The sequence below is a fragment of the Schistocerca cancellata genome, chromosome 2 (assembly GCF_023864275.1).
Source record: "Schistocerca cancellata isolate TAMUIC-IGC-003103 chromosome 2, iqSchCanc2.1, whole genome shotgun sequence".
NCBI lineage: Eukaryota > Metazoa > Arthropoda > Insecta > Orthoptera > Acrididae > Schistocerca > Schistocerca cancellata.
This window is the reverse complement of record NC_064627.1, coordinates 285455695-285599873: the sequence shown is the minus strand read 5'-3', so window position 1 is coordinate 285599873 and position 144179 is coordinate 285455695. Positions and strand designations below refer to the sequence as shown.

Here is a 144179-nt window from a genome sequence, read left to right as displayed (position 1 = left end):
CATCACAGTCAGGAGCGCCTGCGATGGTGTGCTCAACGACGAACCTGGGTGCACGAATGGCAAAACGTCATTTTTTCGGATGAATCCACGTTCTGTTTACAGCATCATGATGGTCGCATTCGTGTTTGGCAACATCGCGGTGAACGCACATTGGAAGCGTGTATTCGTCATCGCCATACTGGCGTATCACCCGGCGTGATGGTATGGGGTGCCACTGGTTACACGTCTCGGTCACCTCTTGTTCGCATTGACGGCACTTTCAACATTGGACGTTACATTTCAGATGTTTACGACCTTTGGCTGTACCCTTCATTCGATCCCTGCGAAACCCTACATTTCAGCAGGAAAATGCACGACCGCATGTTGCAGGTCCTGTATGGGTCTTTCTGGATTCATAAAATGTTCGACTGCTGTCCTGACCAGCACATTCTCCAGATCTCTCACCAATTGAAAACGTCTGGTCAATGGTGGCCGAGCATCTGGCTCGTCACAATACGCCAGTGACTACTCTTGATGAACTGTGGTATCGTGTTGAAGCTGCATGGGCAGCTGTATCAGTACACACCATCCAAGCTCTGTTTGACTCAATGCCCAGGTGTATCAAGACCGTTATTACGGAGAGAGGTGGTTGTTCTGGGTACTCATTTCTCAGAATCTATGCACCCAAATTACGTGAAAATGTAATCACATGTCAGTTCTAGTATAATATACTTGTCCAATGAATACCCGTTTATCATCTGCATTTCTTCTTGGTGTAGGAATTTTAATGGCCAGTAGTGTATAATACACACAGGGCAAGAAGGGACCTGTTTTATTTGTAGTGAGAGCGGACACCCCCGCACACATTGCCACGTCGTGTCACGGTCTTAAAATCCTTTTATGAACAAAGTAAAAGGCTAACTTTAGCGGACCTGCATCCTCAAGTTACAGCCATAGTATTTAATCAAGTTTTTGAAGGGCAACGCGAGCCATTGCGTAATGGTCCTACAGCATTTTCACAGTTGACCTCGCGTGGGGGATTTGCCATGTAGCTTCCGTGCCACCACCACCTTCACTTCAAAACAAGCGTAGACGGACGCAGGATGACGAGGAGTCAGACTGTACCTCTTCCATTCTCCGCTGTACTGAACAGATTCCGTCGGAGGAGGCCTCTACCCTCTCCGAGTTCAGACCGGATGACAACATGTCGATTGCTGTTCAAGAGTTTAAAGCATCCAGCACCTCCTCCAATGTGACTCCCGAGATCGAGACTGTCTCTTCGGAATTACATGAGGTTTGACCTGTTCCGGTGCTCGATACTATATCGACGGACTTGCCAGTCATCCCAGAGCATGTAACGCCTTCTCAACCTTCTTCGGCGTCCCCGGATGGCGAAATCAAGCCACAGACCGCTGTTCATCAGAACCATGTCGACACATGTGTGCCAGTGGAACATGTGGTGACAGTAAAAGACGTACCGTCAGTTTCCGTTTCCGTTGATTTCCTCGAGTCTTACGGCCCACCTGTGGAAGAGTGAGGTGTATCCTATGCACTTGATACTAAATTTCTGCAGGACATCCCACGTTGCAACTCGCGGCAGTCGCTTTCCCGCACAGCCGTAACATAGAGGGTTTTCAACCTGTGCGTGCGGCATCGCGAAAAAAGGAAAAACAGAAAGATGGTGGAAGAGAAGGATCCACCTCTTTACATTCGGATTCATCCTTTGAGTCTGCCATGGACTGTGACACTCTACTTTAAAGGTGACTTGCTCGGAATGCGCAGCATAGTTTTGATAGTAAATCGGTGCAGGCTGTAACTGGACATCCTCCTGTAGCATTACTTCACCACAACAGTAGTTGTCGATACCAGTATTATTTTTCGAATTTTGGACTCGTCAGTATTCTCTCAGTTGCTTTTCCCGAAAACTTTCATACAATTTGACACAGTATGTTATATTTCAGGTTAAAATTTATGAAAGTGAATTACTTTCAAATGGCTCTGAGCACTATGGGACTTAACATCTGAGGTCATCAGTCCCCTAGAACTTAGAACTACTTAAACCTAACTAACCTAAGGACATCACACACATCCATGCCCGAGGCAGGATTCGAACTTGCGACCGTAGCAGTTGCGTGGTTCCGGGTTGAAGCTCCTAGAACCTCTCGGCCACCGCGGCCGGCTGAATTACTTTATAAAATGGTTCTGTCTCGATGTTATAATCGATAAGTAATAGTTCTGAATGTAAAGTTGAAATTATTTTTTTTTTTTGAAGTATTTGAAGTTACGAACTATTGGCACACTTAAAATTTCTATTATTATTTATGCAATACTGTACTGGTTACTATGTTTATTCCTGGATTCATTTATGAAATAATAACCGAAAGTAGTAATGTAACAAAAACTAGTAGATATTCATTTGTTAAGAAAAATTGTGAATCCTTTGGAATATGGTTATTTCCGCAGAGTGTGAAACTCGTAAGCATACCTCTGATGCGATCGGAAGTATTTTTGCATTTTGTGCGAACAATGTCAATTTCGGCTTCGTTAGTGCGAAAAATCATTAGACTGTATAATATACTAAAATGCGAGAAAACAGATTTACGTAAAAACAAAAATTCTGCAAGGGCAATCTTCAAATTTATTTATGTCAACCGTGAGGACCTAAAATGTGACACTTTCAGCTTCAAGGATCAGACCCCTAGACAAGAAGAACTGCAGCCAACTCTACATGATGAGCTAAGTAAATCAGAAAGTTTATTGTAATCTTCGCTCCTCTCAAATCTTCATAAAAGGCTAATGTGGACAATAGATGGAATTAGGAAGGAGTGGGGAGATTACAAGGCCTGTACCTTTCCCACCTTGAACGTAAATAAGATTAGTTCCGAGGTCAGACGTTCTACGATTCAGTGCAGAGGTGACATTTTAGCAAGAATGTTATTTGACCATTTCTCTATTCCCGGCTTTTCCTCTTCCTTTAATATGACTCCCGAACCATCCACTGGTACTGCGTTATTTTACAGGGGGAGTATACCACTACTGATTTCGAAGTTCTTGATAACGGCGGAGGAATAGGCTGCATCTTTTGTGACCTTATTTTAATTCTTCTTTATGCCCCTTCAGGATTTGGCATTCTCACTGATCGTCCTGATTTTTATAGAGAGAACATAGTTTATTTATTTCGTAAAACACCTCAGAGATTTTAATTATGTTTTGTGTCCTGTGGCTCAGACCCCTAACTCCAATATCAGTAAGGCACTAGACGATTTGGCGCGCTCTTCGCAAATACGCGATGCGTGGATCTGTCACTGTCCCACTTTCGTGAGCTATACGCTTTGTACAGCTGCTTCCAGCAGCAGACTCGATCGCTTTTATCTTTCTGACTCTTTATGTAGACAGCTGTTAGCGACAGACATGATACGCACTTGTTTCACTGATCACTTTGTAGCATTTCTCAAGTTAAAAAAATAAAAAAAATATATTTTATATTATTATTAGTGAGATATATATGACTTAATTAATTAAAATGGAATATTAATAGATTTTATCTCTGCTGGTAAACATGACAGCTCCCCCCGTCGAAGATCGAGTCCTCCCTCGGGTATGGGTGTGTGTGTTGTTCTTAGCATAAGTTAGTTTAAGTTAGATTAAGTAGGGTGTAAGCTTAAGGACCAATGACCTCAGTAGTTTGGTCCCACAGCATCTTACTACAAATTTCTAAATTCCAAAATATGACTTTTAAGAAAGCACTGAATTATTGGTAAGTACTGGTTGAGAACACTACATGAATGTTTCTTGCTTTGCTGGAGGCAAAACTATTGAAATGATAAAACATGCCACAGAAAAATTTTACTCCCTTTTCTACTAAAGCTGAACTCTACTTTACTACTTTATTATACATTTATAATGTAACATTGCACTGTGCCTTAACTGTAACTTTAAATCATGTGCCGCAACCAGACAAACTGTATCGCGTACCCTGGATGTTAAACACATCCCCCTTAATACATCCTTCCCTCGTCGTTATCATTCGAGAGGTTTTGGCCCATAGCTTGCGTTCCCAGGACCGTTATTCTTCTCTTCTGGAATGGTGGTCAGGGCACGCCAAACCTAAGCTCCGGAAAGCGTTAATTCGTCACGGCGCTGGGAGAGCGAGGAACCTCCGTCGGACCCAGGAATTTTATTATTCCGGCTTGCGACAACTTTATGATGAGGGCAGATACGCTCCCTTACGGATGCCATGTTAAGGCGAGTTTTCGTCAGTTAGAGAGACAACAAATGGAAGGACTCAGGGTGCGATCAAACTCCCGCTCCTTCCTACAGCCTGAACTGACCTCCTTTTATCACCTTATCCGGTTGCAAACGCGTCGGAAAAGAGCGTGCATCACGTCCCTTAATCACACCGATGCTCACGTACTGACATCCAAATGTGACGTTTCCAGAGGGATCTATAATTACTTTGCCGACCTTTATAATGTCCCTGCTACTTATACGATTGTTCTCTTTGATAGCGTGACTACTCCCGCATTAAATGATGAATTTCTAAGTGATTTTACTTGCTGTGATATATATCGCCTTATTGTTAGTTCACCACCGCAGATATCACCGGAACTAGACTGTATTCCTGAGGAATTTTATGTACCTTTTTGCCCTCACTGGTAAATGAGGTGATCCGTGGACTTCCATTCCTGACGTCTTCAAGGTTGATAAAGTAGTTCTAATTCCGAAGCCGGAAGTCCAGACACTGATTAATTCCGCCGGATCACACTATTTAATTTCGATTACAAAACTGTCACCTGGGTGGTTAATAGCCGTTAATCGATACAGCTGTTCACCAAAGCAGTGCGTCCGGGCGCACTATTCTGACTTCCGTAGTCGAATGCCAGGACGCAGTCTCGGTGCCTCCAGCGACTTCTGTCCCTCGAGCCTTGCTTTTCGTTGATTTTAATAAGGCATCTGACCGGGTCAGTCGCGGTTTCTTGATGCAAGTGCTCAAGGTGGCGGGTCAGGTAACGTCCAGTCTTTTCTCTTTTATTCGAGCATCTGTCGTCGTGAATGGACAACGTACTCCCCAGATCACCGTCCGACGGGACTTAACTCGGGGGATCCCCTTCTCCATGTCGCTTTGTCTCCTGTCCTTAGAACCCTGTAATGTTATGTGAGCCTCACTGCCCTTTTTTTAACTAATTTGTGCCTGATATTATTCTGAGAAACTCAACAATGTACACTCCTGGAAATGGAAAAAAGAACACATTGACACCGGTGTGTCAGACCCACCATACTTGCTCCGGACACTGCGAGAGGGCTGTACAAGCAATGATCACACGCACGGCACAGCGGACACACCAGGAACCGCGGTGTTGGCCGTCGAATGGCGCTAGCTGCGCAGCATTTGTGCACCGCCGCCGTCAGTGTCAGCCAATTTGCCGTGGCATACGGAGCTCCATCGCAGTCTTTAACACTGGTAGCATGCCGCGACAGCGTGGACGTGAACCGTATGTGCAGTTGACGGACTTTGAGCGAGGGCGTATAGTGGGCATGCGGGAGGCCGGGTGGACGTACCGCCGAATTGCTCAACACGTGGGGCGTGAGGTCTCCACAGTACATCGATGTTGTCGCCAGTGGTCGGCGGAAGGTGCACGTGCCCGTCGACCTGGGACCGGACCGCAGCGACACACGGATGCACGCCAAGACCGTAGGATCCTACGCAGTGCCGTAGGGGACCGCACCGCCACTTCCCAGCAAATTAGGGACACTGTTGCTCTTGGGGTATCGGCGAGGACCATTCGCAACCGTCTCCATGAAGCTGGGCTACGGTCCCGCACACCGTTAGGCCGTCTTCCGCTCACGCCCCAACATCGTGCAGCCCGCCTCCAGTGGTGTCGCGACAGGCGTGAATGGAGGGACGAATGGAGACGTGTCGTCTTCAGCGATGAGAGTCGCTTCTGCCTTGGTGCCAATGATGGTCGTATGCGTGTTTGGCGCCGTGCAGGTGAGCGCTACAATCAGGACTGCATACGACCGAGGCACACAGGGCCAACACCCGGCATCATGGTGTGGGGAGCGATCTCCTACACTGGCCGTACACCACTGGTGATCGTCGAGGGGACACTGAATAGTGCACGGTACATCCAAACCGTCATCGAACCCATCGTTCTACCATTCCTAGACCGGCAAGGGAACTTGCTGTTCCAACAGGACAATGCACGTCCGCATGTATCCCGTGTCACCCAACGTGCTCTAGAAGGTGTAAGTCAACTACCCTGGCCAGCAAGATCTCCGGATCTGTCCACCATTGAGCATGTTTGGGACTGGATGAAGCGTCGTCTCACGCGGTCTGCAGGTCCAGCACGAACGCTGGTCCAACTGAGGCGCTAGGTGGAAATGGCATGGCAAGCCGTTCCACAGGACTACATCCAGCATCTCTACGATCGTCTCCATGGGAGAATAGCAGCCTGCATTGCTGCGAAAGGTGGATATACACTGTACTAGTGCCGACATTGTGCATGCTCTGTTGCCTGTGTCTATGTGCCTGTGGTTCTGTCAGTGTGATCATGTGATGTATCTGACCCCAGGAATGTGTCAATAAAGTTTCCCCTTCCTGGGACAATGAATTCACGGTGTTCTTATTTCAATTTCCAGGAGTGTATGTAAATACCGTAAATGTGATTCAAAAAGTACTTGAAGTGAAGCGCAGCTGGACAGAAATAAACTCTTTAACGCGCAATCCCCGCAACGATACTAGTCGTGAGTCTTTTAATATGGGCTCTAAAAAATGACAATTGATTTATTAAAAAAAGAGGACTGTTAATCTGTATCTTGTGGAAAGAGGACGTGTTGCTAGGCCGTCGCTCAGAACGTATTGTTACCTTTAATGAAAAAAATTGATATTTTAGTGATAAAACCGAGTAAAGTATGTGTAAGAGTTACCAAACATTTATGTATACAAATTTTCTGGAAGTGAAGAATAGAAATATCTTGTTTTTGGAAAATAGAGGAGAACTTCATTGTCGCCGCCGTCTATGAATCGACAGAATTGTAAGTGTACAAAGTTCACTAAAATACAAGAAAAGAAATGCATTCTCTGTAGATTTCATTCAATAAGTAAAAACCTCTCATAATTTCTTAATTACATTAATTGGATTATGTTCATGTACAACAGTACGGTGCTGAACTCCACTGACCACTTTTGATGTAGCAGGACGTGTAGTTTCAAGGAAGTTTGTGTGCCAAGCAATCTCCTTTTCTTACGAAAAGCAGATTGCTGTTTGATCTTATTTACTTACAACAGTGGTCCCTTAGGTATGAAAAGCTACGAAAACTTGGGCTCAAAGCTATCCGCAACTAACTAAAAGAGTCGTATTTTAAACCTTAAAGAACAATAACTTCCTCTAAATTATAATACGTCACCAACTGGTGCTGAAGCTGATCATTCAAGGTGGCAGAACCCAAAATTCAGGTACCAGTTACTACTTAAAGTAAAAATCGCAATCAAAACTCAATCTCTCTCTCTCTCTCTCCAAACACATATATAATTATTCATATTAATCAGATAGAAGTCATTTTATAACCCCTGCTTCGCCGTATTACTGATCAATTATGTGACTTTAAGATATTAGGAGAAAATTTCTCAGTACAAGCGTACGACGATGATGAAATGGTATTGCTATGTCATATCGATCACATATCCTTTCTCAAGGACACATTGGATTCCTTTCGTTCTCTCTCTGGGGCCCGCCTTAATAAACCGAAATGTGTCCTATTACCAATCCAAGGTTTTCCACACGTTGCCATTCCATGGGCAACAGTAGCTGCCACAAATCGTTGGGGATTACCGTGGATCGCTGCCGTATGAAAATTGTTGCACTCAGTTGGTAGGAGGTTACGAATCGAATTCAATGGACAATTCGTAGCCACGAACGCCGCTCCCTTATTCTTCTTCACAGAGTGAGAATTTTAGAGTCCTACATTTTCAGCGAAGTGTACTATGTTGTAAAAATATTCCCGCTCCCCTCGATGATGGCGCGCAATATGATGCAATTGTATGGTCGTTTATACGGCGTAACGGCTTATCATGAACTTGAGCTATTCTATTACAGCTCGCTTCGACCAGGCAGTCTGACTCCTCCTGCCGATGTTGGCCGGATCAACACTAAATTGCGACATGTGTGTGAGTTTCATCTTACAATAGGTTTTCTGGGAGTTGACATTTTAACGACCTTACCAACAGATCTTTGCTTTCTCGATGGGGAATACAGTTATCCCCCTCGCCAGTTGAATTGGCCACGCCTTTTATATCTTGGAAAATAGTGTGGTTTCAAGTTAGTATTCCTATCCTCCCTGTGGAAGTCGCCTAATCGTCGTCTAGGATCAATCACAATCTGATCCCGACCAGCGAACGCATCCATCCAATTGGTGTTAGTCCGACTGGTCTTTCCGATACTTGTCATCAACCTGATACATTACCAAGTAGATTTGACTCTCGTTGATTGGAACACTGACACTGGATTCGCCAACAAATAGCTTTCCTTACCCGACCTGCTGAAGCTCCTTTCTCGGTTGAACTTCTGCGTCCGGACTTTTCCGTCTTCCATCGAACGAAGACTAGTTCGATCGTATCGCTTCTTGGACACTACGTCCACTATGTACTTGGGCGGTTCAACGATCACGACCTCCGCTTTTATCGCCAATCCATGGCGAACGCTTATTGGAAGTGGCAGAGGTTTCCACTTTATCGTACTTTATTTCCGAATATGTTGCACACTGTCTTCAATCGTCAACTAATAGGACAGCTTTATTTTTTTCCTTGTTTTGGAACATTCTCTCATTGTGTTCTTCCTAGAGAAAAAATTTGTTTGCTTTGAGACATGGATTTGTGGATTTTCTGTATATCAAGTTTTCTTTTCATAAAAAATGAAAACAAAAATCATGAAAAATTTAAAAATATAAAGAAAGAATGAAAATAACAAAGCAACGTGTAAAACCAATCTACTGCCTTCTCCGCATGACGGACTAGAACAGTGACAGGCGGGTGGAGGCATAGTGACCAGGCCTCAGGATTGGACCCCTGCCCACCTAGTCTCCACCCAGCCTGAAGCTGACTGTGTCCGCTCTTTCCTGTATGGAAAAAAAATAAAAATAAAAATTTTAGAAACACTGGCTGGTGAACAAAAAAAATGGTAAGGCAGCCGCTCGCGATAAGCGGGAATTCCAGGTAAAAAAAAGTGGTCTAAGGGTAGCGTCATTGATTAGTAATCAAAACGCCGAGCTACGAGCTATCGAATCCCACCACCGCTTAAGATTTCAGTTAGAACAAGCACTGGTCGCCGAAGACTTCCGGTAGAGGACTCACCCGCATTCAGCCGACAGCCTCGTCAAAGAGGACGGAGCAGCGGTCAGATGTGCAGGGCACTCTTTCGCGGAAAACCGTCGCTGAAGGCGGAGAATCAGCAATAATCAACGGCATTAGGCTCCAGAAGGCAATTGAAACCATAGCATCAAAGACACGTAATAAGTATCCACAGGACGTATGGCCTCTAATTGAAAAAGTGTCATGATGATCTCTCCATTGGCAAAAGATTCCGAAATAGCCCTCGTTCGGATCTCCGGAGGGGACAAAAGAATAACGTTCTGCGAGTCGGGAAGTGGTAAGAAACTTGAATGTGGTAGGGTAGCTAAAAAATCTGGAAAGGGAAATGAAAATGCTCAATCTGGATATAGTAGAGGTCAGTGAAGTGAAATAAAAAAAAGAAAAAGAATTCTGGCAGACGGGTATAGGGTGATATCAATAGCAGCAGAAAATGGTGTAACGGGAGTAGGATTCATTATGAATAGGAAGGTAGGGCAGAGAGTGTGTTACCGCGAACATTTCAGTGATAAGGTAATTCTCATCAGAACCGATAGCAAACCAACACCGACAAGGATAGTTCAGATATACATGCCGACGCCGCATGAAGACATAGAGAAAATATTTAAGGATATTGAACGGGTAATTCAGCATGTTAAAGGAGGGAACTGGAATGCAGTCGTAAGGGAAGGGGCAGGAGAAAGTGTTACGGGAGAATAGCAATAAGAGAAGAGAAAGACTAATCAAGTTCTGCAATATTTTTCAGCTAGTAATAGCGAATGCTGTGTTCGAGAATCACAAGGGGAGGAAGTATATTTGTAAAGGCGGGGGGATACGGGAAGATTTCAGTTAAATTACATCTTGGTGAGACAGAGATTCTGGAATCAGATGCCAGATTGTAAGGCGTTCTCAGGAGAAGATATAGAGTCAGATCAAAATGTAGTAGTGATGAAGAGTAGGCTGAAGTTCAAGAGATTAGTCAGGAAGAATCAATACTAAAAGAAGTGCGTTAAGGAAGTAATAAGGAATGTCGAAATACCTTGAAGTTATCTAAGGTTATTGATACTGCAATAAGAATAGCTCAGTAGCCAGTACAGTTGAAGAGGAATGGACATCTCTAAAAAGGGCAATCACAGAAGTTGGAAAAGAAAACATCGGTACAAAGACGGCAACTGCGAAGAAACCATGAGTAACAGAAGAAATACTTCATTTGACCGTTGAAAGAAGGAAGTACAAAAATGTTCAGGGAAATTCAGGAATACAGAAATAAAAGTCGCTGCGGAATAAAATAAATGGGAAGTTCATGGAAGCTAAGATGAAATGGCTGTATGAAAAATATGTAGAGATCGAGAAAGAAGAAATGTTTCTCGGGAGGGCTGACTAAGCATACGGGAAAGTCTAAACAATCTTCGGTGAAATTAAAAACAAGGGTGTTAATATTAAGAGTGGAAAGGGAATTCCACTGATAAATCCAGAAGAGAGTAGATGGGTGTAAAAAGTATATTGAAGGCCTCTATGAAGGGAAGGATTTGTCTAATATGACAGAAGAAGAAATAAGAGTCGATTTAGATGAGTTAGGGGATCCAGCGTTAGAATCAGAATTTAAAAGAGCTTTGGAACACTTAAGTTCAAATAAGGCACAATATCTAAAATCATTGTGGGAAGTGGCAACAAAACGACCATTTACTTTGGCGTGTAGAATATATGCGTTTGCCGATATATCATCTGACTTTCGGATAGATGTCATCCACTGTAAAGCGTCAAAATTAATTTGGAACAGTTTCGTGTCGTTACGTAATTAACGTGGTTGTTTCAGTCTACTGTAACAGCAAAAAAATGTCTTAAAGCTTATAAAGGGTGTAAAAATGCTTAATTTCTGTAACTCAAATCAATGTGCGTGAATATGTTCTAGAAAAACCAGTAGTGTAACCGGCTGTACAAGCGTTTACCCAGAAGCGGCAAGGACTATATATGCAACGGTGGCTGACAGCAGCAACGCGCGCCAGAGATCATCCTGGCAGCTAGACAACGAAACGACAGTCACAGGAAATTATACACTGATTCTTAAAGAATAATGGTAGCGCCCTACGTTTGTCTACATTTATGGGTCAGGTATGGTTTTGTTGAAAGAAGCAGTGAGCCACTATCGAGGAACCGAAGACTTCGTGAGCTTCAGTCGGTAAGACGACTTTTGTGTTCCAGCATGTGGGTCGAGACTCGTTAATGTGTGTCACTACCGATAATTTGATATGAGAATTCGGTATCGACTATCAAGACAGTTGGAGACTTTTCGTGAATTGCGTTGGAAAGGTTTCAGGAGCTTGTAACGAGGGATTTAGATTTTTTAGTGCAGGATTAGATGATACAGTAACGATACAAGTGCACAATCAGTGAATTTACTTGACAAATTGTATTGGAATATTGGGCCTCATAATTTTGTCTTGTGCTTGACCTGTGGTCTAGCGATCTTTGAGCGACGGGCTTAGTTAGCGTTGCTGGTACGCTGTGTTGGTTTGAAGACTGGTGTTTGTGTGTCGTAGATACGACCCTAAATGAAAGTTTTGTCAGCCATTGTGTCTGACGGGGTCCGACCTTGCTGCCTAATATATGGTTGCACAAGTCAAAGATTTGGGTGTAGCGTATAGTTTGAAGATTTTGGGATACGTAAACTATAAGGTAGTTGAGCGTTAGCTGTTTGTGTAGATTTGTGGAGAATATTTTTACTACAAGCTAGTAACTAGTTTTATACTGTGGATTATTTAACAATCAAGCGTCGTTCTCGAGTTTTTCTTGATCGTAGGATGAAGTGCAGGAACAAATGAACCGAAAGTGAATCGTGGTTACCAGTGTATTTAGCCCGTACTCATTGTTAGTCGTGCAAGCAATTATAGAGATTTCTTTGCTGTAGCTGAACCATTTGAAGACGGAAAATCCAACTGCTACCATTATTCTAGTAGTAAGTAACGAGTGACATTCAATTACATTTATAGTGGGCACGCGAGAAGCCAACACCTGTAGTGTTTGAGTTTTGAAAGTTTGATTTTATGTTAAGCTTGAAAGTCGTGGTGGCGCGTAGGTTTTATGTTGTGGGCTTTTTTTATCTCATTTCGTGGGCCTTAGATCCGTGGTCACTCGCTCACATCAACGTTTGCAGATGTAAAGATCTCCTTTATTTTAAATAAACTCTGATTCCTTACAATTAGAACCCAATCCCCGTTTCATCATTTTACTCACTATTCTAAAAAAAAATGTGAAGCCCAATTTTGAAGTTCGGAGAAAAAAAGAAATAATAAAGTCCGAAAGTTTAGTGTTCTGATGTATAATAAGTAGGACAAGCAAGCTCATATCAGCGATATAATGTAAATAAATGAATGAAGAGTCTTTAAAAAGAAAACGGAGAAGTGTTTTATCAAAATTTAACGACACAAAGTTTACTGTTTACGCAATGTCTCGACAGATTACATTTGAGTTGCCGTTAAAAAATATTGACAATTACAAACAAATACGCAAAGATTTTCTTACGAAAGAACTGTGATTTATTACAAAAGAGTATATTTAAACTTTATTAACAGAGGTATCGATAATCAGAGGATGTAAATAACTCTTGTTTGCTTCCATAGTAACCAACACATCTTTGGCTTGAGACGACAACTGCTTTATTTAAAATAATTTGCATTTAGACGTTTTCTAACGCATAGGTGCTGTAATTAAGAATTAGGATTGATTAACTAAATGATTAATGCCAAATACAACGTTGTTATTATATGAGTGACGGATTAGGTGGTGTCAGTATTACTTAGTAAGGTACGACTGTCCCGTATAATTTTCATTAAAAGTAATTTGTACGGTATTCACGTTTGTGATGTGTTAATGAGCTCTATAATTATTTATGAGGTTAACTCAAAAATATCCGTGGGATCATTATAGAGTTACGGTGTCGGAAAGCGTGCTAAGCGATTCCATGAGGTACACGAGTGCTCATTGTTTTATGAATTGATCATCCAGTGCTTGTAAGAACCTGTTATCTTCTGAGAGGTTAGACTGAGATCTATTTAGCCTCTCAGCAACTTATTAGCTATTTATTGCACATATATTTCATTTTTTTCTCGATTTACTCTTGCAGTGTGTTAGGCTGACGGCTGAACATTTTATCAGGGCTAGATACGTGGACACTCGAAGGCGGCAATTCCGGTACAGTGCACCACAAAACTCGGAAGACTGTAAGAGTGACTGATGCGAGGATTATCGCACAATCTGCTTAACAGCTCATGGTTCCAAGTTGCTGACAAGAACAATATACAAATGAATGAAAAAGAAAATTGAGGAGGTGCTAGACGATGGTCAGTTTGGCTTTAGGAAAGGTAAAGGCACCAGAGAGGCAACTCTAACTGTGTGATTGATAATGGAAGCAAGACTAAAGAAAAACCAAGACACGTGCATAGGATTTGCGACCTAGGAAAACCGTTCGACAGTGTCAAATGGTGCAAGATGTTCGAAATCCTAAAGAATGTAGGGGTAAACTATACGGAGAGACGGGTAATATAAATAGGTACAAGAGCCAAAAGGTGAACGATCAAGAACGAAGCGATTGGATTAAAAAAGGGTGTGAGACAGGGATGTTGGCTGTCTCCCCTCCTGTTCGATCTATACACCGAAGAAGCAATGATGGAAATAAAAGAAAGGTTCAGGAGTGGAAATATAATTCAAGGTGAAAAGATACCAATGGTATGATTCGCTGATGCCATAGCCCTCCTCAATGAAAGTGAAGAAGAATTACGATCTACTGAATGGAATGAACAGTCTAATTACTACGGAATATGGATTGAGAGTAAATCGAAGAAAGTTGAAAGTAATGAGTAGGCAGAAATAAAAACGGCGAGTAACTTTACATTAGGATTGATGGTCAGGAAGTAAATGAAGTTAAGTAATTCTACTACCTAGGCATAGAAATAACAAATAACGGGCGGAACAAGGAGGACATCAAAAGCAGACTAGTACTGGCAAAAACGGCATTCCTAGCAAAGAGAAATATACTAGCATCAGACATAGAGCTTAATTTAAAAAAGAAATTTCTGGGACTGTACGTTTGCAGTGTAGCTTTGTATGGTAGTGAGACATGGACTGTGGGAAAACCAGAACAGAACAGAAATCAAGCTTTTGAAATGTGGCGCTACAGACGAATATTAAAAATTAGGTGGACTGACAAGGTAAGGAATGAGGAGATTGTGTACAGAGTCGGAAAGGAAAGGAATACGTGAAAAACACTGACAAAAAGAAGGGGCAGGATGATAGGACATCTGTTAAGGCATCAGGGAATGATTTCCGTGGTACTAGAGGGAGCTGCAGAGGGTAAAAACTGTAGAGGAAGACAGAGATTGGAATATATCCCGCAAATAATTGAGGACGTTTGTTGCAAATGATAATCTGATATGGAGAGGTTGGCACAGGAAAAGAATTCGTAGCGGTCGCATCAAAACAGTCAGAAGACTGATGACACAAAATAAATACACATTTCAAAAAAAGTTTTGCGTCAACCCAGTTCCCAGAATTCCTGAGGATAGACGTTGACTGTGGGTATTGTATCACAGACACAGTCCCTTTGACTATTCAGAGATCTCACTAAACCCGCCCAAAGATGTAAACAACTATGCATGAGCAGCGCCTATTAGACGGAGGGGGTTCGACAGCCGATCAGTTCCAGTCATTCCACAAGGACGGAGGTACACGGCTCGTGGTGTCTGTAGTTCTACCATGCCTAGACGGTCAATAAGGTCATTTGAACGCGTCCGCATTGTTACTTTGTGGCAGGAAGGGCTCTCAATAAGGGAGGTGTCTCGGAGTGAACCAAAGCGATGTTGTTCGGACATGGACGAGATTCAGAGAGACAGGAGCCCAAGGACTCCTACTGTAGTGGATAACCGCTACCTACGGATTATGTCTCGGAGGAACCCTGACAGCCACGCCACCATGTTGAATAATGCTTTTCGTGCAGCCACAGGGCCTCGTGTTACCAATCAAACTGTGTGCAATAGGCTGCATGATGCGCAACTTCACTCCCGACATCCATGGTGAGCTCCAGCTTTGCAACCACGACACCATGCAGCGCGGTACAGATGGGCCCAACAACATGCCGAATGGACCGCTCAAGATTGACATCATCTTCTCTTCGCCAGCGAGTGCCTTCAACCAAACAATCGTCGGAGACGTGTTTGGAGGCAACCCAGTCAGGCTCAACGCCTTAGACACACTGTCCACCGAATGCAGCAAGGTGGAAGTTCCCTGCTGTTTTGGGGTGGCATCTTGTGGGGCCCGACGTACGCCGCTGGTGGTCACGGAAGAGCCGTAACGGCTGATCGACACGTGAATGTCATCCTCCGAACGATAGTGCAACCATATCGGCAGAATATTGACGAGGCATTCGGCTTCATGGATGACAATTCGCGCCCCCATCGTGCACATCCTGTGAATGACTTCTTTCAGGATAACGACATCGCTCGACTAGAGTGGCCAACATGTTCTCCAGACATGAACCCTATGGAACATGCCTGGGATAGATTGAAAAGGGTTGTTTATGGAGGACATGACTCACCAACCACTCTGAGATATCTACGCCGAATCGCCGTTGTGGCGTGGGACAATCTAGACCAACAGTGCCTTGATGAACTTGTGGATAGTATACCAAGGCGAGTACACGCAATGATCAATGCAAGAGGACGTGCTACTGGATATTAGAGGTACAAAAGTGTATACAGCAATCTGGAGCACCACCTCTGAAGATCTCGCTGTATGGTGATGCAACATGCAATGTGTAGTTTTCATGAGCAATGAAAACGGCAGAAATGATCTACATCTACATCCATACTCCGCAGGCCACCTGACGGTGTGTGGCGGAAGGTACCCTGAGTACCTCTATCGGTTCTCCCTTCTATTCCAGTCTCGTATTGTTCGTGGAAAGAAGGATTGTCGATATGCCTCTGTGTGGGCTCTAATCTCTCTGATTTTATCCTCATAGTCTCTTCGCGAGATATACGTAGGAGGGAGCAATATACTGCTTGACTCCTCAGTGAAGGTATGTTCTCGAAACTTCAACAAAAGCCCGTACCGAGCTACTGAGCGTCTCTCCTGCAAAGTCTTCCACTGGAGTTTATCTATCATCTTCGTAACGCTTTCGCGATTACTAAATGATCCTGTAACGAAGCGCGCTGCCCTCCATTTGATCTACTCTATCTCTTCTATCAATCCTATCTGGTACGGATACCACACTGGTGAGCAATATTCAAGCAGTGGGCGAACAAGTGTACTGTAACCTACTTCCTTTGTTTTCGGACTGCATTTCCTTAGGATTCTTTCAATAAATTTCAGTCTGGCATCTGCTTTACCGACGATCGACTTTATATGATCATTCCATTTTAAATCACTCCTAATGCCTACTCCCAGATAATTTATGGAATTAACTGCTTCCACCTGCTGACCTGCTATACTGTAGCTAAATGGTAAAGGATCTGTCTTTCTATGTATTAGCAGCACTTTACACTTGTCTACATAGAGATTCAATTGCCATTCCCTGCACCATGCGTCAATTCGTTGGAGATCCTCCTGCATTTCAGTACAATGTTACAACCTCTCGATATACCACAGCATCATCCGCAAAAAGCCTCAGTGAACTTCCGATGTTATCCACAAGGTACTTTATGTATATTGTGAATAGCAACGGTCCTACGACACTCCCCTGCGGTACACCTGAAATCACTCTGACTTCGGAAGACTTCTCTCCATTGAGAATGACATGCTCCGTTCTGTTATCTAGGAAGTCTTCAAGCCAATCACACAATTGGTCTGATAGTCCATATGCTCTTACCTTGTTCATTACACGACTGTGGGGAACTGTATCGAACGCCTTGCGGAAGTCAAGAAACACGGCATCTACCTGGGAACCCGTGTCTATGGCCCTCTGAGTCTCGTGGACGAATAGCGCGACCTGGGTTTCACACGATCGTCTTTTTCTAAACTCATCCTGATTCCTACAAAGTAGATTTCTTGCCTCGAGAAAAGTCATTATACTCGAACATAATACGTGTTCCAAAATTCTACAACTGATCGACGTTAGAGATATAGGTCTATAGTTCTGCACATCTGTTCTACGTCCCTTCTTAAAAACGGGGATGACCTGTGCCCTTTTCCAATCCTTTGGAACGCTACGCTCTTCTAGAGACCTACGGTACACCGCTGCAAGAAGGCGGGCAAGTTCCTTCACGTACTCTGTGTAAAATCGAACTGGTATCCCATCAGGTCCAGCGGCCTTTCCTCTTTTGAGCGATTTTAATTATTTCTCTGTCCTTCTGTCGTCTATTTCGATATCTACCATTTTGTCATCTGTGTGACAATCTAGAGAGGGAACTACAGTGCAGTCTTCCTCTGTGAAACAGCTTTGGGAAAAGACATTTAGTATTTCGGCATTTAGTCTGTCGTACTCTGTTTCAGTACCATTTTGGTCACAGAGTGTCTGGACATTTTGTTTTGATCCACCTACCGCTTTGACATAAGACCAAAATCTCTTAGGATTTTCTGCCAAGTCAGTACATAGAACTTTACTTCCGAATTCATTGAACGCCTCTCGCATAGCCCTCCTCACATTACATTTCGCTTCACGTAATTTTTGTTTGTTTGTAAGGCTTTGGCTATGTTTATGTTTGCTGTGAAGTTCCCTTTGCTTCCGCAGAAGTCTTCTAACTCGGTTGTTGTACCGCGGTGGCTGTTTTCCATCTCTTACTATCCTGCTTGGCACATACTCATCTAGTGCCTATTGTACGATGATTTTGAACTTCGTCCACTGATCCTCAACACTATCTGTACTCGAGACAAAACTTTTGTACTCTGAAATCTGCTTTTTGTCGCTTTTGCTAAACAGAAAAAAATCTTCCTACCTTTTTCAATATTTCTATTTACGGCTGAAATCATCGATGCAGTAACCGCTTTATGATCGCTGATTCCCTGTTCTGCGTTTACTGTTCAAATTGTTCGGGTCTGTTTGACACCAGAAGGTCTAATATGTTATCGCCACGAGTCGGTTCTCTGTTTAACTGCTCAAGGTAGTTTTCATATAATGCACTTAAAAAATTTTATCTGGATTCTTTGTCCCTGCCACCCGTTATAAACGTTTGAGTCTCCCAGTCTATACCCGGAAAATTAAAATCTCCACCCAGAACTATAACATGGTCGGCAAAACTACTCGAAATACTTTCCAAATTTTCCTTCAGGTGTCCTGCCACAACAGCTGCTGAGCCACGGGGCCATGTTTGAGCCTGCTTTAACCGTGACCTTCACCCAAATTATTTCACATATAGGATCTCCGTCAATTTCCTTCGATACTATTGTACTTTTTGTCGCTATAAACACGCCTCCCCCTTCACTTTCCAGCCTGTCTCTGCGGTATACATTCCAATCTGAGTTTAGAATTTCATTACTGTTTACATCTGGTTTCAGAAAACCTTCTGTCCCTAGTACTATGTGGTCGTTGTGACCATTTATTAATGAGAGCAGTTCTGGGACCTTTCTATAGACGCTCCTGCAGTTCACTATTAGCGCATTAATATTGTTATTCCCTGTTGCGTTTTGCCTACTACTACCTTGTCGCGTCTCAGGAGGCGTCTTGTCGGGCCTAGGGAGGGAATTCTCTAACCTAAAAAACCCACATGTGCGCTCCACATGTACTCCGCTACCCTTGTAGCCGCTTCCTGCGTGTAGTGCACGCCTGACCTATTCAGGGCGACCCTACATTTCTCATTTTTTATGTTTATGTTGATCTCTATTCCAATTTTCTGTACAGGTTCCAGAACTCTCGAAACCCAGGTGATGCAAAAGTTCTTTTGATGTGTGTAAATAAATAATAAGGGCAGAGCTTATTTGCCTTCCACTGTGAGACTTAAAAGCTGTTCTTAAGTGCGGTAGTCGTACTGGAAAATGTAAGCAAGTCAAAGAGTTTTCAGGGAGCCAGAAACTGACCCTTTCTTGCCTTCCTTCGACGTAGGCCCATCAAGTGCCTAAGAACCAATTAACGGAGATAAATATCGTTGTCGTTAAGCTTTTAATTTGATGGTATATCGCATGAGCACATATTCACCTTGGCTAAAGCGAGATACGTCTCTTCTACTAAAAACTGTTCAGTAAACAGGTGCGTACCTTGCCAGCTACGAATATTTGTTCATCTTTACTACTGTGAAACACATCTCATGTAGTGAACAAGTACTTACAGCTCTTTCGGAAGCAGTTTACAGCCAGTATCTAGTGTTTTTTTTTTCAGTTTTGATCTGTACTACCTTCCCCCAAAATACAAAAAGCAAAGAACTTACCATACTAGCGATGCGTTTCTCAGTATCGGAGATAAACAAGAATCATAGTTCTTACGCTACGCATTTCGGAGTCCATGTTCACTAGACTTTTTGTCTTGTTTTAGTCCATACCTACAGCTCTGAAAGTTTGTCAGAGAAGTTCTGGCTCACCCTATGAGTTTTTCTGCTGCTGATTGAGTATATGGTAAATATCTATATATATGCCTTAGTCTTTGGGTTGGTGCAGTACCAACAGGCTGAGTTTAATGAAGTTACCCGCTGTGTCAACTTCTGCCTGTTGTATGACCTGACTGTCCCTCACTGCAGGTTTTGCAGAACATAATGTGTGAAAGAATGATGTTGGTTGTATCTATGTATATCATACAACACTGTTTACAATGTATTTGCAGATGTAAGGTGAATGACTGGTTATGCCTGAAAGTAAATTAAAACCTTATATTAAGAGCCACAAGAGAATGTTGTTTGCGTGTGTAGATTATGGATTTTATAAATCCCTGTTATATGAGTAAGAAACTAACTTTGACTGTTTTTTATCCCCCATCATTATTCCCTTGAGCTGGTATTCAATTGAAAATCCCAGTTTCGACGAGTCGGTAATTTCTAAATTGTCTACCATCGTAAGTACCGCTGTAAACTACTCCTTATTTTTCATTCCATTTCCCCAGTAGATAAACGTCTGTAATTCTTTGACTCTTTGACATTTCTGGTAGTATTCCTATAAATGTTAAACGATCAATAATATGTAAACAGCAACGACTTAGCATAAATGGGGCAGTAGCATCTTTTCTCTCAGTTGAAGTGTTGAGCAACTTCCACAACATCATACGACGCGACGCCGCTGAACCAGTGATGCAGTTATTACGTAGGGAAAGTCTCAAATAGCACATCTGGTTCAAATGGTTCAAATGGCTCTGAGCACTATGGGACTCAACTTCTGAGGTCATTAGTCCCCTAGGACTTAGAACTAGTTAAACCTAACTAACCTAAGGACATCACACACATCCATGCCCGAGGCAGGATTCGAACCTGCGACCGTAGCGGTCTCGCGGTTCCAGACTGCAGCGCCAGAACCGCACGGCCACTTCGGCCGGCGCACATCTGGTACCTCTGGGGAGAGGAGATGGTCAACAGAATACCTGAGTTCGATAAACTCCGAGACAAGAGAAACAGACTATTGCGCTCTCTCCCATTTTTATTGAGATGTCGGGACCAGCAAACTATACCGGCATTCGTCAAGTTACTCATTATGTAGATTCTGCGGCCGCCAAGAGGATCAAACAACAAGCCAACATGGCATTGGTGTCAGAAAGAATACTAGGCGAGAATTAGACAGTCTCCAGGAGCTTGCTTTCACTACATATGAATGTCGCGTCTGTCAGCGGATTCCTGGGAGTGGGTGGACAGTGCTACGTGGTCGTTTTCGGACTGGGCACGGATATACTCAGGACTCCGCGTATCGTCGTTTCCAGAAGGATCCGACTGACGCAGCACAACGGAATATTCACGCGCTCCTCAAATCCAGACAGTTTCCTGAACATCTCACAAAGAACTTAAGAGTACAAGCGCCAGCTCCACCACCACTGTATGGACTGCCTAAGATCGATAAGGAAGGGGTTCTGCTTCGCCCCATCGTGAGCAGTACAGGGGTCCCAACATACTACATTACAAAACATCTGGCTTCTCTTCTGAGGTCTTTGGTAGGAAAATGTGGACATCGCATTCGAAACTAAGAAGATTTTGTACAACGACTCAAAACGTTGCGTCTTAAAGCATCTGGCGTATTAGTGTGTTTTGATGTAGTCTCCTTGTTCACAGGAGTACCTCAGGTGGATTCATTACAACTTATAGGAGGATATCTTACATCTATTCAGACATGTGCTTACCCCGACTTACTTTTTATTTGTTGAGCAACATTCTGAGCACACTCACGGTGTCACTATTGGTAGCCCTTTGACTTCCATAGTAGCTAATGGAAGACTTCGAGGAAAAATCACTTCAGTCAGCGGTGTTGACACCTAAACGTTTTTGGTAGTATGTGGACGACACCTTTATAGTTTGGCCACATGGAGCAGCAACGCTTCCTACATTTCTGCAACACCTGAACTCCCTCGATCCGAGCATTTGCTTCACTATGGGAGAGGAGAAAAATGGAGACCTCCTGTTCTTAGAAGTCTTGGTCGACAGAAAAGAAGACAGTTCCTTGAGTCACAGTGTGTTTCGTAAACCAGCTCACACTGACCTAAATATACGAGTTATGAGCTTCCATCTCCAATCTCACCGCAGTGACCCATTACGAGCTCTCGTTCATAGGACTTGAGTTACCTAAGCTGCGGGAACATATCAGCAGAGCTTAGCCGTATTCGCTCTGTGTTTGTACACAAAGGGTGCTCTGATAAACAGATCCGTTATGCACTTCAACCTGCCCACACAAAAGCTCCAGAACAACCAGAAGAAACGGAGAACTCCACGAAGATGGTTTTTCTACCCTGTCCGGTGGTGATGTGTCATTTAAGATTGGCAGGCTGTTCAATAAACATTAAATAAAATGTGTCCTCCGACCTCCAGCGCGAGTGCAAACTATGCTCGGTTCCGTTAAAGACAACATAGGTGTAAAGAGACGAGGGATATATAAAATCCCGTGCAAGTGTCCGAAATCATAAATTGGCCAGACGTGTCGTACTGTTAAGGATAGATGCGTTGAACATAGACGTCACACCAGAGTGATTCAACCAGAAAAGTCTGCTGTTGCTGAACACTGTCATGACACGGAACACAAAATGAATTATAGAGAGACAAAGATCCCTTCCTCGCTTCCACGTACTATGATTCCATCATGAAACAAGCAGTCGAAATACGTATAAATAACGACCTGATTAATTGAGCCAGGGGATTTCAACTCAGCAAGGCATGGGAGCCAGCGTTGACGGTACTAAGGCATAGTCTACCGCAGACGAAGGACTCGAGGTAACACAGACGGAGTCCACACACGTGAACTGGGCGCCAACACTCAACTCGCACGTGGGCTGCACCGCGGTTTGCGGCCGGGATTCCCCCGCGTCGCGCATGTGAAGACCATGGCCCAGCGAGTCAGTGTATATATTGGGGAGCCATTACAACAACACGTCAGTAAGTACCGGAAGATGACGAGCAGCTGTCTCATTGAAATATTGTGAGACTTCCACAACATTGTCCGCCGCTCTTGGTCTCGCGGTAACGTTCTCGTTCCTTGAGCACGGCGTCCGAAGTTCGATTCCCGACGGGGTCAGGGATTTTCTCCTGCCCCGAGATGACTGGGTGTAGTGTCGTCTTCATCATCATCATTCATCCCCATTATCGTCGGAGAAAGACAACGGCAAACTACCTCCCGCATCGTTCCCCTACGCTCTGTCAAGAAGCATGGGACTTCATTTCCATTTCCACAACATTATCCGCTGCGACACTCGTGAACCAATGAAGCATTTATAGAAGTGTTCGACAGTTATGACATCGATAAATATCGTAAATGCTATTGTTGATTCTTTTAGTAGAACTTTGTTTCACTAACATGCTAAACTTCAACACGAATTAATTCTTATCTCATTGGGCTACATACCTAAAAAAAGATTTGAAGTTTCTGGAGAATTTGGGCAGTGACGAAGAATTTAACTACGTAGTAACTAGGATGTATGCCACAAACTTATACATCATCAATGTCGATCTGGTTCGCATACATTCTAGATGATCATCTACATAAAATACTGATTTGTTGCATTGAACTACAATGTAAACAGGAGATGAGGTACTGATGGAGCTATCAAATATAAGGGATGCTCAAAGTTTCCGTTTGTGGGCGTTACTGCAGCGCATATGGTAATGTAACTCTACTCCGAAGCGGGTGTGTAAGCATCGACTTGTAGGCCTGGGATTAGTGTGGTTTTCGTGTCTTTCCGACGTGGGTGTGGTAAATGCAGCAACGTGGCGACGTTATAACGGAAGACATCCAAACAGGACCAACGTGTTGTTATTCTTTTCTTGACTACCGAAGGACAAACAGTGGTAGACATCCGTTTGAAAATGAAGAATGTGTGTGGGGCAGCATGTCTGTCGGAAACAAACTGCGACAAGGGAAGCTGCTGCTTCATAATAGTGGACGTCCTCATATCGCAAATGTCCTATCGCAGAAGTTACGCCAACTCAAGTGGGAGACACTCGAACACCATCCCTAGGGTCCTGATATCTTGCCATGCTATTATCACGTCTTCGGTTCCTTAAAAAACTCTTTGAAGGCTCGACGATTCATATTGGACGTGGACGTGCAGCAGGCAGTTACGGTCCTCTTCAAGCAGCAGGGCACGGTGTTTCACCATCGGGTATCTTCAACCTGGTGCTTCGGTAGGAGGACTGCCTCGACGCTCGCAGCGATTTTGCCTGACTGGAATACCAATTCTGCACTGTACGTCCTTCGAACGGAAACTTTTTGACCGCCCCTTGTACACCGACGGAAAAAAGGTCTCAACGCCAAAAATTATTAATGTAGATTAATGAAATTTCGGGAATACATTTCCCTGTGTAGCATAATTTTAGTGATTAACATTGCATGAACACAGGTCACTGCAAGTGCGAGATAAGCCATTGCAAATGTGAAATTCTGGTTCATTAATAACCGGTGTAACCGCCAGAATGTTGAACGCATGCATGCAAACGTGCATGCATTGCGTTGTATAGGTGCTGGATGTCAGTTTTTTGGATGGAGGCCCATGCCTGTTTCATGTGGTCGGTCAATACAGGAATAATGCTCTTTGTGGATGACACTGGAGTTATCGTCTCGTATCTGCTCGATTGGAGACGATCTGATGATCAAGCAGGCCAAGGCAGCATGTCGACTCTCTGTTGAGTACGTCGGATACAACAGCGGAATGTGGGTGAGCGTCATCCTGCTGGAAAACATCCCCTGGAATACTGTTCATGAATGGCAATACAAAAGTTGGAATCACCAGACTGACGTACAAATTTGCAGTTAGGGTGTGTGAGATAATCATGAGAGTTCTCTTGCTGTCGTATGAAATCGCACCCCAGGCCATAACTTCATGTGTAGGTCCAGTTTGTCTAGCATGCGGACACGCTAGTTGCACGCCCTCAACTGGCATCTTTCTACCCAACACACGACCATCACTGACACCAAGGTAGAACCAGCTTTCATCAGAAAATACAACAGATCTCTATCCGGCCCTCCAATGAGCTCGCGCTTGCCACCACTGAAGTCCCAAATGGTGTTGGCTTAGCGTCTGTGGAATACACGCTACAGGGCATCTGGCTCGGAGCTGTCCTTAAAGTATCTGATTTTTAACAGTTCGATGTGTCATTGTAGTGCCAAACGCTACTCAAATTGCTGCTGCACATGCATTGCGATGAGCCAGAGCCATACGCAAAACACAGTGTCTCCCCTCTCGGTAGTTCCTCTGGAGATGGGTCTCCTTGTGACTGTACATCTTCTTGACCACTGCTGCTAGCAATCATGTCCTCGTACAGTGGCTTCATATCTGCCAAGTCTTTCTATAATATCACAGAAGGAAAATCCAGCTTCTCGTAATCCTGTTATACGACCTCAATGAAACTCTGTCAGATATTGATAATGACGTCTTTGTTATCTCGAAGGCTTTTTTCACTAATATCAACTCACCACGACCAGTCTCAAAGGTACAAACGTTTAGGACTCCTACAGTGTGTAATAAAACGAAACCTGATATCCATCATCATAGTGGTGCTACTGGTGCCACTCATATGCAACTGGCGTCAGAGTATATTAGAAAAAGATTTTAGTATTAACAGAAGAAATATTGAATTTCATTGATGAAAGGAGAAAATATAAAAATGCAGTAAATGAAGCAGGCAAAAAGGAATACAAACATCTCAAAAATGAGATCGACAGGAAGTGCAAAATGGCTAAGCAGGGATGGCTAGGGGACAAATGTAAGGAGTTAGAGGCTTATCTCACTAGGTGTAAGATAGATACTGCCTACAGGAAAATTAAAGAGACCTTTGGAGAAAAGAGAACCACTTGTATGAATATCAAGAGCTCAGATGGAAACCCAGTTCTAACCAAAGAAGGGAAAGCAGCAAGATGGAAGGAGTATGTAGAGGGTCTATTACAAGGGCGATATACTTGAGGACAATATTATAGGAATGGAAGAGAATGTAGATGAAGAGGAAATGGGAGATACGATACTGCGTGAAGAGTTTGACAGAGCACTGAAAGACCTGAGCCGAAACAAGGCCCCGGGAGTAGACAACATTCCATTAGACCTACTGACGGCCTTGGGAAAGCCAATCCTGACAAAACTCTACCATCTGGTGAGCAAGATGTATGAGACAGGCGAAGTACCCTCAGACTTCAAGAAGAATATAATAATTCCAATCCCAAAGAAAGCAGGTGCTGACAGATGTGAAAATTATCGAACTGTCAGTTTAATAAGTCACAACTGAAAAATACCAACACGAATTCTTTACAGACGAATGGAAAAACTGGTAGAAGCCGACATCCTGGAAGATCAGTTTGGATTCCGTAGAAATATTGGAACACGTGAGGCAATACTGACCTTACGACTTATCTTAGAAGAAAGATTAAGGAAAGGCAAACCTACGTTTCTAGCATTTGTAGACTTAGAGAAAACTATTGACAATGTTGACTGGAACACTCTCTTTCAAATTCTAAAGGTGGCAGGGGTAAAATACAGGGAGCGAAAGGCTATTTACAATTTGTACAGAAACCAGATGGCAGTTATAAGAGTCGAGGGACATGAAAGGGAAGCAGTGGTTGGGAAGGGAGTGAGACAGGGTTGTAGCCTCTCCCCAGTGTTATTCAATCTGTATATTGAGCAAGCAATAAAGGAAACAAAAGAAAAATTCGGAGTAGGAATTAAAATCCATGGAGCAGAAATAAAAACTTTGAGGTTCGCGGATGACATTGTAATTCTGTCAGAGACAGCAAAGGACTTGGAAGAGCAGTTGAACGGAATGGACAGTGTCTTGAAAGGAGGATATAAGATGAACATCAACAAAAGCAAAACGAGGATAATGGAATGTAGTCGAATTAAGTCGGGTGATGCTGAGGGAATTAGATTAGGAAATGAGACACTTAAAGTAGTAAAGGAGTTTCGCTATTTGGGTAGCAAAATAACTGATGATGGTCGAAGTAGAGAAGATATAAAATGTAGACTGGCAATGGCAAGGAAAGCGTTTCTGAAGAAGAGAAATTTGTTAACATCGAGTATAGATTTAAGTGTCAGGAAGTCGTTTCTGAAAGTATTTGTATGGAGTGTAGCCATGTATGGAAGTGAATCATGGACGATAAATAGTTTGGACAGGAAGAGAATAGAAGCTTTCGAAATGTGGTGCTACAGAAGAATGCTGAAGATTAGATGGGTAGATCACATGACTAATGAGGAGGTAATGAATAGAATTGGGGAGAAGAGGAGTTTGTGGCACAACTTGACGAGAAGAAGAGACCGGTCGGTAGGACATGTTCTAAGGCATCAAGGGATCACAAAATTAGCATTGGTGGGCAGCGGGGAGGGTAAAAATCGTAGAGGGAGACCAAGAAATGAATACACTAAGCAGATTCAGAAAGATGTATGTTGCAGTAGGTACTGGGAGATGAAGAAACTTGCACAGGATAGGGTAGCATGGAGAGCTGTATCAAACCAGTCTCAGGACTGAAGACCAGAACATTAACTTGATATTACAGATGCAGATAAAATGCATTTTCCACATATTTCGTCCCATAATACAAATATTATATCGATACATTGTACAAGTAAGCCATAAAAGTAAGCCTGTGCAATACAACCTATTAGATTTTTTTGACAAACATATCCCTTTGATATCCCCCATGAACCTTTGACCTTGCCATCAGAGAGGTGGCCTGCGTGCCTCGGCGATACAGATGGCCATACCATAGGTGCAACCATAACGGAGGGGTGGCTATTTAGAAACGAGACGAAAGTGTGTTTCTAGAAGAGGGGAGTAGCCTTTTCAGTAGTTGCAGAGGCAACAGTGTGGATAATTGACTGCTTGGGCTTTTAATATCGACCAAAACGGCCGTGCTGTGCTGGTATTGCAAACAGCTGAAAGCAAGGGGAAACTACAGCTGTAATTTTTCCTGAAGCCATGCAGCTCGACAGTATGGTTAAATGATGATGGCATACTCTTTGCTAAAATATTCCGGGGGTAAAATAGGGCCCTATTCCGATCTCTGGGTAGGGACTACTCTGGAGGATGTCGTCATTTAAAGAAACGAAAATGGCGTTCTAAGGAACTGAGCATGGAATGTTGAATCTCTTAATCTGGCAGGTAGATTATAAAATTTAAAAAGGGAAACGGATGGGTTGAAGTTAGATATAGTGGGAATTAGTGAAGCTCGATGGCAAGAGAAGAGTTCTGGTCAGGTGAATATACGGTTATGAACAAATGTCAAATATGGATAATGCAGGAGTGGGTTTAATAATGAATAACAAAATAGGAAGGCAGTTAAGATACTATGAACAGCATAGCAAACGCACTATCGTAGTAAAGGTAGACACGAAGCCCACACCTACTACACTAGCTCCTCGGATAATGTAGAAGAAATGTTTGTTGAGACAAATATTTTTTAGGCAGTTAAGGGAGAGGAAAATTTGACTGTGATGCGAGACTGGAGTTCGATAGTAGGAAGAGGAAGAGAAGGAAAAAACAGTAGGTGAATATGGACTGGGGGAAAGGAACGAAAGAGGAAGCCACCTGGTAGAATTTTCCACAGATCATCGCTAACACTTGGCTTAAGAATTATGAAAGAAAGGTATATACTGGATGAGATCTGGAAACAACAAAAGGTTTCAGATTGCTTATATAATGGTAAGACAGAGATTTCGGAATCAGATTTTAAATTGTAAGAAATTTACAGGGGCAGATGTGGATTTTGACCACAATTTATTGGTGATGAACTGTATTAAAACTGAGGAAATTAAAAGAAATGGTAGTAAGTGAAGGAGATGAGACCTGGATAATTTGAAATAATCAGAGCCTGCTGAGAGTTTCAGAGGGAGCATTACGCAACGGTTGACTAAAAAAGGCACTGGAAAGGAATACAGTACAAGACGAATGGGTAGCATTAATAGATAAAATAGTGAAGGCAGATGGCAAATACGTAAAAAAAAAGACATAGCATAACACAGCAGATATTGATGAAAGGAGAAAATATAAAAATGCAGCAAGTGAAGCAGGTGAAAGGGAATACAAACGACTAAAGTATGAAATTGGAGGGACGTGCGAAATGACTAGACTGGAGTGCTTAGAGGACAAATGTAAGGATTTAGATGCATATTTCACTAAGGGAAATATGGAAACTGCTACAGTAAAATTAAGGAAGCCTTTGGAGAAAAGAAGAACAGTTGTATGAATATCAAGAGCTCAAACGGAAAATCAGTACTACGCAAAGAAGAGAAATCTGCAAAGTGGAATCAATATATAGAGAGCCTATGCAAGGGAGATAAACTTGAACACAGTCTTACAGAAATGGAAGAGGCCGTAGATGAAACGAGATGCGAGAAGAATTTGATAGAGCAATGAAAGACCTATGTCAAGCAAGGCCTTGGAAATAGATAACATTCCACCAGAACTACAGACAGCCTTATGAGAGCCAGCTATGAGAAAACTGTTACATCTTGTTTGCAAGGTGTATGAGAGAGGCAAAATGCCCTCAGATTTCAATGTAATAATACAATTCAAAAGAAGTTACTGACAGGTGTGACAGGTGTGAAAATTACCAGATTACCACTTTAATAAGTCATGGCTGCAACATACTAACATAAATTCTTTGCATAAGAATGGAAAAACTGGTAAAGGCCGACCTCGGGGAAGATCAGTTTGGGCTCCGGAGAACTGTAGGAACACTACTTATCTTATAAGGACGAAACGTAAATCTACATTTATAGTATTTGCAGACTTAGAGAAAGCTCTTGTCAGTGTTGACTAGAACACTCTCCTTGAAATTCAGAAGGTATCAGGGGTAAAACACAGGGAGCGAAAGTTTATTTACAACTTGTATAGAAATCAGAAGGCAGTTATAACAGGTGAGGAGCGTGAAATGGAAGCAGTTGTTGAGAAGGGAGGAAGCCAGAGTTGTAGCCTGTCGTTGATGTTATTCAATCTGTACACTGAGCAAGCAGTAAAGGAAGTGAAAGAAAAAATTGAAGTTGGAATTAAAGGGCCTGGAGAGGGAATACAAAATTTAAAGTTTGCCGGGGACATTGTAATTCTCTCAGAGACAGAAAAGGGCTTGCGAGAGCAGTTTAACGAAATGGACAAGGTCTTGAAAGGAGGATATAAGATGAACATGAACAAAAGCAAAACAAGGATAGTAGAATGCAGTCGAAGTAAATCAGGTGGTGTTGAAGGAATTAGATTAGGGCACTGATACACTTGAAATAGCAGATGAGTTTTGCTATTTAGACAGCAAAATAACTGATGATGGCCGAAGCATAGAGGATATAAAATGTAGACTGGCAATGGCAAAAAAGGGTTTCTGAAGAAGGGAAATTTGTTAACAATGGATATAGATTTAATTATTAGGGAGTATCTTGTGAAGGTGTTTGTCTGGAGTGTAGCCACATGTGGTAGTGAAACATGAACGACGAGGGAGTTTAAACAAGAAGAGAATAGAAGCTTTTGAAATGTGGCGCTTTAGAAGAATGTTGAAGATTAGATGGGTAGATTATGTAACTAATGAGGATGTACTGAATATAACTGAGGTGACAAGAACTTTGTGGCACAAATTGACTAAAAGAAGGGATAGCTTGATAGGAGACATTCTGAGACATCGAGGGATCACCAATTAATATTTGAGAGAAGTGTGGAGGTAAAAATCGTAGAGGGAGATCAAGAGATGAATACAGTAAGCAGCCCCAGAATTATCTAGGTTTCAGTAGTTACTCGGATATGAAGAAGCTTGCACAGAATAGAGTAGCATCGATGGTGGAAAAAAACCAGCCTTCGGACTGAAGATAATAACAAAACAAACAAGAAAATCATTTCTTTGATGAAAGCGTAATCGTCATTGAACTGAAATAGCTGGATGTTAAGAGCACTTTTGACGGCCTTTGGGTATGAAACTGATAGCAGTCAATTCTTTGGAATCAACAACCATCACTATCACCTAGCCAAACAGTAATGTTCCCTCCTATGGGGGGAGGAGGTTCTCTGTCTTTCGGGCTGTCTTCTTCTTTTCTGTCAGTTTCATTTCCAGGAACTTTTTTCTTTTTCCTTTGGAGAAATTTTTTGGGATTACTACTTCACAGATTATGCGTTACAGTGACAAACTATCACATGCATTTAATCAGAAGAGATATAATAGTAAAAATTATAATTAATTTCAGAACACAAGATTAACTTTAAAACTTTGATGCTTTTACCCAGTAGTACAATAAGAGAAGCTCAGCAACCTCACGTTGAGGATGGGAAGAAGGGAACATTTATTGAAGCTTATTTCATTCCAGCACAAACGCAACTGTACTGGCGTCGAAGTCCATCACAGCTCCACAAGCACTGTCGGAAGACAATCTAACTTTTAAGAGCAGACGTTCAGAGTCACAAAAAATTTCTAGATAAATTCTGATAAATTCTGCACACATTTACATTGGGAACATTTCAGGGTCGAGCTGCAGTACTCAAGGAGCGAGGGACGAACTTAGGCCCTCCCAGCCACCGAGCCACTGGGTTCCTACAAGCGCCAGACGACAGCAGCCAGATGTAGGCCCAGGGTTCGTATGCCAGATATCTCCACCACCACATGCAAGGGCCGTGTGACAGTCTGCCTCCCCGAGCAGCCTCGCCCCGCACCTGAGACAGCATGGTTCACCACTGCAGGAACGCAAACGTCTCAGGTTCACCTCACCACCTTGTTGAGCCAGATGTACTGAATGCTGGTTTAGCCTCCATTACACATGGAGCTCCATGTTCTGTGAGTTCCACGCACACCGAACGTGAGACCAAGTCCAGTATAACAACTGTTGAAAACATAAATAACATTTTCAACTGTCACCAAGCTGCCTGCGAAATATCCTGCCTACCTGGCTCCACTGGTGAACGCCTGGACCCCTACACGGGGTGTTGGAAGTGTGACTACTTACAATCTCTACTTTGCTGCAGTGTCTGGCGGAGTGACTCACAATATGTGCTACAAAGCTGATACAAACAGTCTCAGGATCTTATGCTCAACCTGATCCATGCAGTCTCACATGTTTTTAGGCATTAAATCAGTGTCAGCGTTTTGTCTGTTGTGATACAATAAACATGTTTTAAAATTATTTTGTCTATTTCCACTAAATTATGATTTGGTGAACTTACCACAAATTACTCACCATTACATGAAACTGAACACAGGTGGTATTTTAAGAGGAAGAGCTGTGTTAAATCTGAGTTACGCTCTTATTGTATCTTTGATAATTAACAAGTAAACCAACTGAAATGTAGCCACGAAAGCTGGTTACATATAGAAGTGTCCCCTGTAGATGGTACACAAGTAAACAGCCCAGGTATAAACAAATGAAGGAAGTTTATTTGAACAGAGAGACACACAATTCAACCTAATAACGACAGATCTTGGGAATCATGAAACAAACTGAGTCTTTCAACCCCTGGGAGAAGAAAACAAAGTCTTATAGTTCTGAACTCTCTTAGTAAAGGAAAAATAAAGTCTTCTGAGTAGAACATAAAAATAGTCCAAATGTCTGCTAATAAAGCAAACAAATTGTTATACTATGCCTTGGATCTAAAAGATATTGAAACAATTGTGATCCTAACTTCTTAACACATTTCAGATAAACACCGTCAGAGGAAAGTTCTTGAGTCAATTACAAAAGTAACTTAGTCTGTTCAAATTTACAACACATTTAGGGTAATGAAAAAGCCTGAGAGAAATTCTAAATCTTACAATAGAGTGCGGTAGGGAACAATTAGATTCTAAGTTCCTATGTACGTGAGGGCGAACAACGAGCAATCACAGAAATGTTACTAAATCGAGAATTGGTCTTCGTGTCAGGTATGTGTTTTCTGCAGAGAAGCCACACTGCAGGATCCAGGGCTAGGAGGCTGGTTTGGATGACGATTGAAACAAAGCGACAGCCCGAAAGTGAGCTCCTAATCGGGAGATGCAATAAACGTTGGACGCCTGATGCAGGAAGCTCACTCAGTGGTAACTCGCTGTTCAGGGACAACCTAAATACAGCCCTTGGCGCCAGGATAAATTCAGTCTTACTTCCTGTCATGTGGCTGGCATAACAAAAAGTTCAGTGGCGCCAGAGACCTCTGCTGAAGCTTTGGTCACCCTGTGGTGGTCAAGTGCTCCGCGGCAGCCCCGGAGTACCTTTCTTCAAGGAAGCAGGCTGCCTGCATAGCTGGAATGTAATTTCGGTATTAAAATTTTACGAATTTCATGTTATCATTTTAAGTTGTAATATTATTCGCACCATAACTTCACATATGAGGAGCGACAATAAAGTAATGAGACTGATTTTCTTTGCAAGATGTGGCAACCCTGCAGGCTTGCGTAGGCACAATATCTTCGACCGTGGTCTATAAGCTGCTTCTAGTCCAAGCAGCCCATCGATGCAATTGCTCAGTCATGAGTTGTTCAAATGGCTCTGAGCACTATGGGACTCAACATCTTAGGTCATAAGTCCCCTAGAACTTAGAACTACTTAAACCTAACTAACCTAAGTACATCACACACACCCATGCCCCAGGCAGGATTCGAACCTGCGACCGTAGCAGTCCCGCGGTTCCGGACTGCAGCGCCAGAACCGCTAGACCACCGCGGCCGGCGTCATGAGTTGTGCTGTAATAAGTTAACAGGTGTTTGTGTCTCTCGTTAAGGAAACAGAACCGCATAATATTGTGCAATGGTATGCCATTTCTTTTTGCATTAAATTGGGTGAAAACGCGACGACAACTTACGGTAAGCTTCAGGCTTTTGGAGAGGAGGTTACGTCAAGAGCTCAAGTTTTTCATTGGCGTAAAATGTTTAGTGAAGACAAAACGAATGTTGAAGATGAAGACCGCAGTGGACGACCATCAACCTCACGGACGGATGTCAACTTGGCCAGGGTGTGTGAACTCATACGATATGATCGAAGATTCTCCTTTAAAATGATTGGTGCCCGGGCTGGCCGAGCGGTTCTGGGCATTACAGTCTGGAACTACAAGCCTGCTACGGTCGCAGGTTCGAATCCTGCCTCGGGCATGGATGTGTGTGATGTCCTTTGGTTAGTTAGGTTTAAGTAGTTCTAAGTTCTAGGGGACTGATGACCTCAGAAGTTAAGTCCCATAGTGCTCAGAGCCATTTGAACCATTTTTTGAAAGTTATTGCCAAAGAACTGAACATCAATCGAGAGACGGTTCATCTAGTAATAACTGAAAATCTTGGTATGAGAAAGATTTGTGCAAAAATGGTCCCCAAAAATCTCACACCACAACAGCAAGAAACACGGAAAAATGTGGCAGCTGATCTGTTAGAGCAAACGGAAATCAATCCAGAATTGTTGAGCCGTGTTATCACTGGTCATGAAAGTTGTTTTTTTCAGTACAATCCAGAGACAAAACGCCAAAGTTCGCAATAGTGCTCAAAGGGATCACCCAGACCAAAAAAAGCTCGCATGTCAAAGTCAAAAGTGAAATGCATGCTTGTGAACTTCTTTAATTCCAAGGGAATTGTTCATAAAGAGTGGTTGCCTCCTGGACAAACAGTTAACCAATATTACTACAAAGAAATTTTAGAAAGACTTCATAAAGAGTTCTTCGTGTCCATGCCATCATTGCTGATAATTGGATTCTGCATCACGATAATGCGCCTTCCCTTAGTGCTCTGTCAGTACAGCAATTTTTAACCTCAAACCAAATTTCAGTACTACCACAGCCACCTTATTCACCAGATATCGCTCCGTGCGACTTTTTTTCTATTTCCATGTGTCAAAACGGGATACCATTTTCAAACAAGATGTCCAAAAAGCTGTGACGAGGGTCTTGGAGGATATTACAGAAGATGAGTTCCATTAATGTTACTATCAATGGCAGAAGCGATGGAAAAAGTGCGTGCAATCAGAAGGGAACTAGAATGAGATTTTCACTCTGCAGCGGAGTGTGCACTGATATGAAAACTTCCTGCCAGATTAAAACTGTATGCCGGACCGAGACTCAAACTCGGGACCTTTGCCTTTTGCAGGCAAGTGCTCTACAACTGAGCTACCCAAGCACGACTCACGCAATTAAAGCTGTGAGGAGGGGGCGTTTTCAGAAGGGAACTACTTTGAAGGAGACAACACCAAACTTGACTGAAACGGTAAACAACATCTGTTTTTCACGTCAGTCTCATTTCTTTATTGTCGCACCTCGTACTGCCTATGTATCCCTGTAACCTTGAACCCAACAGAAAAAAAATATATCTGTCAAAATGTTTGACGAACGAAAAGGAGTTGGTTCAATGTGGGACTGTGTTGTATAAGCCAGGAGGTTGCGAGTGGGTTGCGATCTTGAGAAATGTCGGTTGGTTTGTGTAAAGATCAGTTGTTTTAGCTGTGTGGAAACAAGGGTCAGCCTGGAGAATACTATTTCATTATACTTTACACTGAGCAGCCAACCAAGCCCGGAATACATGTTATAAAAGGAGAGCTAGAGACCGGGATATTTATTGATCATGTTACTGCTAAGTGGAAATTTTGGTGATCTCATTCTGACACCGAACTGTCCTTTACTTGGTACACAACTGTGTTGAGAAGTGTGAAAGCCAAGCTTCCATCCTTCGATTTTGAGTGAAATAATAATCTGATGGCAACCTCTCTTAATATTCAATTAAGCTGCAGCCATGGTGAAAGTGCAATATCTGTGTATTAGTTTCTAACCCTTTTAGACGCAGTCCCACATTCAGTCTGAAAAACAGTTTAAGTTTATTTATTTTGTGAGTTCAGTCACAAATGAGTGTGACGAGCCAGAAGTAAATTTTTATTTTTGGTTTGGTCATTATTTAAGTAATTATCAAGATCACCATTACCATCTTCCAGCAGGTCAGCAGCCTTCGAGAACAACAGAGCATTGGTTCCAGAGTCAGTGGCGGCTCCAGTATAAGAGCACAAGAGGACGTGTATTTTTGGCAATTTGCGGATTTATTGGTTACTTCTCTTTAAATGCTGTTAACCGTAATGTAGATGCAGTAATCTGAAATATATGGCACTCAGTCTCCTGCGCTATGCTACATATTGGTCCTCTAGACTCAGTGAAACTTGGCATCAGGGTCGTGAGCACACCTTCACTTGTGCACGTTTAAGAAGCTTCAGCATATGCGCAACTGGTGTGACGTAATTGTCTTATGGGCCAAATACATACGGATTTGATAAAAAATGTTCCTGGTTCACGGAATGCACTGCTAGCCCTTACCACTCAGCTACAAGTTTATGTCAGTGCCAACGGATGATAGCACACATACAAACGTTCACTTAACATAAGCCCCATGAGGCAGTAGAACACTCCACAGATAGGATACAAATTCACTCACTATATAGCAGAATTAGATCGGACATCTGTATATATTATAGTTATACTGATAGAAAAACCTATTTTGTGGGATTCTGAATGAGATATAGTACATTAAGTTTTGGATTTTATCATAGATTAATCCACCTGAGGCGCTGAGAACCATAAAGCACATCATCGTCGATTTCTAAGACTGTAACATTTTTTTATGCTTCTGACACCAGTTGATCTTATTGTGTGTCAAGTTTCTCTGTAATGCAGATCTACATTATAATTATATCTGAACATTCACAAAAAGCTGTCTCACTGGTTTCTCTGATATTCACTTAAATGTGGGTTCGAACACAGCATGCTTTTGGCCCTTAGGGCTCACATCGCCTCTTTTGTATTCTGGTCAAGTATTCTTGTTGGTAAATAGTACTTTGAATTTAATCATTTCCGCAAACGACAGTTTGTGTTTGGAACTGGCTGTCTGCTACGCAGGAATCTCTTTTCTGTGGAGTGTCAATCTGTACCAAGCGCTAACAGAAAAGAAAATTACCAGACAAAGTTAGCTGCAAAGAAACTTGGGCACTCCAGACCAGATCTGTTGCCTGAGAAAGTGACGAAATCAAATAAGCGTGCCTACAGGCGAACATATAACAAAGAAGTGTGTAACAAGCATAAGTTGTGTGTGGGTGCAATGCAAGAATGCCTGATTTTCAGCCGTACTTAATTATGTACAAAACAACAAAATTCCACAAAAACAATTCTTCCTTTTTTCAGACAAGTTATGCATATTATTATTACTTTTATTATTATTGTTATTGACAGTGGTTGCAGTTGTACAAGTATGTTGATAAGCTTAACTGTTATACAGAAGATGCTATTAATTTCTCACTCACATATTTATCTGAACTTAAAAATTTGTGAACATCCAGAATGCCCAGAGTACATCCTTCATGGCAGCAGAGACGCAGGTTTGCCAAGCGAATACATCTGTGACGTCAAATTCGACTGCCATATTTGTTTCTTTCACTTAACGACAGAATAATTATCCTAATAACAGATAAACTAAGACGAATTGCATATACGGTAATAGTAATTATTTTAAGAAAGAAGCAACAGTGTTAATCTGAATGTCAGTTGCATTAGCAGTATATAATACATCCTCACAGTGACAACTTCACAATCAGATGATGTAATTGCTGTTTGCAAGTTTATATATTGACTAATATCTTCTTCCTTCCTCCTTTTTTCGCACCTTTACATGACTAGAATTATTTGTTTAAATATGTTTGAGAGAGCTGTAGTAATTTACTTCGATAAACAAAATTAAAGCTAGATTTTGTTGGGAAGTATAATACAAGATTTTGTTTGGTCGACTGCCACTCTGAGTTGAGAACACATACAGAATGTATGTGCATTCAAGTTTTCATCAGTATTACAATTAATCTAGTTACAGCTAGGATGCATATTATCACTTGCAACTAATACACAATAATTGACGCTCCGTTACTTCAATTGATCTGAATTTCAGCTGCATGTCAGCAAACGTATTCAGTTCCATTCAATAAAATTCTTCTGCATCCGCGACTGCAATTTCAAGGTGCGAAGCTTCCAACGTTACGGCCACTATTGCAGGTCCCCTTCCCCAGTGTTCTTTTTCTTTCTTGGCAGCGGTTGAAATACGTGAGTCACTAGACAAAATAATTGTATTTCATCCTCTTAACACATTCTACTGTTGTTAAACAGTAGTATTGTGTTCTACTAGCCCATAGCGATCGGCAAAGAAACAACAGCACAAAAGAAAGGTAGGGAGCGTGACACTACAACACTCACACAACAATAGCCCACCAACATAAAAGCAACTTCCGCTCTACACTGCCTGTATGAAAGTACAGTTATAAATGTAAATACATGCCAAAAGTAATGTGTGACTGTAATAGTAGACCTACAAAAATACACTCCTGGAAATTGAAATAAGAACATCGTGAATTCATTGTCCCAGGAAGGGGAAACTTTATTGACACATTCCTGGGGTCAGATACATCACATGATCACACTGACAGAACCACAGGCACATAGACACAGGCAACAGAGCATGCACAATGTCGGCACTAGTACAGTGTATATCCACCTTTCGCAGCAATGCAGGCTGCTATTCTCCCATGGAGACGATCGTAGAGATGCTGGATGTAGTCCTGTGGAACGGCTTGCCATGCCATTTCCACCTGGCGCCTCAGTTGGACCAGCGTTCGTGCTGGACGTGCAGACCGCGTGAGACGACGCTTCATCCAGTCCCAAACATGCTCAATGGGGGACAGATCCGGAGATCTTGCTGGCCAGGGTAGTTGACTTACACCTTCTAGAGCACGTTGGGTGGCACGGGATACATGCGGACGTGCATTGTCCTGTTGGAACAGCAAGTTCCCTTGCCGGTCTAGGAATGGTAGAACGATGGGTTCGATGACGGTTTGGATGTACCGTGCACTATTCAGTGTCCCCTCGACGATCACCAGTGGTGTACGGCCAGTGTAGGAGATCGCTCCCCACACCATGATGCCGGGTGTTGGCCCTGTGTGCCTCGGTCGTATGCAGTCCTGATTGTGGCGCTCACCTGCACGGCGCCAAACACGCATACGACCATCATTGGCACCAAGGCAGAAGCGACTCTCATCGCTGAAGACGACACGTCTCCATTCGTCCCTCCATTCACGCCTGTCGCGACACCACTGGAGGCGGGCTGCACGATGTTGGGGCGTGAGCGGAAGACGGCCTAACGGTGTGCGGGACCGTAGCCCAGCTTCATGGAGACGGTTGCGAATGGTCCTCGCCGATACCCCAGGAGCAACAGTGTCCCTAATTTGCTGGGAAGTGGCGGTGCGGTCCGCTACGGCACTGCGTAGGATCCTACGGTCTTGGCGTGCATCCGTGCGTCGCTGCGGTCCGGTCCCAGGTCGACGGGCACGTGCACCTTCCGCCGACCACTGGCGACAACATCGATGTACTGTGGAGACCTAACGCCCCACGTGTTGAGCAATTCGGCGGTACGTCCACCCGCCTCCCACATGCCCACTATACGCCCTCGCTCAAAGTCCGTCAACTGCACATACGGTTCACGTCCATGCTGTCGCGGCATGCTACCAGTGTTAAAGACTGCGATGGAGCTCCGTATGCCACGGCAAACTGGCTGACACTCACGGCGGCGGTGCACAAATGCTGCGCAGCTAGCGCCATTCGACGGCCAACACCGCGGTTCCTGGTGTGTCCGCTGTGCCGTGCGTGTGATCATTGCTTGTACAGCCCTCTCGCAGTGTCCGGAGCAAGTATGGTGGGTCTGACACACCGGTGTCAATGTGTTCTTTTTTCCATTTCCAGGAGTGTATCTCTACAGATCTGCTTATTTTTCAAAAACTACATCTGTAAAAATTAAAATATATTATAAAAATACTTTTTTTGGTTGCTTATCTACAGAAATTCATCAAATAATAGGAAGAACCCATGTAAATTAAATTTTTTTTTGTTTCATAAATTTTCTGGTTTTTCTTCCGTCCTAGGCAAATTTCTAATTCTTCCATGACATTTAATAGTGAACCTTTATCTTGCAGTGTGGACAATTTTCGTACTATCTTGAACGTTTAGCTGTTCTTCAAGTTCATCCAATGCTGTACGACTTGAATTTAAACTGCAATGTTCCTTGTAATGTATTTAAACGCTCTTCCAATTTGGCCAACATATATGCTCAGACGACTTTGGCAATTCATTTTATATACTCCTGAATTTCTGTACTTGTCCTTATGTACAATGTCTTTGAGTATTAATGCATTTCCAAGGGAGTTGCTAGTTCGAAATGCAACTAAAATTCGGTGTTGGGAAACATCTCGAAATTCGATCTATTAAAGGATATTTGTTTGTGAGTGTAATATACCTTTTTCTACTAGTGACCTATACTATTGTTTATCTTTCGTTTAAAATTTTTTCTGAATTGTGTGGTACAATTTCATTATGTCACTTTCTTCGAAATTGTTCTTTAATGCTATCATTTTGATTGTCTGTAATTCTGTAGCTCTGTGAGTGGCAATTGTAACATTCTGTATAAAGCTGAACAGAAATATACTTTTTGTGCTGGACTGGAAGAACTGAATTATTCTCAATAATTATACATGAACATAAAGGCTTTCTGTATCCTTTAAAAATATGTTTGTTATTCGATCTACTAACTGACAAATCGTGAAACTGATGCTACTATCAGTTTCATGTTCAACTGTGAACTTAACTTTTGGGAGCATTTGCTTACGTTTGTCTGTTACTTCATTTAAATCTTGCTTGGATCCTTTAAACAAAACTATACTGTCGTCAACGTACCAGTGATAACACAGCGTTTTCTGATTTATATCGAGAAATTTATCAAAAAATATAATTTACAAGTCGTTCAGAAAACTTTCTGACAAGATGTTGGATAAACTAATGCCCACCGCTAGACTATCTCACAAGCGGTTAATTTGTCAATTGAAGGTAAACCACCTGAAATCATGTTAAATTGCAAAACGTCGAACAGCTCTACAATCTCACATATTGCCATTGTTTTATGCTGTAGTAAATTACTTTCAATTATTTCTAATGTTTGATCAATTGGTAAGTTTGTAAACATACTAGTAAAATCCCAAGGGGTGAAAATCACATCTTCTAGCATATTCATATTAACTACACTCTTAGCAAATTGGATGCTATTTTTAATACTGAAAGTTTTATTAAATTTGTACATACGTCTAAGATTTTTATCGAGTATGCAACTTAGTTCGCTATTGCGATAATATTTTTTATTATTAATAACTGTAACAGAATTGTCCAGTTTATGTACTTTCATCTTAGCTCTTGCAGTGGGAAGACATGGATTCATTAACTTTAATCTACGTTTTTCTAATGGGTCAAACAGAAATTGAGAGGCATCAATTTTTCTTTTTAATTGGGTTTGGAACTTATTGAGTGGGTGCATACTAATTTTGTTTATGCCGTTCTGTTCGAGGTACGATAACGTTTTGTCAGTGTCATCCTTTAGTGTATTAGTACTGCTGCATTATCCTTATGAAATTTTATCACTAGTACGCCCGTTCACGTCCACGCTGTCGCGGCATGCTACCAGTGTTAAAGACTGCGATGGAGCTCCGTATGCCACGGCAAACTGGCTGACACTCACGGCGGCGGTGCACAAATGCTGCGCAGCTAGCGCCATTCGACGGCCAACACCGCGGTTCCTGGTGTGTCCGCTGTGCCGTGCGTGTGATCATTGCTTGTACAGCCCTCTCGCAGTGTCCGGAGCAAGTATGGTGGGTCTGACACACCGGTGTCAATGTGTTCTTTTTTCCATTTCCAGGAGTGTATATCCAACGATAGTTCCAATTATCTTAATTTCAGACCAAAGTTTGGAAATACTTCCTCAAATGACTTTAAGAATACAGCTGGATCGCATGTAGCTACCTTATATAATACTAATTCATCACCTTTTGCTGTCTCTTCCTTATCTGCCATTTCTATAAACTTCATTTGACTTATTTTACTCACGATATCTACAGGTATAGTTACCACTTTTTGGCTTCAAGTTTGCTTCCTCTGCATAAATGAAACGATCATATGGCATTATTGGCCGGAAGACCCCATTTCGGATTGTTAGGATGCCTAGTTCAAGTCTTTTAATTTGACGTCACTTCGGCAACTTTTGCGTTAATGATGTTGAAATGATGATGAATACAACACCCGGGTCCCAAGCGGATAAAATCTCGAACCCATCCGGGAATCGAACCCAGAGTTAACTTGACATTTCTACACAGCTTCCTGTCTAACACCTTGAATATTCTTTATCAAAAGACTAGTTTCTGCCTCTACAAACTTTCTTGTTTGACTACATTCAGACTTCAAAGTTTCTTCGCATGTACCAAATTCACTTCTTATACCTACTATTAATATTTTGCGCTCAATATCCTTGTTTCGAAAACTACCTCTCAGTTCACTGTGCGATGAACCTGCTTTCTCACTGAATTTGTCAAACTTAGATTTCAGTTCATTACAACTAGCTCTCATTTCTGATATAGACTCGTTTATCACATTTCTGTTCTGATCTTACTTGTTTCAGCTCGAGTCTGATTTTCTACTTAATTCTCAGTTATTAGTAAATCACAGAATCTAGTTTTCTATACGATGCCTTTGCACACCAAGGAGCGTTCTTGAACTCTAATGGCAGTTGTTCCATTTTATCCAGGGCCGGTCACGGCGTGCCAAACTGTAGACGTGCGCGATATGACTCCCGTATGTGGAATAAAGCTCGGCCCGTTTCTTGCTCGGTCCTTCATGGTACGGAGGGACATTTCACATAGCAGTGCGATGCGGCACTGTCTCCTCCGGTATTTAGTGCGGTGTTTATCGAAGTGCCAGCGCTTGTATTCGCGTGTGGTTTAAAGGAACAGCGATTGTTAGAAAGTCACATACACTCAATTAAGAGGCAGTGTAGCGACACAGTGCTACAACCGTGGGAATTACAATAGTTTTTCGAAGAGAATGATGAAAACTGTCAGTGTCTATTATGCAGGTAGCGAAAATATGCTACAAAGCGTCATTACATCACAATGCGCAAGGAATTTCAGGACTTATTTGGCGATAAAAGAGAAAACAAGCTGGTGGACCTAAAAATGTGTAGTCCTACACACCGAACCGGTCTCAGCAAGAGTATCCCATGAAAAACATTGTGTTTGTGCTGTTTGTACTTACTTGCTTGTAGAAATCTATTGTGCTTACAGTCCGTTCTATTGTTTCTTATTTTTAGCAGCCAACCAACTGTAGACGAATATCATTAGAAGGGAGCTACAAAATATTGCTCAATATAGCCATATATAATAAACCTTCCAGCGATGGCGATTTCATTAAAGAGAGTACTTTTGAGACAGCGGAACTCGTGACGCTATTGGAGATACAAAAGTTTTTCGAAATTAGTCTGTCGCGACAAATAATAACTCGCCTCATAGCTGTCGTTGCTTCGAATCTCTACAGGCAGTTAATTGACAATGCCAGTAAGTTCATCGCATTCCCGATTGCTTTGGACGAACCCATCGACATCTCGTACAGGGCACAACTTGCTATTTGTGTTCTGGTGTCGACAACAGTTTGTGTTCCGGCGTTACGACAAGCGCCGCAGTGGAAGACGTGCTGTCATACAAACTGAACTGTTTTGCTTGCATTGAAATTATTTACACCGAAGGACTTTGATTATTTGCAAGTCGCCATTTGCTTGCGACACACTTTTGTGTATATGCAAAGTTAAGTATTGTCAATTTAACTTACTTCAACAAACTCCATTAATACTGTTAAAGAGGCAATTGAAGCCGATGCAGTTTGTATGGAATTCGTTGTTAAGTGCATCAAGAAACATCTTGTGCTAAATTTTCAGGATAGAGCAGGTCATGAACCTGGTGATCCGAATACTGAATTACTCTGAAGCGTCGAAGAAACTGGTATAGGCGTGCGTATTCAAATACAGATATAAGTAAACGGGCAGAATGCGGCGCTGCGATCAGCAGCGCCTAAATAAAACAATGTCTAGCGCAGTTGTTAGACCGGGTACTGCTGCTACAAATGTATTTTATGAAGGTTTATGTGAATCTGAACTTGGTGTTATAGTAGCGCAGAGCGATGCGACACAGCATCTCCGAGGTAGCGATGAAGTGGGCATTTTCCCGTACGACCATTTCGCGACTGTACCGTAAATATCAGGAACCGGTAAAACATAAAATCTCCGATATCGCTGCGGTCGGAAATAGATCCTGCAACAACGGGAACAACGGCGACTGAAGAGAATCGTTCAACTTGACAGAAGTGCAACCTTTCGGCAAATTGCTGCAGATTACAGTGTTGGGCCATCAACAAGTGTCACCGTGCGAAACAATCAGCGAAACTTCATTGATGTGGGCTTTCGAAGCCGAAGACCCAATCGTGTAACCTTGATGACTGCACGACATAAACCTTTTCGCCCCTCCTGGGCCCATCAGCACCGACATTGGGCTGTTGCTGAGTGAAAACATGTTGCCTGGTCGGACGAGTCTCGTTTCAAATTGTATCGAGAGGATGGACGTGTACGGGTATGGAGACAACCTCACGAATCCATGGACACTGCATGTCACCAGGGGACTGTTCTAGCTGGTGGAGGCTATGTAATGGTGTGGAGTGTGTGCAGTTGGAGTGATATGGGACCTCTAGATACGACTCTGACATGTGACACGTACATAAGCATTCTGTCTGACCACCTGCATCTATTCACGTCCATAGTGCGTTGCCACTGTCTTGGGCTATTCCATCCGGACAGTGCGACACCCCACACTTCCAGAATTGCTACAGAGTGGCTCCAGTAACACTCTTCTGAGTTTAAACACTTCCGCTGGCCACCATACTTCCCAAACATGAACATTATTGACCATATCTGGGATGCTGTTCAGAAGAGATCTCCACCTCCTCGTACTCTTAAAGATTTATGGACGGCCATGTAGGATTTGTGGTGTCAATTACCTCCACCACTACTTAAGACATTAGTCGACTCCATGCCACGTCGTGTTGCGGCAATTTCGCGTACTCACAGGGGGCCCTACACTATATTAGGCAGGTGTACCAGTTTCTTCGTCTCTTCAGTCTATCTTAAGTCACAAGAGTTATTACATCGTCAGTTCAACAGTTTTTGATGGGACTGCAGGAACAGTATGGAAACGTGATTTACTGCTACGAAGTACAATGGTTAAGTCGAGGGGCATGCCTGAGACGATTTTTCGGTTTAAGACCTGCTGTTGTTCAGTTCACGAAGGAAAAACGAAAATAGGAACAACGTTAGAAGATCTGTGATGGGTTTCAGACGTCGCAGTTTTAGCTGGCTGCTCAGTTGAACACTCTCAGGACAAGGTGCAGTTAATATCTGATGAAATGAGAAAAATGGATACATTCAAAGTGGAAATCATACTGTGGAAGGAACATCTTCTTCCTTTCCCTAAGCTCTCTGCTGTTAAAGAAAATCCAAATTCTGAACAATTCCTTTCGGTGTTGGAAGAAATACAGGAACAGTTTTCATATATTTTTCAGGACACTGCCAACCTCTCGTCTGATTTTGAGACATATTCAATAACATTTGCAGTATTCATTGAAAGCGTCCCTCTTCATTTGCAAATGCCACTGATCGATCTAGTCGGCCTTTGTGCCCGAGCGGTTCTAGGCGCTTCAGTCCGGAACCGCGCTGCTGCTACGGTCGCAGGTTCGAATCCTGCCTTGGGCATGGATGTGTGTAATGTCCTTAGGTTAGTTCGGTTTAAGTAGTTTCTAAGTCTATGGGACTGATGACCTCAGATGTTGAGTCCCATAGGGCTTAGAGCCATTTGAACCTTTTTTTTATCGATCTACAGTGTAACTCCTGATTAAAAAGTAAATTCTATTACGTCAAAACTGTCCAGGAGTTCTACGAAGGTTTCTCTCGAGAACTGTTTCTACGTAACCACAATGAGGCCTCAAAAGTGATATCCATGTTTGGATCAACTTATATGTGTGAAACATTGTTTTGAATGATTAAAGTAACAAATAACGATTACATGGCAGCTTCAGTGACGACAATCTTATTAACTGCCTGCGCCTGTCAGTGTGCCGATCGTTTGTACCAGATCTCACCTTTATTATGTCTTGAGCAAGCAAATGATAATCAGATAATGATGAAAATTAAGTTTTTTGTGATGTATTGTGTTGAGAATCTGTCTAACTTCTTAACTTCCCGATTCTGAAAGCTCGAAGAATATTAGTTCTGCATCAGGTGTGATGATTACCATCAGTTGGGCCTAAAATAAACCCTTAGCGAATGCGCAATAGTCACTTAAAGTGATGACCTAGCCTAAAAAGTTCATTCGACTGCGTGAAATTAAAATATTCGTCCCTGTTAATGATGCGCAAAACTATAGACCTATATCTCTGACGTCGATCTGTTGTAGAATTTTAGTTCATGTTTTTTGCTCGCGTATCATGTCGTTTCTGGAAACCCAGAATCTACTCTGTAGGAATCAGCATGGATTCCGGAAACAGTGATCGTGCGAGACCCAACTCGCTTTATTTGTTCACGAGACCCAGAAAATATTAGATACAGGCTCCCAGGTAGATGCTATTTTCCTTGACTTCCGGAAGGCGTTTGATACAGTTCCGCACTGTCGCCTGATAAACAAAGTAAGAGCCTACGGAATATCAGACCAGCTGAGTGGCTGGATTGAAGAGTTTTTAGCAAACAGAACACAGCATGTTGTTCTCAATGGAGAGACGTCTACAGACGTTGAAGTAGCCTCTGGCGTGCCACAGGGGAGTGTTATGGGATCATTGTTTTTCACAATATATATAAATGACCTAGTAGATAGTGTCGGAAGTTCCATGCGGCTTTTCGCGGATGATGCTGTAGTATACAGAGAAGTTGCAGCATAGGAAAATTGTAGCGAAATGCAGGAGGATCTGCAGCGGATAGGCACTTGGTGCAGGGAGTGGCAACTGACCCTTAGCATAGACAAATGTAATGTACTGCGAATACATAGAAAGAAGGATCCTTTATTGTATGATTGTATGATAGCGGAACAAACACTGGTAGCAGTTACTTCTGTAAAATATCTGGGAGTATGCGTGCGGAACGATTTGAAGTGGAATGATCATATAAAATTAATTGTTGGTAAGGCGGGTACCAGGTTGAGATTCATTGGGAGAGTCCTTAGAAAATGTAGTCCATCAATAAAGGAGGTGGCTTACAAAACACTCGTTCGACCTATACTTGAGTATTGCTCTTCAATGTAGGATCCGTACCAGATCGGGTTGACGGAGGCGATAGAGAAGATCCAAAGAAGAGCGGCGCGTTTCGTCACAGGGTTATTTGGTAAGCGTGATAGCGTTACGGAGATGTTTAGCAAACTCAAGTAGCAGACTCTGTAAGAGGGGCGCTCTGCATCGCGGTGTAGCTTGCTGTCCAGGTTTCGAGAGAGTGCGTTTCTGGATGAGGTATCGAATATATTGCTTCCCCATACTTATACCTCCCGAGGAGATCACGAATGTAAAATTAGAGAGATTCGAGAGCGCACGGAGGCTTTCTGGCAGTCGTTCTTCCCGCAAACCATACGCGACTGCAACAGGAAAGGGAGGTAATGACAGTGGCACGTAAAGTGCCCTCCGCCACACACCTTTGGGTGGCTTGTGGAGTATAAATATAGATGTAGATGTAAATCTAAAGGCTGCATTTCTCTAAGAACTTTTATAGTTTCCAAGGACTAAATGATCTGATCGAAATTAATCATCCACACTGAATTACACATAATTGTTCAAAACTAAACTTCAAATCAAAAATCCTTTCGAAAAGCTGTGACTTACATGCCATGGAACTATTAAAACAAAAGCATAAATACTGTTACTGTCACTTTCACGTATTCTGAAAAATCAGATACACGTAGGGCGCCATACTTCCCTAACTATCCGTTAAGAAATTCAGTTCTGGTTGAGATGCAGTTCAATAATTCAAGACTGGCTTGGTGCAGAATATAATATTACACCAGTGGAATGCGAATACATGATGAAGCCTAACTATGAAAATATTTCACATCCTGTAACAGCCCGAAATACTTTGGTGGCCAGAATTGTCACCCTGCTGTCGTTGTTCATGCAGCAGCGAGCCAGGTAATTTTATCTTCCCCCACCCCTCTAAATATTACGTGGCTCGTTGCAATGAATAACTTTCTGCAACTTATTTTTACAAACTCTGGAAAATGACAGAAGGTGCCTATATAGAGAACCCTCTCGACGTCCTCTCTGCTTCAGACGAGATCCAAGAAGATAGCGAGAGCAGATATCCCCCTCGTTGACTTGCAGGTATCGCAGGGTCAGATTTCCGTCAACAACTGCCTCCTACATGTCGATCTGCAGGACCGGCCGGAGAACCAATTAATGACAATGCAGGCCCCGCAGAGTAACAGGAAGCAGAAATGGTGCCGGAACTGTGAACACAAGATCATTCAGCCCCTAACAATGGTGAAAATTGAGGTTCATGTAGAGCAAAGTGCTGTCGCCAGTGCAGAAAATGACTATACATTCGATTCCGGCACTCCCGTTCCAGAATTGGCGAGGTACGACAATGGAACGTCTCAATCCACTGATCTAGACTTAGGTGACAAAACTCATGGGATAGCAATATGCACAAATACATATGGCGACAGTATCGCGTACACAAGATATAAATGGACAGTGCATTAGTGGAGCTATCATTTGTACTCATGAGAAAATGTTTCCGACGTGATTATGGCCACACCACGGGAATTAACAGACTTTGAACATGGAATAGTAGGTGCAGATAGACGCATGGGATATATTATTTCGGAAATCTGTAGGGAATTCACTGTTTAGAGATACATAGTGTCAAAGGGGGCTGAGAATACCAAATTTCAGGAATTACCAACCTTAGCAGACAACCCAGTGACCAATGGCCTTCACTTAACGACCGACAACAGTGCCATCAATGCTAACAGGCAAGCAATAATGCATGCAATAAAGGCAGAAATCTGTGTGGGACGTGCGTCGAACGTAACCGTTTGGACAGTGCAGCGAACTTTGGCGTTAATGGGCTGTGGCAGTAGACGACAGATGCGAGTGTCTTTGGTAACAGCACGACATCGCCTGTAGGTTTGACTCTGCTCCAGACTCCACGAAGCTTTCGAACCAGTTGTCAACAAGGCACTGTGCACGCTGGTTGTGGCTCCATAATGTTGTGGGCTGTGTTTACAGGGAGTGGACTGGGTCCTCTGGTACATCTGTACCGATCATTTATTGGAAACGGTTATGTTCGGCTACTTGGGGACTATTTGCAGGCCATTCGTGGACTTCATCCTGCGCCGGGAATTCTTTCGCAGTTATGGACGGCTATGGAAGCAGTATGGCTAAATATTTCTGCATGGGGCTTCCAATGACATGTTGATTCTGTGCCACGTCGATCTGCTGCACTACGCCGCACAAAATGAGGTCCAGTACGATGATAGGAAGTATCCAATGACTTTTGTTACATGATGATACACTCCTGGAAATGGAAAAAAGAACACATTGACACCGGTGTGTCAGACCCACCATACTTGCTCCGGACACTGCGAGAGGGCTGTACAAGCAATGATCACACGCACGGCACAGCGGACACACCAGGAACCGCGGAGTTGGCCGTCGAATGGCGCTAGCTGCGCAGCATTTGTGCACCGCCGCCGTCAGTGTCAGCCAGTTTGCCGTGGCATACGGAGCTCCATCGCAGTCTTTAACACTGGTAGCATGCCGCGACAGCGTGGACGTGAACCGTATGTGCAGTTGACGGACTTTGAGCGAGGGCGTATAGTGGGCATGCGGGAGGCCGGGTGGACGTACCGCCGAATTGCTCAATACGTGGGGCGTGAGGTCTCCACAGTACATCGATGTTGTCGCCAGTGGTCGGCGGAAGGTGCACGTGCCCGTCGACCTGGGACCGGACCGCAGCGACGCACGGATGCACGCCAAGACCGTAGGATACTACGCAGTGCCGTAGGGGACCGCACCGCCACTTCCCAGCAAATTAGGGACACTGTTGCTCCTGGGGTATCGGCGAGGACCATTCGCAACCGTCTCCATGAAGCTGGGCTACGGTCCCGCACACCGTTAGACCGTCTTCCGCTCACGCCCCAACATCGTGCAGCCCGCCTCCAGTGGTGTCGCGACAGGCGTGAATGGAGGAACGAATGGAGACATGTCGTCTTCAGCGATGAGAGTCGCTTCTGCCTTGGTGCCAATGATGGTCGTATGCATGTTTGGCGCCGTGCGGGTGAGCGCCACAATCAGGACTGCATACGACCGAGGCACACAGGGCCAACACCCGGCATCATGGTGTGGGGAGCGATCTCCTACACTGGCCGTACACCACTGGTGATCGTCGAGGGGACACTGAATAGTGCACGGTACATCCAAACCGTCATCGAACCCATCGTTCTACCATTCCTAGACCGGCATGGGAACTTGCTGTTCCAACAGGACAATGCACGTCCGCATGTATCCCGTGCCACCCAACGTGCTCTAGAAGGTGTAAGTCAACTACCCTGGCCAGCAAGATCTCCGGATCTGTCCCCCATTGAGCATGTTTGGGACTGGATGAAGCGTCGTCTCACGCGGTCTGCACGTCCAGCACGAACGCTGGTCCAACTGAGGCGCCAGGTGGAAATGGCATGGCAAGCCGTTCCACAGGACTACATCCAGCATCTCTACGATCGTCTCCATGGGAGAATAGCAGCCTGTATTGCTGCGAAAGGTGGATATACACTGTACTAGTGCCGACATTGTGCATGCTCTGTTGCCTGTATCTATGTGCCTGTGGTTCTGTCAGTGTGATCATGTGATGTATCTGACCCCAGGAATGTGTCAATAAAGTTTCCCCTTCCTGGGACAATGAATTCACGGTGTTCTTATTTCAATTTCCAGGAGTGTAGTTTATACCATGCTGCAGAAAACCGTGTACAACAGTGTTCCCCAGAAGAAAAAAAATTGGCCAGACCGCACTGCAACGAACGAAATTTAATTCAAAAGGTTATCCGCCCACCAAATTACTGTATCACACTCAGATTACAGTGTTGATACCTCAGATCGTAGGTTTATCCCAGCCTCGTGGCATGGCTAGGCATCAGAAGATTGTCGCATCTTTAACCGGTATTCGCAACAAGAAAGAGATTTGGAAGGAGCAGCTTGACAGTGAAGTCAAAGCTCACTCATTTAAACAAAGGGTGTTTATTGATGTTTGGAAGCATGAACTGTCCAATTTGATTGGAAAGAGAGTAGTGAAGTTTTCTTTTTTGTTCGATGATCATTTTCAAGACAAGAAAGTCATGGGAGACCAGTCACACTTACTAAAACATTCTGGAAACGGATCCGGAAGGGGTTTTCTGGAGAGAGCAGCAAATGTAAATACTCCTAGCATACAGAATCTTACGACAGTAAAAACTTTTAGTAAAAAAATTGTTAGGTGCAGGAGTACTAGTGTTAAAACCTTATAACGATAATACGGCTGTACCATACACGAGAAAGATGACACTGATAAAACGTTACCGCATCTCGAACAGAACAGCATAAACGAAATTAATAAGGACCCACTCAGTAAGTTCCAAACCCAACTAAAAAGAAAGATGGATGCCTCTCAATTTCTGTTTGACCCATTACAAAACGTAGAATATTGTTAATGAATCCAACTCTTTCTACTACATGAGCTCAGATGAAAGTACATAAACCTGAGAAGTCAGTTATAGTTATTAATAATAAAAAATATAGCGAACTAAGTAGCATACTCGACAAAAATCTTAAAATTACGTACAAATTTGATACAATTTTCAGTGTTATAAATAGCATTCAATTTGCTATCTATCTATCAATGCTGTGTAGCTAAGGCCTCCCGTCGGGTAGACCGTTCACCTGGTGCAAGCCTTTCGAGTTGACGCCACTTCGGAGACTTGCGCGTTTATGGGGATGAAATGATGATGATAAGGACAACACAACACCCAGTCCCTGAGTGGAGTAAATCTCGACCCAGCCGGGAATCGAACCCGGGCCATTAGGTATGACATTCTGTCGCGCTGACCACTCACCTACCAGGCGCGGACATCCAGTTTGCTAAGAATGTAGTTAATATGAATATCCCAGAAGATGCGATTTTCGCCCCTTGGGATTTTACTAGTATGTTTACAAACATACCAACTCATGAAACGTTAGAAATAATGAAACGTAATTTACTAAGGCGTAAAAATATGGCAGTAGGTGAGCTTGTAGAAGTGTTAGATGTTTTGCAATTTAGCTTGACTTCAGGTGGTTTACCTTTAATGGAGAAATTTACTGCATGAGAGATGGTCTAGTGATGGACGTTAGTTTATCCAGTATCTTGTCAGAAATTTTTCTTGATGAGTTGGAATTGGCTTTTTTGATGAATTTCCCAATATGTAGCAGAAAACACTGTGTTATCACCGGTATGTTGACGACAGTATAGTTCTATTTAAAGGAACCAAGCAAGCTTTAAATGAAGTGACAGACAAACTTAACGAAATGCGCCCAAAAATTAAGTTCACAGTTGAACATGAAACTGACAGTAGCATCAGTTTCACGATTTGTCAATTAGTAGATCGAATTACAAACATATTTTTTTAATATACAGGAAGCCCTTATATTCAGGTATAATTATAGAGAATAACTCAGTTCATCCAATCCAGCACAAAAAGCATATTTCTATTCAGCTTTATAAAAGATGTTACAATTACCACTTATAGACGTAGATAGAGCTACAGAATTATAGACAATCAAAGTGATAGCATTATGGATCAATATCGAAAAATGTGATATACTGAAGTTGTTCCATACAATACAGAAAAAATATTAAACGAAAGAAAAACAATATTTTAGGCAACCAGTAGGAAATAAAAGATATATTACACTCACAAACAAAGTTCGTGATGTTCCCCAATACCGAAACTTTCAGTTGCATTTCGAACTAGCAACTCCCTCAGAAATGCACTAATATCTAAAGAAAGTGTACATAAGGACAAGTACAGCAATTCAGGAATATATAAAATAAATTGTCAAAATCGTCAGAACATGTACGTTGGCCAAACTGCAGTAGCGTTTAAATACATTATAAGGAACACTGCAATTTAAATTCAAATCGTACAGCAGTGGGTGAACTTGCAGAACAACTAAACACACATTTGGTGAGATTCAAGATGATATGAAAATTTTGCACACTGCAGATAAAGGCCCACTGTTAAATGTTTTGGAAGAATCTGAAATTTGCCTAGAAAAGAAAAAAAGGAAAAATTAATGCAACCCATAAGACGAATTTAATTTACGTGGGTACTTCCAGCTATTTATTATAGTGCTGTAGATAAGCAACCAAAATATTATACCTACCATATCACCCCAACAGAAATATTTTTAAAAACGGTAGTGTTCAACGAAAATTTGTAATGACATTTAAAATACGTATTTTGAAAGACATACCGGTATTTTAATTTTTACAGATGTAGTTTTTGAAAGATAAGCAGATCTGTACAGATATGAGATGTCTACACAAGCGCCCATAAAAGAGGTGATTAAATATAAATTTAGTTTTCTGTAGTTGTAAATTACCTTTAGATACACTGTACCATGGACGTTACAAGTACTGTTGTTCTCTCAATTAGTCTTTGGCGCAGTAAATGTCTGCATTTACTACAATTCTTTAAACATAATTTAAATATAACAGATGCTCTTGCCCATTTGAAGAGCGAAACCGATAAATAAAAAATACAAAGTTCGACTTCTGGTTGTTTTTAAAAACTTTGTGTTAATTCTCGTTGCCCCTGCAGACAACGCATGCTCTTACCGAAAATATTTTTACTTCAATATCTTGAGAAAGAATGGGCACAAGTTACTATAAATTTGGCTGCTTTGCCACAAACCAGAACCTTCAAAAGTACGTGGGAAGGGTGAGCTGCAGCCTGTCCTACCTACAAAACTATTGCAAATAATGGCCACTAACAGCTGTGGACCACTACAAAAAGGTAAAGCAGGAGTGAGGTTAGTGCTACTGTTGTAGGACATGTATCCCAATTATTTGAGGCTATATGTAACATGTACTACTAAAAGTTAGCCTATCATCAGAAGGATGCAAAAAGGTTATATGCCTAGCTCGGATGAGCTTGAAGTAGCTATTTCAGATAATGACAGTACTTGTAACAAGTGGCAGCAGTTTTTGCAAGAAAGTGGCCATAATAATATCTAAAGATTATTATGAAGTATTCCAGTAGGGAGGGCGTTTAGGGAGCTAAACCGGTTTTCAGAACTGTTACTACAAGCACAGTATGTGGTACCAATATTTTGGAAAATTTCATGAAATAATAAATGATTTGCCTCATACTACAATCTGCACTCCAAATGAATTGCTGCCAGACCAGCCTGAAAATAAGGAATGGTATTCACCTGTTCTTAAGTTTCCACAAGCTGAATTTGTATGGAAGGGAATAATTATGCGAATTGTTATTACATTCACTACTAAATCAATTAGCACTATTTCATCAGAAAGATAGGACTGGCAAATTTTTTATCACCTGGGTGAGTGTTTATTCATGCGATGTCACTCCATATCTTCTCTGTAAAGTAAACATAATACGAACTGGCAGCTAATATATTCTACACAGTAGACAGAATACCTAATACTGGACGTTACATGTTGGTATTCCTAGAGTCTAGTAGGTTTAAGCGACTGAACCTGTACCAAGATTTTAAAAAGTTCTATAAATAGTGTATGTGCTTACAAACACTGTGTAAACTCTACACAGCAGTGTACATGGCACACTAAGCTAACCTTTTCTGTCTGTTAGTGTAGGAAGTATGTTCACCAGTTGTATAGACTCAGCATACATATTTGTATAAGATGTATATAAATATATTCCATTCTGTGTCAACTGTAGGATATTATGATCTGTTTGATATGTTAACGTGAGTGATAGAACAGAAATCACAGTTTAATGGGAAGAAATGTTGGGCATTATAATGCAGAACACTATATTCCTTAATTAACGACATGGTTTACGATTATTTGATGTGTTTAAGTAAATTTCTTTAGTTTTCCTTGGATTAGTTTTCTTTGGACAGGTTGGTTTGTTGTATGTAATGTGTATACAAGATGGCTTTCATGTTGCAAATGGCATAAACTTTTTAGTACCTTGATATGTATGTAGTCTGACATACTCACTAGCTCTCTGCAAAGACTACAACGTACTGATGACAGCAAAACTATGTTGTTTAATAGTGATCAAGGTTACATGCTGAGTGTATGGATAGCTTCAGTCAGCTATGGTGGGAAATGAGTAATTCTAAGTTGATAACCTTGTATGGATATACATAAGTGCATATTTCATTAGAAGTAATTTTATCATTTCCAAATTCATTTATTGCTTATACACCGAGTTTCAAGTTCTAAGTAGGAGACGCAATTTCTTAACTCGTGATATTTACTGGATTATGTGTATAAAATGTATTGTGTATGAAGTTAGAGATATTTCAGCTCTATAGAGTTTATTGCAGTGAGTTACATAGTGTAGTATGGACAGTGCGAAAGAGTGCATAAATTGCTTCAGAAATGCAAGACGATCAGGCTCTATATCACAAAGTGTAAAACATTTGACAGACTCACCAAGTTCCACTGCTACACAATGAGTTGAGGTCTGAGTGAAATCAATGTTGGGGTGATTATACAAGATGAACACTTTCCTGTCTTGACTGATTGATTGATTAATATATTCATTCATCTGTAGTACAATGCCAATTTCTAAGACGTCGTCAGTTTTTGGTATAAGGTTTCTTATTACATATATTTACATGGATTCTTACAATTTTACTCTTGTTATAATTAGTCTGGAAATATTTATAATTATGCCATATAGTGTTGCTTAATATACAGGGTGTTCGTGAATATTAAGTAGCTATCTTGATAAGTCACAAAATCAGTTAAACAAACTTGGTGTACTGTGCACCAGATGGATGGTGAAACAAACTGTTAATTTGACTCACATGATCACCATTTGAAACACGTGCACTGCCATTGCAGATATTTTAGCTTTATACAATATATTGGGAAGCAGATACTTTGTCAACTGATGATGCTGAGCGTAAATAATAAATGGTGCTGCCATGAAATAGCGCCATATCGCCATCTTTTAAGAGTAGCAAACTGAGGCATCAATGAGCAAATTAGGTTTTTGTGGGAACCTTGCCTACTTTTTAAGAAACAGCTGCAACTAAGAACTAATTCATCAACAAAACTTTCAATGAATAGCATATTCTTTCGTCTGCATATCGAGAGAATGAAACTGCATCAGTTAGGACATACATATATGAAGTACATTATTATTTTTATTTCACCTACCTTTGTTCTGAGTAAACCACGAACTACTGGTAAACATTCTTTCAGGAACAAAAGTATGCTCTATAAGTCTTCTCCTGGTTGTACGATTTCATATGCTCCATGTGTAATACACATTACTGCGGATCTGCTGTCCAGAAGTTTGGCCACAGTCTCGCTACCCACCACTCAACCGACTAAACTTGATGTTCCCGGTGACAAACGATGGCTTTGTCAGTTTTCTTCCTCTGCAAACACACGTAAGAATTATGGAAAAATAGCTAGTGTCTGGACTGGAGCGTCCTGTCTATAGTCTTGCTGGTTTCCTGTGGTTCAAGGACAAATATCAGGACGTGAGACAGCCCAATACAAATACGAATTAGACAACCAAACCAATAAGTGCGACAGGAGAAAATTTGAATGTAATCTACAAGTCGCTAAAGGAAAAAATCAAGAAAATGTAAAAAGGAAGTTTTTCTCTGTTCTCTGAAGGATGTAATGGTACCTCACTATACAGATTGCAAAACAGAATAAGATTCCTGTATCAGAGGATAATATTAATTAAACTTTGAGGTTACATGTTTGCTACAAGTATTTCCCGATTGTATGAATGTGGGTGAATATATTTTCATGTAGTCGTACAGCCAGGTGCACTTTCATTACATACGTTTGCCACATCGTTGTTTATTTACTTGCATAGAGTCATAGGTTTGCATGTAGAACTGATGACATAAAATGAACTCGACTATTAAATATGAAAGTTATTTTCTTTTAGTTTATCGCCTTTTTCTCACTCTCTCTGAAATACTTTGGTAATTGTTAAACAGTAAAGAACTCTTAAACGTTATCTACGATTCTTTGCAAGATTGCTTCGAATATCTAGTAACATAATAAAAAGAGAAATGAACTATTCAGTGGCTCCATTAATACTTTGTGTTTCTTGTTCTCGAGCAGTGTAGTATCCAGTACTAATTTTAATGTGAGTGTATGTAAGTTTTGCTCACTAATCGATCGCTGACGATCCAAAGCAAATGATATAAATACTATAATTATGATTTATATGATTACATCGTCTACGCGTTTTTGTTTTACGAGATTATTAATTTTCGCATTCAGTATTCATTTTTGTGGCCCAAGTGTTCATACGAGCAGGACACAAATTTTGATACTCCCGTAATAGCACATATTTAGCTGCAAATAGAAATACTTTATGCTGGGATACTGACTCAGAAACGGGTCTTTCAAGTATCATTCTGACTCCAAAGAAGATTAATTAAACAAGATAAATTATCAGTGCATCAGACATGTATTAATAGTATAATAACTCTGCTCACTCATTACTAATATATAATTTTATACGTTCATGTTTTATGCTCAAAACGTGTACTTAGAATGCGGCGTTCGGTGAAAACGTGATGTTATGCTACTGCGAAAGAAAATAGGTAATTAATGTGCAAATAATTCCATCGTCACAGAATTGTTGGACTGTTGGTAATTAAATATCCTGCAATACTCGGTTAGAGATACAAAGCTTTTTCGTCACCATCAGTTAATCATTGACTTAACTATCAATATCATTCTATGATTATCATAATATATAATGTTAAAAGTATTTAGTATTTTATTGGCGAACCCAGCAATTTCCCAGTTGCTAAATATGTATGCCAATTGGAGGTAATTTCCAAGAATGATTGCCTATCGAAGTTGGAGGGTTCCAAACGATACATATCGAAGTTGCGATAGTGAATCGATTATGGTTATCTCGTGGCACGCGTTATGATAAATTATTTGTGATCGTTATTGCATCAGTTTTGTTTTGTTTCTTCAGTTTGTGTACATTACGTTCCCGCCATAATTGTTTGTGACAGTTTCTCTTCATAGCGAGTGTAATGTGTGCTGCTTCTCAAGTTTCTTCTGCGGATTGCCTCACATGGAAAACTCTAATTCCATGCATATGCAGTGTAGACAAATGTTTGACTTTTTGCAGGAAATATGCACTTATTCCGGACGACGACAGGAGGGACTGTGGTGCTGCGAAGTCTGTGAAACTCCGTAAGAGGAGTGCGGACACTGAGATTCCGTTGCAACTTCATTGCGGAATTTGTGGAAAGCGAACCAGCATCAGGAAAAATACGTGATTCGTGTCCTCTAAATTGTCGCTTCAGACAAGCGTAATTCTTGTGTCGTGATGGGTTCGAGATTATATCTTCAAGCCACAGTATACTCTGCAAGCCACAGCATCAGAAACTGAGCTATCAGCGAATACCGTCTGTGATTACTTCGGGTTTTGCCGAGAAGTGTGCTACGTCATAGTGACAAATGACAGTGTGCCAATTGGTGGACCGAATAAAATAGTGGAAGTAGACGAGTCTCGCACTGCTAGACGAAAGAATCAGAGAGGACGACCTTCTAAAAGTGAAGTAGATCATATTTGGGTTTTTGGTGGGATAGAAAGGGAGTCACGCAAGTGTTTCATTGTCAGGGTATTGTCGCGAGACAAGGTCACTTTAGTGGGTCTTATAAAGCATTTCATACTGCCTGGACAAAAAGTCATCACAGACGGGTTTCAGTCATACCAGAGTCTCAAAGCTGAAAGCTTTCAACACGAATTTGTGAACCACTCTGTCGAGTTTGTCTCTTCAGATGACGCCAGTGCCCATACCCAGAACATAGAACGCCTGTGGAAGTCTGTCAAGTCAACCATAAAAAGAGAAGGACGTCCAGGACAGAGGGACGAAATGTATTTATTCCAGTACCTATACTTTCACAACTTGCGTTTGCAGGGGAAAGTCGACGCATGCGACACACTGCCGATATTCCTACGCGATGTTGGCAGAGTTTACCCTGGGTATGGGAAAAAAGGACTTGTCCCTGCAGCTTATACATCACGCGGACTGTCACAAGACAATAACACTGACGACGACTAAGGTAAGTCGTCCCCTTTCCATTTGCGAGTGCTTCGCTGCTTTTCTTTTGTCGTTCTGTAGTGACACCTTCAAACATACTCGTAATATGCGACACGAGACTTCCAAAATCGATTTACTGTCGCAACTTCGATATGTATCGTTTGGAGGCCTCCAACTTCGATAGGCAATCATCCTTGGAAATTACCCAATTGGGTATACTTCCTAGACTCCTTACCCCCCCCCCCACCTTTCTCCTTCTGTCCCTCTCCTCTTCCCCCTCCTTTCGTCCACCTCCCCCCCTCCCGTCCTGTCTCTGTCCATCACATTCCCCTGTTCTGTGTACATCTATCTCACATTGTCTCTATCCATCTCCTCCTCCCTTATCTCTCTGTCCGTATCCTCCTTCCACTTTTATGAATTGTTGGTTTTTGTTTCGTGAGGGCTTTCTGTACGTGATGTCTGAAGCCGCCGAAAAAGGATTTTTTTTTTTTGGATAATCATTTTGTGTTTTATTTTAATTCGAATATTACCTGCAGGTGCTAAAGCAATCACTAAAAAAAGTTGTCCATTTTGGTACAGAGACTGATAACATTTTTTCTTCTACAATAAATGGAATTCAGAGTTTGATTATGTGTTTTAGTGGCATTAGTACGTAAGGTCCCTCACGCATTCTGCCTTGCAGTTTTTTTGTGTATAAGTAGACAAAAATTAGAAGCCACTTTGCATTATTACAAACGTCCTCAAGGGAATCTACCATAAAATTATAATAGTGCCTCAAAAAGAAAGAAATGTATTGGGTGAGGTGCTAGTCTTGCTTGCTCTTACATTGCACTTCCGTTTTGAATTTGATTGTCAGTCTTCTAGACATGTACAAAAGTCATGTTTGTGATCATTTTCGCTTATCGCAGTAGAAAAGCTATAAATTAATTTTCTTTGCTACTGATTAATTGGAACAGACTGCAAGGAGGAGTTTGAAATCAACTCAGAAGACATATTACAATTGCCTTACTTTTATTAACCGGATTTTAATTACTGGTCCAGCGGTTCGCAAGACCTGACCAGGAACCATACCAGGACCCTGAAGTCCAAATGTTTCATCAAAGAATGACATGGAAGCTGGTGAAGGAAACAATATGGGTAAATCTGTCCCATGCAGTGGATGTATTCTGATATATCCATATAGAAGTCCCTTAGCACTGGTGTTGTACAGAGAAATTGTTTTGAATGTCTCTCTTCAGTCCCAATAAGTCCATAATTCATCATGTTGCCGTCATCTCTACCTTCAGTGTCTGTCAGGTAACAATGGCATATAACCATAACTATATCACAGTACCTATAAGTAGCTACAGACCACTTCATTTCCTCACAAACTGTTCACCTAGCCCTAACAAGATGACATAATCCATGGAAATGATGATGATAAAATCCATAGTGAGATTTAATGACACCCAACATTCTGTACGTGGAGCAGAGGACTACATGATTCCTACTGCCCACAGTGTCATCCTCTTCCGATAGTGTAGTTCAGATATGGTGTGGAGTGACAGGTGATTAGTGCAATGCAGAGAAAGCTTGCTAACAATACCAGTAATTAACGTAAGTTCTCTGTACAGCACTCACACACAGTAAACCCTCAGTTATAGAAGTGGACTTTACATAAATTCCTATTAAAATAGAAGAGGACCTAATAATTTAGCGAGAAGTTTCATCATAGAAGTGTGATCATAGATCCTGTGAAACAGGCTGCAGATGTTCACTGAGTCACTGTGAACTGCCCAAGGATAATGACATTCGTGATAACAATGGCGATTGCCGAGACCACCAGCCGACGGTCGACAGTGATGAATCCTGCTGCAGTGAAACGGAGCGGTGGGCCCATCATGGTGAGGCGCAGGAAGGCCTCGTGCTGAGGGCTGCTACACGTAGACACTGTAGACGCCCTCAGCAGCATCACCCCTGTGGCTGCCGCAGCGTCCATAGCCTTCGCAGAAGACAGCGCCAGGGACACTAACTTGACGAGGTGGTAGGCCAGCCACAGTGCAGAAACGCCAGCCGATTGGAACAGCGAATACTGTTGGATTCAGCCCGGATTCACCAGCGCCATTAGCAGTTCATACGCGCTGCAAGTTGCGCCGCACACACTGGCTGCCATGCTGGCTGTCGTAGGCAGCCCGAAGTGCTGCTGCAGCATGTCAGCGGCCCTCGTCAGCGCCACGTGTGCGTCCTGCAGCTGGCGGAGGCTGCTGTCGATCACCGGCAGCGGCGGGCGCGGGGGTGTGGTTGGTAGCCAAGTGCCTCCCAGCAGGAAGCACAGCCAGGAATCCCCAGGGAACGACAAGACCTCCAGTAGGTTGGCGTTGAGGCTGCAGAACCTCACCCACAGCTCGAGCACCAGCGTCACCTGCTGCAGCGTCACAGTCAACGTCAATGCCATGTGGACAGCTCAGAAGCACTAGCCGCCTGCCCAGCACTTCGACACAGATGACACCTAGTATAACCAATAGTCTGGCGTAGACGCTAAAGATAAAGCCACGCAGCACCTTGAACTTTGCTGTCTCGCATTTCACCAAACGCTCGTCTGCGAATTTGAGACACTCGTTGAAGCCCCTCAGATCATTCAAGTCGCTTGTAAGGCAGATTCCGTACGTCAGCAACAGCGCCACTCTTCCGACGACCTCGACTGCGAGATATGTGAGGGTTCGAGTTCCCTAATGCGGAAATAAAGTTCTAAATTGTTGTAGGTGTTGTAGGTGGCGGTGAGAAGATATACGAAGAACCACAATGTGGAAGGTGTTGTTAACCTGTGATACTTAAACATCAGTCGCCCCATCGTACATTGGCGTTTCTTGTTAACCGGAGCCAAGCCACACACTTGCCACAAGGCGTACAAAGGAGAGAGGACAACTTGAAAACTAAAAGACTCTTTTGTAGAATCCGAATCCATAGTGATACAGTTTTGGTCTTCTAACTGAATACGTCCAGAGCTATGAGAACGCTCGTGTGTGTAACTGAAAACTTTAAAAAAGTTACACAATTTTTATTCTGGCAATCAATATGCCGTAATTGTTTTCTTTATTCTCTGCTGTACCCTGAACTTCAATATCATTGTTTGCAGTAGTAGTTGTTCACAGTATATCGCAACAGGTGGGAACTCGCTAGGAACTGAGAATTTCATTTCCTTAATGGCTGTTCACTTTGCCACTACCATCAATATCTCATGAGCCTTTCAAATTACGAAACATTCAGCTGCTGATTCAGTCAACAGGTAACTTCACACACCACCATTTCCCGATTATCCACGTAACAAGATTCAGCAAATGCTACAGGTTCCGCACATTAGGGATTCTGCTGTCCGATGGAAAGACGTTGGTGTCCGAATCTACAATAAGCGGTAACAATTTCATCTCATTTCTAAAAGTTACCGTTGGCCACACCATACATTATGTGTCGCAAGGTAACAACACCACAAAACTTATAGCAGTTTTCCCTTGTTATCTGAGCTAGTCTTAATAACCCAATCAATTAGAACGAGGTTATATTAATAACCATCAAGGTAGTAAGTAATGGATATAATATTTATTTTGATACCTCTGCTATTACAGTTGAACATTACTTCTGAAATATATTTACTTTTATTTCTGTAATTTCATACGAACAGTCTAGAGTGAAATTTGATTTGATGGTGGTGGACTGTTGTTGTGTAATTGCTGTACTTTCGCTCTCCCTGCGTTTCTTTAGTGCTGTTGTTTCTTTGCTGGTCGCTAGGGACTAACAGGACACAATACTCCTGTTTAACATCAATAGAAGGCGTTAACAGAGTGAAATATAGTTATTTTGTCTAGTGATTCATGTATTTCCACCACTGCCAAGGAAAAAAAAGAACCCTGAGGAAGGGGACCTGCAATAGTGGCCGTAACGTTGGATGATTTACACCTTGAAATTGCAGTCGCAGATCCAGAAGAATTTTATTGACTGGAACCGAAAAAGTTTGCTGACGTGCAGCTGAAGTTCAGATCAATTGAAGTTCGAAGTATCAATTATTGTGTATTAGTTGCATCTGATAATCTGAATCCTAACTGTAACTAGATTAATTGTAATATTGATTAAAACTTGAATGCACAGAAAGTTATAGCACCTTTGTATGTGTTCTCAACTCAGAGTGGCTGTCGAACAAACAAAATCTTGTATTACACTTCCCTACAAAATAAAAGCTTTAATTTTGTTTATCGAAGTAAATTACTACAGCTCTCTCAAACGTATTTAAACAAATAATTGCAGTCATGTAAAGGCGTGAGAAAAGAAGAAAGGAAGAAGATATTAGTCAATATATAAACTCGCAAACAGCAATTACATCATCTGATTGTGAAGTTGACACTGCGAGGAAAAAATATCCTACTAATGCAGCTGACATTCGGATTAACACTGTTGCTTATTACTTAAAATAATCACTATCACCGTCTATGTAATTCGTCTTAGTTTATCTGTTATTAGAATAATGATTCTGTCGTTAAGTGATAGAAACAAAGATGACAGTTGAATTTGATGTCACAGATGTATTCGCTTGTCAAACCCATAGAGTAAAAATCTCTGGAGTGAGCATTGCGTTCTGCGCATGTTGTCAACATTAAACCAGGATTGTCACGTGATCTCGTGACTTCACTGTGCCTGTGTGCTTTCTGCAGCGTTTGAAGTTTATAATACCAAGAGTTTTTGTTGTGTTTCGCCGTTTGTTGATAGTGTAATAGTGATGGTGAATTACGTTGTTGCTACGGATGCAAAGAAAAATATGTGAAAGGAGGGATAGTAACTTTTCATGGGTACATTCCATATAGCTCTAATTATAGTTTTCATTTTAGTAAAAGACACTGTATACGTTTAAAAATTTAGAGATGCATTATAATTAAGACTTGATTCTTTAGACCTATTTTTCTACGATTCTATGACTATAAAATAGATATTACGGCTCGTACAAAAGCTTACAAACAATCGCTTCCTCTCGTAAATTTGCTAGTGGGACAGGAAAGGGAGAGGTTAGTTGTTTCAGTAAATACTATCCCCCATGCATTTATCAGTGACTTGTCAGTTATGTATATAGATTACTCCGTCTACTATTTATTTAATGAACTGGGAGCAAGTACTTAAAATACGTTAAATAAATACCTCAAAGTGCCACCAATAAGAAAAATTGTGCTTTAGGTCGCAAAAACGAGAAAATATATACGCAGAAATACAAGAAAAAAGGACGAATTAGCAGGGATATAATCGCTAATGTGTGGTAAATTCGGTATTTTTCGAACACTTGCGAAAGTACTAACGTACTGTCAAGTCGTTTTGCAGGACTATCACTGCAAAAATGTACTTCAGGCTCTGTAATACTGTAAAGTGCGGTATCATACCAAAAACTACCAAAAATCGAGTGCATCTGAACTATGACACCTATCGCAAAGAAGCTGAATGTAATATCATTTGCCCTTAAAAGTTACGTAGCTGGTTTATTCCTGGTATCAAATGGATACTGTTAAAATGTCTGCGCAACATATATAAATAATCCACGACACGTACGAAAAGAATCCGTCTGTACTAGGGATGTAGTGACATTCTAAATATACAGGGCGCTATACGAACAAACACACGACGTCCCGAGATCACGTGACCAGGCCGGCAATGTATGTTGACAACACAAAATCTGTTCTGCGCATGTGAGTGCTCACTCCAGGTTGACAACTTCAGAATGCCGCAGTTTCCGTGTAGGCGGAAAAGGAACGATTTCAGAAATACGATTTGTCGGTGCTTTATTATTTTAATATCAATATAGGCGGTAAAGAAGTTGAATCATTAGGGAGTTCATTCAGAATTTTTTGAAAAATATGAAGATACTGATCCCACGTTCTGTGATTATGATGACAATAAAGACGACACAATTTATTGATTTCCTTCATCCATCTCTCTGACAAGTTAGATTGAGGGTGAAAAAGTGAAATGAAAATTGGTTTAATCTTACGACGCCGTAGAGTGCGAAGCCAAATTTTAGAGCGAAACTGTGATCCATTCTCTGATATAACTTTATCAGCATGACCCAATTCTTTAAGAAAATGTTTTTTGAATGCATTATATACTGAACGAGCTGTTGCTTTTGCGTAAAGGTGTAAAACACACGTATTTTGATGTCAATTCCTCTGCTACCATAATGTATTCAAAACCATTAGCAGAACGAACCACTGGACCGAACAAATCGACTGCAGCCATCTTCTTTAATCTTTCTGGAATGATAGGAAATAATGGTGCTCTGTGAGAAATAGTTGGCGGCTTAGCCTTTTGACATAATTTGCATTTACCAAGAACAAATCGAATACGTTTTTCCATATTACTGAAGTAGCAATTTTCTCGTAATTTATGAAAGCATTTTCTGGGACCAAAGTGTGCTTAGCTGAAATGTGTATACCAAATCAATTTATTAACCCACTCATCAGGAATACAAACTAACCAAACAGAGTTATCAACCGATTTTCGTTTAAAAAGAATATCATTGCGAACTAAATAATACTGTCTAATCGCTATGCTTTCCTTTCTTCTCCACTTCTCCTTAATGTCCTTCCAGATTGGATCCTTGTTTTGCTCCTTAGCGATGTCCTGGAGCGAAGACGAAATAAAATTTTCAAACCCAACTTTGCAGTCTTCCTCAGCACTTTGTTTCAAACCCATAGGTGCACGTGATAAAGAATCAGCAATAATATTAGAAGAACACTGGATGTAAACAATAAAATCAAATTCTTATAGATACAGTGCCCATCGTGATAATCTTCCATGTGTTAATTTTGTTGACATAAGAAATTCCAGAGCTCGATGATCGGTGTAAATCTTAGTATGTCTGCCATACAAAAGGATGCGAAATTTTGTGAAAGCCCAAACAACAGCCAAAGCTTCAAGTTCCGTAATCGAATAATTCTTTTCTGATTTAGAGAGAACACGACTTCCAAATGCAATAGTCTACTGTACTACAACGCCGTTTTCTTCTATCTCTTGCAATAAGTGTGCATCTAGGCCTTTGTATGATGAGTCCGTCGCCAAACAAAAATCTTTAGATAAATCAGGGTGTGAAAGAAGTGGAGCAGCAACTAAAGCATTACGAAGTTGTTCAAATTCTAATTGAGCTTCCTCATCCCAACACCAATTAGAATTCTTTCCAGAAAGTTCACATAAACGAGTTGGGGCCAAATTGTCCAATCTAACTAAGCGTCTAAGAAAATAACAGACACCAAGGAAACTACGAACATAGCGTTTAGTAGTAGGAACAGCATAATTACGAATAGCGTCTAGTTTCTTTGGATCAGGAAGAATTCCTTCTGTAGAAATAATATGACCAAAAAATTTCACCTGAGAACCTGCAAAAATACGTAATAATGAATCCAAAATTCTGTTATGCTCACTCCAAGAACGTTTAGCAATAAGAATATCGTCAACATATGAAGTAATATTGTTACGAAGATAAACAGGTAAAATTTCATTTAAACAACGAATGAATGCTGCTGAAGATACAGTAAGTCCAAACGGTAATTTCCGAAACTGATAACAGTTACCAAAGGCTAAAAAGGCAGTGTATTTTCTACAGTCAGGGTGGAGTTCAATTTGCCGAAAACTTTCGCGTATACCAATTGTGGATAAAACTTTAATTCCATGGAAATGTTGAAGAAGTTCTTCTAAATTTTGTGGTCGGTCAGTTTTAGGAATGATGATATTATTTATCTGTCTGGAATCCAGAACCAAACGAATTTTCCCATCCTTTTTAAGAACGACGTGTAATGGGCTGGTATAAGGAGTGACTGCTGGCTCAATAATGCCTTGATCTAACATGTACTGAAGTTCACTCTTAACCGTGTGTCTATAGGCCAAAGGAATAGCGTACGTCTTTCCCCGAAATAGTGTGTGTTCTTTTACTTTAAATAAATATTGTAAGCCTTGTATAGTTCCTGTGTGATGACTAAATGCTGTAGCATGTGAAGTCAAAATTTGGTGCAATTCTTCTCTTGCAACCTCATCTGTCACTTCAGCTTTGTTAACCTTTTCATTAATTAATTCTTCATATCATCCATCGCGTCTCTGTACCTATTGTCGTTGTCATGAATGAACACATTGTCGTCGTAATACTCAGCGAAAACATCAGAAGTAAGGAACCTTAAACAATTTGTGTCTGATTCAGATTTCGTTACACACTCGAAAAATTTCAAACATCTCGGAATTCCGGCAATAGTCAAGTTGCCTTATGTGTGTTAAGAAACTCCATACCTAATGTAATTTGTGTACTGAGTAATGGAACAATAATAAAATTAGCAGAAAATTCATGTCCCTGACAAATGAAATTTAAGTTGGTCTGTTGTTTGACTTCCACACTTTTTCCAGAAATAGCTCCTCGAATTGTAGTTTTAGAAACAGGTAACACAGGACAAGCAATAGTTCTTACACATATACGAAAAACTGATTCACTAATAACATTCAATGGGCTCCCAGAATCTAAGATCGCAGTGAACTTATTCTTAGTCACACATACTTCAACAACAGGATTTAAAAATGTATCTACATTATTTTCCTTTTCGTCTAGCAAAATATCTCTCATGTCTTCCAAGCGTACGTAGTGTAAAGACGTAGTGTCATTACTTTCTGAACCGTCTATATTGCTGCCAAAAGCCGAAGCTACAAGTCATTGTCGATTGTTTGTGTCACGTCTTTGATTATTCGCGTCATTTTGCGGATCAATATCTACGATTTGCACTTGTCTCTCTGAATGACTGTCACATGGAGGATGCCACTTATGTCCCTCCTGTCTATAAGATGTAAATTCTTGGTTGTGTCTGGTATTAAAATTTCTATTTTCCTGGCTGTCTGCATGACTACTTCTTGTGTAATTTCGGCTGTCACTTCTGAAATTATTGTTAGGTCTACTACCCTGGTTATTTCTGTAGTAAGAATTTCTATTACTGTATGAATAATTTCTGTCTTGATGATACCGATTACTGTTTCCGTATGATTGATCACGCCGGTAAGAATTTCTGTTATTATAATTGTCTGTGTAATTTCTGTTAGAACGTTTGTTATTGTCATAAGGCTGGTATCTATTGTCCTGTCTGTTTTGTCTGTCATTTTCAAAATTACCGCTATAACGTCCGTTCCGATCATTATCCCTTTTCTCTGAAAATCTATTGCGATTACCGTTACTGAAAAAATTACAAGAAGTTCCGTCGTCGTTGTCATACTCAAATTCTTGTAGCAAAGTCTTAAAAGTTTCAATGTCTTGTTTACATCTTCCGGCTAAAGCAATGTGTCTTATCGATTGTGGCAGCTTAGTTTAAAAAATACGAATTAATTCAGTCGGGCTATAAGGGTTGGAAAGGAATTGATTATTTCAAATCATGTCTTCAAAGTATTCTGCCGGCGTGCAGAACTCAGACTGTTTAAAATTACGCTGCATAATAAGACTATGTTTGACTCCGTCTTGCGTGTTTTCGGACCAATATGCCGATAGAAGTGCATGATAAAAATCATTTAAATTATTAAAATCTCTAATAAGTGCGCGCATGCGCGTCGCAGGTTCGTTTTCTAAATATCCACACACAAATTCCAGTTTGTGACTTACTGGCCAATTTGGCGGAAGTGCGTATATAATTTGATCTAACCATGAACATGGATGTGTGTCATTATTAGATTTGCGAAAGATCTTAAATTTCCGAACAGTTAAAAAGTGTTTATAGTCAAAGTTTTCGTCTCGTGGCGACAAAGACCTACCGCGTCTGTCCCAATCCTAATGTCGATTACTGTCAAGTTCGCGCGCCTGGCGCTCTCTTGCTGCATCTCGTAAATGAAATAAATTATTTTCTTCAAAACCCACCGCTATCGGTGATTCTAAATTTCTTCTACAGTCTTTTCCTACGATTTCGCTTTCAATTTGTTTAACTTGCTTTCGTAAAGCCTCAAATTCCCTTTTCACGCGTTCATTAAATTTTCCCTGATTTTCAACATGTTTATTTATATTCTGGTACTCTTCAGTTTCTGCAAATGACAATGGAGCTGTATCATCTGAATCTCTGTCCCCATTTAAACTAAGACTTGTCAATTTATCTGAAATCCCCTCAACTCTTTCCAGTAAGTCACCTATTTGTTCTTTCTGTTAGTTTACGTCTTCCGTAAGTGACGCGACTCGGGTTTCAGTATTGACACATTTAGTAGTTAACTGTTCATATCGTTGTGTTAGGTTATTTATTCTGTCATTTGGTAACGTATTCGTCAATTCTTTCAAATATTTCTTCCTTATCGTGTGCACGTTGTAAATTTAATTCTGAAACTTTTTATACTATCACGCGATCTCTTTCTTCCTGTTCTCTATCCTGTTCCTTTTGTCTAATTTCTATTGAAGTTAATCTATTATTGTGAGCATTCAAAATCGATTGTACTTCTTCTCTAATTTCTTTCTTTAATTCATCTTTCATGTTTTCAAAACATATCCCTATTTGTGAGTCTAACCGTGTTTCCATTGTTCCCATTTGCAATCCCAAATTTAATATTACACTCATCAACTGCTCCATATTAACTGGTTCGAAATTCTTTTCGCCCCTAATATTTCCCGTGAAACTAACTTCCTTCGTCATAGCCGTAAAGCTATCTGTGTTCGATACTATTCCAGAATCTTCTATCGTTAATCTCGTATTTTGAAAATCTTTCAATTGTGAAAAATTTTGAACTGGTTCCGGAATATTTTCCCGGCTTATTAAATTGTTTTATACTTCATTATTCACCATACTGTTCTCCTGTGCTGGCGAGTTCGCCATGTTAACAATTTCATTATTCTGACTATCCATCATTCTTGCCTTTTTCATCGATTGCGTAATCATATACAAAACATACGAAACTCGTCACTATACGAAAATTACACACAATATAACACTTTATCACCAACAATACCATTCACACGAAATGCTTCCTGACAAACAGGATTAACGAACAATTAAAACCATCACAATTGCACAAAATTGTCGAACCCGTATACGACACATCAAAAATTTAATTCTACAATAATACCATCAGAAGAATGACAAGACAACTACAAATGTTCACTTACAAAATTTACACGTACAACATAGACTACAATACTAAACTACAAATCACTACAACAATACTACTGTCTACTATTTTTACTATCAAAAGAATTCCAAGGGATGATCCGAAGCAGCGGTCGCCACGTGCATGGGGGCTTAATTAAAAATATTAATGGATAAATGCAATAATTTTAGTAGCTGGGTGACCGGTTACGAAGTCTCGTAACCGGTTGGCCTTGATTAGTATTAGCATGCAAATAAAAATAAAGAATGACAAAGAATTTCCATTAACACAATTGATTTATTAAGTCCCCTGCAACTATAAAAGCTACGAAACAACAAAGCACAAGTGTAACTGTTCTGTGTGTGGTAGTGTGACTCAACGTACATGTATCTGGCTCGGTTCTTTCTCAATACGACAAAATATTTTAAACACCATTTACAATGAACTAATTGATAAACCGGAAATACTATGATTGCACATAGAAACCAGAATTACAAGTCTAATAAATGAACACGAGCCAGATGCCTTGTTGACTGTACCTGTGAGCAAGAGGCATTGTCATTAAAGAAAACTGTAATACCTTTTTACCTCATTATATATTGACGAAAATTTTCCATTATACCAGAATCATAAATCAAAAGCCCATCTCCTCAAATACACTCTGACAATTGCAACTTCTGCGATCTATACATTACACCAACCGAACAGCATCTACTGTCTCGCCCAACAGAACAGCAACTGCCCTCGACATCCTCTGAACTACTACTGCTCCAGTGGAGGCGGCGTAATAATAATCTTTGGCGCAATCTCTGGCGCTGTGACTCAGTGTAGCCATCTTTCAACTATTTAGTATAACCCTGGGCCAGGAGAGGATACAACGGCTGTATGACAACCTTCCGATCAAATTAATGCTTGCATCCAGGCCAGATGGGGTGGAACGTCGTACTTATAAGTGGGGCCATGCTACCAGGTTCTTCCTTAATTTTACTCGATCTTGAAATCACTGAAATGTCACATATCCTCTTAACAGATGAAGTTACATTTTATTCTCTCGTCTCCTTAAGGGTGCTTCACTTACTTTGTCAGGCAGTGTAGTTGTGGATGTAATCCATAAAAGGAGGTAATATTTTTGAAGCTGAAGGCTTTATCATTCTTGCAGTAGTTCAGTGTTAAAGAGAATCTGTCTCTTCTACAGCGTACAGAGTTCATCATAACGTTTTCCTTTGTTAAGTGGTAGTACTGCCAAGCGAGCCATCTAGGGGTAAGAGCGTTTCTCTGAAAATTTATATTGGCACTAATTATAAACAATTCGACTCATGCAGAGTCCCTAGTACCTGACCAAGGCTAAAGCAGCAGACGTACAGCAGGTTCCACGGAGGCACAGAGATTGCCACTAACGAACGCTTCCATCCACATCAGCACAGATCACACCGTGAGGCTGTACAGATTTTAATTAATGTTGGGTGTCACCCTCGAGATCCGGGTGGCTAAGGCAAGACATACGCTTCCCTGTGACACATAAGTGTCCACCGTCACACTGCACAGTGAGTGACGAAGCGTGGCCAGAGCTCACGGTTATAGAGGACAGGCAGCGCACCCCAGTCCCGGGTTCAGGAACTCTCGGCTCTGCAAAGCTGCCCACAGCCAAGTTCGAGTCGAGTTGCCTGCTGCATTCCCCACTTGACAGTGCCCAAGAGTCACGCGTTTTTTGGGAGCTAACGCTATGGGAAAGCTGAAAAGGTTTACATGTCTACGCACAGACAGACTTGGGCGTGGTTTCGCGGTCAATGACACCTAAGTGTAGATGACTGGATGATGTACAGTGGGGTGCCGAAAATCATGGAATAGCGATTTCCACATATACAGAAGGCGGTAGTATGCTGTACACACAGTATTAAAGGACAGTACAATGGCGGAGCTGTCAACTGTAGTCACGGGATTTATGTTAAATGTTCTCCACACGACTATGGCCGCGCGTGGGGAATTAACGGAGTTTGAACGCGGAATAGTAGCTGGAGCTATACGCATGCGACGTTTCATTTCGGAAATCGTTAAGGAATTCAGTATTCCGAGATCCACAGTGTTAAGAGTGTGGGGGAGAATACCAAATTTCAGGCAGTACCTCCCACCACGGACAATGCAGTGGCCGACAGCCTTCCCTTAACGGTCGAGAGCAACGGCATTTGCGGCGCGTTGTCAGTGCTAACAGACAAGCAGTACTGCGAAAAAAAGACTTAATTGGCTATGGCAGCTGACGGCCGATGCGGGTGCCTTTGCGAACAGCAAGATGTCGCTTGCAGCTCCTCTTCTTGGTAAGAGCTGATGATATGGTTCGAGTGTGGCGCAGACCTCATGAAGCTTGGACCGAAGGTGTCAACAAGGCACTGTGAAATCTGGTGGTGGCTCCATAATGGTGTGGGCTGTTTTTACATGGAATGAACTGGGTCCTCTGAACCGGTCATTGACTAGAAATGGTTATGTTTTGCTCATTGCAGCCATTCGTGAACTTCATGTTCTCAAACAGCGAAGGAATTTTTATGGATGACAGTGCGCCATGTCACAGGACTGCAATTGTCCATGATTAGTTTGAAGAACATTCTGGACGATTCGAGCCAATTATTTGACCACACTTGGTAGATTAATCTGCCACAAGTAATGAGTGTGATGGGCAGACACCTATTAGGCGCACTAGGAATGTAGTGGTGTGGACATGTTGGAAATGTGGGTCTCACGGGGAGTGTGCAAGGGATGAGTCCCTGCAGGCGCAGTATCCTCTGTACCCTCGGTGGCTCAGATGGCTAGAGCGTCTGCCATGTAAGCAGGAGATCCCGGATTCGAGTCCCGGTCGGGGCACAATTTTAAATTTTAACATGTCCCCAATGGTATACTCGTATATCAACGCCTGGTTGCATCTAGGGGTCGATTTAATTACCATTTCATCTCAGTATCCTGTAGAACCCAGTCCTCCATACCTGGTGCACGCACAGTACACCACCTCCCCGCACGTTTGTTGCCTGAAAGCACCTATGATCACACAAACGCCAAAAAAGGGCTTGAAATGTTGTGTGATGTGGTTGGTGTCTGTGAGGATACTTGTTTCGGTACAGCCGTGCCGCCTCTCGGTTGTTGCCATCTGCCTGGCATACACAAACAGCATCTCTGATAGTTCCTAGATGAATATTGGCCCATTCTGCTGCCAATGCGACACTAACACAGCCTGCAAAACACAAGGAATACACATGGTCAAAGGAACTTTCATTCGTTAGCACTGTAGAACGAGCTGAGATGCGTTTCTGGACACGTGTTCACAGGGCCTTCTTCCCTCCATCACTAGTCAGGAATCTTTCTCTTCAGCTTGTAGGTTTTATTAATGTTCACTCTGTATTTATTTCAGTGAAGCAAATGAAACAGATAATATAACCTATTCATATTTAGAGTAATAGTTTGCTGTCAATAAAGGAAATAAATTCCAAAAGATCTGCTGGCTTATTTATTGACGATTATCTCTTGTTTGTGAAGCAGATGGTATTGTTTTGATCTGAATCACTGCGTTAAGCACTTCTTCCACTTGGTAGCTGAAGATGGCTGCATGCTGAAACATATTCTGTGCTTGGAAGTAAATTAGTTAAAGGTAAAATGCAAACGGAAAATGCAATGAAGAATTCAGATTTACACTCCGATAACTGAAGTAACATTAAAACAAAGATGTGATAATGATAAGCCCTTCTTATAAACGTTATTACGAGAGCCGACAAATCCAACACCATACTTTGTATTAAAGCCCTGCTTAACGTGACACTACAAGGCTAATGAGCGGATGAGTACGAACAGAGATAAGATAGCACGTAAAATATGAAGAAAGTACCATCTCTATTCTTGACAAAGCGGTTTACATCAAGAATTTACAAAATGTTGTGCAACGTGCTGTATGTAGCATCAGTGCCAGAATGATCACCGTCTTTGTAGAATCTAGTAAGCTAAACTTGACTGTGATCGTATTTTCGGCATGGGGCCAAGTGAACGATGCATTGCAAAGAAGAGTGCATGAATTCAGTGCTCTGCTAGTATTCAGGGATAAACTTTGAAGGAAAATGAAACAGTTGAGTAACGTGAGGGATAGGCTAAATAAAAATTCCATGGAGATTAGTGGGGTGAAACGGAAGGTACCAAATATTTCTGTTCAAAAAAAATAAATGATTACATCGTCAGCTAAAGATAGAAAAGAATAACAAAAAGAAATAAATAAAAAGGCTGTTGGTTTCAGGTAATGTGTAATACAGTTATTTTCCTAGAAGCCATCACTGCGCAATTTAAGATCTTTAAAATGCCAGATAAGTGTGTTAAAGGTGGAGAAAATGTACTGGTATGAAGAAATCGAATAACTATTAAAGTACTGAAAAATTTGTTTCTTTCATAAGTGGTTTTGATATATATATATATTTTTTTTTTGTCTCCATGCGTAAGATGTAGGTCGTAGTTCTCCATTGCTGCTGTTGTTCAGTTAGCTGTTTTCTTCACTTTAGCATAACAGCTGCACTAATCTGCCTTATACTATCTTTTTAAACAAAAGTGTTCTATATCTTATACGGGATAGTAAGTCAGAATTAGAAAAAAGTATCATGCAACACTATATCCGGAAACAATACCTGTTGAGAAATAAGTCATTCTACTTGTGTCCAGAGCGGTCTGTGCTCACAATGCAGCCTTACACACTGGCCCTCTTCCACTTTCTTCACACATAGAGCATTTGAAGCTCACTTTCCGGATCTCTATTTCTCAAAGCAGTACGAAGCAGTTCTCAGGAAAACACTGCATTTCAAATTTAGAAGTTTTTCGACCGCTATTTACAGAACATTTGAAGTTTATTGTAACAGTTGCCAGTAGCTTTACGAGTAGGGTGAGTCTAATAAACGTTAAGTCGTTGGCTCAAACCTCAGTCATAAAAACTTTGTTTAAAATGCATATTTATTGACTAATAGAAATGTTAATTAACAAATTTTGAACCTTAATTGTTTAATAAAAATAACATATATACATTTCTAATTAACTACCGATCGTGAAATTGTATGGAACTTATATTAGGGAGTGGCAAGGTGCTGAACCAAAATTAATAATTTAATAATGTTTAATTGTCTCAACGGCATTTTAACACTGACAAAAAACAAGTCATAAGAAGCTTAACAGCCACTATAAAATTGTTAGTAAATACGTCAATGAAAATGACAACATTTACCAAAACACTTAAAAGTTTGTAGGCATGATCTTCATGCAACATAAACAGTAAGAGAATCGATATTAGCATGCTCGCAAGTTTCCAAATAACAACTCACAACAGAGCTGAAAACAAAGCGTCGTTATCAAAAGCCTACCAGCTTGAGTTTGATCAGACGTCAAGCGCTCTCTTCAAATCTAAACCTGACAGAGAGTAACATTAAACCCAGAAAACCACAATTACATGCCAGAAGATCTTACTGAACCCTCATGATTTCAACTAAACAATTCGAGTTTGTATGGCTCGCCACAAAATCTTGAACTAAAGAAACTATTGCAGTACTTTGAAGTAAAACAAACAATGAAAAAGGTTGCGGGTTTCAACGCTTGGGACATAAAACGAAAGTAAGTAATTAAAAAAATTAATTTTTGTAAATGTATGAACATTTCGCCCTCACCGATCCTGTGCAGAACAAATTTTCAATTTGAAGACAACACTAAAATACAAAGCAGTCAGAAACAGTCCGATCATTTGTTCCTTTGTTGATTTCGCAAAGGCTTATGATTCAATCGATAGGCAATCTCTCTTTATTATCCTTGAGGAGCTAGGACTCGATCCGAAAACCCTAAACCTTATCAAAGAAACGCTCACAAACACAACTTCTAAGATAAAATTCCTGGGTGAAATATCAGAGCCCTTCCTGATCAAAACCGGCGTCAGACAAGGTGACGGCTTGTCTCCACTCCTCTTCTCATCCGAGAATGGGAAAAAGAACTGAAGAATCAGAATTACTGGAAGCCTATACAACTAGGAAGATCGAAAGATGGTATTAAAATTTCATGCTTGGCATTTGCAGATGACGTGGCCATTCTAGCAGAAAACGAGACCACAGCAATTAAACAGATAGACATTCTCAAAGAATGCGCCGAAAAAGTTGGGCTACAAATTTCCTTCCAAAAAACCAAATTCATCTGCTCAAAATTTGAAACTCAAAAACTGACTACAAAATATGGGCAAATTGAGAGAGTTCCATTCTTTAAATACTTAGGCGAGGTCCTAGAACCCACAGGGGGAGAGAAAATTGCACAAAAAGTTCGACTGCAAAAACTGAAAAGAGCATACTGGAAAACCCACAACATCTACAATAAAAAGTGTCTCTCCATTCACTCAAAAATACGACACTACAATACAGTAATCAAGCCCGAAGCACTACATGCCAGCGAAACACTCACACTCCATAGAAAAGGCGACCTGGAAGGCATCCTGAAAGAGGAACGCAAAATTATCAGAAAGATTCTTGGCCCAAAAAGAACTGAAGATGGATAGAGGTTACAGTCTCGGAAAACTACAGAAAAATTATCTAACCTCGCCGCAGACATCCGGAAAAGAAGACTAAAATTTTACGGTCATATCCACAGACTCCCAACACCCAGACTCTCCCACAATATTTTAATATACATTGAAAAATTGAAAACCATACCCTGGATAAAAGAAACCAAAACAGATCTAGCAAATGCACAAATAAATTCTTCAGAAGTTATAAACAGAAATGTATACAGGCAAAAAATCAATAGTTGGAAAGTACAACCCGAGAATGAAGTTTGCAAGAGACAGGGGACAAAATGGACAGAGGAAACAAAGAGAATTCATGGGGAAAGAATGAGAGAAGTTTGGAGAATTAAAAAATTGAATCGGAAAAGCTTTGCGTGATCCGTATGGGTCCAATCGCACATAATAATAATAATAATAATATGAACATAGAAATGTGACTTCTCGAAAACGATCAGTATTCAAATATAAAATTCTGTTTGCTCTTTATAAGTGGGCTCAAATTAACTCGGACATGAACACGAAATGGAATGCTGATCCACGTAAAAGTCTAGGACAAATTTATCTGTCATTGGAGAAACGTTAGCGGCGTTCTAAGCGAGAAATGAAAGTGAATCTCGCTCAACGAACATGGCATACAGCAAGTCGCAACAGTCTGTTAGATTCTTCAGCTACACGTAACAAAGGTGCTCACCGTTTCCTTGATATGCCCGTGTGTTGGCTGTCAGTTAATCCCGACAGCATAGTAACCACAATCAAGGCAGCAGAAGTAAGAAACGTGCTGACTTCGAAAGCACAGTCACGCGACCATGGAGCAATGATTCTTCAACTCCCGTATGCACACTGTTTCCTATGTACGCGCACTCTTGGCTGCAAGTAAATAATGGCACCACGGCATCTATAAGCAAGGTAGCCAAAACGAGGAACGTGCCATCTCCGAAGACGCAAACTCGTGACTACACAAGATGAAGGAAGCAGCAATTCTTCAACTGTCGTTTGCGCACCGTTTCCACAGACATCGATAGTACGACGCTTCGGACCTCCGTCCTTGGTGATGTTCAAATGTTCAAATGTGTGTGAAATCTTATGGGACTTAACTGCTAAGGTCATCAGTCCCTGAGCTTACACACTACTGAACCTAAATTAGCCTAAGGACAAACACACACACCCATGCCCGAGGGAGGACTCCAACCTCCGCCGGGACCAGCCGCACAGTCCATGACTGCAGCGCCTGAGACCGCTCGGCTAATCCCGCGTGGCGTCCTCGGTGAGAGACCCCACTTGCTCTACCGAACAGTACACAAACATTTCTGAGCAGGAAGGAGTGCGCATGTTGTCAGCTGAGTTCGGCGAGCGACTCGGCGCCCTCTCGCGAAACGCCGAACAACATGTCACTTGGAAATGCCGAGGAAATACGTTTCATGAGTGGGGTTCTAACAAGTGCACGGCTCAAATGCCCAGAAGTAAATTAACATTTGATACAACTGCCTGACATTACCAGCGCTGTAGGCGGCGATTTATAACCATCAATGCCGTAGTTTTCTTGTTGGGGCATTTTTTTAGAGAAGATAGCAAATATTTGTACATTGATAACTTAGTTCAGAAAATTATTTGTACATTGATACCTAGTTTCAGCAAAGTAATTTGCCATCTTCAGATCACTTAGAACAAAGCAGTACTTGTACCATCTTGTAGTAATTGTAGGACTTATACTAAGTGATCTGAAGGCGGTTATTTAATTTACTGAAACTAATTATCAATGTGCAAATATGTGAGATTTTAACTAACAAGTGTTTCCACAAGAAGACTACAGCATCAGAATTTGACAGAAGTGCGAAATACGTTATTGAGGAATAATGAAAAACTTACGTATTTCAATAATACTTACAGTCTCTAAAAATAAGAAAGTATTTTATTTTCTATTCGATCTGTTTCATTTTTATGACAAATTTAATCAACTGTAGATACTCGAGATTTGCGCTGTTAATGTTTAAAAATAGAAATATGTTATTTTTATTAACATGATTCAAAACTTGTTTACTAAAATTCTCATTTGTTAAAAAATACGAAATTTAACCAGAAGTAAAATAAAGTTGCTACCAAAGACATTCTAACCTACTGCTTTACGATTATTAGACTAATATGCCACACCCTCAACTACCATCAAATTGGCTAATAATCAGGAAACATATTATAGTTAACAGAGGTCGGAAATCTATTAATTTCCATAAGCAACTTTTTCGAGTTTTTTGATAATTGCGTCGTACTGGTTTAGGAAATTAATGTCCGCGCACTGATCTTCAAATAGTTATGAAGGAAATCGAAGATGGCCAGAGTGTGGGGTCCCTTCATCACTAATGTTACTAATGTTAACTACCCATTTCATGTTGCCTGCATTTATCTCTGTACTTTGACCTGTGTGATGCTATTTTCAAGCAGCTGCCTCCTAGATCAGCCATTCCGTGTGCATTGCATTCAGTGTGTGCTTTAGTGATTCCATATGGTATGAACGATTGAAACAGTGGAATTGTTCCATATGAGGAATGACAAAGGTACACTGACTGATCTAAAGAATACGGAGGACACCAGTCACTGGACATTAACATGGGGTGTGTCCACTCTTTTCCTTGGCTTGAAATCTGCTGGGGACACTTTCAGTAAGGTGTCTAAATGTCTGTGGGCAAATGGCAGGCCAGTCTTCCTCAAAAGCCGAAACCAAAGAAAGTAATGATGTTTGCCGCTGGGGTGTGGGGGAAAAGTCAATTTTCTAATTCACCTGAAAATTCTTCAGTAAGTTTCAGGGCGGGACTCAGGGAAGGTGACTGCATTTCAGGAATGTTGCTGTCCACAAGCCATTGCCTCACGGATGCAGCTTTATGAAAAGGTGCATTGTCGTATTGATACAATCATCGGCTCCAAACTGTTCCTGTATTGTACGCAATGCTGTGAACTGTGTTCATATCTACCCGCATTTAGCGTATTAAACGCAATAACATGACCACTGACTAACCACCAAAGAAATCCTCATATCCTAACATCACCCCCTCCTTGCTTCACTGTTCGAACTGTTCGTATGATGGCAGGTAACGTTATGCAGGCGTTCACTAAACCCGTACCCTTCCATCAGATTGCCAAAGGATTTACACTGTGTGATGAAAAGTATCCTAACACCCCCAAAAACATGTTTTTCATACTAGGTGCATTGTGCTTCCATCTACTGCCAGGCACTTCATATCAGTGACCTCAGTAGTCATTAGACATCGTGAGGGAGCAGAATGGGGCGCTCCGCCGAACTCGCGGACTTCGAACGTGGTCAGGTGATTGGGTGTCACTTATGTCATATGTCTGTACGCGGGATTTCCACAATCGTAAACCATCTCTAGGTCCACAGTTTCCGATGCGATAGTGAAGTGGGAACTTGAAGGGACACGTACAGCACAAAAGCGTACAGGTCTACCTCGTCTGTTGACTGACAGACACCGCCGACAGTTGAACAGGGCCGTAATGTGTATCCAGAGCATCACACAGGAACTCCAAACTGCATCAGGATCCACTGTGAGTGCTATGACAGTTAGATGAGAAAATATGCATAATGCACGGCCTGTGGCGGTGTGGTTACATGACAATAACATCCCTGTAATGGACTGGCCCGCACAGAGTCCTGACCCGAATCCTAAAGAACACCTTCGGGTTGTTTTGGAACGCCGACTTCGTGCCAGGCCTCACGACCGACATCGATACCTCTATACCTCTCCTCAGTGCAGCACTTCGTGCAGAATAGATTGTCATTCCCCAAGAAACCTTCCAGCACCTGACTGAACGTATGTCTGCGAGAGTGGAAGCTGTCATGAAGGATAAGGATGGTTCAACACATACTGAATTCCAGCATTACCGATGGAGGGCGCCACGAACCCATAGTGGAGTTGATTTGGGGGAAGAGACCGAACAGCGAGGTCATGGGCCTCATCGGATTATGGAAGGATGGAGAAGCAAGTCAGCCGTGCCCTGTCAGAGGAACCATCCCGGCATTTGCCTGAAGTGATTTAGGATGGCCGGACGCGGGATTGAAACGTCGTCCTCCCGAATGCGAGTCCAGTGTGTTAACCACTGCACCACCTCGCTCTGTCGTCACATTGGTGCGTTCCCGAACGTTAACATCTTACATGCCGGAAGAAACCAAAAATTGACAAGGGGGTGGGGAGAGGGGAATTACTTTCACTTACCTCACAACGAAGCTCCCCCCCCCCCCCCCCAATCCGCATCGCCGACGGCACAGCTACCGGGGCGGAGAAACCAAAGGGTTGCCTGGGTTCCTCTCAAGGTTATAGTCTATAAAATTGACATTACGACATCCCGTGTAGCAGAACAGAGTGCTACTCTGTTGAACCCACTAGTATATCGGTGCGTACATTTTAAGTAGGAATTCACAGATTTCTTACGTTGAATAGAGGGTTAATTGCTTACTGGAGGTCACAGGCGGAAGGATAACAGCTGGACGTTTTACTGGACGGTGTAAAAGTAGGCACGCATGACTGGACGCATCACGCATGATGTCTGAATTAATTACTTCTGTGCTACTAACTATATTCGCAATAAATTTCGCATAAACCATCCACAGATGTCGCTAAATGACCTACAAAATTATACCATGGGGTTGTTCAAGAGATATGACGTCATAAACACACATGCGCGAAAAACTACCATATTATGTATGATGTTTAAATTTATTACTGCTTTGCTACTAACTCTATTCGCAACATATTTCGTAGAGAGTATCCACGTACGCCACTGAATGTGCCTGGACAAATCAATCTTTGTACGACACGTAATTCAAGAGATATGATGTCATAAACACTGAGATGTGGGAAAAATTGCACAACATGCAAGAAGCTTTAATACATTTATTCTGTACTACTAAGACGCTCCTACCGTCGAGTCAAGAATATCCGTCATACCTGGCAGCGCTTTTACAACTTTCTACTACGAAGCGCAAACGGGTATAGGAGAAAGTAAAAACCGTCTATAGAGCTATGAAGAGGAAAGTCGTTGCCATACAGACGTTCACAAAATCGCTTTGTAAACAGACGAAGCAGCTGCACCCAGCGTGCAGGAACTCTCTGGAATCATGTCACACCGAGTCTACTGCATAATTTCAAAGATGTTTTCACGAATTCATTGAAACGAAATTTTTTCGATACTACACTACAAGCAGAGTTCATGTTTTGTTTTCTTTTCCAATAGAAAATTGGCAAAATAAATATCAGGGTAGTGCTGCGTTTGTCAACTAGTAAGATATATAGGTTTAGCATAAATTTAATTTACGAAGTAACTGTTGATCCCACAAAGTATCTTGCTGGCCTGTGCAAGTAACTGAACGTCGTAACTCGTTTGCTTCTCGAGAGCAGTTACAGTATTGATAAAGGACAGCGATACAACGGTGGGTAACTGATTCACGAAGTTCAGCTGTTCTGTCAGGCAGCGGTAGGAATGGTCTTCGCACCTGGTTTATCTAACTGCGTGGTCACGTGACTTTAGAGACGTCGCCTGATGTAGCTCTATAAATAGCAGCCGTTGATGATAAAGGAGAGGCTCAGAGGCTCAGCGGTAGACAGTTGTCGCAGCAGCAGCAGCAGCAGCAGCAGCAGCACTAGACAGCAGCATCAGACATGGGCATCGAGAAGTACGCTGGCCGCGTGGCCCTGGTTACTGGCGCCAGTTCCGGCATGGGCGCCGCTATCACCCAGGAGCTGCTCAAGCACGGCATCAACGTCGTCGGTCTCGCCAGGAGGGTGGAACTGATCAAGGTCGGTCTGTGGAATAACTCCTAACTAGATTTAGGTTCCCACTGAAGCAGAATAAGAGAGGTTCCAGCAATTCATATCGGACAGCTCGCACACATTTCCTACGTAGGAGGGACCATTACTAAACTGACATATTCCCGTTTATCTTCAGCAAGAGACGCAACAGTTCATCATTCTCGAGAAGTGTGTAGTAAACTGTACATACAGTGTTGACAGTAATAATCGCGACGAAATGTGTTGACATGCTGCATTTGTCAATTCTCTAGCTTTCCCAGTGAGACCTTGTTAATGTTCGTACGGTCACCAACTTATGATAGTAAGAGTAAGATGCCACTAATTAGCCAACAGAACGCACACTCCCACAATTTCGTTGTAGAAGGTATTGTTATTGTTGAGCTCAGGCATAATGACAAATGTTATCAAGATAAATCAATATTTGTTCCTTCAGCTATTCGGCAATAGACACGACAATGCATCGTTCCTGAAACGTGTGTAGCACATATTCATATGACCTCGGCACTGAACGATCACCGAATTTTGCCAGTGTTGCATGTTGCATTTGTCTATTATTCTAGTTTCTCGAGAGATTGGAATTTGCTTAAATTTTTGAATCAGCGTTACCATGCGTTGCCCACTTGCTTATTTATAGCAGTCTTTGGTTAAATAGTTAAAAGGAATAAAAATTGTTTTATTCTGTGTAGTCAAAGAAAATAAACTGAATATTTAATAAAGTCATTATAACATTAATTTTAAGTAAAGCTTTCTTTTTAAATACCTTTTTTTTATTTGCATGTAAAGGATAATACATCCACCCTACAGCAAGCAACCTAAAGTTTTGCAGTGAACACATAGTGCATAGTGGGGCGATCACACTGTTGTAGAAATAATTCAAAAGCCAAGATCGCTTACATGCTGTTTACTGGATAACCGGTTTCACCACACTAAAGGTGCCATAATCGGATCTGAAAGTAGATTAACTTTTATAAAACATTTATATCGTTATATCCAAATGGTTTATAAATGTTAATCTACACTCAGATCCGATGATGGCTCCTTTAGTGTGTCGAAACCGGTTATCCAGTAAACAGTATTTAAGCGAAACTTTTTATGTGTCATCGCATTCCTTCCCAAGCCACCCCTAGATGCACTATCTTAATAACAGTATTCTTTCCTTTAGGACGTATACCTGACGTGCCCTCGATAGAACACACACACACACACACACACACACACAAACACACACACACACACACACACACACACACACACACAGACCCATATAAAAAATACTGCTCGCACTCGCATCCACTGATGTAAATTTGGTAAATTTGTATAGGTTTCACCTTGTTTAAATAGTACTCTTCTTTCACTGTATGACAATTTTGAGATTGTATCTCTTGTCACCTCCCGTGATCACCTTCGGTGATCAGGTCTAATGGACTTATTTCCCTGGATATTTTCAATGTGTTGTTCACTCATCTGAGTATATAATTTTTGGGAAATTTCTTCGGGACACTATTAGTTTACTGATTCCTAAATTCACTGCACCATTAAGCTCTAACTGTTTCGACAATTTCCATAATAGTCGAAATTCTTTTCTAAGGCTTTTTTCAACGCCACGGGAAAAATTATGTAGTTAAAGAAAAACTAGACGGTGTAATAAATCGGCAGGAACAGACTATAAAAATTACTGTCGTTTGTTAAATATTCTGCCCTTTTATTCCTAATTTCTTTTGTCTCATCAGACTGCTACAGGTTCGATGGATCTTTCTCTCCCGTGACAAATTCTTCATCTCTTGATAAGTCGTTATATTCCAGTCTGTCTTCACTTACAATTTTCGCCCTCTATGGCTGCTTCTGGTACCTTGGAAGCCGGTCCTAGATGTCTTAACAAATATCCCATCATTTTGTCCCATCTTGTAATCAGTGTTTATCACATGTACCTTTCTTCTTCGATTCTGCGAGGGACTTCCTCGTTTGTAATCTTATCAGTGCGCACTGCAAACCAACCGTTATATAGCTATCAATAGATAGCGCGTACCGTAGCCATCGAGTTTTCCGAATTTTGCACACCAACCGAGAACATAAACTCGCTAGACGCAATTTCTGTGATTCTCTTAAAATAGGACTCTGGTAGCTCTGGACTGCTCTCAATGACGCAGAACCAAGCGGTCATATAACCCTCTAATTCTGTCATGGTGGTGAGGCAGCGTACAGAGAGATGCATTTATTTTGACCTTCCCAAATAACATTTTGTCCATCACCTATGAAGCAAATGTTGTTTAGCTACCAGGGAGAAATTAAATAGCACGATTGCCCTTCTTGTATCTGTGTTCGTGTCGAAGATACGAGCAGCAGTGGGTCTATTTTAATTTTTTTATACGGTAATCCCGCCATCCTCGTCGCACACGTCGACTGTACTAGCCCTAGACATAGACATGGACACACCTCTGTAGTTAGTAAGAAACTTCTCGTGCAACCAATAATGCTCAAAAAAGTACTTTTTAAGGTAAAAAAATTGTAAACGTCACATGCTGTTGTAAGCGTATTGTATTGCCGCTGGATGGGTTGCGGAGTATCTTTGCGAGCGGCTGTTTCTTTTGACAGTCGATCACGGTACAGGAAGCTGCTACGTTGTGTTGTGGCTAGCTCTGCGTGAGAAAGGCATTATTATGGAAGTTCACGTGTGCCTGCAAGTACTATTATTGTGAAGTAATAAGATATGGAAGTGGATTCAGTGAAAAGTGCATAAAGAAATAATTAAAATATGCGAAGTGCCGCCGATAATGTATTTGAGTATCCACCCGTTTGCGTGTCGTACCGTACAACATAAATCAGCCGCATCGCTTCTGGCCTCCCAGAATGAAACTAATGTGAATCAGCAAAAAGGTTTAGCCAATAAGGAGAGCAACCAAGTGCCAGTGTCTTGTAGAGAGCGTGACAACATGCGTTCAGTCGTCGCGTTTCCACATCATCAAAATCAGATGCGTCGCGACGGTTACGCGCACACTCATACGAGTGAGAACTGTGAACCGTAAATTAACTTTTATGAACAGTGTCATATTATTATAAGTGTCAAGAAGCACTGGTACCAGATCTCTGAGTGTACGTGACGAGCGTAAGAACTTTCGTTCGACCATTCGGCTTCCGCATCATCAACAATCACCCGCGTCGTGTCGGTTACGCGTACGCTCGTCCAACTGGTAACTGTGGACAGATAACCGTCATCATTGCCTGTGTATCTACTGCCGAAGTTTCGGCCTGTGTAAGGCTGTGAAATACGTGTATGATAAGAAGATTGCAACAATGCACTGATACCAATGGTCATCACTTCGAAGACCTTCTGTAAATGAACGTTCATGCCACCTTTTTTACATTCGTTGACCTTCAACGACCTTACTGTTACACATCATTGGGTCCGTCTCGTTAGCCACTAACAGAAAATAAGCACCAAACTATAGCATCCCATTTAAAAAAAAAAAAACAAAGTTGACCTTCATATCCTAGCAACAAAAAACCAACGTTATATTAGGACCCCCATTGTCCCATGCAACTTTTCTCCCTCAAACTTTTCAGGTCCTATCATACTTTCGGAGTTATTCTTGGTATCAATAGTTAGTGACTCACCCTGTATAAAACATATATGTTTGAGGAAATTTAAGACATATTATTTGGTCTTAACTTTGCCAAAGTGCAGCACCACCCCTCTTCACACAGCATTCGTCTATCGGACGGCAAACAGGGGTATCTGTCTCGCCCAGCAATTTCAGGGGGCGTCAAGAGAAAAAGAACCTTCAAGAAAAAAAGAACCTTGTTTCACAAGGCGCCTAGCAACCAGCGCACGCTGATCTATCATTATTCACATTGTTTTGAAACGTATCCCTTTTAGTGTTTGAACATTTTTCAACGCATTCTAAGTTGATTTCTGAATGCACCATAAGATAATTTTCGAATGAGTGATGTCTCTGCCAGGGGAATCCCTGCCGCATCTAGAAATAAAAAACTTTCCCGCAGCCACATAAACCGGAACGGGTGAATACCAATAGCTGTTTGTTTATGTGGTTGACTGGGTGTTTGAAAGATCAGTGTTGTTCTAATTATTAGCGAAATCATAGGTTCAAACTACCAGAGTAGAAACAAACGCCTAACAGGAATAACAGATAAGAAATATTACAATTTAATCGTCTCGTTGTGTCCAATAAATTGAAAATTTGACAGAAAAGTTTTGTAAGATCGCTATACAACTAAGTGCCAGTTGTACAGGCCCCGGTTAGAACCCGCTTAAGTTCCATTCTCGAAATAGCACGGAAATCGCATGGTATGAACACGTAATAACGCCTAACTAGAAAATAAACGCAGGATAACTGAACCGGTCGTTCTGGCGGGGTTGGTGAAGTTAACTGGAGAGTAATTTTTGACAGCGGCAGGGGTAGTTACAGAATTAGTGATGACAAGATTGTTTGTTAGAACGAGGAAGGAGAAGAAATGAGGGATCACACGACTTACGTGGAAGAATATAACGATTCTAAATTTGCATAAAAATTTCGCACTGCCACCTTTCGATATCTTGCTTGAGAAACTAAAGCGTGTGAATGAAATGTCGAACTACTTTCTAACATAAAACTTCTTGCTTTTATTAGGTCAAACAGACATTTGACTTTGGTACTTCGTGAATTTGCTGCAATATTAGAAAGGCCTATTTCGTTTTATCTAGCAGACAGTGACAAAATAAACGCAATCAAATCGAGAAACTACACCAGTCTTGGGTACTATTCGTATTAACAGCTTTTTCAGTATTAGAAAACAACATTTCGATTTCTCATGTAGCAATCCATTTGACGAACTTTGATGAAGTAATAGATTCTTTCGCAGAAAGGAAAGCAAGCCGTTTAAAGCTGTTGCAAGATTAGAGAGAAATAATGCTGGGATCTAAGGGCTGAAGAAATGTGTACTGTCTTGCTTGTCTCTTGTCTTTACTGGTTTTATGTTTCATATACTTCATTTTGTGTGACACAAAAGAGAACGTTATTAGCTAATAGCCAATAAAGTGATAAATTTTCTGAGGACATCTTATTTTCCCGGCTACAAGTAATGCCTCGCAGTAATTTATTGTGAGATTTTTTTTAAGGAGGTTGGTTGTTAAACAGGGCGACTGTGAGCAGGAGAGGCACCACAGGACGTTTTTAATTTCCACTGTCCTGAATATAGTTTCGATGGCTTCCATTACAAAATATACACGTCTGGATTCCACAGAGCGAAATATAGTTATGTGCGACAGAAGGCGCATTGCACTGCACTTTGGCATACTTGAGTCCAAATAACATGTCTTACATTTCCTCGAAGATGTGCGTTTTATACATAAAGCTTTTCAGAAAAATGTGCGCTACAAAATGAACGTGCTTTTGAAAAATAATTTTTTTTTAAATTTTGACGTCCTATCGGAAACGTTTGATTGAGGGGGGGGGGGGGCACTATCCAGTTTTTGCCCCGGGTCGGCTCAAAGTTCATTTCATAGGCAGTTTATTTTCAATGGCTAGGATCGCGAGGCTAGACAGATGTTCTTGAAATCAAATAGATTTTAATTAATTTCGGTTTCCTGAAGCTCCGTTCGCAGCTTACAGATGTCGTCAGCAATGTACAGTATATGCTTAAAGTTGTATACTAATGTTAGTAAAAGCTTCTTGCAAATCATGCTTGCACAGGTGTTGTAACAGGGAAAACACACTTGATTTTTTATTGTCTTCCGTTACTAACTTTTTTAATATGGAGAGTTCCAGGCAAAAATCAACTACATTCAAGTCTTTCAAATATTTTCGTGATAGATCGGCTCCATTTTTCTGCAGATTCTCAGTCGACATATTTAAAAATATGTGGCCATTGGGGAAGGCAAAATTTTCGTGTAGACTCTTTGCGTTCTCTTTCTTGTTTCAACTTGTGTTATAATTTTCTCAAATACTACTTTTATATTGTCCATAACATTACTGCATATCCGACTCATCAGCTTCCAATTTTTCTAGTATTCGCCATGTGATATATACTCCAATCTTTCCATCAACTTCTATAAAATCAATAAAGCTATCCTTTGTTTCACACCCAGTTTCCGTTATTTTCACTTAACGAATCACTTGACTCATTTGTTCTGTGTGAGATACACCTGCAGTGCAGCCAAACATGATGGTGAAATAGTTGGTCACCTCGATCTCACTGATAATGGTATTTCGGAATATGTTTGTCATTATATCGATGATTTCATTGTGTATTGTCTTCGACAAATAGGATACATTTCCCCTATTTACGTGATCTAATTTGTTCTTGAGAGTAAGATTGTATTTGGTGAGCAGAATTATCAAATTAAGAAATCATCATTGACTAGGTTGAGAAACGTTTTCAGTGAGATCACTCGATGTTTCTTTGGAACATCTAAAATAAATACAGTTTGTGGCAAGATCTATGGTTGCGTCCATTATTACATGCAGAATACGTCTCCATTTTTCTTTCTCAATCTCGCGATCGATGCCCTGACATGATTTCATTTGCTGCAGACGGGTTTTCCTTTCAATAAAAGATTCTTTATGTGTTTGTGATGCTTCACGCTCAGATAATTTTTCTAAAGATTTTTCCGAATTCATCAGACCCTCCCTACACAATGCTGATGCAGAAAAGCTGCCGTATAGCTTGCAGGCAGTACAGTAAGTTGCATTTTTTGCTTTCGAATACACAAGCCAGGATCTTTTAATATTTTCCTGATTTTCCATTGTTCCGAAACACATATATGTCAGACGCCTACACTTGCGTTCAATGGACCTAACGACTATGTTTTCTGAAAGTTTATCATTTAGCAATGCAGCTTGTTTGCTGATGAATGACCTTTGTTGATCTGTAATTTTTTCGTGTTCCGGCCATATACCTGGGTCCATTACATCTGTAATTTTGTCTTTACTACCTGTCTGCAATAAGTCAGCAGTTCTAGCTCTACGTCATCTTCCTGCTGAGATAATACGGACGATAAAGACTGTTTATCATCGTGTGAGACCTGAACCTTTGACTGTTCAGTCGAATTATCGTGTATGTCAAGATTACAAGAAATGTTCGAAAAACCTGAAATCATAGTATCAGGAGTATCAGAGGAGCTTAATGATGAGCCTGCTCCATGAAGTCATCTTCTCATTTTAGAAGTCGATTTATTTATTTCTTCAATTTTATCCTTAGTTCTTTTTCTGTTTTGATCCCCAGAAAGATTCTTTCTTGATACGCTCATCATTTGTTCTCTACTGCACAAAAATGTAAATAAATTTACTTTTTTACACTAACTTATCGTTATTGCATACAAAATCATGATCATTATTGTGTGTCTCTATATACATACATCGAAAAAAGTTTTGCATACCCTCGGTTCCGAGAGTTCCGGAACCAGTACAGAAAATTGGAACAGAGATCAACATAAACATCATTTGCGCCCTTTTTATTGCTCATGAAAACCACACATTGCATGTTGTACCAGCAAACAGCAAGACCTTCATAGGTGGTGTTCCAGACTGCTGTACACACCGGAACCTCTAATACCCAGTAACACGTCCTCTTGCATTGACGCGTGCCTATATTCGTCGTGGCATACTATCTACAAGTTCATCAAGGCACTGTTGGTCCAGATTGTCCCACTCCTCAACGGCGATTCGGCGTAGATTCCTATGAGTGATTGGTGGGTCACATCGTCCATAAACAGCCCTTTTTAATCTACCACAGGCATGTTCGATAGGGTTCATGTCTGGAGAACTTGCTCGCCACTCTAGTCGAACGATGTTGTTATCCTGAAGGAAGTCATTCACAAGATGTGCACGATGGGGTGCGAATTGTAGTCCACGAAGACGAATGCCTCGTCAGTACGCTGCCGATATGGTTGCACTATCATCCGGAGGATGGCATTCACGTATCGTAAAGCCGCTACGGCACCTTCCATGACCACCAGCGACGTACGTCGACCTCACATAATGTCACCCCAAAACAGCAGGGCACCTCCACCTTGCTGCACGCGCTGGACAGTGTGTCTAAGGGGTTCAGCCTGCCCGGGTTGCCTCCAAACACGTCTCCGACGATTGTCTGGCTGAATGCGTATGCGACTCTCATCGGTGAAGAGAACGTGATGCCAATCCTGAGCGGTCCATTCGGCATGTTTTTGGGCCCATCTGCACCGCGTCGCATGGTGTGGTTGCAAAGATGGACCTCTCCATGGACGTCGAGAGTGAAGTTGCGCATCATGGAACCTATTGCGCACAGCTTGAGTCGTAACACGACGTTCTGTGACTTCACGAAAAACATTATTCAACATGGCGGCGTTACTGCCAGGGTTCAAAAAAAAAATGGCTCTGAGCACTATGGGACTTAACTGCTGTGTTCATCAATCCCCTAGAACATAGAACTACTTAAACCTAACTAACCTTAGAACATCACAAACACCCATGCCCGAGGCAGGATTCGAACCTGCGACAGCAACGGTCGCGCGGTTCCAGACTGTAGCGCCTAGAACCGCCCGGCCACTGTCAGGGTTCCTCCGAGCCATAATCCATAGGAACGGTCATCTTTGGGCGGGTTGAGCGACATGTCTGAACAGTCAAAGGGGCTGTGTCTGTGATACAATATCCACAGACAACGTCTATCTTCAGGAGTTCTGGGAACCGGGGTGCAGCAAAACGTTTTTTGATATGTGTATAATATATGTTTTTTATTAATATCATACATGCAGTTTTCATTGTAGCCTATTTGGAGCCAGTTATAATAACTCGTGGTAAATCCGCAGATAGCTGTCGGTGGAATAGGCTAACTAGGGGCGCACATTGTATGACGGCATTTTATTCTCCGGTTAGCTATCCCTGGAACAACGTACCCGCCAGTTAGGCTGACATCAAAAGTAGAGCACACTGCGTAGGTAATACTGAGTACGTCATTCGTATTTAAAGCCCCTATTACGCGGTACATCTATGAAATACAAATCTGGAGTAGCGCGCCTAGTGTACACGTCTGGAACTGCGGAGTGGTTCACGTCTAACGATTACACAATACATATGGCACGTTCATGGCGTGAATCTGCGCATGTTGACCAGAAGAACGTACGAAACTAGAAGGGCAATGAATGATTTCTTATAAAGCCATAATAACAGCCACATAAATAACACAAATGCTTTTCGCAGTAAGAGCCTGCTGGGATGAGTGCATTTTTTATTATGGTAGGGTGCCTCAAGGAAAGCAAGAGGGTTACTCCATCGCCTCGTCCTCTTGACCTCACACCCCACTGCGTTCGCAGTTTCGCCAGCACGGCCATGGATACTCTACGGATTTGCAAAGAAAGGACACGGAAATCCTCTTGGAGACTGCACTTTCCGTACTGTGTACGATTTCGAAACCCTGAAACATTGGGAGAAAAGAGAAAACAAAGAAATAAGCACATTGTGGCTGCAAACTGGGCTCTACACAAGAAACCTACAGTGGCCGTATATCAGACCTACTGTGCGGTGCTGTGACCTGAGTTTTATCACATTTATGTGCTTATTTCTTTCCGTTCACATCGTTTCAATGTCAGAATCAAGAAGCGGGCGTCCGCAGACGCGTGCTGTGCGAGAGAAGTCGGTCTGCAGCCAGGGCATTGCACTGAAAGGGTAGGCTCGTGAATATTGCAGTAATGCCAGGTAGTAATTCGAACGAGAGAAAAACAAAGGTGGACTCTTGCTACGTCTACCTAACGTCGTTGACAGAACCGTGGAGCCATCAAAAATAACCACTGTTTTGAGAATAGGGAAGGCACAATATAGAGCAGAAGAAAGTGAAGCTGTACCACCTCACCTTCGCATTCGAGGAGAAAAGAAGCAATGCGAGAAGCTTTTGAATAATATAGATGGTTTTCAGGGAGATGCAATTCGTCGTCATATTTATGGTTACTATTCGAGAAAGGAACATCCGACCCTCGATAAACTGAAGGCCTCCTTGGAAGAACTTTCAGACGCAGCAAATCGTCACTGTGAAATGTGGTGCACGGCTTCGGCTGTAAATATAAAAAAAAGTTAATAAAATAAAGTTAATAATGGAGAGAGATGACATTCTAGCGACGTCGATTTTTCAGAGCAATATAAAACGAAAATTTTGATAACATTGTTTGGCTAGATAAAACATGGGTAAATTCAAGCCATTCAATGAGCACTGGCTGGACAAATCATTCAATGACTGGCACCATGCCTCAACCCACTGGAATAGCAAACTGATTCTTCTCCATGCAGGTAGGTCTACACGGTTTATGGAAAACTGCATATTGATATTTAGATTTAAAAAAGGCCTATCGCCACGAGAAATGAACGCAGAAACATTTCAGCGGTGGTTTAAGGATTCGCTCTTGAAGAACTTGAGCAAGCCCTCAGTAACAGTTATGGGCAACGCCTCCACTATCCTTGACAAGGCGCCTACAGTTGCTTCCAAGAAGCAAGACAGTATCGACAGGCTACAACGAAGAAACGTTCCCTAACCAGACGACTGTAGAAATCGTTTCTTCTGTGTACTTACTCCTTCAGCCGACCACTGCTACTCTTGCCATAATTTGGTAGCGTCCATCCAGGAGTCCATCTATGCCCTGGCTCAGTCCCGTCGTTCAGTGTTGTTTTCTGTGGACCCCAGAACACGTCGGCACTCCAGGCAATGAACTTGCCGCCAGGCTGACCAAACAGGCAACGCGGAAACCGCTTCTGAAGATGGGCATCTCTGAACCTAACCTGCGTTTTGACTTACGCAGTAGTGTTTTTCGGCTTTGGGAGACGGAATGGCATAACAGTACACACAGCAAACTGCGTGTCATTAAAGAGACTACGAATATGTGGAAGTCTTCCATGCGGGCCTCTCGCAAGGAATCATTTCTCCTCTGCCGGCTCCGCATTGGCCACGCTTGGGCGACCCACGGCTACCTCCTGCGCCGTGGAGACCCGCCTGAGTGTCGGTGCGGCGCCCGGTTGACAGTGGCCCATATTCTGGTGCACTGTCCCACTTTGACTGCCCAGCGACGAAATCTTGGGTTACCGGACTCGTTGCCGCTAATTTTATCTGACAACCCCTCATCGGCTGATTTAGTTTTAGGTTATATCATTTGATCTAAGTTTTAGCGCATGTACTTTTTCCCTCTGTGTCCTCCACCCTAGTGCTTCTAGGGTGGAGGTTTTAATGTGTTGCAGAGTGGCTGGCTTCTCCTTTTTTATTCTCATGGTCAGCCAGCCACGGTAAGCTGCTTTGTCGGTTTAATCTCTCCATCCTGTTTCTTGCGTTTCTGTGGTTTCCTTGTCCCATTTTCTCCATTTACATGTTTTTTTCCCTTCATCGTTCTTGTGGTTTTTCCTTTCATTCCGTTTGAGTTATCAGTCTCGTTTGTTTTATTCTCACACTTTTGACATTGTTTCATGCGGAACGAGGGACTGATGACCTCGTAGTTTGGTCCCTTTCCCCCTTTTTTAAACCAACCAACCAAACATGTCTTCCACATTTTTCTCTATAAGAAACATCGCCTCTGTCTTTCATTTCAGCCATCCTGTGTGTTGTGGGAGCACAATAGTTTACATTGTGCTATGTCCAGCCTTCTGTGAGAGCCAATAGATCGAAACATGTTAATGCCAGTTTAACACCTTACACAGACCTCTAAATCATGATATAAAAACAAAAATGTATGGTTATGTATACAGTTGCAGTCATACACTGCATCGATGTGTTACAGCAAAAAAAATGTATCAAATAGCTTACGAAACAACAACAATGCAAGTACCCTCTCCCTGTAGCTGATAGTCGATATGGTCTTCCTCCATAAAGGCAACATAACTTTACGCGGCTCTGTGGAAGTGATTTCGATCACTGGTCGCCTGCTCCAGCAGACCAATACATGTGTATTTAATAGGATTATCACATATAGTCGATGTCAGCATACGGACGGTATTTGTTTTCCCGATAAATTGGAAGCGAGAACGAGGTAAAGTCTTACTGAGTTCTCTACCATGTAACGCTAGCGAAATTTTTATAGTTCGTAGTTTTACAAGTGACGAGGAGAGAGAGTGTGAGAGAGAGTAAAAGACTGTGCGCCAACGAAGACTTGGACACCATGACACTGTCGTATTTCTGGAGTAATAACGACAGGAACATGATGAAGGAGATTTGGACACTTACAGAGGGATAACTTATAGACGTCATTCGATATCGATGAATTGTGGATATTATGCTTCTGAATTTCTTTGTGCGGTCCGTGCATATTCTGCATGGTTGCGAAATTCCTTCTCTACCTTAGTGTACTATTATTATCGTCGTGGTAGCTCTCTGTCAGCCTTCTAACTAATGGAACAGTGCTGTCGGATCGTGATAGGATTTTGAAAGAATTGTGAGGTCTATAACTTGGCGGGGGCATCTCTTTCTTGTCGAAATCAGGTAGATTCAATTGCTATATATATCAAAGACTGGAAGAATCGTGAGAATACGGCAGATAAGCGATAATTTGGCGAAAGGGTTGTTGAGAGGTGAGCTCTGAACTGTTTCTTCTAAGTACTGTTCGCAAACATATTACAGTATCTCACCATCTGATGAGAAAATTTGGGGCTAATACGAAAGTTTCCACAGAGAGAAAATCAGCAGCTGAAGTTCTGTTTTTGTTTTCTCGGTAAATAAGAGAGGACGCTTTTACGTGAATTTTGTGTGTCTAAGAGGATGGACTGACATCTTAATAGGTACACTAAATTTACATTTACATCGTAAGCCATCGTACAGCCGGAATCCTTAAACCATCCTTCACACCTACAAAACCTTAATCTGTCTCATCCTTTGCTATGCCAGAATCACCTGGATTTCTGCCCTCGAAATCCTCAATCACTATGCACTCTTTCAGTGTCCGCCTCCCAGTCCCCACGCAGATCCTATCCTCATCCCCTTCCCACATATTCTCCTTTCCCTCGAATACATCTGCACTCTGTACATGATCTGCTGACCTGATCCCCCCACCACCACCACCTGATGTCTCCTATCCTGTCTATCCTCCATCTGTTGCCGCACCTTTACCGTTGTGTCCCATCCTCTCTCCACCTCCACACCCTTCACCTCCTTTACCAACTTGGTTGATGAACTTTGCCCTGACATCTACCCATCCTACCACCCTAACCCACTTCCCCCCCTCCTAAGGGCCCCTCTCCCCTCCTTTTCCCTTCCCCTGAGCGGTTTTTTTACTTCCTCCTATGACCCCTCCCTATCCAGCACACCCCTTCTGCATCTCTGCACTCCCTCATAGCTTGCTTTCCCTCTCCCTCTCCCACCCCACCAGCCACATGCCACTTGGTGCGCCATCTGACCCCCTTTCATTCCATCCCACCCTCCACCACTGCCTCCTCTCCTTTCCCCTCTCTTCCCTTCTCTCAGGCCTCCCCTCCTTTGACAGACCCTCCTGGCAGTTTTTATGTCCGCCTTGCCTCATGCAGTGGTTTTAATAGTGCCGTCGTTCAGGTGTGGATTTTTAATACTGTGGCCAACGTTTACCTACTGCTTGTGACTTCGGTGTGTTTTAAGTCCTATGCACTTCATAAACTGTGTTTTTATCTTTATGCGCCCTTTTCATTAACTGTCTCTCTCCATGAGTCTCTGTGTAAGTGTGTATTTTAACCCCCAAAGTCTCTCCCCATATTATCTGTGTTCCCTTTTTTATTGCCTTTTCTATACAAATCGTTTCATCTTCTTTCATATCTGTAATGTCCCTAGGCCAAAGAGCAGCAGATTGTGTCGCTGCCACCCCCCCCCCTCCCCCCCTGTCCATATGGAGCAGGGGAATGAAATCACAATAAAGAAAAAAAAAACAGCCTCAGTAAGCACCTGAAGATGACGAGCAGCTATCTCGTTGAAATATTGTGCAGTTTCCATGACATTATCTGACGCAACGCGAGTGAACCAATGAAGCAGTTATTATGTGGAGAAGCTGTCAGACAGCACGCTTTGAGACACCAGCTAAACCCGGTGGGCAGAACAGGTAATTAGGATTGTGGAAAGGGACAAATAAGGTTGGGGTCAGTTTCACCTTCTAATTGTAATTTAATAACATATTTACAACCAAAGCGGCACATAGCTGAACCTTTACCAAATACAACTCTTTCACAGCTGAAGGCCTCCAAGCAAGCAGTCTTAAAAAATAAACAAGATAAAAACCCAAATAAAATAGCAATAAAGTAATTAAAAAATCTAGCACAGCTAGGTGGAAAGCCTCAAGGCAAAGTAGATAGACCAAACATATGCCAGGTGCAATACAAATGGCTGAAGGCCACAATTAAGTTTCAAAATTTTAGAATATTATTACCATAATCTTTTAAAAGGCAGAAGGCCATAATGTTTAAGCTTGAAAGATAATTTGAAGAATAAGGTTACAAGACCGAAAGCCCACAGTTAATTTTGCAAATTTGTTTTTTTGAAAAAAAAGGAAAAATAACCATAAGCCTTAAATTTTAAGTAGTTGAAAACAGATAATTAAACACCGGTGGTAAAGGCAATAAAGACAACGGCACTTAGAAGCCTCCAGGGAGGTCGGTCTGCCCTCGTTCACTTAAGCGACACAGATGGTGAGCCCAAGTATACTTGATCCGTCGGAACCTAACCAGGGGACAGCCACCGACCCACTGACACAACGAGTTGCTTCCTGTCAATCAGTACATGAGAACTCAAACAGAAAAGGTTACCAACGTGATAATCCACAATGGAGTATGTATTAGCTGTCAAAATTACACACCACACACAGGTGAGGAAAGGATGCTGCCTGAAATTACGTTAGTGGCCAGGGCAGGTAACCACAACACTAACGGCCACAAGGCAGAAAATTCCACTGGTGCACTCGAATTGTAGTCAACCAAAATAGTTAATTGCGACGTATGGCGGCTAAATTTCAGCAGTAGAAACACTCAGTGTTGCTCACAGGAAAACTTCCCCAACAGCAAACCACCGAAACGAACCGCCACATCATGAATGGACGTGGCTTGGGCAGTTGAAACCACTACTCAACTTTGACGTCCTGGGTCGGTGAACCAGGAAGCTCGTAGCGATCGGACAGCTCCACACACTCTCCGACACTGCGCAGGGACCGCTAGTGGTCTCAGCCGACTGCACCGCCCGGAGATATCTTCCCTCGTCCGCAGCAACCGACCGACTCACTTCAGAATGCCGACAACATCTAAAATAGTCGTCAGTGGAAATAACGCCAACTACACACACAACCTGACAAACACTTGCACAAAAACCTGAACGATACACAACAGTAACTAAGCACGCATGAAGACAAATCGTGAGTCGATGCACACACATACACACACACACACACACACACACACACACACACACACACACACACACAGAGAAGACTCATGAACTATCGGTGAGACAAAACGCGTCGTCCGGTAGGACGACCGACCGACGATCCACCAAGAACGTGGCCCGGCTCAAGTGATGCGTGGCGGCAATGGTCGGGCGAGCCATGTCGAGGGAGACCTCACTGCTGTTCCAACCCTACTGCGCTAGTGCCGCATTGCAACTCCCGACTGGCAGGTCTGGCCTGTACTCCAGACACATTCCAACTGTCTGGTCGACCCGAACTCGCAACCCGAACTCACTTACTACAGAGAACGACCGGGAAGTAATAGCAGTCGAGCAAACGTACTACGAGAGGGAATATATCGATACGCGATGCTAACGCCGCTCACGGTCAGGGAAAGCAGCATCTCAATGTCAGTAGTAATTTAAATTAACATAGTGAGGTGGAAGTACGTTAAAAACAGGGTGTAAAATAGATGATGGCGAGAACACGAGCCACACACGGCTCACACTTACCTAGTTTATTAATAACAGAAGCCAGGAAATCAGAGCACATGAGCATAATAAAAACAAAAGGGCATATTACTTCCACTTGAATGCAACAAATACACATGAACTTGACCTACAACATAAAATGCCAACCCAGTAAAATTTCTGGCCCTTAAAATAGAGGGAGCTTTGCAAGAACAGGAGATCACAACACACAAAAAATGGTTCAAAGGGCTCTGAGCACTATGGGACTTAACTTCGAACGACATCAGTCCCCGACAACTTAGAACTACTTAAACCTAACTCACCTAAGGACATCACACACATCCATGCCCGAGGCAGGATTCGAACCTGCGACCGTAGCGGTCGCGCGGTTTCACAACACACATCAAGAAGACTTCGCCTAAATAGCTATACAAGCTATAAGGGATAATAATGGAATAGACGAGCTAGGCACCAGTTCAGATGACAATTTATAAATAAAATACAAATGAGAGCTGCCAAAAAGAGCTAAAGTTAATATTAATTCCGTCAATTAACTAAACAATACAGAAGGATGCATATGCTGTGCTGGTGTACAGAGAAGAACTATAGGTTCAACAAAACCAAACACTAGGCCAACCGACTAGGTGCTCCTGTAAGACAGTAGATTTAAGCACATCTCGACAATATTACAAGAACACAGTCCAAGAACTAATTCACATAAATCTTCAACAACTGAATCAAATGGTTCAAATGGCTCAGAGCACTATGAGACTTAACATCTAAGGTCATCAGTCCCCTAGAACTCAGAACTACTTAAAGCTAACTAACCTAAGGACATCGCACACATCCATGCGCGAGGCAGGACTCGAACCTTCGATCGTAGCGGTCGTGCGGTTCCAGACTGAACAACTGAAACACATTTCAGCCAAACACAGTCAAGCCTTGCAAATCACGGAACCCTCCAACCGTTAGGACTGCTTCAACTTCAGTCATAACCAGCATGCAAGCGACGGCACAACTTACGTTTTCGTCAAGAACTACCCGCATGACACTCCTCTGGCGCACCGCCACTCACGAGCGCATACCACGGGTAGCATCCACTTGTGTATCGTCAGGTCAACCTCCACTGGACGCCAGACGCGTAACCTGCACCCACCCGGAACAGGAACCGATGTCCGAGCATTCGTAACAAGATTCGTTGGCTACTATCGCAGGCCTTGATTCGACCACACTGCTGCAGTGCTGGCCAGGTGAATCGCAACCCTTCCCACACTACTCAAACCATATCAGTTGCTCACTTACTGACCGTAGCTCTTCACAGACTGTCTCCCTCTCTGGCCAAGGCTTCTTGCAGCTCGAGCGTGGCGAACTCTGGGTGACTGGGTGCCAGGTAAACACATCTTAATGGGACCGAATTCAACATGCCGTAAATCGCGACACAATTGCTTTAAACGAAAAATCCATTTTGTATATTCTACACATATTCTATACTAAAAAAATTTCTTTATCCTCTACTACTATGCCGTGTCATGTACTTTGTTCAAGTGCATACTCTAGTACATTATCGTTATTTTGTGAGTTCATTACATTGTGGCCACCAGTTTATAATTGCTTCTGACGAATTTCGTTTCTGTTCTTGAAAGTGACTTCAATGCATTTTTTTCATTTTTTTCCTCTTATAAACTATTTTTTTCATACTGGTAGTCAAATCGTACGTGTTGGAGGTGTTGGAGGAAGAAATTACTCTCAGTTAAGTAAAGTAAAAGTTAAAAGTAGCTTGACAGTATAAGCTGTTGTGTTTTTGAAATGCACTACTTTCTGGTAACAAGTGGTTCACTATGTAGTGGTAGGAAACATTGTCCGCTTCATTACTTGCTTCGTCTTATGGTATTTTCGTTTTGTTATTAAGTGTAAATAAACTTCTAAGACAGCATAACTGAAATTGCACTCTTGTGGATTGACACTCTTTTCAGCCAACCCCTTCAATTACACGATAAATACAAATGCGTTATCTGACATGTACAGGATGTATCACTACGATGCTAAGCGGGAATCAACGAACGACTAGGCAGGCTGCTCTCGGGAAGAACTGTCCTATCATCAAACTATTGTGTCATAAAACACGTCGTAACACTGCCAAAAAAAAGAACGCACTGGCGAGGTGTGCTTTTGACCTGCTTGTAATAACTGTCTTTTCATCAGTCATTAGATCTCCCTAAAAAGGTTGCAGTATACTGTTCGTGTACCTATGAGAAGTCATGGTTTGACGGAAAAAAATGGTTCAGTAATTCGCGTTGCACTACTTGTACACCACACTCAGGTTTTCACATAATGTAAATGCTCTAGATGTGACTCATGAGGATTTTCAAAACTGTAGCGTTACTTGTATCGTTACTGTTTACAATGCGTTGATTAGCTTGTAGAAAGCGTGGGATACTCTTTAAGACTGTTTGCAGATGATGCAGTTGTCTATAAGAAAGTAGCAATGTCAGAAGACCATACAGTTTGAAGAATGATCTGCAGTCTCTGGTAGTTGAACCTGAACGTAAATAAATGTAACATATTGCGCATACATAGGAAAAGAAAGTCGCTACTATTGATGAGAAATTGCTGGAAACAGTATCTGCCGTAAGATATCTAGAACTAATTATCCGGAGTGACGTTTGGCGGAATGATCGCATACAACAAGCAGTAGGAAAAGCAGATGTCAGAGATTCATATGAGGAATCTCACAGAAATATAACTCATCCGAGAAGGACGTGGCTTTTCAGTCGCTTCTTCGACCGATTCTTAAGTAATGTTCATCAATATAGGGTCCTCACCAGGTCGGACTGATAGAGAGAGATCAAAGGAAGAGCGGCGCGTTTCGTCAGGGGATCGTTTAGTCGGCGCGAGAGAGTTCCCAGGATACTCATCCAACTCCATTGGCAGACAAGAGAGGCGTTGTGGGTCACAGATATGTTTAGTGTTGAAATTTGGAGAAAGCACATATCAGGAAGAATCGGAGAACATATTACTTCCGGCCATATGCATCTCGAGTTATGACCCCGACGAGAAAATTCGAGAAATTAGAACCAATACAGAGATGTACCGACAATCATTCTTCCCACTCGCCATTCACGGAAGCAGTATGTAAACTGATCAACGGACACTATCGTTAGTTTTTCAGGTCTCTGTTTGATTTCGTTCACAGCTGTGTGTGTAGCAAAGGCCACTCTCACACAAGTATGAAGAGTTAAACGGCACAAAGATTTTCCCGTTCTTCTTACAAAGGCCGCTCCTCTCTCGTCAAAACCGATACGCCACATGGCACAGTGCCCGCATAAAGGGCCGAAGAGTCACACAGCTGCAGACTGCCTACAGTGGCACTGATTCCCACAAAACGGGCCAGTGGTTGCGCCGTACATGAAACAACTTGTCTAACCATCCTGTGTTAGAGCAACATATCAGTGTCGTGTTTCGCATAGTTTTGACATTATTACCTTATGAAACACTTAAAAGCGTTCTTTCTGTTTTTCCTTAGGCTCTTGAAGTGAAGGGGTCGCCGGGCAAACTGTACGCTCTTCAGGGAGACGTGGGAAAAGAAGAAAGCATCCTCTCAGCTTTCAAGTGGATTAGGGAGAACCTCAATGGAGTCGACATCCTGGTCAACAGCGCTGGTGTCGATCACGAAACTGATTTTGTATGTACGTATGCAAATGGAAAACCAAATATTTCAAATTTGAATGTATTTACATTGAATTAATTTATAAATGTCAGCCTGCTTAGCGGAGTGGTAAAGTGCTTGCCTCCCATGCAGCGGGGCGCGGGTTAGATTCTTGGCCAGATTGGAGATTTTCTCGGCTCGTGGTCTGGGTGTTGTGTTGTCCTCATCATCATTTTATCCCCACCACTAGCACGCAGGTCGTCCAGTGTGGCGTCGACTTGCACTTGGCAGCCGAACTTCGCGGACTGGACCTCCCGGCCACCAATGCCATACGCTCATTTCACTTTTCCTTATTTTTTTCAATTTATGGATGACGGGAAATGTGAAGGAATGCATTTTCAACTATAGCAAAAAGTTACAGATATTACAGCGTATATGTGCATTTTAACGTCGACAAAGAAGTACTATGAAACACCTCAAAACATGGGGGCGAATGAGACGTGTGTCGGTACTGCGACCAGAATTAACGCTTACTGGTACGGCACTTTGGTAGGGTCGGGTGCAGCCTCAAGGCCTCTCGCCCACACTCGTGTGGCAAATGGCGGGCTAGCTTCCTGAGCTGTTGTTCCACAGAAACACGATAAATGTTTAATACAATTTACATGATTCACAGAAATATTTAACCGGCCGCGGTGGCCAAGCGGTTCTAGGCGCTTCAGTCTGGAACCGCGCGACTGCTACTGTCGCAGGTTCGAATCCTGCCTCGGGCATGGATGTGTGTGATGTCCTTAGGTTAGTTAAGTTTAAGTAGTTCTAAGTTATAGGGGACTGATGACCACAGATTTTAAGTCCCATAGTGCTCAGAGCCATTTGAACCATTTTGAACAGAACTATTTCCTCTACTATGGTGTGTGAAAACTGTGGTGACAATGACATTCAGATACGTATATAACGTAAATATGGCTGGCGATTTACAAATTATGAATAGAAGGTTGAGCATTCTTCGTAGTTCATGTAACTAATTTTTAATCTGTGTTTGCCCCACAGAATATCATCAAAACAGGAAGATTGCACAGGTATTACTACTCTGTCAGAATACTTCATGGGAGCAAGCTGATTTATACACCTCAGATATTGTACGCCACGGTTATACACAACAACAGACTCTATAGGTGAGGACTGGTTACTGAAGAGCAAATTCGTTTTAGGAAAGAATATTCAACTCCTTATAATATTTTCATTTTGAAAATTGGAAATTTATGGTAAGTTCTGTGGGACCAAACTGCTAAGGTCATCGGTCCCTAGACTTACATACTACTTAATCAAACTTAAACTAACTTACGGTGAGAACAACACACAACCATGCCCAAGGGAGGACACGAACTTCCGACAGGGGGAGCCGCGTAAACCGTGGCAAGGCGTCTAAGGCCGCACGGCTATTGCGCGCGACTTTGCGTTTTGATTTCTTTATGAAATCAATGATTCTGTAACCAAGATAAACAATTTTATACTCAGTACAGTCAATTTCATGTGACCACCGAATGTATTCGATGTCAACATGCAATAACCACTCACAAACGGCATGTGACAGAACTAGCAGTGGAGGGTATATAGTGTCGTACCGGAAGGTGCAGACAATAACTCAGCCGCTGTCTTAGTGAGGAAATGGAGCGATTTATCTGACATCCGAAAGTATTTGACGACTGGCTTCCGGGCCAAGGATGGGAGCATTTCTGAAACGGCTAAATTTGTAAACTGCTCGAGTGCCATCTTGGGTAATACAGTGTGTTACAAAAAGGTACGGCCAAACATTCAGGAAACATTCCTCACACACAAATAAAGAAAAGATGTTATGTGGACATGTGTCCCGAAACGCTTAATTTCCATGTTAGAGATCATTTTAGTTTCGTCAGTATCTACTGTACTTCCTCGATTCACCGCCAGTTGGCCCAATTGAAGGAAGATAATGTTGACTTCGGTGCTTGTGTTGACATGCGACTCATTGTTCTACAGTACTAGCATCAAGGACATCAGTACGTAGCATCAACAGGTTAGTATTCATCACGAACGCGGTTGTGCAGTCAGTGCAATGTTTACAAATGCGGAGTTGGCAGATGCCCATTTGATGTATGGATTAGCACGGGGCAATAGCCGTGGAGCGGTCTTAGGGAGCACGGAAAATTCCAGCCTATGACTCGCGACTGGGGAAGACCTAGAGCGACGAGGAGATCTGCAATGCACGAGGCAATTCTTCGTGCAGTTGACGATAACCCTAATGTCAGCGTCAGAGAAGTTGCTGCTGTACAAGGTAACGCTGACCACGTCACTGTATGGAGAGTGCTACGGGAGAACCAGTTGTTTCCGTACCATGTACAGCGTGTGCAGGCACTATCAGCAGCTGATTGGCCTCCACGGGTACACTTCTGCAAATGGTTCATCCAACAATGTGTCAATCCTCATTTCAGTGCAAATATTCTCTTTACGGATGAGGCTTCATTCCAACGTGATCAAATTGTAAATTTTCACAAGCAGCATGTGTGGGCCGACGAGAATCTGCACGCAATTGTGCAATCACGTCATCAACACAGATTTTCTGTGAACGTTTGGGCAGGCATTGTTGGTGATGTCTCGATTGGGCCCCATGTTCTTCCACCTACGCTCAGTGGAGCACGTTATCATGATTTCATACGGGTTACTCTAGCTGTGCTGCTAGAACATGTGCCTTCAAGTACGACGCAACATGTGGTTCATGCACGATGGAGCTCCTGCTCATTTCAGTCGAAGTGTTCGTACGCTTCTCAACAACAGATTTGGTGACCGATGGATTGGTAGAGGCGGACCAATTCCATGGCCTCCACGCTCTCCTGGCGTCAACCCTCTTGACTTTCATTTATGGAGGCATTTGAAAGCTCTTGTCTACGCAACCTCGGTACCAAATGTAGAGACTCTTCGTGCTCGTATTGTGGACGGCTGTGATACAATACGCCATTCTCCAGGGCTGCATCAACGCATCAGGGATTCCATGCGACGGAGGGTGGATGCATGTATCCTCGCTAACGGAGGACATTTTGAACATTTCCTGTAACAAAGTGTTTGAAGTCACGCTGGTACGTTCTGTTGCTGTGTGTTTCCATTCCATGATTAAAGTGATTTGAAGAGAAGTAATAAAATGAGCTCTAACATGGAAAGTAAGCGTTTCCGGACACATGTACACACAACATATTTCCTTTCTTTGTGTGTGAGGAATGTTTCCTGAAAGTTTGGCCGTACCTTTTTGTAACACACTGTATATGTCACGCATAATAAACTAGTACTACTAAAAACCGGTGACGGGGCGACTATGGTGCAACACAGGCCATAGATGACAGGGGTGGACGACTGCCGTAGATGTGTGCACGGGTGATTAGACCTGCAACAGCTGACCCACTGACCACCCAGATGAGTCAAGGCGCTACCAACAGTGTCTCCTCAACGTCCGTCCAGCCAGTGTTGCTGCGTTTGGGCGCCCGCAGCAGGTGGGTGCTTGGTTCATGCACCAAGGCTGAGTGCCGTTCATCGGCGGCAGAGGCTGGGATCTACGCGTCAGCACCGCAGTCGGACGTCCGCTGAGTGGCTGCAGATGGCCTTTTCAGATCAATCACTTGTTTTGCTCTGTCGGAAAGTTGGCTGTTGGTGTGAAATGTCTGAAGGCAGGCAGTCTGCAGCAATCGTTAGAAGAGTCCAGGCCGGAGGAGGGAGCGTTATGGTCTGGGGAATGTTTTGGTGCCATTCTCTGGGTGATTCGTCATTGTGGAAGGCTCAACAGTTCAACACAAGTATGCATCTACTCTTCGGAACCATGTCGCCCCTCCCCCCAAATGCAGTATATTTTTCCATGGCACGATGGCAGCCTCACTAGAAATAAAAACTTTGACGTTCGCCGATGACATTGTAATTCTGTCAGAGACAGCAAAGGGCTTGGAAGAGCAGTTGAACGGAATGGACAGTGTCTTGAAAGGAGGATATAAGATGAACATCCACAAAAGCAAAACGAGGATAATGGAATGTAGTCGAATTAAGTCGGGTGATGTTGAGGCAATTAGATTAGGAAATGAGACACTTAAAGTAGTAAAGGAGTTTTGCTATTTGGGGATCAAAATAACTGATGATGGTCGAAGTAGAGAGGGTATAAAATATAGACTGGTAACGGCAAGGAAAGCATTTCTGAAGAAGAGGAATCTGTTAACATCGAGTATAGATTTAAGTGTCAGGAAGTCGTTTCTGAAAGTATTTGTATGGAGTGTAGCCATGTATGGAAGTGAAACGTGGACGATAAATAGTTTGGACAAGAAGAGAATAGAAGCTTTCGAAATGTGGTGCTACAGAAGAATGCTGAAGATTAGATGGGTAGACCACATAACTAATGAGGAAGTATTGAATAGGATTGGGGAGAAGAGGAGTTTGTGGCACAACTTGACAAGAAGAAGGGACCGGTTAGTAGGACATGTTCTGAGGCATCAAGGGATCACAAAGTTAGCATTGGAGGGCAGCGTGGAGGGTAAAAATCGTAGAGGGAGACCATGAGATTCAGAAGGATGTAGATTGCAGTAGGTACTGGGAGATGAAGGGAGCTTGCACAGGATAGATTAGCATGCAGAGCTGCATCAAACCAGTCTCAGGTCTGAAGACCACAACAGCAACAACAACAACAACTATCGAAGCTACCAACAGGACAGTACGACGAGTCACACAGCTCGCAGTGTGTCTGCGTGGTTCGAAGATAGCCGGGATGAGTTTACCATACTCCCCTGGCCCCCAAACTCTGCTGATTTAAATCGAGAATCTGTGGGCCACATCGACCTGTCCGCACTCCGAATCCTCAACCGAAAACCTAGCGCTGCTGTCCGTGGCAATGCAGTCGGCACTGCTGCACATCCCTGTCGGTATGTTCCAAATCATTGACTCTGTTCCTGCCTATCCGCGTTGCAAAAGATGGTTATTTAGGCTTCCGACAGGTGGTCACATTTATGTTACGCTGATGTATATTTTATGTAGAAAGACTTTGTAGTGAATTACGAGAAAAAAGTATAGAAGTAAATAGAGCATAGACGACATCTACTAAATCTGATTTCAGGACCCGAATGGATTTACCAAAACACTCGATTCTGTCGGATCTCTATGGAATATGTAAAGAGGACTAAAAACAGTGAGCATAAATCTATATACAGGTGTCTAAAGCTGGTCATGGTTTGAATACGGGAAATCTTTTCAGCAAAAAGATAAAATACTGTGTGTTGCCATTATTAACTCTTCTGAAACCTACACGTTGTACGTTTAAGTATTTTTCCTTTTTTTTACATATCCCCATAATTAACTCTGTATTAATTCCGTCTGTAACAATTTCTTTCTGTTTTATGCGACATCTATCCACCGCAAATTCTTCTTCATTAATTTCATTCGGCCATTTCGACTCCCCACATAAATAAATTTTTCCTTCAGCCACTCGTACATTTTAATCATGCCATTACACCAACTTAACGTTTGCCGTGTTGCTTTCCTCGATTCTTTCTCTTTTCTGGAATTTTGTTTTCTGTGTTATTAGTGTTGCCAAGCATCCTAGTGGGTTCTTTTAAGGGGAGACACGAAGCAGACAATAAACGTAAAATAAATTCTTTTGTTTCATGAAAATCTATAAAACCACGTTACTTACTTACTAGGTTTGCCGCACGAAGCGCAGTCAGTCTGTGGCTTCGTCAGTCAGCCTCCTCCATCTTCCTCGCTCCATGTATTCTTCCCCAACTTTTCCCATCACCGGTCTGTCGCCCCTGAAGCCTTTTTCCATCCCCTGCACGGTGATCTGGCCGTCTCGTCACACTGCGTGCCCACACCACTTCAGTCTCCTCTCTCTAAACACAGCCACAACGCCCAGCGATTTGTACAGCTACTTCAATTCGCTGTTTTCCCTTTCTCTGCAGTCGTCTCCAATGTCCCATAAATCTGTCTCAGAGTAACATTTTCAAACGTCAGGAGTTTTCTTTCTCTGTTTTGTGTTATAATCCAGGGTAGGTTTCATTGCTGTCCTGCAAATCCTAATTTTCGTGGATCTTGATAGAAGCTGGGACTTCAACAGCTTTCAGAATGCAAAGCTTGACCTGTTTCATGCTTGAATTCTTGCCTTTATTTCCTGGTCTCATTTCTTTCACTGAACACTGCCCCAACATACACTCCTGGAAATTGAAATAAGAACACCGTGAATCCATTGTCCCAGGAAGGGGAAACTTTATTGACACATTCCTGGGGTCAGATACATCACATGATCACACTGACAGAACCACAGGCACATAGACACAGGCAACAGAGCATGCACAATGTCGGCACTAGTGCAGTGTATATCCACCTTTCGCAGCAATGCAGGCTGCTATTCTCCCATGGAGACGATCGTAGAGATGCTGGATGTAGTCCTGTGGAACGGCTTGCCATGCCATTTCCACCTGGCGCCTCAGTTGGACCAGCGTTCGTGCTGGACGTGCAGACCGCGTGAGACGACGCTTCATCCAGTCCCAAACATGCTCAATGGGGGACAGATCCGGAGATCTTGCTGGCCAGGGTAGTTGACTTACACCTTCTAGAGCACGTTGGGTGGCACGGGATACATGCGGACGTGCATTGTCCTGTTGGAACAGCAAGTTCCCTTGCCGGTCTAGGAATGGTAGAACGATGGGTTCGATGACGGTTTGGATGTACCGTGCACTATTCAGTGTCCCCTCGACGATCACCAGTGGTGTACGGCCAGTGTAGGAGATCGCTCCCCACACCATGATGCCGGGTGTTGGACCTGTGTGTCTCGGTCGTATGCAGTCCTGATTGTGGCGCTCACCTGCACGGCGCCAAACACGCATACGACCATCATTGGCACCAAGGCAGAAGCGACTCTCATCGCTGAAGACGACACGTCTCCATTCGTCCCTCCATTCACGCCTGTCGCGACACCACTGGAGGCGGGCTGCACGATGTTGGGGCGTGAGCGGAAGACGGCCTAACGGTGTGCGGGACCGTAGTCCAGCTTCATGGAGACGGTTGCGAATGGTCCTCGCCGATACCCCAGGAGCAACAGTGTCCCTAATTTGGTGGGAAGTGGCGGTGCGGTCCCCTACGGCACTGCGTAGGATCCTACGGTCTTGGCGTGCATCCGTGCGTCGCTGCGGTCCGGTCCCAGGTCGACGGGCACGTGCACCTTCCGCCGACCACTGGCGACAACATCGATGTATTGTGGAGACCTCACGCCCCACGTGTTGAGCAATTCGGCGGTACGTCCACCCGGCCTCCCGCATGCCCACTATACGCCCTCGCTCAAAGTCCGTCAACTGCACATACGGTTCACGTCCACGCTGTCGCGGCATGCTACCAATGTTAAAGACTGCGATGGAGCTCCGTATGCCACGGCAAACTGGCTGACACTGACGGCGGCGGTGCACAAATGCTGCGCAGCTAGCGCCATTCGACGGCCAACACCGCGGTTCCTGGTGTGTCCGCTGTGCCGTGCGTGTGATCATTGCTTGTACAGCCCTCTCGCAGTGTCCGGAGCAAGTATGATGGGTCTGACACACCGGTGTCAATGTGTTCTTTTTTCCATTTCCAGGAGTGTATTTGAACTCTTTTGCTCTTTCAAAGATCTTACCATCCACATCCAGAGGTCTGTCATCATTCTCTCTACTCTGTGGTCTTATCCATATTCATCTTCAAGCCTTCTCTCATTGCCTCTTCCATTAACACTCTTTCAATCTGAACCAGATCATGCTCATTCTGTCCTGTTAAAACTACATTATCCGCATAGGTCAGGGTGTTGATCTTTCTCCCCAGCTGTATTCCTGTCTCCAAGCTTGTTACCTTCCCCAGTGCTAAACAGGAAACGGCGAGAGCCAGGCTGCTTGTCGCATTCGAGTCCTCAACTTGAACAGCTCTGACATCTTTCCATTCGCTTTCATTGTGCTTGTTGACTCTTGTAGATACGCTTCAGTTAGTTTTATAGTTTCTTGAGAATCGTCGCCCTTTCCAGATCTTGCGATGTAGCTTGCCTGTGCACACAGTCATACGCTGTTTGGATGCATAATTAAATGTAGTTGGTGAACAATTGATTTTCTCTTTCTAAATCCAGTTTTTTGGAATCCAAGTTCCTCCTCAATGTATGGTGTTAGCCACTTCAGCAACAACATCCTCACGATCTTAAAAAATGTGCGTAGTAGGGTAATTCCTCTATAGTTGTTACATCTCAACATATCTCCATTTGTAAGTGTTGGGCAGATGAAATGCTGCTTCCATTCTGCCGGGATGTCTTCTGTCTTCCAAATTAAACAGACTAGGTGATGCAATCTCTCTTGTAGGATATCTCTTCCATCTTTCAGCATCTCTGCAGGCATTCTGTCTTTGAGATCACCTTAGCATTTGTGTGTACTATTTATTTGGAGTAAATGTATATTTTTGGTTTCATCGTCTTTTTATTTGTCATCTACATTGTCACTATGCCACGACTTACGTTGACTCATTTCGCCTGGCGTATTTTCTAAACTATATGCAAGGCTGTGGATTTCGTTATTTCGTAGCGGACACCCTCCTCTCGATAGCGTTGTGGTCCCACCTGGTCACGAATTATGTTTAATCATTTGTCTGGGAGTATTTTCGATACTATTTACAAGATTGTGGATATCGGTGCTTTTTATCAGACAGGATGGTTTAGGTAATGTTTTGTTCTTGATACTCTTTGTTTGATTGGCACGGCGTCCGCCGTCAAGAATACTCTTTTTAGTGTTTTTGGTAGTGCAACAAGCAGACGTGGTGTGTGTTTTCCAGAAGAAAGCCGGAGGATTATTTAAGAAGAGTGTAAATGAAGGTAACAACAGGTTTTACCGAAAAACGTGTATTTGATACTCAGAAACACGTGGTTGAATGTAACTCAGGAAACTGAAAGTCATAACTGTGGCAAGATATCTGTGAAGTTTGCGATTTTTTTTTCAGCCCACTTGTTTCTCTGAAATTGTTGCGTGAAAACTGCTGTTTAAGTTATGTAACCATATTAGAAATCTGACTGATGTACAACTGTGTTGACTTGTACAGCCGGTAAAACAGAACACTGGAGACAGATGATGGAGGTGAACGAGCTTGGCCTGGCCATCTGCAGCAGGGAGGCGGTCCAGGACATGATGAGCAGGGGCGTCGACGACGGCTTCATCATCCACATCAGCAGGTAGGAGCCAGCGCTGACGTGGCCAGGCTCGTAACACACACACACACACACATACACACACACACACACACACACATACACACAAACACACATATCAGTATATATGAGATGGCGCTTAGATAATGAGGCTCCTATAGGCTGCCACACACACACACATACAGTGTACAAACTTCTGTGAATAATTCGGTAAGTAGGTACTGCAGTAGTGATTGTTGTGGGACTGACTCTAATAGTGCTTCATCTGTCATTCCGTCAGTCCTTTACGTCGTTGTTGACGTTTAGATATGTGCTATTTCTCTTCTTTTAATGACAGCCAACGTGGACACTTACGTTCCCAAAAATTCTTGGTAGGCACAAACCGAATGTTCACTGACATAAAGAGTTCGCAACCTCGATAATAACTGGGAACATTGCTACACTCTTCGTTCTCATATGACTACTCAGTACGTGGCATTGCACATTCGGACATACAGTATGGTTGTCAATTATACGGTATGATATTTCACACAAGAAAAAAAGTTCTTTTCCGATCTAGATGTGTTTATTGATGCCAAATTTAAATGGCCTCGATTTTAGTCCCTAGTGGTTCGAACTTCAGGCTGCTTACATGGATGCAAGAACAGATCTAAATCTGCAAAATATCTCGTCTCTTGATACAAAGCATGACAAAATTTATTAATGTGCAAGTCCGAAGACTCATTGTCCACACTCATCGACTCACCCACACTGTTGTGGATTTTCATTGAAAATGGCATCCTTATGAAATGCATGAAGTTGTAGCTACTCGGCAGTGAAATCTGTGACATGTAAGTCTAACAAATATAAATACAGATGAGTGGAGAAAGAGAAAGAAAAACAGCGGAAAATAAAAAAAATGCTTCTGGTTTTTTAAAACTTAGCCTTTTACAGACAATGTTTCTTTCCTTTTTTTTAAACAACGATGTTTTGGCACCTGTGTGTTACCTCGCTTTTTTATGTAATATATTATTAACACTTTTGGTTAGTTTTCTACTTCAGATCTAAAAACTATAGCATGTGCATTTTCATTTTCTTGTGATTGCTCACTTGAACTGTACTAAGTGTACAATAAGGACTTGACAGGTCACCCTGCTTTTATGAGTTTTATGGCTAGACAGGTTGTCATCTGCAAAGCAGTCCTAGGAATATCTTTCTTTGTATGAAGAAAGAATATTTATTTATTTTGTGTACTGTTTCCGAGAGTAACAGTAGCATATATATCGTCCTAATGCTATCCGTCACACATCAAGGTGCATAATACGACGAAAAACATTAAGCGGCAAAACATATTTATATGTCCTCGAATCGTTTATAAATGGCGTTAGTCGATCTCATTGAGACAAATTTTAAACAAAATTTAATATAACTGTTGATTAGTGTCTGAGCTGTTCTCAGTGGGAGTGGGAATTTTCCATCCTGTTGTGGAAACGCTAGTGACAACATGTGTTCTCAATTACTTTGGAACCAGGGAAGACGACTGACATCAACAACTTTATTCCATAGTTCTCTTCAACATCTGCTGAATGATGACAACACAAATAAAAAGTATCAAAATATCTATCGATAGGTGTACGATTGCGAACACAAGCTTTTGATCCACGGTTAGAGAATGTTACTGTCGTCTAAAATTGTTAACTGATAAAATCAATTAATTATTATTATTATTAACACATGATCGCTAAAAATTTACCTGGGCAACAGAGTTTTACGACGCTTCTCGACAATAGGTTCGTATGAGAACGATCTAGTAGAGGTAGGACATATACGCGTGCTGCAGAGCAAGTCATAGGAAAGTATACGTAACTATTGCATTAAATCGTGCAGTTTGTCCAAATGACAAGTTTAGTCGTAATGGGAATGACGGCTCCTCAATTCAAATCTGTTTCATGGACTTTTTTAGGTAAGTTCCTATGGGACCAAACTGCCGAAGTTATCGATCCCTAGGCTTACACACAACTTAATCTAACTTAAACGAACTTACACTAAGGACAACACACACACACACACACACGCACACACACACACACACATGCCTCAGGGAGGACTCGAACCTCCGACAGGGGGAGCCGTTCGTACAATCTAACTTAAACGAACTTACACTAAGGACGAAACACACACACACACAAACACACATGCCCCAGGGAGGCCTCGAACCTCCGACAGGGGGAGCCGTTCGTACAGTGACAAGGCCTCCTAGACCGCGCCGCTACCCCACGCGGCTTCATGCATTTATTCCTCGTTTTCAGAAAATAAAGATACACTGCTTGACAACTGCTACGGAACAACTGACGCTTGCTAAGAAACAACCGTCAGTTAGTGCGGAAAAACCGACCAGTGCCAGTAAAATAAAATGTAGGTGTGTTAATTGCAGCGAAGCCTGTGCACGAACGCTCTGTACGCATTCGATAGTTTGCGCAGTACGGTGTTTGACGAAGTTTTTGTGGCACCGATTAGTGTGACATTCTGTGTGGTACGGCGGTACATCATTTGAGAATTTGAGGTGCAATTGGACGGCTCGAAGAGGGTGAAAGTTTCACTGCTGTGGACACAGTAACGGGTGTGTCCCGAAGTGTCATCTCGCGATTAAACAGCTGGCCAAGTAAGAGAAGGACTTGCGTAATGAGGGTTCCGTGCAAACTTAATTATGTGCATAGACATTTGATTTATCCCGAGAATCGAGTCTCTACTATTTTTGTCTGTTAACGACATTGATACCATTGAGACATCGATCTCAGCGATTTTAAGATTTCCGAGAACGAATATCAACAATGTAAATGTGACATAAAGTCTTGTAGGAGGCAGGCGAACATTATTGTAACAATCAGGAGTTCTCCATTCAGCCTAACTGGGTCGCGAAATGCAAACACAGGGCAGACGGCCGATGTGGCCGAGCGGTTCTAGGCGCTTCAGCCTGGAATCGCGCAACCGCTACGGTCACAGATTCGAATCCTGCCTCGGGTATGGATGTGTGTGATGTCCTTACGTTCGTTAGGTTTAAGTAGTTCTAAGTAATAGGGTACTGATGACTTCAGATGTTAAGTCCCATAGTCCTCAGGGCCATTTGAACCATTTGAAACATAGGACAAGGATGCCTTTATTTGTCATATGACGCGTTTCGGAGTTTCTCCATCATCATATATCCAGGAGCAATTACTGCACATAGATATGGCGTTTCAAGTTGTACATGAAACAAACATTCGCAGTCTCCCAACTGAATTATTCAATTCATACAAATACTCTCACGTAACAATTTGTGGTGACATGGAAAGGAATGATCACATAGGCTCAGTCGTAGGCAAAGCAGATGACAGACTTCGGTTTCTTGGCAGGAAGATGAAAAAACTGAACTGTCAGGCACATGAAGACAGAGACAAACTATCCCAGTAAATCCTATCAACAAAATTTCAGCACCAGTGTTGAGGAATCTAGGAACATTCTAGCGCCCCCGACGTATCGTTCTATAAGGGAATGGGAAGACAAGGTTCGATTAATTACAGCTCGCCTAGAGGCAGTTTAGTAGTCTGTCTTGCCACCCTCCTTTTCTCTGGCACTAACTTCACAGTATTTTGCAGAATGGGAACTTGTTTCGGAGCAACCTGCGTTCTGACGACGGTGTATGGCCGACTTTCTTTTCCAGTACAGCGGCGCACGTCCCGGTGTTCATTGATGGCTTCGGGATGCACTCAGCCAACAAAACAGCTGTGAGGGTCATGGCTGAAGGACTCAGGAAGGATCTCGTCGCCAAAAAGAGCAATATTCGTGTTGGGGTAAGACAAAAGTTCTCTCCCCGTCAGTGAGGTGTACAAACGTAGAAATTTTTTGTTTAATCTGTTGTGACAATGGTCTTCAGTCCGAAGACTGGTTCAACGCAGCTATCCACACTAAGCTATCCTGAGCACGTCTCTGAATAACAACGTGTATGATACTCTTCATTTTTTCCCACATTCGAGTCAGTACCTCCATATTAGTTATGTGATCCACCCATCTAACGTTCAACATTTCAAAAGCATCTATTCTCTTCTTGTAATTACTGTTTAATGTATGCGTTTCGCTTCCATAAAAGGCTACATTCCAGACCAGTATCTTGAAAAAACATTTCCTAACATTTTGTGTTCTACACTGGTGTCCAAAGTTAAAGCAACAAACGGAAATTTTATAAGGATGCGCTTATTTTGCCACAAAATAGTGCAAACAGTTGATAGCAAAGTAGAAACAATGATAATGAATACAATGTAACAGCATAATCAGCTGTAACACGTATAACAGTAGACGAAAATGTTCTTCGGCTTTTCCAACTTAATTGACCTTCACACACATTCCGACAACGGGTTAATGTGCTCACTATGGAAACCACCTCTGGCAGTAATACAACGAGAGAGCATGCTGTGACTGATCTCATCAATGTCTCAGCAGTAACGCCCATACTTCCTGCGGAGATGCTCGCAAGCCTTGGAGAGTGGTTGGTGGATACTGACGTGATGCAACCTGTCTCCCTAAAGCAAACCGGGCATTGGATTTACATCGGAAGAGCGAACTGGCCCAGCCATGCGTACAGTATTTTCCGTTTCCAAGACAACGTCAACCACTTGTGCTGCATCGTCGAGCAGCACCTATCAACAACCGCACATGAGATCCCAAGACGTCTTCACGATACGTAACACCAGTTAAGCCATTCCGATTCACCTTCGCAGTTTCATGAAGAGGTATTCAAGTGGTCAACATAATCCCCGCCCACACCATTAGCGATCGTCCTCGATATTGATCTCTCTCCACAACGTTCGGGTCTCTCTCACTCTCCAGACATAAAGGGACTCATGTGTAAAAAGAACATTGGCCCACTGTTCGACTGTCCAGGTGGCATATTGACGACTCCACTCTAGACGTTCCTTTCTGTGAAGACCTGTCAGAGGCACACATACAGCAGGTCTCCAACAATAAAGACCACTCTGTCAAAGCCTTCTGTACACCGTTTGCCTCGATACAACACGTCCAGTGGATGCTGCTTGGTCAGATGGCAGCTGCAATGCGGTACTAAGGCGGTACCTTCGTGCCCTTACAGCCAAATAACGGCCCTGCCTTTCTGATAACACACGTGATAGGCCCTGCCCTGATCTTCGGGATGCGGTTTCGCTCTCTATAAATTGTCGCCACATCCGAGAAACAACAGAACGATTCACATTAAGCCGTAGAGCTACATGAGCTTTCGGCTGTCCTGCTCCCGGGTTCGATTCCCGGCGGGGTCAGGGATTTTCTCTGCCTCGTGATGACTGGGTGTTGTGTGCTGTGCTTAGGTTAGTTAGGTTTAAGTAGTTCTAAGTTCTAGGGGACTGATGACCATAGATGTTAAGTCCCATAGTGCTCAGAGCCATTTCAACCATTTGACTGTCCTGCTTCCATTCTTCCCATGGCCCTACACCACAGAGAGTCTGGTACGCGTCTTCTGTGTGCCATACCGCACCGCCTGTGACTGTGTACACAGGGACTGTGACTGTGGATGTGGAACTACCCGATCGATGGGTGCCCTGACCTCATCGACCACATGCCATCTTCTGTGCAGAACACGATCGTACGGACATCTGTTGACAGTTGGTATGATTATATCGTGAATTAGGCAAAGGACGTGAAAATAGCGGTCTGTTGCTTAAGTTTTGGACTCCAGTGTATGTTAACAGATTTCTGTTTTCCAGAAATTCTTTCCTTGGTATTGGCAATTATGTATCCTCTTTACTTCGTCTATTGTCAGTCATCTACTACCTTCATCCCCTAATTCAATTCTCTCAGCACTGTCTGATGTAATTCGACAACATTATCTTGCTCTTGTTTTCTTTTTGTGTTTTCAAGGTACTATCCGTTCCGTTATCTGCTCTTGCAAGACTTCTACCGTTTCTGACAGAATTACGATGTCACCAACAAACGTCAAAGTTTTTGTTCCTGCATCCTGCATTTTGGCTTCAGCCCTATGACAGTCCCTTTTTAACTACTGCTTTCCATTCATGTCCTTTAGTTCTCATAACTGCAGCCTGGCTTCTGTGCAAATTGTAAATATCCCTTTGCTCTCTGTATATTATTCTCGCTATTCTCAGTTTCAAGTAGTGTATTCCAGTTAAAGAACGTATTAAGGAACACGAACACCACACGTGGCTAAAACAAAGTATGAAATCGGCGGCAGCAGAACATCAAGATAACTGATATCGATTTCAATAACATTCCTGTGCTGGCAAGGCAAAACCAACATTTGTAGAAGAGAAGTTCGAGAACCGATTGAAGTGTCTGAGAACGCGTGTAAGTTCAATAGAGAGGACGGCTATAGGCTTCCGGCATCGCGGCTTCCCGCCATCAGGCAAATGAATACGCGGCCGTGGCGTGCGATAAACACGAACAGCGCACTAGAAGCCTCCTCTGCGGGGAATAATATTTTGGATAAACGTTCCCTTTCTCTTGCTCTGCCCGTTTCGCTCCTAGGTGATGATGTTGGCACACCAATAGCAGCAAGAGGAATTTTAACCAATAACTCTTCTCCACCATAAGTGAGGGAAAAATCTCTTTCTAACCACTGATATTGGCCCACCAACGGTAGCCACAAGAGATCTTAGCCTAGAATCCCCTTTTTCGGCATTAGCGCCGGAATACTTTTCTTACCATCCACTGAGGATGGCCCACCAGTGGTAGCCACCTGACGTTTACCCAGTAATCCCACTTCTTCAGCACAAGCGCGGGAAAACTCTCCTTCATAAGAGAAGACGACACTGGTCTCTGAAAGTGCTTAATCTACAGTGAACACCACAAGATCCTGTGAAAGATCCCAGCAGAGGGATCGAAACGTGGATAGTTCGAACAAATATGATGTGGCCTGACAATCCAGAAGATTTTAACTTCACTGCTCCAGTAAACATTGTCAAAATATTACTCTAATTCTATGAACGCTGTATGAGTACGCTACCTCGTAAGATTGTAAGATATGCCGTAAGGTCGGTACCGCCACGCGTGTTCCACCATTTCTCCAAAACTCTAGCTGATCTTCCACGAGGATGGCGGTTACCAGGTTTTCCATTCTTCTGTAATTAATTTGCGTCCGTATTCTGCAACTAAAACTTATTGAATTGTTGTTTCTGCAATTTTCGCAACAGTCAGCTAATGCCTGCTTCGGAAACGGAATTATTACATTATTCTGGAAGGTTCGGGGTATTCCACCTGCCTCATAGATTTACCATACTAGGTAGAACAGTTTTGTTATGTTCTCCTAAATATCTCAGTAATTCTGAGTTAGTGTCGTCTTCTCAAGGTGCCTCTTTTTCACTTCGGTCTTTCAGTGCTCTGAAAAATTATTCTGGCAATGTGGCATTCCCCATCTCATCTTCATCTACTTCTTTGCTTCTTTCTCAAATATTGGCTTCAAGTTCGTTTTCATTATACAGCCCAGTTAATACTACTTCCACCTTTCAGCCTTCCCTTGGTTGCTTAGTACTGTCTTTCAATCTTAATTCTTGATATTCATACAGCTGCTTCTCGTTTCTCCAGCGGTCTCTTTATTGCATTTATATTACCCATAGTTATGCTTGAACTACAACTTTGCATTTCTCTTCCAGCCATTCTTGCCATTCTTTTCTTTGCCATATTGCATTTTCTGTCAATCTTCTTTTTAGACTTGTGTATTACCTTTCTCTGCTTCATTTGCTGCATCTTTATATTTCCTCCTTTCAACAACTAAATTCACTATCTCGTATTTATACAACTTGCTATTTGTAACTGGGACTTGTCCTTTGGCTCTCGAGTTCGCAAGCAATAAATAAGGTCATAATCCACATACGCGTCTAGTTTCGAAATATTTGTTTTATCGTTACATAGTCTGTAAGCTATAATTAAGTACTATATTGAGTGTAAAATACGTTCCACCTTTCTAATAAACTCAGTAATACAATTTTTGTGATTGTACGTTTTGTAAACAGATGTGTTCTTAAAATAAATAATATACTAATACATAAGTAATAAAGCTGATTGCTGTATTGAAACTACACTCCTGGAAATGGAAAAAAGAACACATTGACACCGGTGTGTCAGACCCACCATACTTGCTCCGGACACTGCGAGAGGGCTGTACAAGCAATGATCACACGCACGGCACAGCGAACACACCAGGAACCGCGGTGTTGGCCGTCGAATGGCGCTAGCTGCGCAGCATTTGTGCACCGCCGCCGTCAGTGTCAGCCAGTTTGCCGTGGCATACGGAGCTCCATCGCAACGGACTTTGAGCGAGGGCGTATAGTGGGCATGCGGGAGGCCGGGTGGACGTACCGCCGAATTGCTCAACACGTGGGGCGTGAGGTCTCCACAGTACATCGATGTTGTCGCCAGTGGTCGGCGGAAGGTGCACGTGCCCGTCGACCTGGGACCGGACCGCAGCGATGCACGGATGCACGCCAAGACCGTAGGATCCTACGCAGTGCCGTAGGGGACCGCACCGCCACTTCCCAGCAAATTAGGGACACTGTTGCTCCTGGGGTATCGGCGAAGACCATTCGCAACCGTCTCCATGAAGCTGGGCTACGGTCCCGCACACCGTTAGGCCGTCTTCCGCTCACGCCCCAACATCGTGCAGCCCGCCTCCAGTGGTGTCGCGACAGGCGTGAATGGAGGGACGAATGGAGACGTGTCGTCTTCAGCGATGAGAGTCGCTTCTGCCTTGGTGCCAATGATGGTCGTATGCGTGTTTGGCGCCGTGCAGGTGAGCACCACAATCAGGACTGCATACGACCGAGGCACACAGGGCCAACACCCGGCATCATGGTGTGGGGAGCGATCTCCTACACTGGCCGTACACCACTGGTGATCGTCGAGGGGACACTGAATAGTGCACGGTACATCCAAACCGTCATCGAACCCATCGTTCTACCATTCCTAGACCGGCAAGGGAACTTGCTGTTCCAACAGGACAATGCACGTCCGCATGTATCCCGTGCCACCCAACGTGCTCTAGAAGGTGTAAGTCAACTACCCTGGCCAGCAAGATCTCCGGATCTGTCCCCCATTGAGCATGTTTGGGACTGGATGAAGCGTCGTCTCACGCGGTCTGCACGTCCAGCACAAACGCTGGTCCAACTGAGGCGCCAGGTGGAAATGGCATGGCAAGCCGTTCCACAGGACTACATCCAGCATCTCTACGATCGTCTCCATGGGAGAATAGCAGCCTGCATTGCTGCGAAAGGTGGATATACACTGTACTAGTGCCGACATTGTGCATGCTCTGTTGCCTGTGTCTATGTGCCTGTGGTTCTGTCAGTGTGATCATGTGATGTATCTGACCCCAGGAATGTGTCAATAAAGTTTCCCCTTCCTGGGACAATGAATTCACGGTGTTCTTATTTCAATTTCCAGGAGTGTACAAGCCCCATATTTGGCCTTCCATTGGGGAAAGCGACTTCGAGTCTCTTTATCAGACATAATTTTGTCAAAATCACTAAGCACAGGCTAAGGGCAAAAGATTTCAACTCAAGTATAGCTATGTTTGATAAAAAAGGTACCTGTCCATCGATAGGTATAACAACAAACCATACTGTTGTCATGTGACTGAATTTGGTTTACCTGAATTTTTAAAAAATCAAGAATACCATTTATTGCGAAACTGCAATATTAGTGATATTATACAACAAAATTCCTTCGTAGCTATCTTAGAATTCAGACATCGTCTTATACCACTGTCCATATATTAAACATTTACAACTAGTTTCCCTGTTTGCAGCAAATTTCTCCAGGGCTCGTGAAAAACAATGCGATTAACCAGTCTGAGAAGTGGGCACAGATCTTCGATACAATGCCTTACCTGGAAGTCGAAGACATAGCAAAAGCCGTGGTCTACATGCTTTCCCAACCTCCAAGGGTTCAGGTGAGTTTTCTTCTGCCACCGCAGCTTACCTTATTCCAGAATGTGCGGAGATTTCCATGTACATTTTATTAATGGTGCAGTTGTGTGTAGTTTAAACATTACTCCTAAAACAAATAATTACGGAGAAAGTAATCATCCACACGTGCAAAGATATTTATCCAAGCATAAACGAATTTCAGTGACCGCCAAGGGAAATCGTCAGTGATTTAGTGACAACCGTGTGAGCAGAGGGGACACGTTACGCTGGTAGTCCTTCGCTAGCGTAACAGGGGTATGGATGCTTGCTCTGATCGCAGACCTGTGGGGTCCCACTTTTGAGACAGCGAAAGAAAGTCATAATGACAAAAGAAGGAGGGACGAGGGAAGATAATACCGGGGGGGGGGGGGGGCAGGAGGGAGAAGGGAAAGTAGTGGATGAAGAAGAAGGGAATGTATTTGAAGGTTCTAAAATGGGGATGGGACAAAAATGCATCGAAGGGAATAATCAAGAGATTTGAATAGGACTGTGTTGAGCAATAGTTCCCTAAGAACTGACTTTCCGTGGTATGTAGGTGCTTGTTTCTTATTTTCGGATACTAGACGAGGCAACTCCTTTTCTAGCAAGTGCGGCAACACAACGAAATGTAAATAGTATGTTTTGCGTTTTTTGTTATGTTTGATACAGACCTGCGTTGATCAGCAATGATAAGAAGGCAAAAGGAATCCACTGATTGATGCAGGCATTGCGACGGATTGTGTTTTGTTCTATGCTATGAAACCTTTCATACAAGGGATAAATGTGTATCTTTTACTTCATTGTAGAGATAAACAAATATATAGGTGGAGCAGAGATGAGGTTTAAACAAAAGAGCGGGATAAAGCCGACAGGTTGAGGGAGTTGGAATAATGCCGAATTTTGCCCTGGGTGCCATTTATCCAAGATGTCCTTATCAGGAAGTTCGTGATGAGATACTGAAGATGTAGTTTATTTACCTTAACACATACCGGCACAACCACTTGCCCTAGCAAGAAAATGAAGGCAACGGAAGCTCAGATATACTTGACATAAACAACTTTTCGGAATTCAAGGTGGGAATGGGATTTTATAACTCAACGATCACGTAAAAATAGTGATAACTCTTCATGTACGGTAGCGGTAAATGCTTAGGAGTTGTTAGTGAGACCATAGGCATGACACCTCTCTTCCGCTGACTATAATGGATATAACTATTGAGTTATAAAATACGTGGGCGTTGAAATATTTCAAACAACTCTGTAAGAATTATAATGGTGATAACTGTTATAGAGGCTGGTGTCACATAAAATCTCACAGGTCGAAACACTGCAATTTTTAATAAAATCGCAAAGACAGTTTTCTTCCGACAGAAAACTGTTAGTAAAATGTGATTCTGCTAGAAGAATAAAATACCTTGTTCGATGGTTCTGTGAAATAAGAATAAAACAGAGCTAAATTTGAGAAAGCACAAACAACAAAGTTTTCCTTTAACACAGTCATTCGTGTACTCCTACCCCATACAGGTTAAGTTACTTTGCCATCGGTCTAGTGTTTTTCGTTGCTTCCCCACCAAGAAAAACTGCCAACAACAGTAGTTTAGAAGTACATATCCTTAAATCATTTAAGAAAGTGAAGTCTTATGGCCCAGGTAGCATACCAATTAGGCTCCTTTCAGAGCATGCTGATATAATAGTTCCTTACTTAGCAATCATACACAACAGCTCGAAAGGACTGGAAAGTACCCTAGGTCACACCAGTAATCTACAAAAGAAATCGGAGTAATCCGCTGGGTTACAGACCCATGTCAGTATCGACTATTTACAGTAGGATTTTGGAACATATGCTGTACTCGAACATTATGAATTACCTCGAAGAAAACGATATGTTGACACTTAGTCAGAACGGATACAGAAAATATAGTTCTTGTGAAACATAACTAGCTCTTAATACTCATGAAATAATGAGTGCTACCGACAGGTGATGTCAAATTGATTCCATGTTTTTAGATTTCCAGAAGGCTTTCGACACTGTTCCTCACAAGCGTCTTCTGACCAAACTGCGTGTCTATGGAATATCACCTCAGCTGTGCGACTGGATTCGTGATTTCCTGTCAGAAAGGTCACAGTTCGTAGTAATAACGGAAACTTATCGAGTAAAACAGAAGTAATATCCGGCGTTCTTCAAGGAAGTGTTGTAGGCCCTCTATTATTCCTGATCTACATTACCGACATAGGAGACAGTCTGAGTAGCCCTATTAGATTGTTTGCAGATGCTGTCATTTACCGTCTTGTAAAGTCATCAGATGACCAAAACGAATTGCAAAATGATTTATATAAGATATCTGTATAGTGTGAAAAGTGGCAATTGATCCTAAATAAAGAAAACTGTGAAGTTATTCACATGAGTACTAAAAGAAATCCACTAAATTTCGATTACGCGATAAGTCACACAAATCTTAAGGCTGTAAATTAAACTAAATACTTTGGGATTACGATTACAAATATCCTAAATTGAAACGATTACATAGATAATGTTATTGGTAGAGCAAACCAAAGACTGCGATTCATTGACAGAACACTTAGAAGGTGTAACAGGTCTACTAAAGAGACTGCTTACACCACGCTTGTCCACCCTATTCTGGAGTATTGCTGTGCGGTGTGGGATCCGCATCAGGTGGGACTGACGGATGATATCGAAGAAGTTCAAAGAGGCGCAGCTCGTTTTGTAGTATCGCGAAATAGGGGAGATAGTGCCACAGACATGATACGTGAATTGGAGTGGCAACCATTAAAACAAAGGCGTTTTCCGTTGCGACGGGATCTTCTCATGAAATTTCAATCACCAGTTTTCTCCTCCGATTGCGAAAACATTCTGTTGGCACCCACCTACGTAGGGAAAAATGATCATCAGGATAAAATAAGAGAAATCAGGGCTCGCACAGAAAAATTTAAGTGCTCGTTTTTCCCGCGCGCCGTTCGAGAGTGGAGCTGTAGAGAGGCAGGTTGAAGGTGGTTCATTGAACCCTATGCCAGGCACTTTTTGTGAATAGCAGAGTAATCACGTAGATGTGGAGAGACGCAGATGTTCGATAGAGAGCGGAAAAGGTGAAAATCTGAGGGCGCGAGATCTAGTGAATAAGGTGGGTTCGGAACAACTTCCCAAACCAGCTCCTATGTAGTGTTTGGTGTCAGTCTAGCAGAACGTGGGTGGGAGTTATCATGGAGTAGCATCACTTCACTCAGTCTGCCTGGTCGTTGTTCTTCGATTGCGTCTGAAAGACGTCTCAGTTCTAGAAAATAAATGTCAGCAGTATGGGTTACATGACGGAGAAGCAATTCGTAGCACCCCACGCCGTCGCTGTTCCATCAGATGCATAACGTTATTTTTTGTGGATGCGCAGAGCTCTTTGTACGGGGAGTTGCTGCTTCATTCGGGGCCAACCCTTTCTTTCTTTCCCTTGTGTCAGCATAAAGACGACATATCTCGTCACCAGTAACGATACAGGACAGGAATGGGCGGTGTTGTTGACGAGTCAGTTGATGACGAGCAAGAAGAGATGCACATATGACACCTCGCTGATTTTTGTGATTTTGACTTAGAGCACCCATACACCTGATTTTTGAACCTTCCCCACTGGATACAAATGTCGCACGATGGTGGAATGATCACAGTTCATCACATTTGCCAGTTCTAGAGTACATTAACTTCGAGCAATGTGGATTTATGCCTTTAAATGTTCTTTCATCAAATCTCGAAGGTCTTCCTGAATTTGGGTAGTCACTGATCTCAGAACGATCGTCCTCTAAACGAGATAACCATTTTGTTGCCGTGCTCTGTCCAATGGCATTATCCCTACACACGGCGCAAATGTTTCTGGCTGCCGCCGCTGATGTCACCTCTTTACTGAACTCAAATAGAAGAATATGTCAGAGATGTTCCGATTTCTCCACTTGGCACTCCATTTTCTAGCGTCCACAGCTCCACTCACTATCTACAAATGACAAAATGACAGTATATAAACTCAGATAGCAACAGTGAACTACAAATAAAAAATGACAATCGATAAAAAAAACCATAGCACCCGGAACACCAACACGCAAAACAAAACCACTGCCAACTTAAGCACAACTTATTCTTGAAGTTTAAATTCCACAGGAAGAAAGTGCGCTGGAAGCCTGCTTGTGAACGGGAAGGCTGCATTCAAACCCAGTAGTAATAGCTCTCATCTCAAATTGTCGAAATTTCGAGTTAGCTGACCAGCTGGAACGTATTGATAAGTATGCTGACCGCTCCACATGCCGGAACCAAAGAAACACATCAGCTTCCTGTGCAACGTAACCGGTTCCTTATTGGCACAAAGTAATGAGTGCTATCGACAGGGAAACTTAAATTGATTCATTATTTCTAGATTTCCAGAAGGCTTTTGACACCGTTCCTCAAAAGAAACCACCAATCAAATTGCGTACCTACTGCGTATCGACTCAGTTGTGCAACTGGATTCATGATTTCCAGTCCGAAAGATCACTGTACGTAGTAATGACAGGAAATCATAGAATGAAACAGAAGTGATATCCGGCGCCCCCGAGGGAGTGGTATAGGTCCTCTGATATTCCTAATCTAAATAAACGAGACAATCTGAGTAGCCCTCTTATATCGTTTACAGACGATGCTGTTATTTACTGTCTAGTAAAGTGATCAGAAGATCAAAACTAAAACCATTCAGACACGACATCATTGGTGTGAAAAGTGACAATTGTCTCTGAATAAGGGAAAATAACAGGTCATCCACAAGAGTTCAAATAGAAATCCGTTAAGTTTCCGTTACATGATAAATAACACAAATTTAAAGGCTGTCAATTCTACTAAATACCTAGGAATTACAACTCACAGCAACTTAAATTGGAACGATCACACAGGTAATGTTGTGGGGAAGGCAAGCCGAAGACTGAATTTTACTGGCAGAGCATTTAGAACTCAACGTCTTCTAAAGAGACTACCTACATTAAGCTTGTTCGTCCTCTTCTAGAGTATTCCTGTGTAATTGCGGACGGAGTGACGGAGGACGTAGAAAAAGTTCAAAGAAGGGCATTTCGTTTTCTGTGATGGCGAAATAGGTGCGATAATGTCACGGACATGATACACAAATTGGGGTGGCAATCATTAAAAGAAAAGGCATTTTTCAATGGGGCAGGATTTCTCATTAAATTGCAGTCACCAATTTCCTCCTCAGAGTGCAAAAATAGCATATTGTAGCCAATTTACATAGGGAAAACTGATAATCGTAATAAAATAAGAGAAATGAGAGGTCGTACAAAAAGATTTTTCCCACGCTTTGTTAGAGTGGGACGATAGAGAAATAGTCTGAAGATGGTTGGAAGAATCATCTGCCATGCACTTAAGTCTGAATTACAAAGTAATGATGTAGATGCTTATAATACATACTCTAAGACAAACGCACCACGGAGGAGGAATTATCCAGATGGGAAGGAAAACGGTAGACGTCGTGTACATATATAGACAAATAAATGAATATAATTTCAGAAAAATTGGACAATTTATTCACAAACTGAGCAAGTCAGTAACGCGATGGTCTACGTCTGGCCCTTATGCAGGCAGCTATTCGCCTGTGCATTGACTGATAGAGTTGCTGGATGTCCTCTCAAGGGGTATGGTGGCAAATTCTGTCCACTTGACGAGATACGTCTACATCTACATCTGCATGGATACTCTGCAAGTCACACTCAGGTGCCCGGCAGAGGATTCGTCGAACCAAGTTCACAATAATTCCGTATCACTCCTCTCTCGAACAGAGCACGGAAAAAACGAACATCTCTATCTTTCCGTGCGATCTCTGATTTCTCTTATTTTATTATGAAGATCGTTGCTACCTATGTAGGTCGACATAAAAAAATATATTTCGCATTCGGAGGAGAAAGTTGGTGATTGAAATTTCATGGGAAGATCCCGTCGCAATGAGAAACGTCTTTTTTTTATGGTGAGCACCCCCAATCTTATATCATGTCTGTGACACTATCTCCCCTATTTCTCGATAATACAAAACGTTAGTTCGTCAAAGTCCAAATATGGCTGGACGGCCTTGCCACATAGGAACGTTTTCAATAGGAAAGGTTTGGTAAGGTCGAAGACAAGCAGTAGAAACTCTCGCCTGTGGATGCGTGCATTATTTTGCAGAAATTTAAGCCCAAGATGGCTTGCAGGAACAGCAACAAAACGGGTCTTAGAATATCATCGACGTAGCGCTGTGTTGTAAAGGTGGCGCGGATGATAACCAAAGGTGTCCTGCTATGAAATGAAGTGGCACTCCAGACCAGCACTCCTATCTATCGGGTCGTATGGCGACAGTCAGGTATCCCACCGCTGTCCAGGGCTTCCTGGGACACGTCTTTACTGGTCATCGGGACTCACTTCGAAGACAATTCTACTCCAGACAATGAGATTCCAGATCGAAGGCTTGTCTGATGACGCCCCAGACAGTGGTGACACACAAACTTGATTGTTGCTCGCCATATGGTCCGACAACCAGGAGTGATGATCTGAGGTGCCATTTCTTTTCATAGGAGTATACCTTCGTTTGTTATCCGCGGCAGCCTTGCAGCACAACGGTACGTCGAAGCTATTCTGCACCCCGCTTTGCCCTTCGCGGCAAGCCCTACTGGGCTTCAATTTCAGCTAAATGACGCCCGCCCGCATACGGCGAGACTTTCCACTGCTTGTCCTGGTGCTCCCAAACCCTGGCACGACCACCAAGATCGCCGAATCTCTCCACAATTGAGAATGTTCGGAGCACTATGGGCAGGGCCCTACATCACCTCGGTATTTTGACGCTATGACGCGCAATCGGGACAGTATTTGGAGCGATATCCCTCAAGAGGACATCCAACAACTCTATCAATCAGTGCCAAGCCGAACAACTGCTTTCATAAAGGCCAGAGGTAGACCAACGCGTTATTGACTTGCTTCATTTGTGAAGCTCGTTCTCTTTGAATATAAGGGCCGTTCAAAAAGAAACGAACTGGAGTCTGAAATGCGTAAACCAGTGATAGGAGGGGTAATATCGTGGCGTGAGTAATGAGGTGTGGTTCCGACCAGAGCGTGGAAGTTCACAGCCCGTCGCTAGAGGGCACACGTGCACGTCACGTGACAATACAGAGCTAGCAGAAGCATGCCTCAATCGTCCAAACGCTGCCAGTCATTGCAAACTGTGACACGGAGGGGTCAAACGAAGGGCAAAGAGGTGTTGTAGTTTTCTGACAGCGGAAGGAGAAGGAGGAATGGACATTCATTGACGAATGTCGCAAGTGTTATGGCGAACATTGCATGTCCCTTGCAAGGGTCAAGGCATGGCACAAGCGCTTCAGGGAAGGAAAGGTGTCGTTAGCCGATGATGCGCGGTCTGGAGCACCACACTGCATTACCGATAACATCGTCCAGCTGGTGGATGCTCTAATTACGTAGAACCGCCTAGTGACAGTGAAAGCCATAGCTGCCGTGGTCGGATTGAGCGTCGGAAGTGTTCACCTCATCGTGAAGGAACGACTGCACATGCGCAAAGTGTGTACTCAATGGGTGCCCCACAGTCTTCAACCACACCAGGAAGCATGTTGAATGGCCCACTGTCTTGCTCATCTGCAGCGCTATGTTCGGGAAGGGGATACGTTCTTGGCACGAATGTTGGCTGCAGATGAGTTAAGGTGTCATCACTTCGAACCAGAATCAAAACGACGAAGTCTCCACTGGAAGCATCTACATCTACATCTACATCTACATTTACACTCCGCAAGCCATCCAACGGTGTGTGGCGGAGGGCACTTTACATGCCACTGTCATTACCTCCCTTTCCTGTTCCAGTCGCATATGGTTTGCGGGAAGAACGACTGTCTGAAAGCCTCCGTGCGCGCTCTAATCTCTCTAATTTTACATTCGTGATCTGCTCGGGAGGTATAAGTAGGGGGAAGCAATATATTCGATACCTCATCCAGAAACGCACCCTCTCGAAACCTGGCGAGCAAGCTACACCGCGATGCAGAGCGCCTCTCTTGCAGGGTCTGCCACTTGTGTTTGTTAAACATCTCCGTAACGCTATCACGGGTACCAAATAACCCTGTGACGAAACGCGCCGCTCTTCTTTGGATCTTCTCTATCTCCTCCGTCAACCCGATGTGGTACGGATCCCACACTGATGAGCAATACTCAAGTATAGGTCGAACGAGTGTTTTGTAAGCCACCTCCTTTGTTGATGGACTACATTTTCTAAGGACTCTCCCAATGAAACTCAAACTGGTACCCGCCTTACCAACAATTAATTTTATATGATCATTCCACTTCAAATCGTTCCGCACGCATACTCCCAGATATTTTACAGAAGTAACTGCTACCAGTGTTTGTTCCGCTATCATATAATCATACAATAAAGGATCCTTCTTTCTATGTATTCGCAATACATTACATTTGTCTATGTTAAGGGTCAGTTGCCACTCCCTGCACCAAGTGCCTATCCGCTGCAGATCTTCCTGCATTTCGCTACTATTTTCTAATGCTGCAATTTCTCTGTATACTGTCCAGGGTCACCGTCACCAAAAGAAGGCTTAGGCCATCCACAAGAGTGCTGGAAAGGTTATGCTGACGTCCTTCTTTGACCAAGACGGCCTCCTTCTGATTCACTTCCTGCTGCACGGGACAACAGTGAATGCCCAGTGTTACTCGCGAACCTTGACCACCCTTCGTCAAACGATCAAATCAAAACGACCAGGTAGTCTCACCTGTGGGCTCATTCTGCTCCACGACTATGCAAAGCCTCATACGGCCAACACAGTCGTGGCACTCCTGCAGAAATTCAAATGGGAGGTTCTCGGCCACCCTCCGTAGAGTCCAGACCTCTCTCCCTGTGATTACGCCATTTTTGGTTCCCTTAAAAAAGCTCTGAGGGGCAACTGATTAACGTCGGACGACAACGTCCAGCTGTACGTGCGGAACTAGTTAACAATGCAGCCCTGGGAATTTTATGAGAAAGCCATTCACCACCTTGTCTCACAGTGGGACAATTGTCTCAACAGCCAGGGTCAATACTTCTAACATACAGGTACTGGTTTCTGCAATTATGCCTCCGGCTCGTTTCTTTTTGAACACCCCTTATACTGGGTGATCAAAAAGTCAGTATATATTTGAAAACTGAATAAATCACGGAATAATGTAGATAGAGAGGTAAAAATTGACACACATGCTTGGAATGGCATGGGGTTTTATTATAACAAAAAAAAAACAAAGTTAACAAAATGTCCGACAGATGACACTGGACAGCAAAACGTTAGTGACTGCGCATGACAATCGTCATGCTTGGCTTCCCAGGTCCCCAGACCTCAGTCCGTGCGATTATTGGCTTTGGGGTTAACTGAAGTCGCAAGTGTATCGTGATCGACCGACATCTCTATGGATGCTGAAAGACAACATCCGACACCAATGCCTCACCATAACTCCGGACATGCTTTACAGTGCTGTTCACAACATTATTCCTCGACTACTGCTGTTGTTGAGGAATGATGGTGGATATATTGAGCATTTCCTCTAAAGAACATCATCGTTGTTTTGTCGTACTTTGTTATGCAAATTATTGCTATTCTGAACAGATGCAGCGCCATCTGCCGGACATTTTTTTGAACTTTTGTATTTTTTTGGTTCTAATAAAACCCCACGTCATTCCAAGCATGTGTGTCAATTTGTACCTCTCTATCTACATTATTCCGTGATTTATTCAGTTTCCAAATTAATACTGACTTTTTGAACACCCAGTACATCACACAATTTTTCTGGAACTGTAACCATTTCATTGTTCCATTCAGATAATTCATCCGTGGTGCGACCTTTTTTTTTTCTAAGAGTGTATTTTAAAACTATGTTCTGATTTGTATGTGTACGAGGCAATTGGTGATTTAAGTTCCGATTGGTTGCTATTTGAGAAGGATAAAGTGCCGACATCTTGCGCATAATATTTCGTAACCTGTAAACTAGTTCAGTGCAACGCATTCATTCGTATGAGTTTAGATAAGAAACGAACGTCTTTGGAGGTATTACTATTTCTCAATGTAGCCTCATACGTCCTTCCTTTTCTTCATAGTTTGATTATTTTGCTCTACTTTATAAACCTAGAACTACTCCATACGGCGGCGTGTCCACGTACGTCACCATCAGCGCAATTGCAGAGTTCACGTTTGGCGCAGCCGGCGACATAAAGAAACGATAGCGCCTGCTTCGCTTGCTGCCGGGACATCTCCGGCCACACTCAGGCACCGCTGCCGACTTTCTCTCGCATCGTTCGCGCTCCGTGAAGATTCTGCTTACCGACTAGGATTGCTCAGTGACCTGTCATGCCGAAAGCGCTTGCTACCGGACTTGGCCTGCGCTGTTTTGGCCCACTCTTTCTGTTCGTATATGAGCGTAGTCTCTCGTTCCCAGACACTGCAATTGTATTTACTGTTTACCTTGTCATTTGCAATAAAACAGTAGATAACACACTCCGTAGCTCATCTTATGGTTCGTAGTTGAGGGTGGTTCTGCTACTAGGAGAAGCCACCTGACGGTGTGTGGCGGAGGGTACCTTCAGTACCTCTATCGGTTCTCCCTTCTATTCCAGTCTCGTATTGTTCGTGGAAAGAAGGATTGTCGGTATGCCACTGTGTGGGCTCTAATCTCTCTCATTTTATCCTCATGGTCTCTTCGCGAGATATACGTAGGAGGGAGCAATATACTGCTTGACTCTTCGGTGAAGGTATGTTCTCGAAACTTTGACAAAAGTCCGTACCGAGCTACTGAGCGTCTCTCCTGCAGAGTCTTCCACTGGAGTTTATCTATCATCTCCGTAGCGCTTTCGCGATTACTAAATGATCCTGTAACGAAGCGCGTTGCTCTCCGTTGGATCTTCTCTATGTCTTGTATCAACCCTATCTGGTACGGATCCCACACTGCTGAGCAGTATTCAAGCAGTGGGCGAACAAGCGTACTGTACCCTACTTCCTTTGTTTTCGGATACCGTAATACCCAACTCCAGTCTTGTAGCGATTGCCTCTGCAGTTTGTTCGGTATCTGCAGCACTTATTAAGCCATCCCATGACAAAACGAGCAGTTCTTCCTTTTTTCTTCTCTATCTCTTCCACTGCTCCAACACGGTAAGGCTCCGATACTGTTGAGCAACTCCCGTGAATCGGCCTTGCAAGTGTTTTGTAATCCACTCTCACGGATGAATTACATTCCCTTTACATGCTTAATAACTTCCAAATCGTAAGGTCCTATTAATTATATAGAAATAAACAAAACACACTTCTGTATGATAACTAAACATAAAACTAAAGTAGTGGTTATAGTGATGGGCATTTCTTGAGGGCTACATTTCTTAGGTCTGTATCAAATCCGGTGCAGCACCGGCCTATACAGGATTTGAGGTGCCTCGTGAAATGTTTTTACTTCAACAATGAGGTACTGTACAGATCAAAGAAACGTCGTGGTAGCTAAGTACTGTCCAGGCTTGATTTTTTGTCTCATCTGTACGTTATACGTGTCACTTTGTCTTATGAAACAGTTATTATAAAATGAGTTTTATATTCCGTCTAGTTATGGTTCGCAGTTGAAAAATATTTCCATGTTTTAGTTACAATGGGGGCCACAGACGAAATAAATTTTTAATTGATGATAATCTGTCGCACAAGCAGTCGTAATTTGGATCAGAACATCCTTTCATTTATCTCGTTCATAACCGCACAAAATCGACTGTGTAGCATTTTCAAGTGTATGGTACAGTCCGTCTATCGGACATTTTGGCCTTACAGTTAGATCTTTCATTGGCCATACATTGTTACTATGGATTTGAATGATTTCGTTTTAAAACAAACATGACACCAAAAGTCCCAAAATCAATACCTCTAAGTTACGAATGTCTACTGGGTAGCTTCGTATGGCTGCTTTCCTTTAAAAAATAAAAAATAAACTTTTTCTACAGCAAGGGTACTAACTTTTCTTCTTACTTCATCAGTTGGAGAACTTGTTATCAGTGTTTCAGACTACGTAAAAAAGTTTCGTTGTTCGTATTGTGCACAGAAAAAGAACAATGTAATTATATTTCAGATTTTTCTGCAGGTAGTTTTATGACACTGATGTACCCGTAAATACCAATAAATTCCTTAAAGATATAAAAGAAATACTTTATGCTGAAAAACAAAACCATTTGCATCTTCCCGTTAAGCATATCGCTTTGCTTCAGTAACAGCTCCTCGTCGCCTATTCTGTGGATGATATAATCGCCTAGTTAATGTAGGCGTTTTAAAGAAAATAATGTATTTAGGCGTGGACCAAGGTAGAATTTTTGTAGTCTAATTTTTAGTGGCTTAAATTCTTCCTTAGGGAGTCTATTTTTAAGGTTCATTCATACAAGGTGAGCTACAAATGTTAAAATATGCTAAAACCGTGATTTACTGGCGCATCCGAGTGTTCGAATGCAACCGATGTAATATTATAACAGTCACCGACGAAATACGGCTCCCGTTAGTTTCAGATAATATCACAGATGATAATATTTCTCTTCGAAACATGATTCGATTATGGTAAACAGCCTGAAAGCACATGCCCGTCTCTCGGCTGATTACCTTGTCATTCGGCTTGTTTTTTATACGAAGTAAAACGTGAGTGCTTGAAAATAACAAACATTTATACGGAGAGAAAAAGTTGAAAAGTGATCGCAATCATGCAAAAAACGCTTCGACCGGTAAGCGCATGCCAGTTAATCGATATAATTTTATCAAAATGTGAGCAGTAGGCAGGAGAGTTGTAGAGGAATAATAATCACAGAAGTTGCAAAGAAAAACACAGGCACAAAAAAGGTAACTTCAAAGAAGCCGTGGGTAACAGAAGAGATACTTCAGCTAATCGATGAAAGATTGAAGTACAAAAATGTTCAGGGATGTAATCTTTAGCCCCTACTGTTGAATCCATACATCCAAAAAGCGATAACGGATATAAAAGAAAGGATCAAGAATAGAATTAAAATACAAAGTGAAAGGATATCAATGATAAGATTCGCTGATGGAACTGCTATCCTCAGTGAAAGTGAAGAAGAATTACAGGAACTACTGAATGGAATGGACAGTCTAATGAAAACAACATATGGATTGAGAATAAATCGAAGAAAGACTAAAGTAACGAGAAATAGCAGAAATGATAACATCTGGAAGTAGAAGATTTTAAGGAATCCTGCTGCCTAGGCAGCAAAATAACCCATGACGGACGGAACAAGGTGGATATGAAAAGCAAAGAAGGCATTCCTGTTCACGAGAAGTACACTAGGCTTTAATCTGAGGAAGAAATTTCTGAGAATGTACGTTTGGAGCACAAGATTATGTGGTAGTGAAAAGTGGATTGCGAGAAAAACGGAAGAGAAGAGAATTTAAGTATTTGGGATGTGGTGCTACAGACTAAAGTTGAAAATTAGATGGACTGATAAGGTAAGGAATGAGGAGGTTCTGTGCAGAATTGAAGAGGAAAGGAATATGTGAAAAACACTGACGAGGAGAAGGGACAAGATGATAGGACATTTGTTTAGATATGAGGGAACGACTTCTATGGTACTAGAGGATGCTGTAGAGCGCAAAAACTGTAGAGATTGGAATACATCCAGCAAATAATTGAGGATGTACGTTGCACGTACTACTCTGAAACTGAGTGGCTGGCACAGGAGAGGAATTCGTGGTGGGCCACATCAAACCTATCAGAAGGCTGATGACACAAGAAAAGGAAAGAAAGATAGAGAGAGAGAGAGAGAGAGGGAAGGAGGGAGAGAATCTGCGAGTACATCTATCTGCATCTACGTGATCACTCTGCTATTCACAATAAAGTGCCTGGCAAAGGGTTCAATGAACCACTTCATGCTGTATCTCTACCGTTCCACTCTCGAACGGCACGCGGGAAAAACGAGCGCTTAAATTTTACCGTGCGAGCCCTGATTTCTCTTATTTTATCGTGATGATCATTTCTCTCTATGTAGGGGGGTGCCAACAGAATGTTTTCGCAATCGGAGAAGAAAACTGGTGATTGAAATTTCATGAGAAGATCCCGTCGCAACCAAAAACGCCTTTGTTTTAATGATTGCCACTCCAATTCCTGTATCATGTCTGTGGCACTATCTCCCCTACTTCGCGATAATACAAAACGAGCTGCTCTTCTTTGTACTTTTTCGATGTCATCCGTCAGTCCCACCTGATGCGGATCCCACACTGCACAGCAATACTCCAGAATAGGGCGGACAAGCGTAGTGTAAGCAGTCTCTTTAGTAGACCTGTTGCACCTTGTAAGTGTTCTGTCAATGGGATCGCAGTCTTTGGTTTGGTCTACCCACAATATTATCTATGTGATGGTTCCAATTTAGGTTATTTGTAATTTGTGTAATATGTGTCCCAGACCGGCCAAATGAAAATGAGTTCAGACTCAGACAAATTCAGAGTCGACATGAATGAGGATTATTACTGGGACAGGGGGAAAGACTGAACTTGCCTGGGCAAGGCAGGATTGAATAACTGGTATTGTAATATGGTAAGAACTATGCCCCTTACATGAAGTCATTAAAGATCACCTAACTCACGTTGAGCGCACAGTAGGGCTGAACAAAAATTACTGACAGGGCACAATGCATCTTGTAGAGGGTATAGTATGGACATATTGGAATAATTAATGTTGTGTGATGGTTTTAAAGTAATTCACACGAATGAAAACTTTGTGGAAACGCGTCGATTTACTGGAGGCTAGTTTACCCCAGGGAAGTACTCAGAATCGACTGTGGCCACCAGGGGAGCGGCTAAGGGAAGCGACAATAGGCAGCTTAGGGTGGCTCAAGCTCTGAGAAAGCGGTAATGGGGCGCGGCCTCCAGCCGCCTTAAGATGAGTGACAGTGAGTGGGTGGTTGACCCCGACTCCATGCTGGTGTACTGGGAAACAGACGGAGAACTTGTACGCCTGTTGATAAATGTCCGTCATCCCGTTTTCTGTGAAACATGCGAGAAAGCTGCGCAAAGCTACAGTGGAGCGGTCAACAGAGGTCAAAATATGCGTGTTCGTGACTATAGCAACTTCACGCTGAATTCACGGTCCACAGAGTCTGAAGCAAATCAGGTGAAGAGCGACAGAATGGAATACGCCGGCCTCCAATGGGAACATAGGACCAAGGAATTTGAAGTACTCTCCTGGGAGTCAGAATTCCGGAAAACTTGGTGTTGTGCAGACGCTAACCTTGATGGGTGGCCTGGGAGGAGCTAAGTAACAGAAGTTGAGAGGAAGGGAAATTTTGTGGGAATTTGTTCACTTCCCAGAGCAGGCATTGGGCGGCGCTGGGAAGCAACACATGATTAACGCGACTTGCGCTGCAATTGGCGTAAGTGATTTTGCTGGAGGGGAAGCTGAGGCGAAGAGCGGACTGTGAGAAGTCTCTGTAGAGGTCTTCCGTTTCTTGCCTAGAGTGCGGACGTGGCGTTCTTTACTCAGCTTGCATTTCTGCAGTTTAGGACCTAGCAAATGGAACGATTGAGCTTGGAGATAGGAAGTTTTGGTTCAGCTATGTACTGAGCAAGATAGCTAGGAGTGAATAGATGAGCGCAGCCTTGCAGCACCACGAGGTCGGCCGACGTCTGCACAACGATGCCGCTCCGCCACGCTGTATTCGGTGATATTGCGCCCTCTCTGGTTAATTTGTTGGATCACGTCGGCAAATTTCCCACGAGGGTTTCATGGGCCGTGTAGTGTAGAATTCTTCTCGCACTTCACATTACGCCTGGGTCAGTCGATAGGAATTACTTTTGAGTTATCGCGCTTTACTCCACGCAAAAGCAATTTATTACCACTGCCTGTTAGGAGAGTTATGTAATGGGAGGATTGAAGGTCGTGAGTTAAAAATAAATCTGTGCTAATCAACCGCATCTGTTTTTAATCAAGTAGTTGAAATCCTAAGTCACTTTCTTAATTAATTTTATGTTCAATATTTGCATCTGGTGTTCCATAGCTAAATATAACATCAATATGCACCCCTTTTAATTAAAAGGGATCAATTCTGAATCAATTAATGTCAATACTGCCACCGCAGTTCAATCAGGAGTCACAGGGCCTTATTACTTTCTTTGCGTTATCTGACATTGCGGCAGTTTTGCAGTCTCTGTTGATCTGTTAGTCAATTACCTGGGGTGAACACACACCAAGACCAGATAAGTGACGGGTTGGGTGTTACAGTATGTGCTAGTGGGACTACCGGTTTTTCTTCTTAGTCCTCGCTCTTGGCACCACATACAGTATATGATGCGTTGCCGATCCCGGGACGTGAAGATGGGATGAGAATTGATTAGGGCTAAGTCTTTCTTAGAAACGATTTTATGCAGGTTTTCGGCTGCCCAACCGAAGACGTGCGGTTGGTGCGGAAAAGGGGGTTTGGGAGCACCGGGAGGGGCTAAAGGGGTATGAGAAGCTCAGTTCGGATACGTATCATCTCGCAGCGACTCCGCTAACATGTCCATCACCATCTTAGCGGCTTGCGGGTTGTCTGTCAGCGGCAGGTGGTCGCGTTTGGCAGCCTCTTCTTCAACCATTGCAACGGTAGCAGCGACTTGTGTTGCTTCTTCGTCCTCTTCTTCCGTCTGCTGTGCCGTCTCCCCCGCCTCCTCGACCACCTCTCCAGCAACCTGCGTTTCCGCATCTGCCAGAGAGGCGGTCGTCTAGGTTTCCGCGCCTACGGCCTTCCTGGTGGGGGTCGACGCCTCTTCTTTGCGAATCGCAAGGACCAAGGCTTCCGTCAGTTGCCACACCTGACGGCACGCCTCTTCCAATTCCTCCCTCAGTGCCACCCTCTCCTCCACCATGGCGGATTTGATCGCGGCGACGGCTTCGTCCGTGGCTTTCTGCAACGATTCACGGAAACTGTCGTAGTCGTCTTCTTCGCGGCGGCGCGGCCCACTTCCCCCCCACCCCCTCTTGGACGGGTGGGGGGGGGGGGGGGGGGAGCGGGGCGGGCGCCTTGTCTCGTTGGCCCACTTCTTCAGGTTTAGCGGCCTCATTCTTCTTGTTCTGCTTGCTCCAATTCTTGCTACGGCTGGAATGACGATGATTTGCAGCATGTGCACCATCGCAGTTGACTAACTTCGGAGCAGCATCTCGCGGCTTATTGCAATCGCGTGTATCGTGTGCCTTTAGGTCCGACAGGTGCGCGTGGAACGGCCTGTCACTGTCGGAGCAGCTACGAAAACAATGGTGTGGTGTACTACGAGGTGCAATGATCATTGCTGCCATTTTTTGTCAACAAAACAACTGAGGCGTCTTGCAGATGCAGTCCAAGAACAATGACCAGGAAGACTGCATGAAGTAACATTAAAGAAAAGAAAACACTATTCAGGAATTGGGCTGGGAAGTCATTTCGCACCCACGTTATTCGCCTGGCCTTGCGTCCTCACACTTTCACTCTCTATGGAACAACCTTGAAGGAAACTTCCTGGCAGATTAAAACTGTGTGCCGGACCGAGACTCGAACTCGGGACCTTTGCCTTTCACGGGCAAGTGCTCTACCGACTGAGCTACCCAGCACGACTCACGCCCCGTCCTCACAGCTTTGCTTCTTCCAGTACCTCGTCTCCTACCTTCCAGACTTTACAGAAGCTCTCCTGCGAACCTTGCAGAACTAGCACTCCTGAAAGAGAGGATATTGCGGAGACATGGCTTAGCCACAGCCTGGGGGATGTTTCTAGAATGAAATTTTCACTCTACAGCGGAGTGTGCGCTGATATGAAACTTCCTGGAAGGTAGGAGACGAGGTACTGGCAGAAGTAAAGCTGTGAGGACGGGGCGTCAGTCCTGCTTGTGTAGCTCAGTTGGTAGAGCACTTGCCCGCCAAAGGCAAAGGTCCTGAGTTCGAGTCTCTGTCCGGCACACAGTTTTAATCTGCCAGGAAGTTTCATATCAGCGTACACTCCGCTGTAGAGTGAAAATTTCATTCTAGAAACATCCCCAGGCTGTGGCTAAGCCATGTCTCCGCAATATCCTTTCTTTCAGGAGTGCTAGTTCTGCAAGGTTTGCAGGAGAGCTTCTGTAAAGTTTGGAAGGTAGGAGACGAGGTACTGGCAGAAGTAGAACTGTGAGGACGGAGCGTCAGTCGTGCTTGGATAGCTCTGTTGGTAGAGCACTTGCCCGCGGAAGGCAAAGGTCCCGAGTTCGAGTCTCAGTCCGGCACACAGTTTTAATCTGCTAGGACGTTTCATATCAGCGCACACTCCGCTGTAGAGTGAAAATTTCATTCTAGAACCTTGAAGGAACTTCCTTACAGGATGAAAATGTGCTCCGTACACGGCTCGACGAGTTGAAAGTCACGTGACATCTACAGTCTTGGAATCAAAAAGTTACCCCTGCATTCGCAGAACGTTGTACGAAGTGAAGAAGAACATATTATTGATGACTAAAGTCTCTGTTATATGTATCTGTTGTGTTTACTAAAACTATGGAAAAACGCTACAAACTTATGCACCAACCTTTTACTTTCTTCCCTACTTCTCCTCTTAACTAAAATGTTTATCTGTTTCAGGTTCACGACATCATTATTCGGCCAACAGGAGAGTTTTACGATTGATTTTGCACTGAATGTTCCTTTCAACGTACTGTAATTTCTAATTCAAATGTTAACAAAACATATATACATATACTGTCATAGTAGTTAAAAATTATCTTCACACTGTCAAACCTGTTACACAATACAAAGTCCTTTCCTAGTTCTATGTGTTGTACTGCCTTCCCTGTGCAATGAGTACTACAGCCATACTGATGGCCAGTGTGTAGCCTTTTCACAATTTCTGGAGGGGGACGAAGGTCGCCTCTCTCCAGGAAAGCTGACCACGTATGTTCTAGTGCCATTCCTACCCAGTGTCCAACACCACAACGAGCTGCAGTCTGAGAAATGTAAGCATCTGACATCTGATAAATGTTCCTAAAAGAAATAAACTGGTTATTGGGTAATGAGCTGACCTCACATCTAGCATCGCCTACTGAAGTAATAACCTCATAAATAATTTAGATGTTATCTGAGCTAATGAAACATCTAACCACCATTAAAACATTATCACGCATGCATATCCACTCATGAATATCCACCTCAGTACTATAATAAACTCGCAGGTTCGAATCCTGCCTCGGGCATGGATGTGTGTGATGCCCTTAGGTTAGTTAGGTTTAAGTAGTTCTAAGTTCTAGGGGACTGATGACCTCAGAAGTTGAGTCCCATAGAGCTCAGAGCCATTTGAACCATTTGAACTATAATAAACAACCTTAGCAAAGTGAAACTCACAGGGCGTAAGTTCAGTATATGTTTACTCTTGCAAATCAGGATTAGTAATAAAAGCTATTGCTCTCACATAAATTGTAACCAATATAACCGTCAAGACAGCATTGCAAATATTTGACTAAATACTATTAGATAAACAACTGAAAAGTACAGAATCCTCCGCTTGGACCCACAAGAGCTCACAAGTGCAAGAAGTAATTCTCATTACCTGGCACTTTAAAGCCTTTTACAGTTTATCATACATGATTTTGTTTAATTACTTCACTTCTTCTTCTATCTGAGTAGTTGTAAAGTTCACAAATATTTACGTATGATGTTCTCAATAGCAGCATCGTTACCACTGAGTTTCACAAACGACGAGATACCTTGAGATTACGTACATAACTTCTCTGAGGCTGCAATAAAATCTATGATGCCCATACAAAACACACGATCTGCCACCAAAGTTGTAAAAAAGCACATGTAATTCAGCGTGCTGGCAATAAAACATTCGACATTCCGAAAGTCTTAAGAATTTAGTGTACCCATAAATAATTAAGTGCTATAAACAACTGCATCACAGCACAAAGAAGTGGAGAGCATCACTGACTGATTACCAACTGACAGTGTCTCTGAACTGTGCCTCAAGTAAGTGAAGCTTTTTACTTCGCTGATGAAATGTTTATCAGAAAAAAAATAATTTTAAATGGCTTCATTATGCGAATGTAAACCCCAGATAACAAGGAGATATTCTGATGGAGACTTCCAGGATATATGGCCACACTGCACCCCACAAGTGAAAGAGACCAAGAGACCTTGTTGACAGGATAGAGTAACTGACTGTGACGTGTGTCCTAGTACACATTACTCTATGTAAATGCTTGCTGTCATATGCAAATGAAATGTTTAACAAAGAAAAAATATATACAGTATCACTTCAGCTACCTGAAAAGGAAATTAATACGCCATGCATATTGCAACCATTTCAAACATCTCTGTGTTTATGACAGTATTGGGACAACCTGTGTTCTAGCACAAAGTACCGTTATCCAATATGGCGTCGATGACGTCACCTAACCCCAAACTGTGTTCTAGCACAAAGTACGATTCTCCAAGATAGTGCCCGTGATGTCACAGACACACCCCCAATGACATCATCCAAGACGGTGGATTTTGGCAGGAAGTTTGAATTTTGGCCGGAAAGTGCCACGTGCCCCTTCCCCAGAAAAATGGCGGGAAGTTCAAATTCCAACATGATAATGCGTCACACCTAAGAAAATCACGGGAAGATAGGTCACTTGCGCTTTCGCTACCAACGTAAGAAAGTTGTGGAAAAGAAAGGACACTTGTACTAACCTCAGCCACCGGATCGCCACTTCCTCCTACGAACTGGCGACAAGTTTGAATTCTGACAGTAAAAAAAAAGGTCACTTCTGCTTACGCTACCAATGTAAGAAAATTGTTGCAAACGAAGCTCACCACCACCACTAACCTAAGTCACCAGGCCGCCACCTCTTCCTATGGGTTGCTGGTAAAAGGACTCATCCTGCACTAGGCTGATGGAGAGAGGAAGGAATGTACTTTATTTACCTGGGGGCAATTTATTTAGGGACAGAGTATATTTATCACAGAACACACGCTCTGACATTTCCCACAGCATACAGACCTGCAAACTACTCCTATATAACTCATGTATAAGATTGTGTACACACACGCTTGCTAATTGTAAACAGTAAAAAATAACCCATTGCACAGCCTACAGACATGCGGGCATGTAAATAATACAATACCATTCAGCCAAAGAACTCTTAAATAATAATAATCCATCTAAAAGACTCTGCTTTCTAATCGTCAACTATCGAAATCATACACCAGCCTTTATTTAAAGAAATAGAGGCTGCACCACCACCCAGTATATTCGCCACTGAGTCCAGAGCCCAACTGACTTAGTTCATATCTATGCCACCAGAGGACGCTGTAGTGACATCAGGTGATGACGCCAGTACCGTAGTCTAAGATGGCACTACCTAATGCGTTCACCACGAGCTCCAGACCCCAACAGTCTTAGTACAGTTCGTCGCCACCAGGGACGCCTCCCTGACACCAGCTGATGATGCAAGTACAGTTATCCTTGATGGCGGCAAACAGTGTGTTCTCCACGAGGTCTAGTACTCCAGTACCACCAGCAGTTGACGCTGTCATCCTTTTCGTGATGTAAACCAAGATGGTGAGGGAAATTGGTGTGAAAACCACTCAGCCTGCTCTGGGCTGCTGGGGAGAGTAAGGATAGAGTGCACTCTATTTATTTTCAAACAACTTATTTAATCATAGAGTATATCTATCACACTGATACAAAACATCCACCCTAATGTGCTTGACGTCACAATACACACTCTGCAGACACGCAAACAACACCCAATTTTCCGAAATAATATCAGTACATACCTGCAAACTACTCCTAAATAATATAGCACAGTGATGTGTACACATACTAAGTACTCGTAAAGTGTCCAAATACCGCATATCATGGCCTGCAGACCCGCCCCCGAAATAATGCAATGAACGTGCACAAGCACAGTCCACCACGTCCTGTCCATTAAAGTACACAGGAGGTAGCGATAAGTGATGTATCCCTCAGATGTCAAACCGATCAAAGCCCTGCTTGGCTTCCGCAAGTATCAGGTGGCGGCACCCCCATTCATACGTAACACCTGAGAAATTCCTATCCAAATACGTGTTCACCTACACACACGTGCTGACATGATCGTGCAGGAGCGCAACCTCGACCTGCAGCCGAATGCTGGCCAAAGTTGTATGTAGGCGCCGTTAATGACCGAGGGCTTATTTACATAGCGTGCAATCCAGGCAGAACCGCACGCATGGGACGTTCCTCGCTACCCTCAATCTAACTGCAGTCCGGCGAAGACACTGCAGAATTCCATTCAACAATAGCAGAACCTGCTTCCCCCTTAGTGATTCTAATGGACCATAAGTCACGTTTGACTGACGATTCACCATGTGTAGCTACATACCACCGTGAAGTGAGGCAGCCGCAGCTCGGGTCCCAAACACTAGTGAAGGTTGCATGCCTCTATATAGTCACCGTTATACTGTCATAGCAATTCAATGCGCGTTCGCGCCAGTCTCATATTTGAGGCATCTCCACGCGCCACTTGCCTTTACCATTGAAGGCAGGATAGCACAGATGGTTTTGACACACGCGTTCAACCGCATGTCCCCCCCCCCCCCCCCCCCCCGCTTCCCCAGCGTGACGACTCGCCATCTAAAACGTTCTCAACATTATTCTTACATCACACGGCTCTGTAAAAAAATAACACAAAAGTCAACCTCGCAGAAAGTTTATAATGTCCCATAAATAGTTAATGCTCGCTTTCTAAATGTCTCAGCTTGTGTGCATGGAAATTCTTCCCATGACAGAATCTTTTTGCGAAAATAACATCGAATGCGCTCTTCCCAACGCTCCTAACTTGGTACCCTTGCAGCTCTCAACATATGCAAACGTTCCCTACTATATCCCACCACAATCAATCGAGCATTCTGATTGGCTCTTATCGAATTTACATGCAGAATTAGTGATGCAGCTGTCATCGAAGCACCATACGCCTTCTCTTTCTGGGACTTTCTGTCGTTATTTTGCACAGATCGCCAAATTGAACTGACAGTTAAACACGCAAAGTTGCACACACATTATCAAACACATATGAGATTCACAAGAATGTTGGAAGCGAGGAAGATACCTACCAGTTCAACTAAAATTAAATATTACCATTACTACCACAT

At 42.6% G+C, this 144179-nt stretch overlaps 1 protein-coding gene and 1 non-coding gene across 2 annotated transcripts; one reads left to right on the top strand and one right to left on the bottom strand.

Annotated features, from left to right (window-relative positions):
* The first annotated feature begins 82283 nt into the window (after positions 1–82283).
* On the top strand, positions 82284–139752 carry LOC126161632 (dehydrogenase/reductase SDR family member 11-like). The gene is made up of 6 exons (XM_049917591.1): positions 82284–82473; positions 101807–101969; positions 111020–111149; positions 114805–114934; positions 120904–121047; positions 139647–139752. The coding sequence occupies exons 1-6, from the start codon at positions 82336–82338 to the stop codon at positions 139689–139691; spliced, it is 750 nt and encodes a 249-aa protein (XP_049773548.1). The 5' UTR covers positions 82284–82335; the 3' UTR covers positions 139692–139752.
* Trnas-uga (transfer RNA serine (anticodon UGA)) lies at positions 138582–138655 on the bottom strand. Its single transcript has one exon. It is a non-coding gene; the product is annotated as a tRNA-Ser (tRNA).
* Positions 139753–144179: the final 4427 nt, after the last annotated feature.

Coding starts and splice junctions, on each gene's coding strand:
- LOC126161632 (XM_049917591.1), top strand. CDS start 82,336: ATGGGCATCGAGAAGTACGCTGGCCGCGTGGCCCTGGTTACTGGCGCC. Junction 82,474..101,806: donor GGAGGGTGGAACTGATCAAG/GTCGGTCTGTGG, acceptor GTTTTTCCTTAG/GCTCTTGAAGTGAAGGGGTC. Junction 101,970..111,019: donor TCACGAAACTGATTTTGTAT/GTACGTATGCAA, acceptor TGACTTGTACAG/CCGGTAAAACAGAACACTGG.